Source organism: Phodopus roborovskii, unplaced genomic scaffold (genome assembly GCF_943737965.1).
Source record: "Phodopus roborovskii unplaced genomic scaffold, PHOROB, whole genome shotgun sequence".
Classification (NCBI taxonomy): Eukaryota; Metazoa; Chordata; class Mammalia; order Rodentia; family Cricetidae; genus Phodopus; species Phodopus roborovskii.
In genome coordinates, this window is record NW_026126563.1 from 9,972,808 (window position 1) to 10,116,986 (window position 144,179).

The 144,179-nt window shown below is 45.9% G+C and overlaps 2 protein-coding genes across 2 annotated transcripts; both read right to left on the reverse strand.

Annotated features, from left to right (window-relative positions):
- Positions 1–797: 797 nt before the first annotated feature.
- Ier3ip1 (immediate early response 3 interacting protein 1) lies at positions 798–9,482 on the reverse strand. The gene is made up of 3 exons (XM_051202221.1): positions 9,316–9,482; positions 2,672–2,773; positions 798–1,928 (listed from the first exon to the last, which is right to left on the reverse strand). The coding sequence occupies exons 1-3, from the start codon at positions 9,404–9,406 to the stop codon at positions 1,873–1,875; spliced, it is 249 nt and encodes an 82-aa protein (XP_051058178.1). The 5' UTR covers positions 9,407–9,482; the 3' UTR covers positions 798–1,872.
- A 20,214-nt stretch (positions 9,483–29,696) lies between these two features.
- Skor2 (SKI family transcriptional corepressor 2) lies at positions 29,697–70,593 on the reverse strand. The gene is made up of 8 exons (XM_051202036.1): positions 67,940–70,593; positions 66,896–66,956; positions 66,347–66,418; positions 53,680–53,745; positions 53,213–53,311; positions 42,593–42,660; positions 34,624–34,689; positions 29,697–29,734 (listed from the first exon to the last, which is right to left on the reverse strand). The coding sequence occupies exons 1-7, from the start codon at positions 70,544–70,546 to the stop codon at positions 34,627–34,629; spliced, it is 3,036 nt and encodes a 1,011-aa protein (XP_051057993.1). The 5' UTR covers positions 70,547–70,593; the 3' UTR covers positions 29,697–29,734; positions 34,624–34,626.
- Positions 70,594–144,179: the final 73,586 nt, after the last annotated feature.

Genomic DNA, 144,179 nt, shown 5'->3' on the forward strand with positions numbered 1-144,179 from the left:
CCTTGTGGAGCTTTACCTGTCAGGGCAGCGCGGCTCTGTTCCTTTAGTCTGTCTACAGTTCATGAGCAAAGCCTAAAAGCCACCATACTCAGTAAAACTGTGCTGTGAGCTTGTAATATCTAGAGTAATATCAAGGCCCTTCAAAACACAGCAAGGCAGACATACTGGCCAGAGCACGAGGACCACAACTGCTAAAGCATTTGGAGTCTATGAAGATCACACATTGTTCACCCTGAGAATGGACAAAGGGCGGGGGATGTGGAGGGGAACTGGGAATGCAAGACTACGGTCGACTAGAATAAAATACAGCAGTTTCTGATCTCTTTCTGAAAATCGTATATGACTCAGTGTGTAGAAATGGAATGTCCTGAGCTGATCACTATTTAGAGGTTCAAACTTGGACTCAATCATCTTCACTGTCTTAAAAATACAAAACCAGGTGTGAGTCCTGAGACTGGTTTATTAACTCTTAGGCCAGAGAACATCCGAGTACTAAGATTGCTGCTTCCTCTTAGGAGCCAAGCATCTGAATGTGTTTTCCTGGTCCAGCTGTCAGCCCTTTCGTCCAAATGAGAAGTCAGCCCTCACCAACTGCTCCAGTTTTAGAAGTAACTTAGCCTTAAAAGTTATTCGAGGGTCTTCTTGATTTGTCAGCAATGCAGTTATTCATTGAAGAAATGATTGAATTATGAGTATTAACTTTATTATAACTCTATTCAGCAATTTTACAGTGAAGAACAAAACAGAGATCAATAAATTAATAATGCTAGGTTTATACTAAGGCACAAACCAAATGCTTGAGTTGGAAAGTCAACTTTATTTATAAAAGTTTTCCTGTACAGAAAGATGCCATCCCACCCATTTAAAACATTGCAACAGAAACATTTCACATAATATTTGCACAGTTTAAATCTTCCTATATAAAATGTACCATAGTATTATGGGTTGAGCAAAGTACCTCACAAGGTTGGCCCAAGATTAACAAAAGACATCAAAACAAACAGAAATTAAAAGTTAGCTAGCATAAATGGTCTACTGACAGACAGAATGAGCAACTAAGAATCATACCTTTACTATGCTACTCCAAGAAAAGGAAATATGACCTGGGAAATGATTCATGATAAACTGCCTGTTCCAACAGCTTACTTTGTGATTACATGGGCCAAATTTGCTATCTAACAGTTGTACTGATTTTATCAAACAAATCATCACTGTAAAAAGAGAAGACTTTATAACAATGAAACTATATATGTAAATACTCTGGTCTCATTGTTAAAGTCAGCAACAGCTTAAAAAGAACTTAAAACCACAGTCACCAAACAACTGATTTACAGAATTGGAATTCTCCCTGAGATCAGGGCATTGCCGCATGGCGTTATCTATAAATTTCTTTATAGCAGAGATGATGTAGACTACTTAAGCAAAGACCTCAGAATAAATTACCCAAATCACCAATTTGTCAATCACATGTAACTGTTCATTTAAAAACCTCTTTAAGTTTACACAGGAAGTTAATTACCCTTAGGTCATTCCTAAATGACAAGGGATTCCAAACTTTGGAAAGAAGTCCATCCCTGAGTTGTGAGACAGAACAATATGTAAGGAGGCAGAGGCAGCAGCCCTTAAATAACCTAGTTTAACCATACAGGTGTGCAATCCTGGAGCACTCCTGCCTCTGATGATCTGATCTTTCGTACTGTAACAACAAGTTCAACACTGAAAAACATCAGATATATAGAAGCAGGTTTTATTGTCAACTTTACATTTTTTGTCAGCTGCAAGATGAGCCTGCTAAAACATGAATATTCCAGTCACGATGGCAATAGTAATTTCTGGGGCCTTTCTTCTGAGTCTCTGATTTCCCAACGATGTTCAGCCAAATAACAAAAGCAATACAATAGTAATTGAGTTGACTATTATCAATGGCACTGAAAAGAAAAAGAAAAGTTTGTTACTATAAAAAAAGAAAAAAATTAAACAGTAGCAGGTAGCTTGCAGGGAGGATGGAAGTATCTAAAAATATGTCATCATAATCATGTTGTAATAATAATAGAAAAATACACTATTATGAAACCTAAGACATTTCCCCTGTACTCCAGGCTGGCTTGGGGCTTGCAGTATCCTTTCCCTGCCTCCCAAGGGATGGGATCACAGGTGTGGACCACCACACTGCATGTCGATATGCATGGAGGCATCTTTGGATGGGGCTGGGGCAGCTCTGAGAGCAAGGAGGACCAGGCAAGATCCACATGGCTGCACACTTGAGCAGAAATCCAGTGCAAAGAAGGTTCTGCAGTTCCCTCAAGAAGAATAAACTTATTAACAATGAATCCAAAGTTATGATTAAGACATGAAAAGTCTCTAATTGCAATGCTTAAGTACAAGGTATCTACACCCTTTCCTGATTGAAGCATTGCTCCAAAGTATTTTCCAATACAAAGGCAGATATAGAACCGATATTTCTACAACGTGGAAGTCACTAGTAACATTCCATCTCCTGGAAATCAGATGCAATATAAAAAGAGACCAGCAAGCTTTGAGCAGTAAATCTAGGTTAAAGAAAAAGTTCCTACCACAAATGAGAACTTCATCGTTCTCACTCTCAAAAGCTTTGCTACTTAAATCCCATCACAAAATGGTAACTTAGAGTCCTGCCAGGTTTTCTTTGTACCTCTCATCACGGTCCTGACAGATCGAACGAGGTTCATTAGTTGAGATTTAATTCCTGGCTCCTCTCCGAATCCGCCAATTCCCTGGTCTGTTCCCCAGCCAACTGTGCAAGATAAAGACGATTAGCTGAGTTAAATGTATTATGCGCTTGTCTTGTTTCCTCATTAGTCATCTTTTAAAACATTAGTCTGAGCCCTGTAAAGACATAACGTGTAAAGTCATTCATCTTAAAGTTAAGATACGAGTTCAATAGGTATTCTTCCTCTTTTGATTGTGGCAACGATCATATTCTGTTCATTCCACTTTGAGTTTATAAAGTAATCTGCAGTTCAAATGTTCCCATGGTGTTCAACAAATTGAAGACAGTTACTGTCACAACCTGATTTCTTTTTCTTTCTTTAAAAATATCTAAAAAAAACCCTTTCTCAGCACAGAACTGAAAAAATATGCTAGGGCGAATAATTACTAGTGCAATTAAAAGGCTGTGTCATCTAACAATGTATCCATATGAAAATGCAGAAGCGGGGAACCATGTGGGCAGTTTTATCGTGCGGTTTGGACAGTCTTCAGCACAGTTTTCCATTTCCTCCATCACTCTGCATTCGAGCCAGTCTCTGTAAATGAGTCTCTTCACCCCATCATTTCCCAGTGACAAGCCACTTTTATCCTTTATCTAACCTGTCCTTTCTGTGTTACTTTCTTCTAAAGATGTCCTTGTTTCAACATTTGTCCTTCTCATGTCCTCATTTCAAGTCCACTTTACTCTCAAATGACTACAGAGTTAACTAATTCCTGGCATGCTAACCTCTAAACCCGAAGACAGAAAACAATCTATTTTATACACAAGAGAACCAAGTGTCGGGAAACTCTCACTTAATCAGCTTTCATTGGGTTGAGATAACGGTTAAACAATGCTGTCTGCATTTCTGTCCTGTTGTGGCATGAGACCAATTTCAAATTCAACTTGAGAAAGAGTTGACTTTAGTTCCACCTCCCACCCCACTGCAAAGCCTGTGAGGGTCTGCTTCCAGCCCGTCAGCTCTCAAGGGTGCCAGTGGGTTTCTGCTCCCACAGTGCACTCCATCACAGTAGTTAATACCAGACTTTCAGTCTCTTAAATCTCACTGTTTCAATCCCTTTAGATTTTCTTTAAGAATTCAGTGACAATGGCACTTGGCATTTGTGGGGCATGTTAAGGTGAGCTGGAACCAAGTCCTCACAGACACTAAGGGACAATGGTCCAGCCAATTACCCATCAACAGTTAAAGCCAGCTTCTGATCCGGTCTGACTGTCATACCCTGGCGCTGGCCCTTTCTCTTTGTGCCCCAAATCCCACTTATTGTAGGAACTTTACTTTCTTCCCTTTGGCTAGGTGCTTTCAAGAATTCCCCATTAGATTACAAATTCCTGGAGGACATGGGCTGCAATTCAAGCATTGGTCTTCATGTTTCCACATTCCCTGTACCACAGCCAAGTACTCAGCAAATGGTGTGCAACTGAACTGAATTACTGGACATTCTCATAGAAGATGTGCAGCTGTGTGAGGACTTTCCTATTTCTAGTTTGATGTATTTTTTTGTGAGTGTATGTGTATATACATGTACATGCATAGGCTACAGGTTAAAATTCTGGTGTCTTCATAAATCACTTCCCACCTTTTTTGTTTATTTTTTTGTTATTATTATTTTTTTTTTTTTGAGACATACTCTCTCACTGAACCTGTAGCATGCAGATTTCACTAGACTAGCAAGCACCAGGGATCATCCTGTCTCTGCCTCCCCAGAATTCCATTATGGGCACAAGCCACACCTGGTCTTAATAACTAAATCCTTAGCTTGCTTTTGCAGCAAACACCTGAGTCATTCCCAGCCCCCCTCCCCCCATGAGTGATAAGTACCATTAACAGAGTTCTGGGCTTTCTGGATGCTTTTCCTGTGCCTATTGTGTTGATGTGGTGATTTCTATTATTAATATGGTGCAATGCTGAACTGATCCTGCAATTCTGGGCAAATCCCACTTGGTCATGTTATATATTGTTTTTGGTGGATGTGGTGGTTTGAAAGAAAATGGTTCCCAAAGGGAGTGGCATTATTAGGAGCTGTGGCCTTGCTGGAGAAGCATATCACAGTGAAGGTGGGCTTTGAGGTCTCATATATGCTCAAGCCACTCCCAGTGGGACAGTTGCTCCTGCTGCCTGCATATCAAGATGTAAAACTCTCAGCTCTCTAGCATGGGCTGTCTGCAGCTGCCATGCTCCCAGCCATGATGATAATGGACTAAATGTCTGTCAGCCTCCACCTCAGTTAAATGTTTTCCTTTGTAAGAGTTAGCATGGCCATTATGTCTCTTCACAGCAATAGAAACCCTAACTAAGACAGAAGTTGTTACCAGGAGTGGGGTATTGCCGTGATAGGCTGGACCACACTTTTGTTTGAAGGAATATGGACTTTGGGATTGAGGATTAGAAAAGCAATGCAGCCAGGTGGTGGCGCACACCTTTAATCCCAGCACTCAGGAGGCAGAGGCAGGCGGATTGCTTTGAGTTTGAGACTAGCCTGGTCTATAAGAGCTAGTTCCAGGACAACCTCCAAAGCCACAGAGGGACCCTGTCTCAAAAAACCAAAAAAGAAAAAGAAAAACAAAACAAAACAAACAAACAAAACCAATGGAATGCTTTAAGTGACCGTTAGGCTATCAGCTCACAGATAATAACAGAGATTTATTAATTATGAAAGCTTGGCCTTAGCTTAGGCTTTCCCCCCAAACCAGCTCTTTAAATTAACCCGTTTCTATTAATCTACATCCTGCCACGTAGCTTGGTTACTTCTCCTCTGTACCATATGTCCAACTTCTTCAGTGTTTTGCTGGTATCTCTAGAATACCTAGATTCACCCCAAGTTCCTCTCTCTGCCAAGAAGTCCCGCCTATTCTCTCCTGCCTAGCTATTGGCCATTTAGCTCTTTATTAAACCAATCACAGTGACACATCTTCACAGTGTAAACAACTATTATGCAACATTTCCCCCTTTTGTCTAAATAAAAAGGAAAGTATTTGACTGTTACACAGTAAAACTACATATAATAAAAACAATTATCAGGTAAGAATTACATTCACAATGCCCAGTCCATTTTGTACTTGGCAATTTCAGAGAAAAAAATCTGTTATCTATCCTATCTTGGTGAATCCAAAGTTTTGTACCAAATTCACTTTCTATCATAATTTGTATTACCAACTTAGAAGTATCTTTTTAGTCCTAAAAACACTTTTGTAGATGAGCAACTTAAACTTTTATGTCTCTCCATCTCAGATATTTTATTTTACATCTCTTTCGTGAGTTTTTTGTTTTGAAGCCTGGTAACAAGGAAATCTGTAACTATATCTAGTCTACATCCCCATCAGAGACCTGAGAAAGATACAATCTTACTTGAGCAAACAGGAGGAGCAGAGCAAACAACTTCCAAGACTATAGAAACAGAGACATCTGACTGTTGGCACAGTCATGCAAGGTTCCTCTGCATTGTTGGGGCATCCATTTTCCACCAAAGGCCTAGACTACCTGACAGACTTTCTGTGAAGCAGGGATTTTGAAGGACTGCCCTACTGTGTCTTGTTACCTTTTGTGTCTTGTGTGTCCAGTCTGGACAGTACACTGTAGCAGTCAAGGCAAGGGCAGTTTCTTGCCCATTAGCTAGCTGTGCCACACTGAAAGGAAATTCCATAGGAGGTTTTTCATGCCCATCCTTTCTTTCTTCCTTTCCTTTTTTTTTTTTTTTTTTTTTTTTTTTTTTTTTTTTGATGTAGATTGGTGCTGCTAGGAGTGGACGGACCAACATAGCTCTGTCATGAAAACATTTGAAATGCCATATTCTGCAGGTCTCTGAAATGTTTGGAGATTGGTGCTTTATGAGCCAGACTAGTAGGAACATGGAAGACAATGTGCTGAGAACTATTTGAAGTGTGTGGGGCTGGCTCAAAATGTTTCAGAGAATTTTAGTTATGTAGCCTAGAGATCGTTCCTGTGATATTTTGAAGAATGTGGCTGCCTTTGCCCTTGTCCAAAAAAATCTGCCTGAGGCTAGAATGAAGAGTTTTGGATTAATTCCCTTGGCAGAGGAAATCTCAAAACAGCCTAGCATAGACTCTGTCATGTGGTTATTAGTGGCGACTCTGATGAAGACTGATAATGAAAAGGAGCAAGCTGAGCAGGGTAAATTACAAAATGTACAATTTGAGGAGAAAAGGAATGTGGAACAGAGCTAAGTCTGTGTTCAGAGGGATAAACAGATTAAGAAATAGAATAAAGGGGGTGGTGCTCTCAGGGCAAAATCCCACCTAGCTAAGTTTCAAACTTGTGAAAAGGAATTTAAGAAAAGTTTAGAGCTGGGTGTGGTGGTGCATGACTTTAATCCCAGCACCTCAGGCCAGCCTGGTCTAGGCAACAAAGGAAATCATCAAAACCAGAAAGCTGGTGACGATGTCATTTAACTAGGAGGCCATGTTCTAGTCCCAGCAAACAGAAGAACTTGGCAGCCTCAGCCATGTAGTTCTGGCTTTAGAGTTAAAGACAGAAGAAAGGGGCTATGGAATTTGCCTCCCTGACGACGGAAAGCTGCTGAGGCCAGGCATGTGTCCAGGGTGTCCCTGAATGGACCTAGAGAGATCATTACATGAAGCTGTGAAGTTGGAAGCCCCACCTTTCATTCAGATCTTCTGAGGGAAAATCCACCTTTAATCTGGGCCACACCTGCTGCTGGCAGCCTATATAAAAACCACGAAGAAGGAAGCTCACCCTTTCCACTTGCTTGCTCGCCCTCGCCCTCTCCCTGGGAAGTCTATTCCTTCACAGGCATTAGAACCTGCTTCTTTGGAATTCTGAAGACCAGATAACACATCAGCCTTGTAGACTGAACAACTACTAGACTCTTGGCCCTTCTGCTGGTAGACAGCCAATGTTGGGCTAGTTGGACCACAGCCTGTAAGCCATTCTAATAAATCCCAAATGTACATGGATACACACACACAAATTCATTCTCTAGGTTCTGTTCTTATAGACTCCCTAGTCTAGAGACCCTAATTATATAAGGTCCCTTAGAGTTACATTAAAAAAATGTGTGTACACGCATGCACATGTATTCTCATGCTCAATTGTGCATTTCATGTGTGGGCTCATTGGTGTGGAGGTCAGAGGTCAATATCCAGTGCTGGTCTTTGCCTATTCTCTTGTTGTTTACCTGGCCACTGAGCTTCCAAGGACTCTCCTGCCATCTTCACTCATATACACTAATAACAGCCACGGAATCAGAACACATCTGAACCCATCACATGATCACAGGGTTTTCTGTATAGTCCAGAGGTAAAGAAATGGACTCTGGAGTCAGCATGCTCAACTGTGCCACCTTCTACCCATGTGGCCCTAGAAGTTACCAACGCATTTCCTGCTTCAGATTCCTTAGCTGGAAGCCAGAACGAAAACAGCAACTATGTCATAGAGCCGCAGTAAGCTAGCTTGCGCATACGCTTGCTCTCTTACATGTACAAACACTCACATGTATGAAAACACATAACACAACTAAGTAATTACCGGTTATTATCAATATTAAGGCTGTACTCACCTACCTGCCCTGGGATGGCCCTTTCCAAATCCACTCCTCTCCCTGCCCATCCCTTCTCCTAACAGAACTCAGTAACATAACCCTGGCCATGTCACATGCTTGGTTACAACTATTTCCACCTACCTCGGTTTCCGGACCAGAGTGACACCACTCAAGGTTTCAGCCTCCGGATTTCCCCCACTCTTTTGCTTTTGACTAGTTAATATTTACGCACTCATTAGACTCCAGGTCTGACGCACTTCCTCCAGGCCTTTTCGGATTCCCCTGCTAATTAATATCACCCTCCATCTTCCTAATATTTGGCACATCTGCTAATCATTTTAAATTAGGTTAAACTCATTTTAGGGGCAAGTGATGGGTGTAACCTGCCTCTGTTACATAGGCCTGACACATATTCATGTTCATCTCTCCCGGGATAATACATGGAATGCATCATTCTTGCCTGTGAGTTTGAGTTTGAATGATTCCAAGGCCACAGTTGGCACAGTGAAACAAATGACTCGCTTCATGTAGTCCTGTGTGCTCTGACCTATTCAGGCAGCAGCTGGACCAGGCTGGCGTGAAGATCAGACTGTGAGGTCGAAGACCCCGCGACGCGTGCGTGTGTCTTCATCTTCGTGCTCCTCGATTCCAGCACGGTCCTTGGTACACCGTAGACACCCAAATGGAGCGTGCTTATTGGATGCCGAGCTCCTGGGACACGGGTGGCTGGAGTCCCTGCCACCTCCTCTTCTCACTACCCCGACTCCCACCCACACCCTCTCCCGCTGCCCATCCCTCATTCTAACCACTGGCACCCGGAAAGCGTCTCCACAACCGGCTCCTAAGCCAAAGCTCACATGCCCGCTTCCCCATCCATAAAGTCGGGAACACCACCACCACCACCACCAAAACTGCAAGGCTACGAGGAGCGAAACACCAGGCGGGCAGGATCGAGTCCAGCCCGGGTGGCCGGCCGGCGGCCCCAGGCCCCACACAGCCACGCGGGGCCGCCCCTCCCGGCCGCCCCGCATCCCCCGCCCCGGCACTCACTGTTCTTGAGGAAGCGCTCCTCGTGCAGCACGGCGATGGCGTTCACGCACAGCAGGGCCGCCTGCAGCAGGGAGTACAGCGTGAAGGCCATGACCACTCCACACACTGCCGAAAGACTCCTTCCCGGACGCCGCCCGGGACGTGGCGCCACCACCGCGCCCTGCTACGGGAGCCCGCGCGGCCCAAACCGCGCTCACCCAGGAGCCCCGCCCCCTCGGGCTGAGCCCCGCCCCGTATTGAGTCCTCTGCGGGGTACCTCATCCCTGGCTTGAGCTACAGGGAGTCTCCAACACTTGATACAGCAGTCATTCTTCACAGACAGGCTGACAAAACGGATGCAGAGTATTGCATAACCTAAAAGCTTTCTTTACCTATTGAAGTGATAGCAATATATTTGAAGTAAGTATTCTTCTAACAATTTTTCTGCCCACTTTTGCTTTTTTGTTTACTGTGGCTGTGAGAACGGAATCACAAGCGAGGCTTGTATTGTGTTTTTTGTATAACGCAGCTGCCCCTCCACGTTCCCAAGGACCTTGTGAAAAGTTTGTGTTCAAATTTTACCCCCGAAGAAATGGAGACTGTCAAAATGTTTAAAATTATAAGCATTATTCACAGTGAAGCATTCAAACTCGATGGAACTTGATCAAAGTCTAGCCAGGATATAAATGCTACAGGATGGGAAAGCAAGAGCTTTTCACCCATGACCACATGGAAAGACTTGAATATAGTAACATTTCTGATAGCTCATGGCTGCAGATTTAGGATGACCCGGCCCTCCTTGACACTCGTGTCCAGTGCTTTGCTGCAGGAACAGAAAATGAACAGTTCATTTTCGATAAAAGTATATGGAACGGAAGCTGGAACAGAGCTGCCCAGAGCAGTGCCTTCCAGCCGCCACGTGAACTGACCGATTCTCTGACTGCCACACATACCAGGTCAATTTCTCTGGGCTTCTGCCGATTTCATTTATAAAATTAGGTGATAATCATCTCTGAAGCCCTTTCCTCCCTAAAAATATAGCAAAAACAGCTTAAAATATCAGCGTATCCACGTTTGGTTCATTCTTCCTCAAAATTTACCCTTTAAGACAACTGCTGCACTGGGCTGCGGTGGCACACACTTTTAATCCCATAACTCGGGAGGTGGAGGCAGGGGATCTATGTGAGTTGGAGGCCAGCCTACTCTACCGAGCATTCAGGGCAGTCAGAGCTACACAGAGAAACCGGGTCTTGAAAAACAAACAACAATGAAACAGACAACTTTTACTTTACTTTCAAAGAAATTCAAAAGCGTAGAAATTGTATTATATATACATATATATTTACAAAGTAGATGTTACAGTTGTTTGCTTATTTGGTGACAGGGTCTCGCTGTCTAGCCCTAGCTCTTGGTGGACATTTCAGAAGGTTTTATGTACTCATGTTAATCACACTATCAGACGTCCCTGCTGGAGGTGAAACTTTTCCAAGTTCAGACATTGATGATTTTTCATCATTTACTTCGGGTGTTTTATCTGTTGGAGTTTTCTCTCTGGACTAAAAGACAACACAGTTGGTTATTGTACAATATCTTACTATAGACTGCCTTTATAATTGCGAATTTGGAGACAGTGTTTTTCTTTGCTCAACAAGAATCAAGGAATTAGGGCCTTCAATAACAAGTTGGCTCCTTCCTGCGAAGGAAAACAATAAGAGTGTGTATGGGGTGGGGCTGCAGAGATTGCTCAGTGGTTAAGAATATTCTTTTCCAGACAGGGTTTCTCTGTATTGCTTTGGAGCCTGTCCTGGAACTATCTCCGTAGACCAGGCTGGCCTCGAACTCACAGACATCCATCTGCCTCTGCCTCCCCAGTGCTGGGACTAAAGGTGTGCGGCACTAATGTCCGGCCCATTGAACTATTCTTGTGGAGGACTACTTTTGGTTCAGACCACACCTAAGACCACTAGCATCTACAACTCCAGTTCCAAAGGATCTAACACTCTCTTCTGGCTGATTCTGGAACTGCATGTATACATTGCACCAATATACATGCAGGCAAAAAACTAACCATACACACAAAATAAAAGTAAACGAATCTTTTAAAAATGAGTATATATGGCTAGGATAATTTTCATATTTGGTCCCAGGATAAATGAAGGCCTTTTGGAAAGAAAGCAAGTTATGGGGTCCAAACTTGGCATTTGAAGGTAAGTTTCAGGACTTACCTGATATATATCTCAGATATATTAGAGATTATCTTATTGAGCCCCCCCTTTCCTTTGTATTGATGTCCTTGATTTAGAATGGCCTATCTTTAACTTGAGGTGTCAGCCATATGACTTGCTTTGGCTAAGAATGAGGATGAAGAGATAATGTGTCTGCTCTGAGCAGAACCTCAAAAGATAGTTAGTCCATGTTTCTTATCTATGCCTCGGTATTGTCAAGAAGAAACAACAGGACCATTTGGAGGAGTGGCACAGAACAGGGCTGTAGACAAGACTTGCTGACATCAACCACTCCTTGTCCAATCACAGAGCCCTGAGAAGGAATGCTGGTTGCTTTTAGTCGCCAAATTTTAGGGTTGCTTATTCCACAACACTTTTAAAGCAGCAGGCTTCTTTTGAATCTACAGATGAGTACTTTATTCTAATGGCCCAGTACATTGATAGCCCCTGCAGCCCCACATTGAAGTCACCCTTCAGAGCTCACTCATCAACTCTTGGCTGATAACCCAGCTGACTAACCCTTGGGTATCCTATCTCTTCACCTTGTTCCAAACAGAAGCAGACTTTTCTCCTGAAACTGACTGCTGTGTCAATCCATTTTAGTGAACAGCAATTCCAGAGCTGAGAGGGAAATTCTGGGATCATTACTGGGTCTCTCTTTTACTTTTACATCCTGTATCCAATCCCAGCAGTCAGTCCTGTTAAACTTTCACTCCAATAAATACTGTGGTTTGAATGTTCTCTCTAAAACTTATGCTGAAATTCAATCAAGATTGTAACACAAGGGGTGTGTGTGTGTGTGTGTGTTATATGTATATGTGATGTGTACACATGAGTTTGCAGGTGCAGACTCCCATGTTTATAGTGCTAAGTCCAGAGGAAGAAGTTGGGTGTCTTTCTATCATTCTTTGCCTTATTCCCTTGATGCAGTCTCTTGCTGAACCTGAAGCTCAGCTAGGCTGGCTGGCCAGCAAGCTCCTGGATCCATCTATCAGCCTCCAGTGCTGAGTTGCAGGCACAGTCAGCCATGCCCAGCCTTTTGCATAGGTGCTGAGGGTTAGAATGTAGGTCCTCATGTTTTCACAGCAAGCTCTCTTGCCTGCTGAGCACATGCCCATCTGTTGTGGAATATCATTTTAATCGGGCAAAGATGCATTACATTTGTTTATGCTGTGGAGTATTTCTTTAACTGTGTAAAGGTGTGTTACATTTATTTCTACTGCCTTCGTTAACTATGTAAAAAACATGTTACATTTGTTTGTGCTGCAACTGTTTGATTATGAAAAGATGTGTCACTGTTTCATCTTGCCTGCCTAAGGCACCTGATTGTTTTAATAAAAAGCTGAATGGCCAATTCTAGATAGAAGAAGGATAGGCAGGGCTGGCAGGGAGAATAAATAGGAGGAGAAGTCCAGGCTCTAGAAGTATGGGAGGAAGAATAAGAGAAGAAAACAAGGGAGGAAGAGAGGGAGACTCCCAGGGCTAGCCGGGCAGCCGCCAGCTGGAGACACAGAGTAGGGCATACAGAAAGAAAGGTAAAAAGCCCTCAGGCAAAACATAGATGAAGAGAAACAGGTTAATTAAAGTTAAAGGGGAGAAAAGGCTAGCCAGAAACCAGAACAAGTTCGAGTATTCATAGCTAGTGTCCCTGTCATGGTTTGGGGAAATTATTGGTGGCCCAAAGGGAAAAATCTTGTCACACCCATTTGCGGTGGTTTGGATGAAAATGGGCATCACGGCCACATTTGAACACCTGGTCCTCAGCTGGTGGAACTGTTTGGGAGGATTAGGAGGCATGGCCTTATCAGAGAAGAAATGTCACTGGAGGTGGCCTTTGAGGTTTTAAAAGCAGACTCTGTTCCCAGTCACCTCTCTCAGGCTGGAGCTTAGAGATCAAATGTAAGCCCTCAGCTGCTGCTTCAGCCCCAGGCCAGAAGCCATCCCGCAGCGTTCCCTGCCATGATGATCGTGCGCTCATCCTCTGACTCATTCTCCATTGAGTGTTTTCTTCTCAAGTTGTCGCAGACATAGAGCTTTGCCGTTGCAATAGAAATGCAACCGAGGCACCGGCACCATAACCCAAGTTTCTAGGGTGAAATTTTAGCCCTGGCAGCTGCAACAAGCTTGGCCTGGCTGCTTGTCCCCTGTATGCCAATTAAAAACACAAGAATAAAGAGCCAGGAAACTTAAGTGGTGGGGAAGAAGTGAGGGGTATTTGGGGACACCGACATGAAGTATCAGTTTAAGTAAAGGACAACAACAACTCAGCAGTCCTACTCAAGATGAAGCCCACCCATCACTGACCTGATGAACTGCTTCCAGCCGGGTGAAATCTCTCTTTGTTTGGCCAGTCCCCTTCAGGCCCACCAGTGCCTCTGTTAGTCTCTTGTTTTAATCCTTTACTGTTTCAGTCACCTGATGTCAAAGGAGGGCGGTGTGTGTCTTCTTAGAGCATATCCTCTCCTTCCAGGGTGGTACAGAGCCATCAAGAAGCAATTATTTCATGAGGATTCGGCTTGTGAGTAGGTTAACACTGTGGATTTTAGAAGCTAGCTGATCATTAAGGGGTGGACCCGTGTCCTTTTGCCTTTCTACCATGGGATGACACAACGCAAATTCCCTCACCAGCTGCTAGCTCTTTAATCTTGGGCTCTCGGGTCCCCAGAGCTGCGAGCCAATATATTTCTGCACAGAGTCTAGAGTATTCTAACTGCTTCCCACCTTCTCATCAACTGAAACCCCGGTCTCGGCTCCCACCCACCGCCTCTTGTGCGTCTCTGTGAGGTGGCCCTCCAAACAAGCTTGGGTGTCCTGGGAACGTCTTCCCTCTCTCAATTCTTTCTTCCTAGAGCAGCACCCTACCTTCTTGTGAAACCAAACAATGAAAACAGGTACTTTGCTGGGAGAGTGAGAGTCGTCCGTCCCATAGAACTTTCCAGAACTTTCCACACTTTTATATCCCCACAGTCCTGTCTGAACCAAATTGTAGGAGAAAAACAAAAATACTGACTGATTAAGGAAAAAAGTCACTATATTCACACGATATTTACAAAACCTTTCCCTGACAAAAACAATGAGGTGTATGGTAGTGCCCCCCACCCCAAGTTAGATCTTAGAAGAATTTTTCCATGAAAATTTTGACTTGGCCATTTCTCTTCCTGATTTTACATCTCAGCATCTCTATTCTCCAAGTCATCAAAAAATAGCCCATGGAGAGACATATGTGTTTTTTATTAAAAATTTAGCCTCAGTATGAATTCTAAAGAAAATGGATTATTTTTTTAATATTTTGTCCTGATAATATACTTAGTAAATATATTTACTTTCTTCTTTATGTCTGAGATAGGAATCAATGATAACTGCAGTCTGTTGCTTTTAATCCTGTTGTTTACAACAGCACCCCTGAGTTTAAACGGCTTATGGCAGCAGAATTCTCCCAAATGGGTTCTATTTGGGTCAGCATTGGACCAAAATGGAAAAGTTCCACAAGTGAGCTCCATTCACGTTTGTGGACAAGTACAAGCTATTTTCTGCTATTTGCCACTTGCAAGCTGAAAATTTGTGCATTACAAAGTGTTTCTGAAAATAGGGCCTTAAAATGGAAAGCTTCTTTAAAAAATAAAAATGAGTCACTGTACATATTTAAAATAGGCTACATTTTAAAAGAGGCTACACTGAGCTGACTAATTTTATGTCAAAAGAGTAAATAAAATCAGAACTGAAAAATTTACAGAATATTAAATGTGTATCATTCATTCACCCACTCATTCATTTGCCCATCTGTTTCACTTATCACTAATTTATTGAACTTTAGTGGGTGGGCAGGTGGCTCAGAGGCTAAGAGCACTTGTTATTCTTGCAGAGGATCCAGGTTTGGTTCCCAGCACCCATGTGGTAGCTCGAAACTATCTGTAACTCCAGTTCCAGGGCCAGGGCATCTGATGCCCTCTTGTGACCTGTGAGGGTACCAGACACATGTGCCCAGACATACGTGGAGACAAAATACCCACGCATATAAAATAAACGAATCTAAAAATAATGTAAAGGAATGTATTGAACTTTGAAGGAGTACGTTACATCGTGGGGGGAGCTGGGGGAGGTGCAGTAGGGTGAGCACACATGCTCAGGTGTGCTAAGACAAACGAGGTACAGGACTACAAGCAGGTATAAAGCTGCAGGCATTCAGTGCTAAGGTGAGTGGGGCAGGACAAGGGGGGGGGGGGGGGGTTGGGGGGGGGTGGGGGTTCTTTGGGGTTTTAAAAGGCATGGAACACACAGGGGTGGGGGTGTATGGGCCCTTCCTGCTGCATGCTTAGGTGGCTTGCTCTTGGGCATGCAGGTGCAGCTGTTGTGAGTTCATGCGTGTAAGGGCTATCACACCCTGCAAATCTGCTTCGCTGCAGATGCTGGCTCTTAGAATCTTTCTTCATCATCTTCTGAAACGATCCCTAAGCAGTGTGTGTGTGTGTGTGTGTGTGTGTGTGTGTGTGTGTATGTGTGTGTGCGCGCATGCATGCATGTGTGTTTGTGTGTGTTTGTGTATGTTGTGTGTCTGCGTGTGTGTACATGTGTGTCTGCATGTGTGTATGTGTATCTGTGTGTGTGTTGTTGGTGTGTGTGTGTGGGGGTATAGCTTTCCCATTTAGAGTCTGTAAAACATCTCTTCAGACCCTTCTGGCTTTCAGAGCCTCCATTGAGAAGTCATGTGTTATTCTGATATTCTGCCTTTATATGTTACTTGGTCTTTCCCCCTGCAGCTTTTAATATTCTTTGTTCTGTGTGTTTAGCTTTGATATTATGTGGTGAGGGGACTTTCTTTTCTGGTGCAGTGTCTTTGGTGTTCTGTATGCTTCTTGTACCTTGATAGGCATCTCCTTCTTTAGGTTAGGGACATTTTCTTCTATGATTTTGTTGAAAATATTTTCTCTGCCTTTGACTTGGATTTCTTCTCCTTCCTCTAGTCCTACTAATTTTAGATTTGTTGTTGTTTGTTCGTTTTTGTTTCTTTTCCCCATTGTGTCCTAGATACCCTGGATGTTTCATGTTACGGGTTGTATAGATTTACAATTTTCTTTTGTGAAAGGGCAATACAGTGCAGAAGTTCCTAAAGTTTGATATCCTTGATGGAGAATCATGTGGAAAATTACCCGAGTGTATTTATTTTAGGAACCCAAGGTCAAGATGCCCCAGCTAACTTATCTTCTGTTAAACTGCCTGCTGTGCAGACCTCTCCCTGCAGCTGCTGAGGAAGATACATGATGTGGGTTTTGCCTTTTAAAGCCCCTTTCCCTAAACACTTGAGGCTACATCTGGGTCCCAAGTGTAGTCCCGGCAGCTGGAATAAAGACTTTCAACTGTCTGTAGACTGTCTGAGTGGTCACCTGGGTCCCAAGTGTAGTCCCGGGCAGCTGGAATAAAGACTTTCAACTGTCTAGACTGTCTGAGTGGTCACCTGGGTCACAAGTGTAGTCCCGGGCAGCTGGAATAAAGACTTTCAACTGTCTGTAGACTGTCTGAGTGGTCATCTCTGATGGGCTCCTTGTAACCCTTTGTCCAAGGGAGGCACCCTTCCTTCTACCTTGTCTTCGGTGCCTGAGAGTTTCTCTTCCATCCCTTGCATTCTGTTGATGAGGCTTGCCTCTGAGCTTCCTGAAGTTCTTGAGTTCCTAACATTTTTGTTTGTAGATTTCCTTTGGTTTGGGTTTTCTTTGTTGATTAGGTTTCCACTTTCAGGTCTTGAACTGCTCTGTTCATTTCCTTCTATTGCTTGTTTGTGTTTTCATAGATTTCTTCAAGGGGTTTACTCACCTCCTCCTTAAGGGCCTCTATCATATCAGCAAAGTCTGTTTTAAGTTGTTTTTCTAAAGTTTTGCTTTAGTGTTTTTATTTTATGCATGTGGGTGTTTTGCCTGTGTGTTATGTCTGTACACCTCATGCATGCCTGGTGCCCACAGAGGCCAGAAGAGGCTGTGGGGAAAGGAGTTATAGAGTGTTGTTAGGCACCATGCAGGTGGTGGGTATTGAACCTGGGTTCTCTGGAAGTTGCAAGCAGTGCTTTTAACCTCTGAACCTCTCTCAAGCCAAGGTGTTTTCCTTGTGCTTCAATATGTTGCAATTCTTGGGTCTGCTGCAGTAGGGCTGCTGGACTCTAGTGAAGACATACTGTACTGGCTGTTACTATGTTTTTATGCCAGTGTCTAGGCATCTGGGTTTCCAAGGTTGCAATTCCAGTGCTGCAAATCGGTCTTGTCTTTGTTGGGTGGGTATTGTGTTCCTTGGTTTCTGTTGTCTTCTCTGGTTCTTAGGAGTGTGATGACTGTGTGGTGCCTGGTAGGACATTCTTCTGGGACCCTGATGGGTGTGGCCACTGGGGGTTTATGGTAAAATGTGCTTTTGGGTATTGGGAGGTGGCATTATGAATGGGTGTGGGCTAGGAGAGGGAACTTAGGAGCCCACTTGAGGGAGGAATACAGGGTGTTCCACCACAATCTGCTCAGTTCCCTGGGAGAGGGAGCAGGGAGTGAGGAGAGGCCACACAGGTGGCCTGCTAAGGAGATGGGGATGAGACTGGGGTTTGATTTGGAGGAGCTTAGTGGGAGGTGAAGGTCTGCAGTTAGTTTACCTGCTCCCTTGGCTGGAGTGGTGGGATTCTGTACTTGGTTGTTTTTTACTCTTTATTCTTTTGGCTTTTTGGTGGGACTGCCACCCAGCTCCCAAGCAATCACACACAGACATTTTCTTACTTAGCTTGGCTTGTTTCCTGCCAGGTTTTCTTAAATTATCCTGTCTACCTTTTGCTTTTGGACTTTTACCTTTCTCTATTTCTGTTTACCTTTCCTTTCTTTTTTATTCAGTGTCTGGATGTGGGGCTGGCCCCTTGCAGCATCCTCTGTTGGCGGAGCTTCTTGTTCTGCCGGGTCCCGCAGCCAATTAGCCCCAAATAAACACACAAAGATGTACATTAATTTAAAAAGGGTTGACTGATGTCTAGGGCTTCTTACTGGATAGCTCTCTCTTAATTATTAACCCGTAACGACTAACCTGTGTGTTTCTACATGACCTTCTCTTACCAGAGAAGGCCTGGTGCCTCCTACCTTCCCAGTCTCTACACGGCGGCGTCTCTCCTGGGACCTCACCCCCTTCCTCTCATAGCCCCGCCTATATTTACTCCTTGGCCAATCAGTGTTTACTCATCAGCCAATAAGAGAAGCATATGCACAGAAGAACACCCCCACGGGCCCTCCTTCTTTTTCTCGCTCTTGATCTTGCTCCTCCCAGATTCCTCCTCCTGTTTATTCTCCCTGCATGCAGGACAGTCCCGCCTGCCCTCTCTTCTGCCTACCTACGGGCTGTTCAGCTAATAGACAATCAGGCAAAGGAAGTAACACAGCTTCAGAGTTAAACAAACGAAACAAAAGAATGCAGCACATCTTTGCATCATTAAACCAATGTTTCACAGCAAAATCAAATGTAACTCATCCTAAATTAATATTCCACAACAGGATTTCTTTTAATTTTTTAATTACTTTTTTTTTTCTTTTTTTGAGGCTAGGTCCTGGCTGTTCTTGAGCTCAATATGTAGATCAGGATGGCATTGAACTCACAGAGATCTGCCTGTTCCTGCCTCCTGAGTGTCAGTCAGGCCAGGAGGGTTTTCTTTTCATGTGTGTGTTTGAATTTGCGTGTATGTGTGCTCATGTATATGTGTACTTAGTTGTGGGACCCAGAGGTTGACATTTGGGTGTCTTCTTCAGTTGATTTTCACTTAATATTTTGAGGCAGGATCTCTCACTTACTGGAGCTCTCCAACTGAATGATCTTAGTCACTAGTGCTGGGATTATAAGTACACATCACACCCTGGTGTGTGTGTGTGTGTGTGTGTCTGTGCACGCGAGTGCACGTGTGTGCTTTTGGAGACCAAATGTCAACTGTTTCCTCTCTGTTCTCCATCTTCTTTTTTGATGGAGACAAGGTCTCTTTACTGCACCTGGAATTCTCCATTTCAGCCAGTGAGTCCTGGTGATTGTTATCTCCCAGTGCTGGGGTTACAGATGTGTGCACAGACACATCTGACTTTTTATGCGGGGGCTGGAGATCTGAGCCCAAGCCTTCATGCTTGTGGAGTAAACACTGCCTGCTGTGCTATCTTCCCAGTCACCCCCCTCTTTGTTTTGTATTTGTTTGTTTGTTGAGACAGAATGTCACTCTGTAGCCCAAGCTAGTATATAATTCAATATGTAGCCCAGGATGGCCTTCAATACACAGTGACCTGGTTAGCTTTAACTGTCACGTTGACACACCTTGGAAAGGAGTTTCAGATGACAAATTACCTGTTCAGATCGGCCTGTGGGCCTGTCTTTAGAGAACTGTCTTGGTTGTTAGCTGGTGGGCCACACTGATTTAATAGGCTGGCTCCTGAACTGTGTAAAGATGAAGAAGTCAGCTGAGCAGACCTAGCAAACAAGCAGCCAGTCCGGTATATTCATTTCTCCCTGCTCTTGACTGTGCATTGGCATTTCCCTGCCTTGACTTCTCTTCAGTGATGGGTTTTAACCTTTCCTCTCCCATGCTGTCTCCCTGCCCCCCCCCATCTGATGCTGACCTGGAACTCACAGAGATCTGCCTGTTTCTGCCACCCAAGTGCTGGGATTAAAGATGTGCCACCATGCCTGGCTCCTCTGCTGCTTTTTGTCAGAATATTTTATCACTGCAATGGAAATGAAACCCAGAGGGCTAAAGAGATGGCTCAGCAGTTAGGGGCACTGGATCCTGTTCCAGAGGACCTGCGTTCAATTCCCAGCACCTCATGGTGGCTCACAACCTTCGGTAACTCCAGTTCCAGGAGATCTGGTGCCCTCTTCTGGCCTTTGCTGGCATGCATGTGGTACACAGACATAGATGCATACAAACCACCCATTCACATAGAATGAAATAAAATAAAATAAGCCAGGTGTGGTAGTGGACGCCTTTAATCCCAGCACGTGAGAGGCAAAGGAATGCAGATCTTTTAGTTCAAGGACATCCTAGTTTACAAATCAAGTTCCAGCCCAGCCAGGACTACACAGAGAAAAGCTATATTGAGTTAGATAGATAGATATAGATGGATAGATAGATAATGAAAATAAAATAAAAATTTTAAATAAATAAAAGTAGAACAACACACAGCAATCCTCAGCCTCCTGAATATGTTTGTTTGGTTTTTCGTTTGTTTTCTTTTTGGAAAGAAAACGTTTCAACCATCAGGAGCCATTGTTTGAATGTGTCTCCAGTACTTCATTGTATTATAGTGGTGATTTTGCATCACTGTCACAACAATTTAAAAAGAGGGAAGGTTTGTTTTTGTTAAAGTCTCAAAGGTTTTAGTACTAACCCTGACTGCTCCTCAGACTGCACTGAGCTCCTGTCTCCTCCTGCCTCTTATTTCTGTTTCTGCCCAGTCATATCACTCCACCTTGATAGTGTTGGGATTAAAGGCATGTGTTCCCAAATGCTAGGATGAGCTCTGTTTCCCTTTTAGACTGGATCAATTTCATGTAGCCCAGGGTGGCCTTGAACTCACAGAGATCCCTCTGCTTCTGTCTTTCTATTGCTGCCTGGCCTCCATGGCTAACTAGAGTGGCTAACTCTGCACTGTGACCTTCAGGCAAGCTTTTTATTTGTTATAGCATACACAAAATATCACTGCACTTGATACCTTGAGCAGATATGAGACTTCAAAGCCTGCCTCTACAATGCCACACTTCCTCTAGCAAGACCACACCTACTCCAAGGCCACACCTCCTAATAGTGCCATGCCTTTGGGGGGTCATTTTTCTTCCAAACCCCCACACCCAAGCATGGGTGAGGACTCACAAAAACCGTGTCTCTGGGGCTGCCTGCCTGACATGCAGGGAGCTGGACTGATGGGAGAATCTTCTGTCCCCAGGATTGTTCCTGCTCTTGCAACCTTGGGGAGGGGCCTTGTGAGTCTAGTTTCTGGGGCACCATTGCCCTTAATTGTTTCCTTCCTGAGCCTTGTAAATTTCATTTGCTTCCTGAGTTTTACAGTGCCTACCCTCAGGAGGGAATGCTCCAATTAGGAGGAAATAGGCACATAAGAGTCATCCTCAGGAATTGTGGCACGCATGTGAAGATGGGGGTCAGCTTGGCTCACTTAGCAGTGAGCAGAGCAGTGGCATTGAATGGTAAATGACTTCAAAGTGTCACTGGCTCCAGGTTCAAATCCTTTGCATTGCTACTTAGTAATTTGACATCTTAACCCTGAGGTTCAATGCGATAGGCCCCACTTGGTAGGGCTATTGAGAGGATCATATGAACTAATAGACCAAGAGAATCAGCACGAGGTTCAGCTTATTGTAAAGACTCTGGCGCTCACTGCTGTTACTGAGATCAGCTGCCAAGTAATTGGATGGTGTCCTTGTTTAAGCAGAGAGACGAGAAAACAAGTCCATTTAAAATCGCAGTTTCCCCAATGGCAGTACGGAATTTAAGCAGTGTTTAACTGTGTTTTAAAGTACACAATTTGGGGGAAATGTTGAGTCTTTGAAAAAGTCAATCTCCAGAGGGCTGTAAAAGCTATTTAAAGCACTACAACTAATTACAAGGAAGTATAAATCAATAAACTTTGCTAAATGGTCTAAAATATAATAAAGAAAACCATCATTAACAGTCATCCAGGAAGCTGCTGTCCTTAAGCGATGATGTAAACGTTGGATGACAGCACAAGTTTTATCATTTGAAAAGCCCCAGGCCTTGCTGTCAGGGAGTTTTTGCTTTTGTGGGGACCCACGGGGGTTCAGAAGATTACTCATTGTGTAGAATGTGAAACTATTTCTAGATTGTGTTTGTTACAGAGTAGAGAAAGGTGGCCATCAGTGTAGAAAGGTGTTTTCCAAGCACCCTTCTCAAGTGAAAACCAGTCCATTTGACGTTCATCCTAAGACTGTATTCCAGAACCCAAATCAACTCTGACCAAGTTCTGGACAGAGAGGCTTAGCTCCTCTCTCCCAGCCATGCCTGGCAGCTCCTGGCTGAATCTAGGCATCTCAGGGCAGCAGCCTAATTTATCAATCTCCTCCTGCTACTCTACTGTTCAGGAGAACCAGCTGCTGCATGAGGCCTGTTCCTTGGCACCGCGTTTTTTCCTTGATGTCCTTTTTATCCAAAGGCTGGAATCTGCCCACAAAAGCCACATGTGCGAGCAGCCGGACTCCAGGACTCCATTACGGTGACTGCAGACTGACCACCGGCTGCTCTTGAACTTGCCTGTACGACGGAGCTCTGACCTTGTTGGAACTGGCTAGGCACCTGGTTGCATCTCTGCTTGTGTGTTGCCTTGAACTTGTGAAAATGTGGCAGAGCGTTTTCCGTCTCAGTTTCTGGTCCAGCAGACCACCTTCAGGTCCAGCTTTGTTCTCCATTGTGTTAATGTGTGTGTGTGTGTGTGTGTGTGTGTGTGTGTGTGTGTGTGTGTGTGTGTGCAACAAGCAAGTGCAGTGCCATCACAGGCCAGAAGAGGGTGGTGGATCCTCTGAAATGGAAGTTAATGTCATGAGCCACTGTGTCTGCGCTGGGAATCAAACCTGGGTGTTCTGGAAGCTCAGCCAGTGTTCTTGAGGGCTAAGCCACTTAAAGAACCCAACAGAAAGCTTCTCATGGAATAACTGGATTAAGGTTGGCTCTGTAACCAGATAATCTTTACACTTAATACCTAAATCAAAGGGCAATGAGTTCATGAATGATACAAACAGCATTAATATCCTCTGGCTGAGCCATGGCCCTAAAAAGAACAAAGGATTTGTAATGTTCTTTTTATCCAAACCCGATATATCTGTGGTTAGACAAATAGTACCTCCTTCCCTCCCTCCCTTCCTTTCTTGCGTTATAATGTAAGGTTTTTATTTAGGATAAACTATATCCAATACTACATGGACATGTAGGTTCTTGAACCCTTGTGCCAACCGAGTGTTGTTGTAAGGAAAGCTAGTTATAACCAACTGCTGGAAGTTCTGCTTAGTTCATTCTTCATCAGTCGACATTCCTAGAACACCACCTAGAGAACAGGATGACCGAGACACATCCCAGGCTCCTTCTGACTAATCCACCCTGTTTATGTGGGTAACCAGACATAAACAAAGGTTCCATAGTATCATCATTGCTTTTAATACTTTGGTTTATTTTCAAATGAAGATCAGTTTTCTTCTAAGTACTTAAGCCTTCCTTTACATAGCCACAAACCTTGGAGTTTGGAAATGTACTTTACTAGTTAACTTAGATATCTTTAAGTGCAACTAGTACTTTCAGGCAATTGATCTCCCAGCTTACTCATATGGCTGGTGCATAGTAAGTGCTGAAACATTATGTTCAGATTAATGTTTTCTACTTTTTTGGAGCCTCTTCCCTCCAAAATTAGAATATCCAGCACAGAAAACATGCAGGACATGGCTTGGCAATTTGAGATTTTCAAATGTCTCCAGGATTTCTATATCTGGTTGAATATTGTATCCTTCAAAATAGCCACCACCCAGATAACTCAGGGTGATCTCAAACCTGTGGAGACCCAGGAGCGAGTGCAACCCTGGTCAGATGGACTTCAATAACTATTCTGTGATTTAAAGGGCCCATGAGTGTGCGAGCGGAAGACAAGGGAGCCGATAAAATGCATGTAGAACTTAGCCTTTGATGACTGCATTTCCAGCCTCACAACACTTTCCTTTTAAAATCCACATTAACAGCAAAGCTTTGCAGTTTGCGATACATACATTTGATGAATGGAAGTGTTTTTTAATTCAGTTAGAGTAAATCTTGAGAAGAGGCATGATGTATCAGGATAAAGACTCAGAAATACAAGGCAAAAGTCAAAGTACTACAAGTAACCTCCTCATATTGGGGCTCTGGAGACAGTTCCAGAAAGGACCTGAGCATGGACAATCACTCTGAGCTAGGCAGACCCATCTCAAAGTGACTTATCAGAAGGGCTATGTTCATTTGAATGGATGAAAGGCTAGCGCACTCATTTTCTGGGTTTTAAAGCTATGTGGTAAGGTTACACGATAGTTTTTAAGTGTAATGTGGGGGCTGGGGGGAATACCTGATAGCATTATTCTAATGTGAAGCAAATAAGACTTCATTTTCCCTATTTTCTTTCTGGTGTAAAAGAAATCTGGGATAGGAAGCCCAGAGTTTGAACGGTGACTCAGTTGTTGCCAAGGGCTTCAGCTTCTGTTCCCTTCCTGTGTCCTACTAGTATACTGTTCCCATCTTCAAAATCACCACGTTGTCCCCACCCAAACAGTTGCCATGGCTTCCCTCGCATGACAGACTTCAAGAAAGAAGGAGGAGGTGTCCAATGAGATAGCTCAGTGAGCAAAGCGCTTGTACAAGCCTAATGGCCTGAGTTCAAACTCCAGGGCTCACATGAAGGTAGATGGAGGTAACTGACTCTGGAATTGTCTCTCTGGTTTCCACACATGCACCATGACGTGTGTGTGCGCCACTCACTGTCCCCCCATGAGCACACACACACACACAAACACTATTGGTTCATGTACACCATGACGTGTGTGCGCCCCTCACTGCCCCCCCCATGCACACGAACGTGCACACTATTGGCTCCTTTTCCGTTTCTGTGATGAAAAGCAGCTTAGAAGATAAAGTTTATTCTGGCTTACAGTTCCGGGGATAGAGTCCATTGTTGAATGGGAGGGAACTGAGGCTCCATAGTCAGAAAGCAGAGAAAGAACAGGAAGTGAAGCCAGGCTACAAAACCTCCAGCCTGGCTCTACCTTTCAAACATAACCTTCCCAAATAGTGCCACCAAGGGTTCAAACACAAGGGGGGGCTTTTCATATTCAGACCACAATAGCAGACACATCTATCTCCCCACAAAAGAGGGTATAAAGGAAAGAAGGTTTGGGTGGGTATGGGAAGCGTGATGAAGTGGTTGGACCTTGGGCATGCAGTAAAGAGGGACAAAGGAACTATGACTGGGCCTTGGAGTCAGCCGGATGACCCCTAAATGACACAGTCTCTCCCATATCCGTTCCACATGACGGAATTCCTTTTCTCTGGCTGACCAGTTTCTGCTGCTGTGATTGTTATGGCGATGAAAAATCCACCTAAGGAAGAAAGGATTTATTTAGCCTACAGTCCCGGGTTGGAGTCCATCCTTGTGGGAGACTCAAGGAAGGAACTTGAAGTGACAAGTCACACCACACACACAGCCGGGAGCAGAGAGGACGAATGCACGAATGCCTACACAGGAAAGGCTGCTGCCCAGGGCGGGCTGGGGCTTCCCATTCCAAAGAACAGAATCAAGACAATCGTCACTGACCTGCCTGCAGCCCAACTGATGGAGACAGTCTCTATGTAATTCCCCGGGTGATTCTAGACTGTGTAAATAACCATTACGCTAACATTCCACACTGTTGACTAGTGCTGTCTTTAATTCTTAAAGGACAGAGCTCTTCTCTGATTGATCACGCCCCTCTTAGCGAGGACAGAGTTCCCCCTCTATCGTCCAAGCTCTCTTCTCAATCTAAGGAAATCGGGACGTGACACCCCTTTTGTGACACGCAATTACTCGGGTGTCCTGAGAACTGGACACAGCAGGCTAATATGTCTGACAGGAAATGCGTTATGAGTCGGGTGGGCTGAAAGCTTTGTTTCAGCCTTTTTTTTTTTTTTAATCTTATCATTTAATTGGGCATTGAAATAGAGGACACTCTGAGGTCGCCTGTCTTAGTCACTAGCTAGCATTTGGGCTGACCTTGCATTTTGACATGATAAGACAGTGAAAGAGAGGAGTGTGACATTGTTCTGGTGTCATTTTGGGGAGGCATTTTGGGGATTTTTATTTGTCCTTCCAATGAGTGGCTTTATTTTTAGCCCCCTGCAGCAATGCAGATGGATGCCCTGTTGGTTCCTACAAGGCAGCTCAAATAGCCCAGGCACATACAGTTTTAGCAAGATTTTTTTTTTGTTGTTGTTGTTCCAGCTTAAAAGCACCACATGTTACCGCAGGGGGAGTCGGGGTGAGGTACTCTCTGTCTTAACGAGAAGCTGCATGGGGTAAATGCATGTTTCCACAGCACATGCTGGATCCCTTGATGCTTTCTCTATGGATGCTTTTGGGTTCTGGTGAGTTGCTTTACGCTTGCAGCTTGCATGGAGGACTGTTGGGTTCTAGTGCTTAAAGGGAAAAGAGACTTGGGTAAAAATACCATAAGAAATGGGGTTCTCGGAGCAGGAAGGTGCTCTGGGAGAGGCATGGAGTGGGGCATCTCTGGAGCCTGGGATTTAGAGGAAAGGGAAGACACCAATGTCTGCAGAGGCCCCAGGCCTCTGCACTGACTGTGCTTATCAAAGCAATCCAGAGCTGTGCTAGGGCTGTAACTTGGACCTAGTTTTCAAGTCACCTGATTCACATTTCCATTTTCCTTCATAGCCATTTGCTGGTACTTGTGAAACAACTGAGACATTTGAAGTGGCAATTGGAAATGAAATAATGATGCTCTAGTCTGGTTTCTCACGCGGCTGACTCCCCCTGTCCAGGCCCATCCTCAAAGGGAACAATCCTTGTTGTGGCATCGCCATTAGTTTCTTCGTGTGGCTGCAGGGACTTTATGGACATATTGTGTCCCATGTGGCCTGTCATTCTTCATGAGCCGAGAAAGAGGTGCAGACGAACAGGCTTCTTCTGGTTTCATAATGTGTGCTTTGGCTGCGGCCTGGGGCTGGGCGTTAGAAGGTAGAACATCATGGGAGGGAGGGAGGTTATTAGGGGTGTACCCTCAATGGGATACTGGGATCCTGGAACTTCCTGTTTTTGTCTTTGGCACCCTGGTGCCTCTATATACTTTCATCACAGTGTCAGGCCTTACTGTCCACCTGCCCTAAGGCTGTAAGGTCAACTGACCGTGGACTGAAACCAATAAGGCAAAGTAAATTTTTTATTTTTCTGTTTTCAGTCTTTCTATCTCCTCCTCTCTCTGTCTCTGTCTCTCTCCTCTCTCTCTCTCCCTCCCTCCCTCTCGGGCTTTCCCTTCCTCCCTCCCCCTCTCTTATTCCTCTCTCTCTCTGTGGTATATGTTCACACATGTGAAGGTGTGTTCATGCCACAGTGCATGTGCAGAGGTTAGAGGAAAACCTCCAGCATTGGTCCTTACCTTCTACCTTGTTTGAGATAGGGTCTCGTTCATGCTGCCTACACCAGGGTAGCTAGCCCGTGAGCATCCAGGATTCTCCCAGTCATCTTAGGGGCAATGGGATTATAGATGCATGCTCTCACATCGAGGTTTTATGTGGGCTCTCAGGTCCAAATTCAGCTCTTCATTACTTCTGAAACAAGTGCTTTACTCACTGAACCTTCTCCCAATCCTTTAAAAAGAATTTAATAATGTGTATATGTGTATGCCTGAATCTATGTGCACCATGTGCAGGCAGTGCCCAAAGAGGCCAGAAGAGGGCACTCCATCCCCTGGAACTGTAGTTGCGGTGCTGTGAGCCATCTGACATGGGCGCTGAGACCCAAGTCCAGGTTCTCTGCAAGAAGTCCTAGTGCTCTTAGCCTCTGGGCCATTTCTTCAGCCCCGACTTTTTAATTTTTTTTATAAGTTCATATATTTCCAATGTTTATTACATCAGAAAGCTAACACACACACACACACACACTGTTTTAGCAAAGATGGAACATTTATCTCAGGAGGAAGTTGGAGACACTTTCTTAAATAGTTCACAATAATAGAGCTGGTGTATAAAACTATTAAACAGCATGAATGCACTTTTTAAAAATTCACATTTTTATTATTTGTGTGTGTGTGTGTGAGAGAGAGAGAGAGAGAGAGAGAGAGAGAGAGAGAGAGAGAGAGAAAGAGAGAGAGAGAGACCACATGAATGTGAAGATGCCTGCATAAGCACCAGACTCCTGGATCTGGGATTACAGGTGGTTGTGAGCTGATGAATGTGGACTGGGAACTGAACTTGGGTCCTGTGCAAGGGTAGCAAGTGCTCTTAACTGTTGTCTCTCCAGGCCCATGATGATGCCTTTTAAATATCTTTTAAAGTCTGTCAGGGGATGCCAACAGTGGGGTGTATCTTCAGTTAGGAGGCCATTGGGAACTTCAAGAAGTAATCCATGGTGGTCACTCAAGAGGTCATCCACAGCTACCTTAGAAATCATTACTGCAAAGGGTCATGATTTCAGCTGTTTATTACATCTAAAACCTCTGTTTTTTCTTTATGCATAAAACTATTGTGTGGATTTGGATTTACCATCACAGTAAGGAGGAAGCCATGGCACTAACTCTGTCACCAAGTCTGATAGAAGATTTGACGGGAATTTAAAAAGATCCTAAGGTCGTGGAATGGTTCCCAAAAGCTGACAGGGTCAAAAACTAGTCTAACCTTTAATAATCATCTGTGAAGGAATTATGTTTTCAAAAATAATTTATTCAAACACGTTATGGCAAAATAATTCTAAAAAGCATTAGTTTCTATGAGTTGACCCCAAGCAAGTATGTATTTAACTACATGAACACATCTATTATGTCATAGCTTTTTTTATTATAGATTTTTTTTTTATCCACATGAATGTTAAAGAAACTACAACAGAGTTAAATACCATTTTTGATAACATGATTATATTCTTAATTACACTCAATATTAAACTGTAAAATATTTCCAGAGGAATACAATCTTCATACAGCAGGCAAAGTACCAGAGAGGGCGGGGCCACGCGTGTCTGTCCCAGCTCACTATGAACGGCAGGTTTATCTAAGCATAAGTCCCCATTCCTGGGATTGGTTTTCCGTTTCCTTTCCACTACAGATCACTTCCGCAAGAGCAAAGGACAATCGTGCGGTACTGCAGTGGCCACGTGGGAAGATCACAGGCTCCCCACCCAGCCTGTCGGCCAGCAGCACTCCCTCCCCACGCCGTGCGTTCAGTGATGCTTCAAAAACACAAACATTCAAACTTTGGTTCCACCGGAAGATGTGACAGGCATCGACTGCTCTGGTTGGCTCCCCCCTCCCCCCTGCTAATGAATGACGGCCACAGTCTACTTTACATGGCTGTCCATGCTGCTGTCAGGCCACTTGTTCTTGGCATCTCTTGAACCTGATTTTGATTTCCAAGCCCTTTCCAGTCATAGTTCTTCTGCAGGTCCCAAGTGCTCAGTATCTTACAAGAGAGCAAGAGTAAGTGGGTCTGTCACCTGGGATGAGACAAAAATAAGAAAAAAACAGCTAAAGGAAACACGTGACAACCTAAGCATAACACAGTCAGATAACGAGAACACTTAAAGTGACAGAGAAGAGATTTAGTATAGTTTCATTACATTACATTTCAAGTGTGTGTGTGTGTGTGTGTAGGTTGTTGTATATGTATGTATGCAGGTGCACAGGCATGCCCATCAATGTGTATGTCACAGCCAGAGATCAATGTTGATGTCTTCCTAGACCACTCTCCACCCTAGTTTTTGAGGCAGGGTCTCTCAGTGAACCTGGAGCCCCCTGATTTGGCTAGGTTGGATGGCCAGGGAGACAGATACATCTGTCTCTGCTCTATCTGTGCTGCATGGCTGATAGGGATCCAAATGCAGGCACCTATGCTTGTGAAGCAAGCACTTTGCCGGTGAATTCATCTTCCCAGACCCTGAATATGTTTTGTTTTTAAAAGTGTAGCTATACCAGTATCTTTGTCTGTGTATATTTGTCTGCTGTGTTAGACTATGCATCTCTGCTGACATTGAAACAAACTAGAACTATCAGTTGAACTGGAGCGCGGTGCTTCTCTGTGCCTTCTACACACAGTGAAGGTATTTGACTTGCTCTAGAAACTCCGGTTTCCAGTTGTTGGGCAGGTGCTAAACCACACTGCCGCTAAGGAACAGATGCAGTCCACGCTCCCTCACCTGCTGGCTTCGGCCGGGTGCTCTAAGTCACGCTCTTCTACTTATTTATTGTTATTTTGTCTCGTGTTGTCAGTGGCACTGCAGGGGCATGCCTAAGGGTTTTGTGATTTCTAAACCGGATCGGCACATTCATAACTGATGAAAAGAAGGAGAGCAGGCGGCAGCACCAGGTCACAGGTCAGAGAAGCAGGGACCAAGTCCAGAGTCTTGGGCCGAACCACAGATAATGGGCCCATGACGATGCATGACCGAAACAGCAGTGTGCATCTCAGTGGGCTGGCGCAAGGTAACAGGAGACATTGCCAAGAGGTGCTGAGGACAGTGGGTGACATTGCTGTTCCCGGGAGAGGTTCTTGTTCTCTAGGGTCTCACGAGAACCTCCGTAAGCGAGCCATCCTATGACACACTTCCCACTTAGGTAAAGCCAGACACAGGTGTTGCCACCAGTCACACAGACAGCACTGGCAACATTTTGAAGGTAATTAAAAATATTAACATAAAGTAATAATTAAATCAATGTTGACACTGTAAGATTTCCTATGCGGGGTAGAGATTGCATGTGAGTGACACTGAGACACTGAGGTGCCTTGCAGGAGCTGTTCAGAGCAATAACGACAGACAAGGAATAAGATCAGAAGTGACTCCAGAGTTAACAATGGGTCTGGGGCTGGAGAGGTGGCTTCAGTGGTGTAAGAGCACTTACTGATCTTGCGAGGACCGGGTTCAGCTCCCAGAACTCATGAGGAGGCTACAACCATCTGTACCTCCAGTTCCAGGATGGCCCTTTTGACCTCTGTGAACTCCTGCACGTACATGGCGCGTGCGCGCACGCGCGCGCGCACACACACACACACACACACACACACACACAGACACACACACGCTCGCGCGCATGCACGCGTTGAGCAGGGCCCAGGTGAGCATCCACACGTAACTCTTAGACATGATTCTCAACTCCTCCCCACTGCTCCCCTGAGCTCACAAGACAACAGACTAGCCAAGCAGAGCAACGTCTAACCTAATGAGGCTTGTTTTAGTAGACGGTTTAGAGATAAATAAACTAAACTACCCTTTACACAGCTGGTTGCTAAACAAATGGAATCCATTGCCCCAAAGGGGACGGTGCCTAGGTTGAAGAAAGACTTTAAATAAACCCACAGATAATGACTATATTAAGGGCAAGTTAAGAGTGCTCAGCGCATGTGCCTTAACTGGGAGGTTGATGTGAACAAGAGTAACTTGGCTTTTCCGGTGGAATTCGCAGTGGTATGCTGGCCCGGGTAGACGCTTTAATTTGACACTCCATGGAATTTCCTATGTCCTAACAGAAGGCCAAGAAAATTTGTGAAGCAGTGACATGTGGCAGTACTTGCTCGGCTTATTAAACGGATTGCCTGTGGTTTTGAAAAGCTTCCTCCCCTTAATATTCATATTGGAATCCACTGGGTGGTATGAACACTACCTTAAGGGTCACTCTTGCATAAGATGTTAATGCATCAGCCCCTAATTTGGAAACCTGTGGTCACTCAGCAAGACGGAGCCCGCCTCTCTCCCTTGCTGTAATGATTTTTATCTTGTAATCTCTCTTGGGGTAACTCCTCACAGGCTCCACACGTTGAAAGTCAAAGACTGCCTCTAACAACACGGCCGTGATTCTCTGCATGGCTGAGTGAGCTAAGCAGTTAAGTAACCGCTAATCTTCCGAAAGCACCAGGGTCTACTTAGAGAAATCCCTGTTGTCTGCGAGGATGGAAGCGAAATCAGCATGGAGGAAGCATTAGTTACTAAACGTAAATCAATCTCTTTCTCCACGTAGCCATATGCTCTGCCACCGTCAGAGATCTCAGGGCAATGAGTCTTACTATGTAGGTGTAAGATGGGATTTATGCCGAGCAGGGAAGATGAGGTGGGGAAGTGGAAAGGATTAACGAACTCACTGATGTCCCTCCATATAAATCAAGCCACCCTCTAATGGATGAACCTCACAAACACTGAGTCAAACACTCAATACAACGCCTTTGACGAGAGGCTCACAAATACGCAAAATGAGCTCATGTCGGGGGCGGGGGCAGGAAATGAGAGAAAGGCCTTGAGCGAGGCTGGAAACCTAAATGTGGGTTTACCCTGTGCACATTGGCTCAGTTTTGGTTGCAGACATCACCATGTGCATGACTTCACAATTTGTAGGCTTTGCTGAATGGCTGTGACACAAGGTCCTTTTTAAACTGCACACTAGTATTTTCTCTGTGATTTGAAAGACAATTGGTCTAACATTTTCAATATTCATTACAATTCATTTGAGTTATTCCTGCTTTGATGACCTTGATATTCTGACTTAAGATTCATGGGATATGAACATCATAAAAATATCCACTCACTTCACTAGAATCAACCTGCTCTACTATAATATGGGGAAAAAAAATCACTCAGTTGACATCAGTCTTAGTATAAATCTTTCAGCCGAGAGCCGGACTCACATTTGAGTCTAGCTTTGTGGAGATGGAAGCAGAATACTGTTACTTCCAAAACTTTTACTTTCTTATCCACTGAGGACAAGATGTCCAGGCTGGAGTAAACAAACACCGTGGCTAAGGCAGCCTGCCTGGGCACCTCTTGGTAGCTTTGCAACACAGACACAAGATGTCACACGTCCTTTCTGTGCACTTCATTTCCCCGTGTACAAAATGAAGAGATAGCACATGAGTGTTTCACGGGGTTTTGAGAGAACATGGTATGTGACATTATCATTATCTAAGCAAATACTGAAATATGCCCCTGATAGAGCCGGTGGCAAAGACAGCCATCCACACACGGCAGGTACATGATATGCAAAAGAGACCCATGGACCACAGAAAGGACAATGGGCCTGCTTTGGAAGGGACCCTCCTCCCCCAGGCAGACTCTAGTGAGTCGAAGATACGTTTCAGAGGGAGGACAATCTCAGTGTCCTCCTGGAGGGACTGGATACCACGCACCCCTTGTCCATGAGCGGGAGGGAAGGCTACCTTGAGTGCTGGGAGGTGGCTTGGTGGGTAAAGTGCTTCTGTTAGAGCACAAGGACTGCAGTTGTCCTCGGTACCCCACAGAAAAGCTGGGTCTGGTGGCACACATCTGTATCCCAAGCGCTGGGGGGGGCGTGGGGGGCAGAGACAGGTGGGTCGTGGTAGCTTGCTGCCAGCTAGTCTAGCTGAAGTGGTGAGTTTCTGTTTCAGTGAAGACGCTGTATCAAGAAGTATGATGGAGAGCAGTATAGGAAGGCAACCCAGCATTGATTTCTGGCCTCCATATGTATGTATAGAAAAGTGGGCTTGCATTCCTACATGCATACTCCATAAGCCACAGAGAGAGAGAGAGAGAGAGAGGGAGAGAGAGAGAGAGAGAGAGAGACAGATGCACACACACACACACACACACACACACACACACACACACACACACACGGGGAGGGGTGTTGTTACATCTAGCACTGGACTTGGCCTGATTAGCAATCTTGATTGCTAGGTCATCCTAACCTAATCATGCTTTAGTAGCCTTACCGTTCTAATTAATAAATGTGTCTTCCTATCTTCCTCGTTAGACTCACAAGACTGCTTTTGAAATTTTCAGGTATGCTCTGACTATAATCAGAGGATTTTCATTGCCTTTTTTTTTTTTTTTAAAGTCTAGATGTTTTTCTTTTAAATTGTTGCCAGGAGTGTGCCTGCAATTTGCTGGTTTCGTTTGAGAGAAATGTTTGGTTTAGGGAAAGGCCAGATTACTATTCCCTGAACAGAAAGTCTCCATGTTTTGTATTACTCCTCAGTTGTTCATGTCACCGTGTGTTGTGAATCACTGAACGTCAGACTGGCGGAGACTTTGGTGAAGCGCAGAGAGAATGAGACACTACACGGATGACTGCTATGTTTCGGAGGGACCTAAAGAGAAAGAAACGCCAGAACAGAACCACCATCACTGCTAAGACCAGACTGAGAAGATTTTAAATTCAGGAGTTTGCTGTGGCCTTTCTTAGAAGCACTTAGCTATTCCTCCAGGAAGTCTGAGGCTGGGATAACAGAAGCATTGGTGTATTAACTTAAATACAGGACACAACTTTCTCAACCCCTCGGACTATTGCAAACACTTCATTAAGGAACACCTCTGCATCAGCAGGCAGGAAGCATATGAAGACCAATCTCCTCTGGCGAGCTCACCTTTTAGCTTTTGCTGAGATGGGCACCAAGCTTCTCTTTCCTGATCAAACTTGCTGCATAGGGGATCTGTAAGACAGAAACATACAGACCATCAAGCTGGGGACAGATACTTAATGGAGAAGCTTCATCATCCCTAACGACTCAAACACCAGTGGATCTTCCCTGCAGAGAGCTCGCTCTGCTCAGCTGTGTGAGGCTGGGGTACAGCATGGCAGAGCCTGCCTGCAAAGTACAGCAAGGACAGCACAGGCGGCCACACACAGCGAACCAGGGAGGTCAAAAGGCTTTACGGTCTTTGTATTTAATAGTATGGCATCATCATTACTTGAAAACTGAATTACAATGTTGAAATAGGTCCACGGTCACAAAAGATGAATGTGATTACAAACTAGTCCAGGGTAATCATTCAGTTTAATTAGAGTGTTTTCTTCATACAACATGCTGCCATTGTGTATCACAAGAAAGACCAAACATAAATTATTACTTTGGGTAAATTCTCAATTACTGATGAGAAGAATTAGAAATAACTGCGCTGAATGGGAGATGCGACTGGAGAATTCTATCTGGATGGACTTGAAAAGTGGGTTGTGAATGAAAGCCTATCACATTTGATATGTGACCTTTCATTAGAAAATTCAAATGGCTGTGAGCAGACACATGCATTATTTACATTTGTTTTTATATTCACCCCAGTCAAGCAGCTCTGCCACTGTGTTATTCTAATCCTGGTCAAGCAGCTCTGTCATTGTATTACTTGCTTGCATCATTATGAGGTTAAATTTAGGACTCTAAATTTGCATCTGTGTTACATTTGAGGAAATAAATACCCAGCCCTTTTTTGATATTTTTTTAATGTTTATTTTGTTTTATGGTTGTTTCCCCTGAATGTTATTTATATCTCTGCACCAACTACTTGCAGTGTTGTGGAAGCCAGAAGTAAGTGTCAGATACTCTGGGGTTAGGATTGAAGTTAGGCTGGGAATTGAACCTGGGCCCTCTGGAAGACCAGCCAGCGATCTTAACAGCTGAGCCATCTCTCCAACAGCAATATTCAGTCTGTTAGAATGTGACCCAAAATATGACTGCTACATAAAAGCAGTGAGAGAAAAAAAAAACAATAATTTCCCTCCAATTAGATGATACTTCCTCCCTCCTTTTCTCCCCCCCCCCCATCTTTCTTCCTTTCCTATGTAGCTCAGGCTGAATTCAAACTTGTGATCGTCCTGCCTCAGCCTCCCGAGTACTAGAATCAGAGGTGTGCACCACCGTGCTTGGCTATGGGGGTATTTCACCCTTTGGCTGTATGCATCTCCCCACCCCAGCACTCACTGGATATCTGATTCATGCTCTTGGTTCCCTGGCCCACACATGAGCCTTTACTAATGGAAAGAAACCTTGGGCTTACAGCGGCACGGCGACTCCGATAAGGTGGGCAGGACCGTCAAGTCAAGCAGCGTTTTAATGGACAAAGAGGAGATACACAAGCACCTTGCCATTTGGACACACAATACATTGGATAAATCAAAAGTAGCAACACTGAAATGAATGATTCACACAACAGCACAAAATGTTCAGCACTCTACTTTCATATTTTAGGATGGGGGTTAAGATCATCCAGAGGGCTACGACAGGGCAGTTAGATGGAGACCTGTGCTAGTTACGCGCCCTCATTGTGCTGCACATGCTATTCACAGGGACACCCTTGGATGGAGGTTTTCCATTCTGGTGTAGGCTGTAAGTGCCAAACAACATGGGTGGCCTCTCTCATCAGCTACATGACTTGAGAGTCTTGAGTGGGGTTTTATTATTTAGGATGGCAAGATCTGATGTAAGCCTCTGAGTGTTAGAGTTAACAGTAAGATGCGCTTGTCCGGTCTTCCTGTTTACAAAGGGTATTTAGAATGATGGTTAGATGCTGTAGGACTTTGTGTCTGCTACGTGCCAGGGTCTATGGGAGAGGAATTCATACCGCCCTGGAGTACTCACCAAAGGGAGCAAACCACATCCTAACCCAGAGAAAACTGCAGGGATGGTGATGCTTTCTCAGCCGAGTCACGAGTCTCCCTTCTCCCTTTCCCGCCATTCTGTTCTCCCTCTTGCCCTCCCTTGCTCACATTTTATTTAGCTAGAAAAAAAAAAAAAGGGGGGGGCGGCATTCCCAAATAATTGCATCAGAGTCTCAAAGCGCCAGGTTAGAACTTAAGTTGCCACAGAGTGTTGTCTTCATACAAATGCTGGGTTCTATGTCTGCTTCCTTGGAACAGGATAAAATGAAAGCCAGACAAAACCGAAGACAAAGAACGAAAGCCATTGTGTGTTTAAATTACAAGCCCTGAATCATACATAAATGATAAAGATTAGCACAGGGCCCACTTGTTGCCTAAAACTACACTATCTTACTGGTTCCAAGATACAATCTCCCCTGCACGTTTTAACACCTCTGAAATCGGATGTATGACAGTCGATGGTATATTAGAATTGTGTTGGAAGCTTTTTTGTTTATGAGTCATTATGCAATGGTGCCTTGTATGACTGATGGTTTCTCAGATTCTATAAAACATAATATTAAATTTACAGATGTCAGCAAATATTCCTACTTGGGAGTTTCATATTCTAGAGAATCCATTCAAGCTATTTATTCCCATGGAAGTCTACCAGAGGATGTAAGGAAACAATTCTTTTCATTTTTGATCAGTGTGGAGACCGTCAAGGCTTGGATAAAAAACTTTGAAATGCTATATACTTTAAATCACCTCCAGTTGATCCTAATAGGTCAAAAGCACTGGTGTCTCACCACAAGAAGGTAAGTATCGAGTTTGTGCCAAGGCAGAGTTGGATTGGGCTCAGATGCGCAGGCAAGTCATTATCCTGAAGGGAGAAACAGGAGAGGACTGCCCCAGGGTGCAGGGACAATGGACCCATCGTCCAGACACGGGGCACTCGATCACAAGTGGAGAAAAGAGGCATAGCGCTGAAGTCCCTCTACCGCTACAGAGTCTTACTTCTTTCTACAGGACTTCGGATTTCCCCCAAGCCCAGAGCTTGCAGGGACCTTCTCACCCTTGCTTAGCCACAAAAGCAAAGCCTCTTAATAGCCCTGGGAATCCCTTTTTGTAAAAACACAAGAGCAACATTTCTGTTCACCTTTTAGAAAACAGACAGGCAATGCAATTTAAAGAACTTTCTGGTTTGAGACTGAAAATTTGGTCAAGTTCCTATCCCAAAGATTACAGGACAGTATCTGAGGGACGATGGTTGTCACTGTGAAGCTGTGTTCCCCTGTCTCCTACCTCCCTGGTGCTCCCCAGTGATGCCGAGGGCTTGCTGTTCCTCTGTAAAGAGCTGTATGTTCCCATCACAGGGGAGTGGCAAACTGATTTTACAAGTCCGCCACGAATGAAACATTAATACTAAATTCATTGCTTGAACATTATTTTAATGGAAGTCTTTCAATGAGGAACTTCCGTTTCCCTGGCTGCACATCACTGCAGCATTCTAGAACAACAGCAGAGGGCACACCAAGACTAGCATGTGTGTACCTCGCAGTAGCTGTCAGGCAAGTTCAGCTGCTGGGTCTGGGCCTAGCCAGTAGTTGAAGAGCTTGGGGTTTGAAGAGTGTACCTCAGGCAAACCTAGTAAGTGCGGACACAGATATGCTTTCTTAAAGAGTGATTGTCAAAGTAGTAATGACAGAAAAGGCCAAGTTCTTGCTATAAATTATTACATATTCCAGTTAGGTCAAATTCAATGGAAAGGTTATGTGCCGAGTAAAACATGTTCAGTTTCTTTCCAGCCCTAATAGACAACAGATTTTACTCTTTAAAACTGAACACATTTCTCCCAGAATCGTAATTCATTGTGACTTGAGAAGTCCTTTGCCTTTTATTATGCTAACACTTAACATTTTTACAGACTTGCTAAATTTTAAAACATTTGCATTTTGTACATAGCTAGAGGAATGTCTTTCTTTGTTTTGTAGAAATAAATCTGGCTTAGTAAATAAAACGCTCTAAGGATTTGGAAACGCAGATCAGGGATGGCAGGTTCTTTCTTTGGGCATGAAAGTAGTAGAAAATTCAAATTTTAAGTGTCATTTTAAGAGTTAGCTTGTGGCCATTTATAAATGTTAAGTAACCTAATTCTACATGTTCTTGAACATTAGCGTTGCAGAGTATGCACTTTCAATTATAAATGCAGAAGGAGGCTCGATCATTTGACTAAATGGCCATTTCACGTTTGTATTCAACAAAGTGGAAAGAGAAGGCACAGAAATTATTGTCAGCAGAGGACCTAAAAATGTAGGAGCTAAAGAAATTCACGAGTCTTTCTTTTTATGGAAACGATACCCAAGATGCTTTCCAAGCAAGTATTTCGAATGGGAACACTGTGTATCAACACAGAATAAATGCCCCATGCATCTACAGGAACCGTTACCAAATACGATGGTTTTGACATATTTTAATTCTCCAGGATTGAAAGGCAGGCTAGGTTTTTACTTCATCTAAAGAAAAGAGTGTATTCTGTGATTCTACACTGTGTAGACTTTGAATATGAAATGACCTGAGTGGCTTGTTTTGTAACCAGGGAGCAAAGTTCATAACCATATTGACTGATGAAGAGACAGTTCCACTAAAATAGTGAGAGCAAATAAAACTGTGACACTTTGCAACTCCTTGATAAACTTCAGGGATTCTCTGAAGATGTCTCCTCGGGTTGCACATAGATACATAAAGGTGACTGACGGACCAGACACATAATTGTTCAACAACACTGAGCCTGCTGTCTCCTTTCTAATAGTAAGTAGAAGGATTAAAAAACAGGTTCTTGCTGCTGCAACTCTGATGCCAGGATTACATTGTTCCACTATTTTGAGAAGGCCTTTGCTATTCCAAAGGCCACTCATACTGGTAGCATACTGCAAGATTTCCAGGCATATTCATGTTTACTCTTCATGTGGCTTTGGGTTATAATATTCCTGTCAGGTTCAGCCTTCCTGAAGCTCAGTTTTGGGAGAACTGACAGTCAGGGGGCGGGCCTTGAGTTCAATTTGGTAGACCTGATAGCATGTCTGTGGCAGACAGGTTAGTAATGACACATGAACTCTCTGTAATTCACTGCTCTGCCTTCTGTCCTGGTGTGTGAAGAACATGTGAGGACATCAGGCCCAACCCAGGAAAATTTGAGAAAGAATTAAAAATAACGACTGCATTGTATAGGGATTATGTTGGGGTAATTTGTGCAACAAAATATTTGTTTCAAGTGTTGTAGGCTGTATACCATGCTGGGAGCCGGAGGCAGCTCCATAGCCCAGGGTGTCCTATTGTGGGGCACCCAAAAGAGAGAGAATAAGGAAAAAGCAAGGCATGTTTCTTTCATTAATTTTCATGTTGCTTGCCTACAAATGTCTTTGTGAATTTCAGGAATTATATTATGTGTGTGTGCATGCGCGTGCGTGTGTGCATGTGTGTATGTGTGTGTGCGTGTGTGTATGCGTGTGTGTGTGCATGTGCGGGCATGTATGAGTGTATGTGTGCATGCACATGCGTGCGTGTGTGTGTGTGTGTGTATGCATGCGTGCGTGTGTGTATGCGTGTGTGCGTGTGTGTGCATGTGCGGGCATGTATGAGTGTGTGTGTGCATGCACATGCATGCGTGCGTGTGTGTGTGTGTGTGTGTGTGTGTGTGTGTGTGTGTGTGTGTAGTTCTTGCCATTTGCTCTATGTTGCTTCACTGGCTATAGGTCTTAAGTGTGTACATTCTTACACTTTCTTCTCCTAGAGCACACTTGATATTTGCTATCTTTGAATATAGTTTTGTATCAAGCCTAAATCTTTTTCTTTACACTAAAAGGGGAATTGTAGTGAGATATCCATCCCGCCCCCTGCCCCTTCCCCCCCCCACACCTGTAGCACTGACCACACCCTTTGGGCGTGATCACAGGTGTGGCTGTGAAGTGAAGGAGAGTGGTTTTAGGTATGGGGTCGGGGCACAGGTGGCTTTCCCTTGCTTCTGGTCGGGTCACTGAGAGCAGCCTGTGTGGATCCTTGGAGCAGGAACTTGAGGCAGTCATCTGTTTTCTTGTGTAAGTGATTTCTCCCCAGATAAAATTATAATAACCTATATTGAGCCTGGTCCCGTGAATCTTGATCCATGTATCAGTGTGTGTGTGTGCGTGTGTGTGTGTGTGTGTGTGCGTGTATAGGGTGTATGAGCGCATGTGTGCATGGCTCCTGTGTGTTGCGGAGGTCTTGGCTCTCCCAAACCGTTTGATTCACCCCAGGAGCGCTTGACTACCTAGTAGGGTGTGAATAACTAACACTAGCCATGCTTGGTAATATCAGCTTGTGTCTTTCATGAACGCAGTACAGAGGAAGATCTGAGACATTTTCTCTTCTAGCAACGGTACATGCCTGTTACATGCATATTCCTTCTTTCCTCTTTTACTAAAGAAACCAACTGTCAAAGGAAATTAAGACGTTAAAGATACACAGATGGCCTTCAAAGGGGCCTGGAATAAATGCCTAACTCCTGCCTTAACTCTCACTTTGTCCTAGTCACAGTCACCCTGAAATCTCAATTCTCGTTTGTTTCTTGGATGGCGTTTTCTGTTTTAAAAGCCAGGAAAAAAGATGCCTTCAGCAGATTAATTCAGGCCTTAACATGCTGTCCCACCTGCCACCATCTTATATTTACATTCTTTCCCTGGAGGGAGAAAATGACGAGCATTGTCATCATGAAGAATTTTAGCTCTCACATCCAAAATCCAAGGCCGAGAATAGTAGCTGTATTTGCTTTTATCCTTTGTATGGAATGTACTATCCATCAATTAAGACTATCCTCAGCTTCCTAGTGAATTAGGTGCAATCCAAACCAACCTCTTGCCCCACACAGAAACTCACACCTCCACCACCACCAACAAAACCCATAAGAAGACCCTACTTAAACAATATTTGACATGAAGCTGGAGTTAGTAAGGAACACCTGAGACCAGAGAAACCACAGTGGGAGTGTCACCGTTATTATAAACCCCCATTTGGCCCAGAGTCTCGGGAAGACAATGTAATGTAATCCCAGGTTGCTTTAACACACCCCAGGGATCTGTGCACGTGGGCTTGCTTCCTCCTCCCATACAAGGAAACATCACCAGCTTCCTCAAAAAAAAAAAAACCCTACATATTTGGCTCTTAAGACACTTTAGCCGTGCTCAATGGTTTAAGGGTAGAACAGATCAGCTAAACAAAATATCACAGAACCAAAATGATGACAACCGCACTTCCAGAGGTCAGCATGAGTCTTTTTCCAGGTGTTTGAAAATAATGTCAAAAACTATCAAGCACAAGTTAATTCCTCCACTGCTTGTTCTTTGGAAAATGAAGAAGCTTGGGAGACCGATTTAAAAATTCAGGGCTTGTACCAGCTGTGTCCACATGGGGTGGAACAGCGAGGCAGCCAGAAAACAAAACCTCAACACAAAAATCTCCCTGACTGTTGCGGTTTTCTGTGTAAAGAGCTCACTCTGAGACTCGGTGAGGGTAGAGGCGCATGATCTGCTTCTTTTCACCGCCCTGCAAGTGCACGTAATCAGTTAATTGTGTGTGTGTGGTCTGTTCCATGGACCACGGACGGCCTGGCTGGTGGAAAGTGCAGAGGGCAGGAGCCATGTCCCTTCTGTGAGTTCCCAGCCCATCCCCACATGGTGCCTGCTAGTTTGCATAGCGAAAGAATGCTACATACCTCGGGTTTGCCCACAGAGGCAATGCACACATCTGTCTATTAACACATGGGAGATAGTTACAGTTAGAAGAAACACACTGACACATCTGTTTACTCTGAGAGTCTACGTAAATCCCTTGGCAATTAGCATCTCAACCAGCTGAGAGGTAGGTGGACCAACGGTGTGGCAGGCACTGAGGGCTTTGGCAACAAATCAATGACCTTGCATGCATTGATAAGCAGAAATGCCTCTTACGATTTGCAACTGCTGCACCATTTCTTCTCGGTAAGCCAGTTCCCTTTTCATCTGATCCTGAAAGTTATCTGGAGAAGAGAGGAGCAGAAAGGAAATTAATGAAAGAGCAAAACCCAGGTTTAGTGTGTGATCGGTCCTAGGCTCCTGGTGCTGCTGAACCAACCTCAGAAAGACAACATGACACTGAATCTGTAATAAGGAAAACGGAGTAACATTCACCCACACAGCATCTACCTGTGTCAGTGATGCGGACATCCAGAGCAGAGCCTCTGAAACTCTCTCTACTTAGGAGCCAGTAGGACCCCTTTTCATCGGAGAGACTTTTGTTTCTCAGAAACTTCTGTGGCCCAGGTATGTATGCAAGCCAAATACTGGTTGATATTTAAATATGTAAACCATACAGAAGTTTATGAAACAACTCTGTTATTAATCTACTTCACAATTTATTAGTGACAAAATCAAACCTGCTACACAGGTAGATGTGCTTGCTTAACTTTATGTAAAGAGTCAAATGTTGGGAGAATATTTGATACCACAGGATGTCTTCAGCACTTTTCAGAGTTGACTGATATTCTGACCTTATAATTATCAATATTGAGAATGTGGCCTTTACATAAACATCTTCCAGAAAACGGCAGATATATGCTTAGGAAATTGTTGGAAATTTTATCCCAATCTCAAACCAAAATTCACTTATTTATTATTTTAGGAAACCCAAGTCAGCAACTCAGACATCAGTTTTTAAAAACCAAATATCCTAACACAATTTTTAGTAGACTGCACAGGAAATTGTGAGGTGAGACTATGCCATTCCTTTCCGGTATCTCACTGTGCATTGAGTCTGTGTCTTGCATGTCGGAATCACTGAGAAATGAGCAGTGTGTTGAGTTCTCTGCTTCTGCAGTGTTCCGTGGTGCAGCTGAGGGCATTCAGCTCACACAGCGCTAACAGGGAACTCAGTGTTGTGCATGTATGTGATGCCTGCTCAGTAAGACATGAGAAAAGCTTGCCTGGCTCCCTTGCAACTTAGTACCTTTGTTCTCCAGCCTGACCCTCAAACAGCAAGCCTTCTCACCCATGCCAGCCTTGTTATGGTCTCCCTTGGTCTCATGAATGCTAGGACTTGGCCACAGTCTGAGGAACAGGGAGCTTTAAGAGTCACCGCTATAAAGCCAGGCAGAGATGGCACACACCATCATCACATCATTAGTCCCAGCACTCAGGAGGCAGAGGCAGGCAGATCTATGAGTTTGAGGCCAGACTGGCCTACAGGGCGAGTTCCAGGACTGCCAGGGCTACACAGAGAAACCCTGTCTCAAAAAAAAAAAAAAAAAAAAAAAAGAAAAGAGAAACTGCTATATAAAATAATATTGATATTTATGTGTTAAGTATTGTAATTTCATGTACATGGTTTTCTATAGCATGGCATGGCATGTTCTCCCTGTGGTATTTTTAAAAGGGTAGTCTAGAATAACTTGGATCTTTCCCCTTAAAAATAAAGGAACATGAATTCACACTGCACTTATGGTCGACAGGCAACGCTTGCAGAAACCAGAAACTACCCACATCTTTTTCTTTGTTCTTCTTTGCCTTTCCATTCAACCAACTGTCAGTGAACCACTGTGCTGTCCTTCCAGCACCTTCTCTATCACCACCATCTCCATCATCACCTTTTATATCACCACCTTCTCCATCACCACCTCTCCATCACCACCTCCATCACCATCTCTCCATCACCACCTCCTCCATCACCACCTTCTCCATCACCACCTCTCCATCACCACCTTCTCCATCACCACCTCCATCAATCACCACCTCCTCCATCACCACCTTCTCCATCACACCTCTCCATCACCACCTCCTCCATCACCACCTCCTCCATCACCACCTCTCCATCACCACCTCCTCCATCACCACCCCCTCACCACCCTCCATCACCACCTCCATCACCACCTCTCCATCACCACCTCCTCCATCACCACCTCCATCACCACCTCCATCACCACCTCCATCACCACCTCTCCATCACCACCTCCTCCATCACCACCTCCATCACCACCTCTCCATCACCACCTCCATCACCACCTCTCCATCACCACCTCCATCACCACCTTCTTCACCACCCTCCATCCCACCTCCTCCCCATCTCCTCCTCATCACCACCTCCTCCATCACCACCCCTCCATCACCACCTCCTCCCCCTCCATCACCACCTCCTCCATCACCACCTCCTCCTCACCACCTCCTCCATCACCACCTCCTCCATCACCACCTCCTCCATCACCACCTCCTCCATCACCACCTCCTCCATCACCACCTCCTCCATCACCACCTCCTCCATCACCACCTTCTCCATCACCACCTCTCCATCACCACCTCTCCATCACCACCCCCTCCCCCCTCCATCACCCCCTCCATCACCACCTCCTCCATCACCACCTCTCCTCACCTCCTCCATCACCACCTCCTCCATCACCACCTCCTCCATCACCACCTCCTCCATTACCATCTCCTCCATCCATCACCACCTCCTCCATCACCACCTCCTCCATTACCACCTCCATCACCACCTCTCCATCACCACCTTCTCCATCACCACCTCCTCCATCACCACCTCCTCCATCACCACCTCCATCACCACCTCTCCATCACCACCTCCTCCATCACCACCTCTCCATCACCACCTCTCCATCACCACCTCCCCACCTCCATCACCACCTCTCCATCACCACCTCCTCCATCACCACCTTCTCCATCACCTCCTCCATCCACCACCTCTCCATCACCACCTCCTCCATCACCACCTCCATCACCACCTCTCCATCACCACCTCCTCCATCACCACCCTCCCCCCCCCCCCCCCCCCCCCCCCACCCCCCCCACCACCTCCCCTCCATCACCACCTCCTCCATCACCACCTCCTCCATCACCACCTCTCTTCTACCTCCTTTTCTGCATTCCATACACAGTTGCCTCTCCTGACAAGGAGAGGGTTCTGACTGACCTCGGGCCTCTAGTTCCTCCTTCACAAATCCTTTTCATTTTCCTAAAATTCTGCCTGAAAAATCTTCAATGACCTCCTAACATTTTCAAGGTAACAAATCCCAAGTCTCTAGATGCCTATAAATTTGGTCTTTTCATTTTCTTGTCATTTACCTTTCCATAAGATTAGAATTGAAGGCATATATTATCATTCCTGTTTGAGAAACAGCCAATGCCTACTTTCACTTGCAGATGTGATGAGGAGTACTTTATGTGTAGGGTAGAGGGACCAGTGGGAAGGAGGGCTAGAGCAGAGAGGTGAATAGTGCCCTAGGTAGGCTTGGAAGGAGGAGGGGGCTCTGCAGGTGACTTAGCTGGCTGCAGCAGAGAGCAAGGAGGAAATTTCCAGAACTCTGCCACCCATCAAACCATTCTCCAGTTTTCACACAGGCATCGTGTTCCTTGTCTCTGGACCCTTGCTCCTGCTCTGCTCTGTTTACAGCACCTGCATTTTTCTCCAATCCCAGTCCAAATATGTCCTCCCTGTGAAAGTCTTCCAGTTTCCTTGACTCTCCTGCCAGAATCAAAGGCCTTTCTTTTGGATTCTTCCAGCTAGCTGCCCATATTCCTACTAGCATATCCATAACATATCCATATGTGTTATGAGTTGGGACACATCTGTCTTCCATCTAGCTATGTAGTGAATTCACAGGACAGAAAGGTAAAACGTAAATACTTTAAAAATCTCCAGGCCCATGGCAGTCCTCAGCAGACAGTGAGGGAGTGAAGGAATGGAGAGTGAGAAAAACAAACTACATCAACAGGGTCAAGGGTCAGGCTTTGGCACCAATGGCAAACGCCCAGCTCTGGGGCCTTGGGCCTTCCTCAGAAAGATAGGGTGGGAATGGTGTCCCTAAGGAATATTCTTGCTCTAGCATCTTAAGATCTAATGACGAAGCAAACTGATTTGGTTAGGGTTCAGGCACCCTTCCTGCCAGGGGTGCATGATTCTGCTGTGCTCTGATGACAATTAGAAGGAAGGTGCCATGTGAGAAGTTAGGAGCCACCTCACAACACCAGGAGGCCACAGCCTGGGCAGCAGGTAACAAGGGAAGCAGCCCAGCACAAAGTGCCATGGTGTTCATGCCTTCTCCCACAATATGCTCCAGGGCCTTCACAGCAGCCACCACGCTCCCAGACATAACCAGGGTTTTTACTTTCCTCACAGTAGATTCCTCTTTTCATCCAGTGATCTGCCAGGGGTTGAGAGGGATACAGCTAAGAGACAGGCAGGAGCCTGTCACCTCCCCAGGGCTCTTCCCTGGTCCTGGAGGGCTCCAGGGGAGTGAGATGGAACACAGAGTGGAATCCTGGTGACTGGACAGTCCCCATTTCTCCATCAATGCCTGTCTGTGATGCAATGGATACAGTTCCTTGAAAGATGCAGGCATCAAGGGTAAGGGAAACGGTGAACAGTTTTCTTAGATCGGAGTGGGAAGGGTCACCAAGGGCAAAAGGCCAAGAGCAAAGTATTAATTGATCTTTTTGTTTTATTTTGTTTGGAACCAAGTCTAGCAGTTTAAGCTCACCTCAAGCTCATTATGTAGCTGGCTATAACCTTGATCTCCTGATTCTCCAGCTTCTGGTGCCCCAGTGCTGAGATTATAAGCATTATAAGACTGATGGATTTGATTAGCCAGAAATTGAAAACTTCAGTATGAAAACAAATCATACATTGAACTTCCCACAAAACGCCATAGTTGGCATTTAAAGATAAATTTAAGGAATATTGGTTACTGGTCAGACAACTAATAGTTTACTATTTAATGGGATTCTGCAGGGTAGAATGCTTGCCCAGCATATATAAGCTCTTGAATTCCTTCCTCAGTATGGAAAAAAGAAATTCCTACAACCCAGCAACAAAGTAACACATCAAAGGAAATGTGGGGAGACAGGATTCACAAGACATTTAAAGGATGATAAACAAGATGTGGCCAGTGTGCTGGCAGAGGAAGAAAAGGAAATAAGAAAGGAAACACGCTGCATGTGGTCCCAAGGACAGGGATACAGACCAGTGCATCCTTGCTGGAAAAGAACTTGAAGTTAGGTATTAAGAGATTTCCAGTTCATGCCGGTCAGCAGAGCAGTTCATTTAGGAACATCACAGAGAGATAATAATGTCCTGTGCTGTGTAGATACTTGGCTGCAAATGTCACCCCTCATCTGGAACTCAGACAAGGCTTGGTGTCCAATGTACATTTTATACTCTTTTTTAAAAAATTATTTATTTTTAAATTTCAAATATGTGTACTGTATTTATATAATTTATATAATCCTCCAACTCCTCCCACACAGCCTCATTCCCCTCAAATTCATTTTAATTAATATTTATTACATTCTTTAATATATGTTTTAATATATATGTTCTTTAACACACACAGTGAATTAATATATAAAAACAACCTGCTGAGTCTGTTTATGCTGTTCATATGTATTTGTTTTTAACGCTGACAATCACCATTACCAAACTAGGGGGTTCGTCTCTAAAAAGATATACCATGTTTTTGATAGAAAGACTGAAAATACTAAAATGTTAACTTTTTGGGGTAGGGTTAGCTTGGTAACGTGATTATGAGTGACTTTCTTCTCTTTCCTTTGTATTTCTGACTAAAATTTTTCTGTAAGAAACATGTGTGTGACTTTTAAGATTAAAAGATTGCCAGCTTGAAAACAAAACATATTTAAAATTTTGCTATATTCAATCGATGATGAAGGAATAACTGGAGATGAAAAAAAATCACCAAGTCTGCTCCTCTAATGAGAGGCAGCTGAGAGAGCCATTGCAGAGAAATGTGTCAGCCAACATGGCAGCAACTGAGAATACTCGAGAAGCAGTTTTCCACACAGCGACAGAAAGTGTACAGCGTGCATTCCTGGGACCGTGAGCAAGAAGAGCACCATCTGGCACATCTGGCACATCTGGCTTACTGGAAGGCCCTACTCACGGAGCAGTAGGCATACGGCTCGTCGTCTTTACCTTTTTATCACTATTTGCAAACAACTCTGGAGACTTTTGATGTCAGGATTTGGGAATTCTCTCCCACGTTCACTTCCAGAGGAGGCCACGCAAAGAGACAGGGATGAAGGAGGCAAACCACTGAGTGTAAAACGGATCCTAGCAAACAGATCACAGATACAGAATGCGGACAATAGGATTCGCATAGGAGACACTGAGTTTGTTTTCAGTAGGAAATGACTGGGGCTGTGGGGATGCTGAGCGGGCAAATGCTACCCTGTGACTGGAGTTCAACCCCAGAAACCACATAGAATGAATGGCATGGCTTCACAGAAATGTAATCCTGTGATGGGGAGGCAGAGGCAGGAGTATCTCTAGAGCTGGCTCGCCAGCCAGTCTAGTCTAATTGGTGAGTTTCAGGCCAACGAGAGACCCTGTCTCAAGGGAAAGAAAGGACTTTCCCAAGGAGTGACACCCAAGGTTGTCTTCTGGCTCCCACAGTGAGCATATATATGTATATCCTCCTGCACGAGCATTTGCCAACCCTACACACACACACACACACACACACACACACACACACACACACACAAATAAAAATAAGTAACCAGAAAGATAAATGTGAACGGAGATTCTTTATGAGACTCTAAAATGAGAGGGCTTTGGATGAACTCTAACACCCATGAAGCTCTGCTCATTAACACCCCCTATGGAACCTGTCCACTCTCCTCTATGAAGACTAGGAGTTTGTCTTTAAACCTGCAGAACCCAGAACCAGCGCCTTTGCCGATGCAATATCGTCCTTCACAGTCAATGTTAATCTCAAATACAACAGCAGCACATGACTCAACCACGTTCCAAGAGCAGTTGGCACCCACAACACACAAGTGTTGATGGCGGCAACAGACCAGTGCCAGGGTGGAGGTCAGCAGTACGGGTTGGGGAAAGTCATGAAGAACCCTGATGAGATACATCCAGGGGCCCTCTAGGAAAGGGTCCCAGTGGTGGAGAAACCTGAGCTGTGTCAGTCACAGCTGGGGAGGAGGACCTGAGAAAGCGAGGCCTTGAGAACTAGAGGGACAAGAAAGGAAGAGGAGAGGCCCTCTCTGTGGCCACTGGAGCAGAGGGGAGAAGTGGGAAGTGCTCAGGGGCGGATGGTGCCAGGTGGGGGCTTTCTCGGGCAGGCGCTACTGTAGACACTTAATGAGCAGCTGGGCTGAAGACAGCTTCTTGTGTTCAGAACTCAGTGTCAAGGGTGGTGTTCTAGTTGAGTGGGGCGGGTTGGGGCGGAGAAGGTTGGGGGTGGACACAAAGCATCTGTTGGATGCAGGCGCAGTTGGAAAAGAGGCCGGGGAATGCGCCTGCGCAAGCCAGAGGGCATGCTGCAGTCAAACCAGGAGCCCTCCCTCAGAAGACCTGTTCTCTCCGCTCTAGTGACCCCTGCCGGGCGTGGGGATCCTGCCTGCCCCCTCCACTGTTTCCCTGAGCAGGGTCAGGTCGGGGTTAGCCTGCCACTCCACCCCCAGACTTCTGTGCTCCTACAAGATGCACACTCCCCCCCCCTCCCCGTTCTTCACTTCCTTCTCCTTCCTCCCTTTCTTACTCCCCGCTCTCTTCCTTCTTCTCTTCTGGCTCCGCCTCCATTCCCTGTCCCTCTCACATCTCTAGCTATCCACTCTGTGTCCAGGACTCATTTCTGTGACTCTGCTCAGCCCTCAGAGCCACACAAAGACCCCCGCAGCCCACTGTCATTAAGTCCTCCCTGCCACGGAGTCTCCCCCTGGGACTACAAAGGACAGCCATTGAATACCTCACTTGAGCCAAGTGCACACACAGAGCTTTGCGTGGATTGTGTCCTTTAGTTCTTTCATCCTGTGGGACAGGAATTATCTGCCCCAGTTGTCAGCTTCCAAGGTCAAACAACCTGTGAGGAGTAGCTTGCTGGGTCTGGTGGATTTTAGAACCTGGATTCCTAATGACCACACCCTACAGCTTTTCACCTGTATGTACCCCAGTGCTGGAACTCTGTAGACCAGGCTGACCTGGAACCCAGAGATCTGCTTGCCTCTGCCTCCTGAGTGCTGGGATTAAAGGCGTGCGCCGCCACCGCCTGGCCTAAGTGTGGGATTTTGCCTGTGACTGTGAAGATCTGTGTAAAAGACTTTTCAGGCGTGCAGGAGAATCTCCTGTCCTTCCTCCAGGTGTGACTTTTCCAGAGCTCAGGGTCTCCTCCTCATCAGGGAAGGTTGACTCTCTACACTGGCCTCACCACAGTTATACTTAGCTCACAAGCACGTAAAGCATAATTACTATCTTCATCGTGCAAAACTACCTTTTTCGGTGTGTCTAAACCATGCACTATTCAACGTTGGGTACGCACCCACCCCTTTCTTGGGGAGTGGAGCAGGTTGCAGATTTCCAAAACTGGAAAATGTTGTTGATTGAAATTCTTCACATGTGTGGCAGGCTGACTCACATCAACTCAGATAAATATGATGACTACGTGATGTGGGATGTCCTTCCGTATGCTGCAAACATGTGTTGTTTTTATTGGTTGCTGAATAAAGCTGTTTTGGCATATGTCAGGGCAGAATGTGGCTAGGTAGGAAATCCAAACAGAGACACAGAGAAAAAGGAGTCGGGGAGATGCCATGTAGATGGCACTGAAGGAGTAAGCTGTCAGAGCACTACCAGTAAGCCACATGGTAATACACAGATTGGTAACAATGAGTCAATTTAATTGTGAGAGCTAGTCAGTAATAAGCCTGAGCCACTGGCCAATCACTTATAATTAATACTAAGCCTCCGAGTGTTTATTCGGTTGTTGTTGTTGTTGCAGGGTTTTTGTTTTTTGTATGGTGGTGGGGACTGAACTCAGGGCTGAGTTATGCCCCAGGACAGTCTAACATTATTTAAATGTAAGTGGTTCATGTTAGAGTAAGGACAAAGTATAGGTATATACATTACTGTGAGTTACTTAATCCCTTAAATGATTATTAATTAACTGTTCCTGATAGAAGAAATCATGATCACACTGGCCTCATGGGGGAACTGAAAGGGTACTCTGGGCCTTCACCGAACTTGACTCTGCACTTAGATCAGCCTGTGTGCTGTGGAGACCACGAGTTACATACAGTCTTTCTTAAGCAAGAGCTACAGAGTTTCATGTAGCTCAGGTTTTGTGATGTCCAGATTAATTACGGGAGACATTTTAAAGAAGTGTCTCAGGGGAAAAAAGTGAAATTTGTATAATTTTAAAAATCCTGGGGTTGGAGAGATGGCTCAATGGCTAAGAGCATTTACTGCTGGAGTTTGATGCTCAATACCCATGTTGGGCGCTCACAACTGCCTATTAACTCCATCTCCAGGGGTGTCTGACATCTCGGGCTTCCTTGGGCACTTACATTCATTTGTACATACATAGACACAGACACACACACAGAGACACAGAGACAAAGACAGACATACAGAGAGAGTGACAGACAGACACACATTCAGAAACACACACACACAAGAGACACACACAATTAAAAATAAAATAAAACTTAAACTTGTTTGCATGCTATTTCGTTTCTCACTTTCATTTCTCAGAAGAGGGAAATACAACAAAACAAAACCTGAAAAACACTCCCAAGACCATTTGTTCCTAGGCTATCCTGCTTAGGGCAGGTGAATTTTACAATTTTACATGTACACCTACTATGAAACCTTTCTGAAATCCTATGATTCTGGGGGCAAAGTGATAACCTAGGGGCTGCAAGGTTCTCTGCCTCACCCTGGAATGGAATTTCACAGTAAAATAGATTGAGAATGTAAAACTACTAAAATGGTATCGGTTTTAATTATGGTAAAGCCCCTTAGCACTGGGTATGCTTTCTTTGGTTTTATTTATACAAGGTCAAGCGAGGCCTGAAAATATTAAGTGGAAAATTCTAGAAATAAACAATTCATAAATTTTAAATAGCTTTTATTATAGTGTAGATGGCCATAATTGTTTTATTTTTGTCCTCGGTTATTTTTACTAATCTCTCCCAAATTAACTTGTCATAAGAATGTGAGTAGAGGGAAAAGGGTACAGAGAGGGTTTGAAACTATCTGCAGGTTTCATGCATCCAATGGGTGCTGCCAGGCACATCCCCTCAAAACAAGGGGGAGCTAATGTAGTCCAATAGATTCCTGGACATCAAATTGCTTAAATCTTCACGTTTATACATATCTCCCACATCAGCAGCTAACCAGAGCTACCTGAGAGTGGAGGGCAATTTTCCTTTCAGAAAATAATAAGTACCAAGGGATTATTGTGTATTAAAATATATAATCTGGACATATTTGAATATGTGAATACATTTCATGCTGAATTACGCGCTTACATGCATATTTTAAAATGCACAGACACAGCTATCCATACATCAGAGCATAAATAGCACACTGAGAGAAATTTTACCTTTGAGTCAATTCAAAGCAGAGATAAGGGATTAGCATATATGATTATCCCAGTATAGTGTGGGAAGGCTATGTGGGCGTTGCGCTAAGCCATTTCTGGCTTGCGCTCCCACTCTTAAACTAACTGTAGAGATTCCAGCAAACATCACACACGGAATGAAAGGAAAGGGATTCCTTACTGAACACCGGGAAGGATGTATTTCCTTTTAACACTTGGAATTCTTGCTCCAGTCGCCTCCGTAAATCTATTTGCTCAAATAAAACCTTCTGAAGTTCCTCTAACAGAGAAAAAAAGAACAGCAGTTTTACTAATCTTTACAAATAACTCTCCAGAGAACTGTTACATTGGGCAATTTGTTATTATAAGACAAAATATTTTACCAGTTTAAAAAATGTTGCATAGACATAGGATAGATTTTGTGCAGAAATCTATGAATATAAATCAATGTAATATATTATTTTAAAGTATTATATTACAGTGTCATGTATTGATTGATATGTATGCATTAATCTCAATTATATCCACCCAATGGTCCATATATTATTCATATGTTGCTTGTCAAGCTTAAAATACAGTGCAGAACAAAAATATCTTCTTATCTCTGTACTCTTTAAAAGCTAAGAGAAGTATATAACTTGTCTTTACCTTTCCCCATATTTTCTACATCCTTTTTGAGTGAATGAGGTGAATTGGTTTCTTGTGTGTGTTCACCTAAAAAAAAAAGAAAAAACCAGGGAAAAATATTAGTTTGCATGGACTACTTTCCCCGGTTTTATACTTTTAACATCTAGAAAAAGAGTTTATTTAATAAACCTGGCATTTCGAGCTCACAGGACTAAATGCTATCTTGTGAAGGGCACCACACCACTGAACCACAGATACCCTCTAGGGAATGAGAGCCGGGTCTGCCTGGCTCTTGAAGAGCAGGGTCACAGAGGTGAGGCTACCTGGTCCCCCCAGAAGGCCCATGAGAGCTCAACAGGCAGAAGTTCCCCAAACTTTCGGGTCCCACCCCAAATTCTGGGGAGTCCTTGATTTGCCCCAGGAGAGCAGTCCTGTGCCTGGAGGGTTTCCTCACCATTGACAGCTGGCTGAAAAGAGATGCATCCTGCAGCAGAGATGTGAGGTAACTTACCTGCTAGTTTGTAAATATTTACTCACTCAGCAAAGGTCTCTTGACTACTCATGGGGGACCAATAAAAATGATGGTGGAGCCCAGGAGCACAGCACAGACTTTGCAAGAACCAGGCCTATGCCTCAACCCCAGCTCCTGAGCCATATACTAGATAAGCCAGGCGTCTGTATTATGGGTGAAGGTTAGACTGTTCATGCTTCGCTGTGTGCTAAGCAGAACAACGGCAAAGTAAACAATGCACTCACTACAGTAAATTGTGTCTTCGTGAATCGGAGAGCCAAAACACATCAAAGGTTCAACCCATTCATTCAGCCAACGAAATAATTGTGCTTTCAAATTTCAAGCTAATTCTCGTGACACTCAAGGGTGATTAAGCTTTTGTGTTTGTCTAAAGAGGTGTGGTAGTGCAGGTAATGGTTCTCCAAGAAGGTTCTGTGGATTCCTCGTGCTGGTTCCCAGAGGTGTGGCATCTCCTATATGTCTGCAGACCCCAGGCATATGGGGCTTTGCCTGCCCCCTCCTCTTCTTCACCCACGAGCCCAGGTGCCACTAGAGGCAAGGACTTTGTCTTTTCTCTAAGGCCAGCTGGTGCCTAACAGGGGGCTGGACATACAATGAGCTCTCAATAAATTGTCTTTGTTGTTATGGAAGGAACCCCAGGAGGACATACATTCTAAGTCATGGCTCCAGCCAGAATGCACTGCTCAAGTCTCCCTTTGCTATTTATCCATTCCCCTCAGAAAGAAATGGAGTGTGATGGCCCCCAGGCACTTGTTGGAATACTGGGAGATCTCACTGCCAAGTTAGTTTATGTAAAAAAGACCAACAGGACTTCTTCACAAAGCAGCAGCCTATACCATGGACAGACATCTAGATTCCACATGCTGACTCTCTGGAGTGTGTGAAGGCACACGTGAATGTACATTCTTCCCTTTAAGGACTTATATGTAACTGATTCATACATTTAAATATTCCCAAACAGATGCATCCTTACGGTGGAGTCTAATGTCCTTCACCCTCCCATGGTCCTTAGTAGCAGGCATTCTCTAACAAGTGGAACATATCCACACAACTCCATGCCAATACATCTCTAACATGACCTCTCTCTATAGTCTCAAGTGCACTCCTGAACTTGGCAACTCCGTTTTCTTCTCTCTACAGCAAGGAAAATACCCATAAAGCATCACAGTTGTAGACTGCAATAGAATCCGTAAGAAATCTGATCCCCTACTAGAAAAGTAATAGGAAGGTTGATAACAAACCATTAATGTGTAAACCAAGCATGGTGGCGTTTTGAAGTGAAGATAAATGCGTGTTAGGCACAAGTCTGCCTGTGTAGTATCGGTTGACCAGGATAGACATTCCCTACTGAGACAATGCGGAATCTAAACAGAGAGGAGCAAGCAGGTGCCTGCCTGCCTCTGTGCTAGCTCACATGCCCCATGCCGGTGAGATGGCACGGCCCCATTCTACAACTTTCTCAGTTAACTTTCAGAACATGACTTAGGTGAGATGTGAAAGCATGTCTAGAAGCCATGTCCTTACCATGTTGTGGACCAGAGTTTTTGATTCAAGTAATGTACCCTGGGACCTATTTGTACTGTATTACATTTCAATTGGATGAATAAACTTAAAAATTAAAATAGTTATAACCACGGTTCCTTTCCCCTTCATAATTACTAGCATTATATTCATAGAGTACCCCTAAATCAATAGCTAATAAATGGAAAAATACTGACTACAGGAAAGTCTGCTGGTGCCATTAACAATGGGCTGTTCTTTTTATCAGCCTGGTGGAGGTTTTATTAACATTTTGTGATAGTGTCTATTTCAAATAGAGATTTTACTGCAATTTCTGAGGGAAAAATGGCTAATTTAGAGCTTAGAAGATATAAATGTCCCCTTTACAATGAGTTTTTTTTTTTTAAGTGTCTAGGTGTTAGGTAAATAAGAACACAGAGAAGTCTCAGCTGCGCTTTGTGTGTCTTTTACTGGACTGCGGCATTCTGCATTATTGCTAATCTGTGAAAACCAGATTGTTAATGGTGGTTAAAAATGACCTCTGGGAGACTGGATGTTTGTTCACTATTACCGCTAATGTTTTCCATCTGGTTGAAAAAAAAAAAAAAAAGCAGTCTAGTACTAGATTAAATAAATGTGATTTAGTTGACAACGAGCCTCCAACTTTTATAAATATTCCATCAGGTTAGATGCATTTCATTTTTCAAAATTAATGAATGGGTTTGGAGGCACCCCCAAAAATTCATATGCTTACCTTCCTCCTCCCCACTTTCTTCTTTGGGAAAAGTATGCAGAAGTAGAGAGGGTAGGAGAAGCTGAGAGACCTCAATGGCTTAGCGACAGAAGACAGAAAGAACATTATGCGCAGAAAGAACATCTTTCTTAGAGCCCTGGACTCAAACACGTCAGACAGTAGAAGAAAACCCAAGTGTGACATGGGAAAGGCATGAATCATTAGTGTGTAAACGCGTTGGTGGAGGGATGAGACCCAAAGCTGCTGATTAGGGATGTGTCACCTTCATGGGGAACCTTCATGATTCCATGAGTGGTGCTCACTACAGTTGCTAGAGGCAGCAGTATGCCAGGCAGGACCAACACCATGGCAACCAAGGGCAACCGAAAGCCAAGGCCTGGGTGCAGTTTCACTTTGCCTTTCTCACTGTGGTCCTCCAGCCCAGGCAGCCTCATGTTCTAGGAGATACTCCATCCCGCCCCAGGCTTCGGCCACACCCAGCCGTCAGAAAACGGACAAGAGGGATGGATGTGCTAATGTACCACGGCACAGCAGACATACATAGTAAACCACATGAGAAGGGACTAAAATTCACCCATATATACAAAGAGAATCAGCCAATGAATACACTAGCATAACCTTTATAGGCTCAAGAGTAATCACTTAAACATTGTGGCTTGAACATTACACGTTCAACAACATGTAATGGCTCTCCTTCATCATGGGAAAAGAAAATCCACTCTAAATTCCTCCAGCATTTCCAGGCCTGTCCCTAGCTCATCTGCCCATATTGCCAACACAAATCCTTCGCTGCATTCAGGCCTATATTTCTCATTGTGGATTGCTTTGCCTTGTACTGTCTGTCATGCCTGGGGTACCTGGCCCTCTTCCCACTTTCTACTCCAAAGCAAAATGCCACCCAAGTCTCCTTGGCCTGGAAGGTGGATTTCTAACTCTCCAACATTCATTTGTTGTAGCCTTGTCTTTGAGACAATGGTTTGAGGCGGTTCAGCCTAAGGGGTTGATTAGGTTCATAAGGGTGGGACTCATGAATGGGACCAATGCCATTGTCAGGGCTCTGCTCCCTCATGCCCTGTATAGCAAGGAAAAAATTGTTAGGAATGCCCTAAGGAGCCACACCCACTGCCTACCCCAGGGAGGATGTACACACTTCCCATAAACGCCTGACGTGCTAACTTATTCTAATGTGTGAAAGAGACACCAACCAATGCTGTTGTTAATCTTCAATTGTCATGAGGGCATTTAAACTAACTCTTACAGTTAAACCTAACTCTAATAAATGAAAAAATTCATTTCGATTCATTTTAAAATCAGACAAAATCAGGCTAACTGTATTCTCAGTTCTATTGGGAACTTTATGATGTCCCAATTAAAAAAAAAAAAAAAAAGATAAGTTTTTCTCCCATCTGACATTTCCAAAGTTTCTCGCTGAAAACACACAGTCTGAATTCTAGGTAAAGCATGGAAAATATTAATTAACATATGTGTATGCCATGGCTTCCAATAAAAATATCACATATATTAGAATTCACTAATATTCTTACAATAATGATTTCATTACAAAACTTTTCATTTTTCTATTTATGTTAATGATTTAATTCTATTTTATCTGCTAGACATGAAACCTAGGGCCACATTCACATTAGGCACACTCATTTCCCCAGGCTCAGTGACATGAGTCACACGAATAGATGAGATGCCATGTCCTGTTGACAGGCACGGGATGGGAAAAGAAGCTAACAAAGCAGATTCCACTGAAACTCTCCCTGGTAGCTAGCTTTCAGAGTATTGGGAAGTGCTAGGCAGGCTTCTGGAAGAGGAAAAACCATCCTTGTTCTCCTCCAGTACTGGATCCTCATGCCACAACCCTGGCCAAGCTGTGATGTGCTCAGTGGTGCCGGAGTGCCTACAGAGGCAGCAAACTGCTCTCTTTATCAGCTTTGGGGCCCTGCTCTACAGCAGAGGACTCAAGCCTGGTATTGTAAACACAGTCCAAGCCCATGGCTAGAGAACTCATCAGCTCTAGGTGGAGAACCCATGGGTGTCGGCGCTGGGTGGTCAAACCCCCTTTTAAGCATTCATGTTTATATCCACAGACCTGTGCTGCTTCTAGCCTTGCTCAGATCGGCTTCTCGCTGGAGTGGGCGGTGGCCAATGCAGACTCGCGCCTGCTCAGAGTGCTGGGAATAAGGGACTGTGGGTGCTCAGCCATAGACCGGACAGCTGCATTAAACACGCTCCCACCCAAGTCTCAGAGCATGGAGAGCATGGGAGAGCAGGAGGACTAGGAAGAGTGCGCTCACATGCTGTCTTCTGGCTAAGACATGACCGTTGCACACATGAACTCTCAGTAGCTGTGGTTACCTGATGCAAAACCAAGCCAGTTACAAATCCCAGCATGCATGAAGGAGGGAATCCCAAGTTCCCACCCTTAGACAAGCAGCTGTTGGCAGTTAATGGCTGGTGGGGAGGGGAGGGCCACATCCCTTTAGGAGTGTTGCTCTCCAAGCCCCTGCGGATGACCCCAGTGAACTCAGTGGGTTAAAAATAGCAGAGAATAAGTAAATAATTTTAAAAGGAGGGCGTGAATTTGGGAGGGAGAGAGATATGATGGAGGAGTCTGGGAGCAGTTTGGAAGGGAGCTATGAGGGGTGGGTGTAATCAAGAAACATTGTGCATATGTATGAAATTTTCAAAATTTGAATTCAATAACTAACAATTAAACATGGCAACCTGCATGTTCAGGTTATACACCCTAGAACACAGGGGGTCTTATCTGTGCAGGGCACAGTATCAACTCCAAGCATTAAAATAGGTAGTGAACGATTTGGCAACCTATCCCTTCTCCTGAGAGGCCTGCCCCTCCTCAGTTTCTCCCGAGCTGCACACACCTCTCATGGGCTCTGCCAGCCAGCCAGCAGCCCCAGCAGTCAGCACACTGCTCCTCCCAATGTTACTTCCATAGACACACATGCTTTGATTTGGGACAGCATCCGTATATGAGATATTACACATGTGTTCTCACGCTCAGATGACTGGGTCCGGCAAGCAAATGCTTCGGTGACCCCTTGGGACTGTGCTCTGGTGCAGGCGAGCAGGCATCTCACACGCTCTGAGATACAGATGGGCCCTACACAATGTTCCCATAGCCTCTCCAACTGGATGGCTACTCTGCCCTCTGGCCTCTCAGCACTCTCTTCACAAGGCCATGCATTTACCAAACAGGCCCACTGAGCTCCCAAAACAAACACCAATTTTTTTTTTTCAAACACTGAATTTTAGTAACTGATTTTAGCTTCATAATCTGGCTTAGGCCTTTCCTGCACCTTTTCTCTTTTTCTTAAAACATATCTTAGAGGTATAGTTAGACTGAGTTAAAATTAGTCTAAATTGGAATAATCAAAAATTTAGCACAACATATGGTCTATGAGGTTTTTAAAAGGCTACTTTGTATCCAGGCATAAGCAATCAATTATGGAGGTTAGGGAGATTGCTTAGCAGGTAAAATATGAAGACTGGAGTTTGGATCCCATGCATCCACTTAAATAAGTGGATGTCTTGGCCTGCCTGTGTCTGGGAGACAGAGATGAGATCCCCTGAACACACTGGCTAGCTAGACTAGCAGAATCTGTGAGTTTGGGGTGTGTGAGTTGGGGGGGGGTGCTGCCTTTTTGCACAACTTGGACTCTCAATACTGATCTCTAGCCTTCACATGCTCAGGCACACATGTGTACCCACATGCACAAGAACACAGATGCTCACACACAAGCTGTGTGAGAAGTATCACAAAATCGACTACATGGGAAGCAAAGTTAAGTGCAGAACCCTGCTTATTTACATCTACACTAAACCACTTCTCTGAGATGTTTGACACTTTTGAAAGGTCACAAAAACAAAGGCAAAAAAAAAAAAAAAAAAAAAAAAAAAAAAAGTCACCAAAGAGGGTGTGGGAAGGAACAGGCCAACTGGATGCTACCTCCTCAGGTAGAAAGAGTCTGTGATGCCAGGGGTCTCGGTGAAACCCACAACAGCACACTTCCTGATGAATTCTCAAAAGGTGTTATTGGAGCTGGGTGTGGCTAAACATTCTTGTGGTCCCAGCACTCAGGGCAGAGTCAGAGGGACCTTGAATTTGAGGACAGCCTGCCTGCATAGCGAGACCACGGCTCAAAGAACAAGCAAACAAACCCCACCATGAGATGCATATACATTGCTTCTTACATATCTTTGGTGAGTGACCCCTGAGTCCATTCTGGATCTCTCTTGAGTTTTAGAATGGATGCTGTGAGTTAACACTATGTAATATTTTTATTTGGTTTACATTTACTTTTATTTCTTTTGTGTGTGTGTGTGTGTGTGTGTTGGGGGTTTGGAAACACGTATGAATGTGACACACGTGTAGGGAGGGAGAGGCAACTTGAGGGTTTGAGCTTCTCTTCCCACCATCTAGACAGCTGTAATTTTTTTTTTTCTGGAAAAGTTTCTATTGTTTTCTGTCTCTTTTAGTTTCAGGTAAATTAATAAAAATTAGCATAAAGATTTTTTTCATAGGTGGAAAGTAAATGAAACACAGGGATCATTTAATTCTGAGTGCATATATTGAAAGGCTTCAAGATATGTTATCTAAACGTAATGTTCAAAATAAATTAGAGGTTTCATCAGATTCTGTTGGCAGATGAACTTAGATACAAAGTTTTGTAAAAATGTTTGTGTAATTTACCCCGATTTCCCTTACCAGTGAGAGGACAAAAACTCAGATCTACCACTCTGGCTTTTAAGAATTTCTCTTCTTTTGCTTTTTTTTTTTTAAATCATAAGCGTGTTCTAAAATCGAATGGAATAATAAATCAGAGTGCCTCGTCTGCTATATATTCATGAGAAGTGTAAGTGCTTCTTACAATTCTTGGAAATCCATCCATAGCATATTAAGTACACTAGAGAATCATACCCATGGAAATCAAATTGATTTAAAAACTTCTATATGTGTAACAAGATGCAGCCGTGCTCAGGGTCCGAAGGTGCTGGCGGTTCTACAATGAGGGGATTGAAAGGCAGGGTGACGCCTCCTTCCCTCATTTCCTTGACCTGCCATAGCTCTGAGCCCTCTCACCAGCTTACCCCACTGCATTCAATTTCAAATCACTTAACTTCACTGAAGTCACTCAAAGTGGAGATGCAAAACCCACTCTGGGATTGCAAGGAAATCCTCTCATCTCCAGTTTGGAGTAGGTAATATTTTGACCAAGCTACTCTCCGTTTAATTCTGTCTGACTTGGTGTGCTTCTAAAGTCCTCCTGCTTCCTGGAGGTTTTGGTGGCTGAAGACCATCTCGTTTGGACTTCTGAATCATGCACAATACGACATCACTGTGTGTGTGAAGCTTTTCCCAGAGAGGATTTTAAAAACTCAGTTACAAATGTCAACTTCAAATCGCTGAAAATAACATCATTTAAGGCCAAAGCTTGGAATAAAGATGATCCTGAACTGAATGACCAGCAACTCCACAAAAATAACTGTTGCAGACAAACTGAGTTTATATCAGGGACCGGTTAATATAATAACTGCCACTGGGGGCTAGACCAATCTGTTTCTTTACATAACCACGGAAACTTCCTGGTAATTAATTACATTTGTGATCACCCTGAGAATGAAAAATTCATAAAAAAGCAAGACCTGCCCTCTGATTTACCAGGCCGTTTGAAAAGCTGTTTTATTCTTCCATGTTCTGCTTATTCAAAGGAATTAAATATTGTACTGTTAATCTTCCAAAATGAGGGTTGAATTAAATGCTAGCTAAAGGAACACAGTTACATAAGTCCCACTTGATGGTATATGTTTGTCTATTTGGGTTTTGTTTTGGGGCAACGTCTCATTATACAGCATGGGCTGGCTTGACATCGTGGCCCTCCTGCCTCAGCCTCCTAAGTAGTAGGGTTACGGGTGTGGCTTGGGTGGCATTTGTTATATATTCCAACCATCTATATGCTCCAGTCTGTAGTTTGTCTCCTGTTCTTAGTTGCAAACCGTCTAGCATGCAGTGGGCATTCTCAACCTAAGTGTGGCACAAAAAGCCCATGGACTCACATAGTCAGGAAAGCCAGTGGTTGTCATATGGAAAAAAATGTCTCCGCAGACAAGGAGGCACTGGATACAGTATTTGTCTGCTACTACCCAAAGCAGCAAGTTACATACACTTAGTTTCTTTGACTTGTCTTAGTTTTTGACACTGTCAAGTGAATAGAATCTAGTTATGATTAAATGAATTAATACTAAAATACAGGTGTCCGTTCTGGGGTTTTCTCAAATCGTATTTCAATAGGAAGACCACAGGCTAATCTTTTTTTTACTGGTAAGGGACAGTTGAAGGCATAGCATTTGTATTAAGGACCAGTTAATACAATAACTGCTACTTAGACTAGACATATCTGTTTCTTTACAAAAATCACTGGCATTTCCTGGTAATTACATTCGTGATTACCATAAGAATGAAAACTTCATATAAAAGCAAAGCCTGCCCTCAATCTCGTCAACCCTCTGAAGTTTTCGACTCTACATACAAAGCCAGGAGCAGTGGTGTCCACTAGTAGTATCCCAGGAGGCTGAGGCAGCTGACTTGCTTGAGCTTATGGATTTGAAGTCAGCCTGGGTAATATAGGGAGACTCCTTTTCAAAACAGAATCATTAACAGATGAAGTAAAGTACACTTTCAAAGGAATCATAAGAATGAACTCCTTGTGGTCCAGTGTTCTAGGATGAACTCAACAATATTCACCTGAAAGTTGCATATTTCAGCAATGTGCTCGTCCTTCCCACATTCTCCCGATTTTTCCATCAAATACAAGATAATAATATCACATAACCTACTACCTATATACTTCCCCAAATAATGTGAGGGTGAGATTGTGATATGGAAAATCAATATAGAACAAGCTTCTCTGGGAATCTGTATGAAATTAATTACTGTGAGAAAGGGACTAGCAGCATATCAATATTATGAGTAGGTGTTATTACCCGCGTAACTATTGACTGTGCTGCCTGAAGCTCCAGGCACCACGGAATGGTCATGTGAACATGGACCCTGCCTGTGCTTTTGCCTACGTCCTTTTAGCATTTGTATTCCCAACTGCATACTATCAACAGTGGATCCAGTGGTTTGTAGCCACTCTGGCTATCATTCTCAGGGGATGAGGGCCTGCTAGAGTTTTCTGGCCTGAGTGGACGTGTCCATGAGCCCAGAAACTGCTTGCAAAATTCCATCCAAGTCAAAGGAAGGCAAAGGATAGAAATTCAGTTTTTAAGACTCCCAGAGGCTGTGAATATGAGTGACATGAACAGCCTGTAACTCTAAAGGACTCTCTTGGCCTTAACACATTTATACTTGGATCCATTAACAGGTATGGAACTACTAACTCAAAAATCTTTATTAAAATTATGGATATGGGTTGTTAAATGCAATGTAAGAAGTTAAGTTTTCTAAAGAGAAAAGATCTCAGATTGTAGAACTTGGATTCTCCCATTAAATATATGTAACCTATTTTTAGCATCAAATTATCCAATAGTTTTACGCAAATTTTGCTACCTCTTAGAAAGCTGTGCACACTTTACATTTTTATAGCACATATAATTCCTTTTTATTTCCTTCAAAAATTATACCTAAAATAGAAGGAGAATTTAGAAGAGCAGACTTAGGATAATTAGTGCTTAGTAGCTAAAGTGTGACATCTACCATGAATCATTCTCTAAATGATCATCTACATATTTGTATTAAATACAGGTATCTTCTAACTTGAGCCACAGAATCACCAATGGCTAACTCCAGAATCCAAACTTCAAATATAGGCAGTCAAGACAACCTGAACAATTAATGCACACACAATTATAATGTATTAACTTTCAGGAGCATCACTAACTTAAAACTAATTAAGAAAAGTAAACAGACAGTACAAGGCCGGTATCCTGCCTCCCCCCCCAAGGTTAAATTGTTACAAAGTACACAGTCTATGTCATTTTGCCAGACTGCAGGCTTTATAAGTTAGGTTGCATACAAAACAAGAAAAGCCAAACGAAAATATCCCCAAATTAATTAGTAATTCCAGCACTAGGCTGTGGCAGCAGCCTTTAAACTCTGGCTGTAGTCTGTTTGCTTAGAGACAGGCAGGGATTCAAGTGCTTCCTGTTTCTCCAGCACAGGCAGAGCAAGGCTCCTCTCCACTTCAGCTGTTGAAACAGCTCCACTTAATTTCCATTCACCAGAGTCCACATAGACTCCCCATGTGTAGTCTCCTGGTGCGGGAGAAATTAGGCTACTTTGAAATCTATTTTTAGCTGCATAGGGCTGCTAAATACCATTTGATCTAGGGCTGAGGAGTGTTGCTAAGATTGTTCTCCCATATTTGTGAATGCTGTTTCCAGTGGCTATCAGTTTCTACACATATCAAATACACAAAAGCAATTGACTATTTAGAAATGTCTGGGAAATGGTAAGATATTACAGAATCAATGGAATAGAATTATAAATGTGTCTTGTGTGTGTGCAAGTCAATTAGAAATGCCTTGGTAGCAATTCTTCTCATTTCAAGCTCCAATTTTGAGGAATATCACACTAGGGAGGAGGTGGTTCCCAGGCAAATATCCTTGCCTTTGTGACTTTAGATTGTAACAGAAAAAAAAAATCCACATTTAATAATTTTGTCACGTTATACACTTAGAAAAAAAATTGTAAAGATAATTTTATAAATCTTCAATAGCATGAGGTTTCAATGTTGGGAGCCAATAATAATAACTTAAAATGTGCTAGCAGGTAAAGCCAGAATATATGAAAGACAGTATTATGTATTTCATGCAGACTTATTATGGCCACTAACCAGTGATTTACTGCAGCACAAAATTATTCCCTGTAACTCTTTGGTATTGTCAATCAAATTAGATGTTGAACAATATTTATAGTACATATTAATAACAATAGTTTGTAAAAATCTGCAGATACAGATGTTTTTTCTACATACATAAAACAATTTTTTTCCATTAAAATAGGAATATGCCTTTTACCATTTAGAACATTAAGAAGTTTCCTCTATGTGAGAACAGGAACAAAGGTTCAAAGACCTTTTTCATTGTATTTTGCAGTTATATAAGATTCCTTCAAGATCCTATTTTCTTTATTTCTGCTCCCCACACCACTCTCTCTCCCTCTCCCTCACTTCCTAGCTTGCTCTCTCTGTCTCATTTGACAGGCAAATTTGCAGACATTGCCGCAGGATAACAACCTCGTTTGACAGTCAATTAACCGTGAATAGTCAAAGCCAAGGCAGTTTGCATTACATAAATGGAAAATTAGATTCCTTTTTCCCAAGAAACAAAACCCTCTCCTTAAGACACTGCAATAGACAACTTAGTATCAAAACTTCTAATCACGTCTTTCCCAAACCCCTTGGAGACATTTAGCAATCAGTAAAAGGTGGTTTCATTTAATTTGTATAATGTAATTTTTGTAAATGTATTATACATTTTGTGTAGAGATCATTATCATGGAGATAATATAAATGTTGGCATAGATGTCATAAAACACCTTTAATGTCTTTCTGACAGATATTAAAAGCAATAAGCTGTGATCCTTTTTAATGGAAGGTTTCTAAGAGAACATTTCAATTATTGTCATTTTATGCTTTTGCAGCCTGTTTCATTGTGTAACCTGATATATTTCTGAATTTTCTTCTGAAATATGCTCAGCAATTAATAATCTTATTGCTATTAATGTCACTGCTTTCCTATTTGTGTTTTTCTTAGTTATATCTACTGGGAATTGTTTTTCCCCCCTATCTTTACCCTTGTACTAAATATCCAGTCTTTTGATTATGAATATCCAGCCGTCTGTCATCTGACTGCGTTTGTTCCCAGCCTACCTGATCTTTCTCTCCAGAAGTCTCCAGAAGAATCAGCATCTGTGATGAAAAAGCTGTGTTCCTTGTTCTTATCTAGGACCAAAACAAAGCACAAAATCTTTCAGGTGACCAGGCTTTCTGTTAGAACAGAGGGCAGGGACACTGTTTACTATACCTAAGTTTGAGAGTGGCTCCCTCTAAGGAGTAACAGTCTGAAGGTTCTGTATAGTCCCCTAAAACGTGGCGACTGTTCAGAGAGGACAAAGACACCTAAGAATGTCAACATGTCTATATACTTGTGTGTGTTATTGAAATGCAGGGGACAACACTGAGCTTGGGGACAGTGATACTATTACTTAAAAACTTGACATCTCTTGGAAACTGCAGAATTTCTGCCCTTTCAGATAGAAACTGCGATGTCAAAAACAACAGCAAAGCAGAGTATCAGCCTTGGAAGCCTGTAGAATGTGGTTGTGGGAGAGCACAGGGGGTGGGGTTAGGGAGGCTTGGAATGAGCCACAGGAATGGATGGATGCAAGCAAGACAGACGGTGGCTCACTTTTGCTTTACCTGGGAAGGCGTCATCCTTTGTGGATATAATAACTTGGCTGTTTTCCTTAGGTTTCTGATTCTGTGTGGACAAGAATTAGACACACAAATCAATGCCTGGATTAAACCATATGCTAATGTCAACAGTCAGCGGGAAGAGGCATGGGTAGATGTGACCCCATGGAGCCTCAGGAGACATCTTTTTTTTTTTTTTTTTTTTTTTAATGATTATCGTCTCTGAATAGCTAGCTCTTATACCTAAATCCAAGCGTGTGCCTACATATACTGCCACCATGCCTTAAGAAGTAACATCGATTAATTAAATACATGCTAGGTTAGGCCCTGTAAATAAACGTGTCACGCTATTTGTCAAGTCTACACTATATTAGAAGAGATTCACCTCTGTCTGGGGCCTTGGAAAATGTTTGTTTCCTTTGTAAGCTTGAGTGAACACAGCATGGCAGAACCATTTAAGTGTAACTTTGGTTTCTGCAGAGTCCTGGGTAGCACTTTCCAGTTAGCAGGAAACGGGCCCTAGGAAAAAGTCTTGCTAAAGCTTCTTCATTGATTTAAGAGAGACACACATGTTTACACATGCCCCCATTCTGTCTTGATTCAAGCAGTAAAAATAGAAAGGAATTCGATGTTTGGAGTCAATGCATTTTCAATCTTAGGGAAAGAAACTAGGCCATGGAAGAGGAGACCCTGAACTACACTGAAGAACAGTGACTAGGATTGTCCTACGGGATTCAGTGTCTCTTTGGTGAACTGGCAGCTAAAGGGACTTGGATTATGGTGTCTGATCCAACTTCTACAAGCAGTCGACTTAAATCTAAGAGGGACAGGGGGTCCTAAGCCTGCAAAGACTTTATTAGGAAGAGACCAGAAACCACATGTTTATGGAGGGCCCTGGCCCCCCGAGAAGTGCTCTTGAACACACTGAATATTTCATTTCTGTGGGGAAATGTGGTGATCCATCTTTCCTGCACATATGCAACTGATTCAGCCTAAAGGTGCATTTAAATAATAATAATTAGCTTGAAGGAGCCTAAAGGGGATATTTACATCTTTGTATGTGGGCTCCTCCTCCAGTGATGGATGGTGGACAGGGCTGCCTGGCCTGCTGCCGCCACCTACGCTTGCTTTCTGGGGAGCCAGGGGTGGGGGCGGGGGCGCCGGCAGGTCCGAGCCTCCGGGGTCCCCCAGCTTCCCGTCCTCCTGTAGCAGCCTGGAGGAGTTCAGGGCGAGAGGGAAAGGGCCCGTGGCTGGCGTCGTGCGGTCCCGGCCGTTCCCCTTCTCCGACAGCCCTCGACCTTGGAGGAACCGGCCACCGCCAACCAGGGAGTCTCCAAGAAGGACCCCCGTCTCCTCATCTTCTTCCTCTTCGTCTTCGAGGTCTCGACCGTCCTCCTCTTCCTCGCCTTCGAGTGGCTTGTGGCCCTCCACATCCACCTCTTGCTCTTCCTCCTCGTCCTCCTCGTCTTCCGAGCTATCCTCGCTGGGGTAGCTGCAGCTGGTGCCCTCGGGGGACAGGAGGCCTCGGTGGTGCGGCTGCGGGGCCAGCGGGGGCGGCGGGGGCGGCGGCGGCGGGGCTGGGTGGTGGCGCTCCGACCCGGGCTCCTCTGGCTGTGGCGGCAGCAGCAGCAGTGGCGACGGCGGCTGCGGAGGGTGGTGGTGGTGGTGGTGCGCGTGGTGGTGGTGGTGGTGATGGTGCGCTGGGGCAGAGTGGGGCGCGCCCGCCGACGCCCCGTGCAGCTTGGCCAAACTCTCCGCGTCGTCCTTGCCGCCCACCGGCCGGAAGGCGCTGGAATGGTGGTAGCTGCCGCCGCCCGCCTTGCGCCCTTCCAAGAGGTGCGGGTGGTGGGGGGCGGGCACACGGGCGATCGCAGGGCCAGGGCCGGCTCCGGAGGACGCGGCCCCGGTCCCGGACGTCACTCCCGGCTCTGCGGGTGGCGTGGAGCCGGCGCTGCAGTCCCCGCCGCTGCCGCCCGGGGGCGACTCGAAGAGCGCATCGCGTGCTCCCGCGCCCCCAGTAGAGGGAGGACCGGAGCCAGGGCCGTTGGCCACCACCGGGGGAGGCTGGCCCGGCGGGGGCGCTGCCTCGGCGCTGCCACCAGCGCCGGCCGGCTCGGCCAGGTCCAGGAAGGCCTGGCGCAGCAGGGCGGGGCTGTCGCCCAGCGCGCAGCCAAGCGCAGACGGTGGCTGCGGCGGGGGCTGTAGGTAGGTGGGTACGGGCAGCCCGCCGGGGGTCCGCGGTGGCCAGAACATGCAGAAGGGCGGGTAGAAGGCGTCCTTACGGCCCGCGGGCCAGAAGAGACCCGACAGACCGGCCTTGGGCGCCGCACCAGTGCTTCCTGCGCCCGCTCCCCCCAGGGCCTCAGCCGCTGCGCCCGCGTCCTCCTTCTTGTGGCACAAGCCGAAGGCGGCGGCCGCAGCCGGGAAGGTGTAAGGGTGCGGGAAGAGGCCCCCGCAGCCCGGGAACTTCTGCAGCACGCCCCCGAAGGAGCCCTTGCTGGGCACTGGGATGACTGGGTAGCTGCGTGGGCCTTTGGCGCCGGCTGCCGCACCCGTCCCCGCGCCGGCGCCCACGCCCACGCCGGTCACGCATCCACCCCCGGCGCCCCCTGCGCCCGGCCCGGCCCCGCCGGTGGCCGCGGCCACCGAGAGGCTGGCGGCGGCGGCTGCCGAAAGGCTGGCTGCGGCCACCACAGCTGCTTCCTGCAGGGAATCGTCGTCGTCGTCGAAGCGCGGCCGCTTGTGATGGGCGTGCGGTGCGCCCGCCAGCTCAGCCAAGGGGGGCGGCGGCGGCGGCGGCGGGGGCGCGCCCAGGAGGTGCGGGCCCAGCAGGCCACCGCCCCCGGCCACTGCGGCGGCGGCCGCCACCGCAGCTGCCTTGACGGAACTGAGCGGGTGACAGGCCGGGTGCGCGCTGGGCTGAGGCAGCGCGCGCTTGCGGCTGCCGCCATTGAACATGGCCTTGACGTCCTCCCAGGCGAAGACTAGCTCGTCTTGAGGGCTCTTGTCTGTGAGCTTGAGATGGCGACGCCAGGAATTGAAGTTGGCTGCGTCTGGCTGCGTGTACTTGGCGTCCGGGGTGCGGTGGGAGTGGAAAATGAACTTGTTGGGTGAAAAGTACATGTTGCAGTAGCTGCATTTGATGCACTTGGCGCGAGAGCTGTTGTAGCGCGCTGGGATGAAGCTGCCACGGCAGCCCCAGGCGCACTCGTGCGACACGTCGAAGGCGAAGTTGTCCGGCAGCTTGGGCGGCCGGTTTTCGCCTAGGAATGACTTACAGAGGCGCTCGGCCTCACGCTTTGTGATCATGCCACAGCGCCGCGAAGAGATGGGCATGGCCCCAGCACGTCGCAGGATCTCCAGCTGGACGGGTGTACACTGCACGCACGTGATGCCCAGCGCCACGCGGCGGTTGTGGATCTCGTTGTAGCTGAAGTTCTTGAGAAGGGTGTTGGAGATCTGCGCCAGGCACAGGCGTTCCTGCCCGTCGATCACCAAGGATACGATGGGAATGCCATAGAGGATCACCTGGCCCACCTGGTTGGGTTTGAGGTTGGCGTGGCCCGGCCGCGGCTGGCTCAGAGCGTCGGGCTGGAAGGCGCTCGATGGCGATGCAAGCAGGATGTCGTTGGGTCCCGGCAGTGGGCTGGAAGCCATCTCCTCCACTGCGGAACCGCGGGCTTAGGGCTCCGGGTTTGCCTTGGAGACTGGAAAGAAAAAGAGAAAGTTGGCTTCAACCCCTCCCGATCTTCAGAGAGAGGGGAGGGTTGAGAACTAACTGAGAACTACAATAGCTCCTTGCCCTGGTTAAGATATGCTTATTACTGGGCAACTGAGCGAGTTTCAGATGCACAAAGGTCATCTTTTAAAACGGCCCTCATGGTCGCCCTTGAGAAAGTTAAGTGAGTTGGAGTTAGCAATTTGTCTTCTGTCCTCTGCGTCCCAAGTAAATTCTGTCCACCTAGCTGTCTATTTATCATTTCAGCAAATTCCTAAGAAACTCACATCCCAGATTTATGGAATGATTGCTGGAACAAGATATGTGCCCGATAGGAATTAGAAAAAAAAAACGACTGTTGTCGTTAATGGTTATAGAAGTCATGAAGAACTTGAGCTTGGCCATTAACACCGAGAGAGAGAGAGAGAGAGAGAGAGAGAGAGAGAGAGAGAGAGAGAGAGAGAGAGAGAGAGAGAGAGAGAGGAGAGAACATCCAGGTGTGCTTGAAAAAATTGATTTTGGTTAAAAAAAAAAATAACCCTAACATTTGAAAAGTGAGTTTTGTGGTGTCTGTGGTTTCTTTGAAGTAAGATTCACTATTGGTCGAAACGTTACTCATGAAAACAAAACGAAATATCTTTTTCCCCGTCCTTGCTACTAGGTATTATTTTATTTACTGCAATTAGAAAATGTGAGGGATTCATGATCACCCCCAAATAAAGTACATCGCTTTGGAATTTTCAAAGACCCATTTCATGAGCTATGGACGTCTAATTCTAGACAGGTGGGTCAAGGAGAAGTTGCAGACATAAACGTTAAAAGCCTCTTCTGCCTCAAGGTACGGGTCAGTACAGGCGGACATGTTAAACCCAAAAGCACCCAAAGAAGCAGTTCTTGGGGATCATGACTGGCAGAGGTTTAAAGAGTGTATTCACTTTCGCACAAATCAACTTCTGTGACATTTGCCCCCCTTGGATTTGTCGATACTGTTACATGTTGAGAGTGCACTCCGAGGTAACCATAATTTCCAGATTAGGTAACCAATCATGGGTGCACTGAAAGTGGATGCATGGATTCAGCCTGAAATAAAATTATGATTTCACCTGGCCAGCTGGATACCCCAATGGGAAAAATAAAGAACTATTAAGTTGAAAATAGAGAAATGGCAGAGGAAAGAAATCCGTGCGAAAAGAACGATAAGTCAAAGCAAGTTAAATGGTGCATTCCACAGGAAAACAAGTGATGGTTTTCCCGTACCTACTTGCATCAGGCATAGGCCAAAGCTGTCCTTTGCCCTGGAAAGTCACCAGTGACCATGGCCTGGCAGCAAAGTGGATTTTATTACAGCGATCACAGAGAGCCAATCCCCTCAATCAAATGATTACAAGGATGTTGCTTCTTTGGGTCCCCATGACATCTGAATGACCTCCTCTGACCTGCTGCCCTGAGGAATCTTCAGCGTTACGCTCTGCAACCTCCAAGAAGGCCCGAACAAACAAGCCTTCTTGTTCGAAGGAGAGGATAGCTAGGCAAATCAGTCTCTTCACAGATCAGAGGACATATTTTCGGGGGATTAGGACATTAAATGGCACTCAAGGCGTGGTGATATCTGAGCCTGACAACCAACCCCAGATTTGACTGATGACCCTCCCAGCTTCATTTTCTCGAAAAGAAGACCGTATTATATCAACAAGACCCTGGGAGAACTCGAACTCTTGATTCTTAGAAACATGCGCCATGGATGCTGAGTTGGTTCCGTGTTAGGAACCACAGCCTTCGCGCGGAAGACCCAGCAGAAAAGCCTGCTTTTGGGTGTCCCCCCACATTTACCCCGAATCCCTTCCAGAAACTCCATCAACAGAGACAGAAATAAGATTTTGGGGTATATTTTGAGGGGTGAAACCAGAGACAATTAAAAGTTAGCTGAACTGAAAAAGGAACCTGACAAACTTCCCCGTCTGCCTCATGAGGCAACGACCCCCAGATTAATTCTGGTTCTGCTACTCATCATTTCCGAGGCCCGCACCACCCACCTATGTCAGAAACTCCTCAGCTGGGTTTCTTCAACCGCCAGCTGGGTGCCGAGTCAGGGAGAGCCGGTTCAGGTCGTACCTGGTAACCTCTTGATGTCTTTAGGCGCGTGGCTGCCGGCCCATCTTCCGAGGGCGCTCGGAGGCGAAGCATCCAAGCGGGTCCTCGAATCCAGCGGGCGGGACTCAGACGAGCTGAGTGAAGATCCCCGCGCTGGCGAAAGCTAATGGCGCTCGAACCCCGGCGGGGGACAGAATGAGGACCTGGATTGCGGCGGGGTGTCCCCTCCACCGCAGAAAGTGCGGGCACGCGGAAACCCGCGGCAAGCGAGCCCCAAGTGGAGCGCGGTCTGACAGCGCCTTTCTCTGTCTCTGAACTCGTGTCCGATGGAGGGGACGCCACCCAGCGGGCAGGGTGACGTCACCGTCTCCCTGACACTCCACATTAAAGGGCTGGCATGTTACCGGGAGGGAGGGGGAGAGTGAAAGCGAGAAGAAGGAGCTACATTAGAAATTCTTTCCCAGCAGGCACGAAAGCCACCACTTAGCCCGTGGCAACTGACAGCTCCCCAACAACAAAACCCCACAGCAATGGGGCTGGGTGCCCTGATTTGGTTTAGGAGGAGTCCGAAGCTGAGCTGCTTCCGTGCATCCTAGGGAGCTTCTAGAACATCTGCAAACTAAGTGTCTGCCTGCCTGTTTTAGCCCCTTCTCGAAGTCACCCTCCTTCCTCATCCGTTCCTCCTAGCAGCCTGTGTCTCCGAAGATACAAATGCAGTCAGGCGAGGAACAGATAACCTTCAGCACCTGGTTTGAAACGCTGCAGAATAAGAGAAAGGAGAGAAGTTTCTCTCTACATACCAAGGAGGAAACTGGGAAAGAGTAGGAAGAGATGAGTGTAAGACCTCAGGTTTGCCCTTTCGTTTCAGGGCAAAGCGGACCCTGAGCCTTGTCTGCTCCACAGTGGGAACAGTAGTGGGTGCCAGTGTACGCTCGTCTGCCAGCCAGCGGTGGCTACAAGACTCCTGCAGCTCGTTGTCAGCACAAAGAAAAAGTAGGGTGATATATTACAGATGTCCCCAACCTGGCGGGCCTTTGGACAAATTGTCAAGTCCCCTGGAGAAATACATTTCTGAAAGAAAGGGCATGCAGACCACCCCCCAAAAGCAGCCAATTAGGATGAGAAAGAATCTTGCTCCATAGCTCTCCAAAGTGAGGCACACCCTGAGATATTAATGAAGTGTGCAATGTTATCTCCTAATTGGCTGGCTCTTAAGTGCCAAAAACACCACTGGCCAGTTTATCAGAAACTAAAGAAGACATTTGTTTGGAGGGCATTCTAATGAAGGTATTTGCTGCAAGCTAGGTTCTTCCAGTACTATCCTAGATGAAGTTCAGTTACTTCCAGGCAAAACAGGCTTAGGGGTGGGTAATTTTGCCATAGAAAGGATGGAGCTACCTCCACCAAGCCCAAAGCCCAACCAGATCCCATGACAGCACAAACACACAGCCCTAGGACACGCATAAAAACGTGAAATCTTAACTTACTCCAAAGGTTAGCAAAGCCAAGGGGAGCCAACAAGGAGCAAGTCAGGGCCTTTGGTCGGGAGGTTGGTTGGTTTGTTTTTAAACCAATATCCTGAGAACGTTCAGGGCCACGAAATGGTGATGTTTCTTGGAGGCAGAAGTTTCAAATGGCAGTAAAATAATTTTCTTAATATACCAATCCCCTTATTTCTAAGTGCACCAAAACCACAAGTTAGATAGATCCTGTCTTATGGGGATGGAATCAGCTCCGTGCTTTCTCTCTCATGCTCCTAGAGACCCTGTAAAGGATGGAGAACTTGGATTTGGGGGCTTTCCAGGTCATTTGCCTAAAAAAAGCACCATCATTATTTTCCAATCTCATCACCAGGAAGACAAGCCATCCCTAAGCCTGTTTCTCTCTTCCCAAGATTTTAGTGCCAAGCCTGCATCTTCCTTCTCCATTGCCTCCCTTTTGGAGTCCAGGGTACCTACAAAAATAGGTTTAGACTTGCTTACTGCCCCCAGAGCCCAGGATGCTAGAAGAAAAACTCTAGCCACACAGAAAGGTGCAAATGGGTGGGTCTTGACACTGGAATTGGGGTGACAGAAGCTGATCATCTCTCACTGAGAGACTCCTGGGAAATGCCTGGGCAGCTCTGGGGGAGAAAGTGCCCCAGGGTCCGTGCTTTTTACCAGGCAGCTCCCTTTAGGCACTAAGAAGGCAGATTGCCACTATCAAAAAGGTGTCTTCAAAAAAATCTTTCAGGAGGGGATGGCAGTATTCAGGAGGCAGAGGCAGGCGGATAATTGCCAGTTCGAGGTCAGTGTGGTGTGAGTTGCAGAACAGTCAGAGCTGTTACACAGAGAAACCCATCTCAAAAAACAACAGAAATCATTCTTTAAAAAGAAACCCATCTGTCCTTCTGTCCCTGCAGTGAAGACACAGCCTGGAGGTACCGGTAGCCTATTACAGTGCTGTGGAGGCTTACTGGGTACAAGCCTGACACTTCAGTTTTTAAAGTTTCACTACAAAGAGAAATGTGTAGTGTAAGGCTGAATAATTTTTATTGAAATAATTATAAAAAAAGAGTCAGTATTTTATTTTCCCAAAGAGTCTGGGTGTCTTGCTCAATAAATAAATAAATAAATAAATAAATAAATAAATAAATAAATAATACCAGGGCAGTTACATTTTTGGAATTTAAAAGCACCAAATATTTTCAAAGTAGATTCTACTCTCAGAGAATTGTCCCTTTCAGAGTGAGAAGGTGCACGGGAGCCCAGTTGTGTTCTGCAAGTAAGTAACTCTGCTACCTCCCACCACGACCCTTTGTTTTGAACAGCTCCCCTGTTGTGGCTCCCCAGGGCTGTGCCAGGTCTTGCCCTGTCATCTGGGACCCTGAGAGACCCAGGGAGGAGTCCACCCAGGCAGGAGAAGGCTGTTTGGGATGAGTTAATCAATGCTTTGCTATTCGAGTGGACATGCATTTTACACGTCGGGACTCTCCCCAGCCTGCTAATTGATTCAAATAGTTTTATTGGTTAAACTGGTGTCACCCGTTTGCATGATCTATCACCGTGCAAAGGAGAGCATTTCCACTCCTATCTCCATTCCGGGCGGCTGCGGTTCACCCAGGCCAAGGACAGGTAAAGGAGCCCAGACGCCCGGACCCAAAGGAAAACCGCAAACCGAGTGGGCCCCACTCGGAACTGGAGAGGCGAGAAACAAGGCCTCTCTCTGCAAGAGCATACGGATAGCACTCTGGCGCTGATGGAGTCTAATAGCTAAGGCTATTAACAGCTGGTTGAAGGGAATTCAAACGAAGCCATTGCCGGGTTCAGCTTCCACTTGGGGAGCGGGTTGCTTCGCAGCACTCAGTGGATCTGGTTGAGTTGGACGCCCTGGCCTAAACCAGGGGTGGAGCTGTCCGCGGTGCTTACGCAACGCGTGGCTCCGAAGCGTAACGGATCCTGGAGGAAACCTAGCTGGTCGCCACGGGAGCCTTAGATTCAGGTTTGGGCTGGAGGCAGGACCTATTACATTTAAGAGGCAGGCAAAAGATAATGTGCTAATCATACTTCTAACTTCTCGCATCTGACCCGCTTCGACGATAAAGACCTTCATACAATAAATCCATTACAATCAGAAGGCTCTCTTCCAACTCTTGGTGTCTATGAACTGAGCACCAAGTTACATAGCAAAAGACCCAACTCCTATACCCTCTCCTCCTCCAGCTCCCCTTTTCTTTGTTTATACTCTCAGGCAGGAAGGAGTTCCTGTCCTTGACATAGATGCTCCTGGCATGGTATTCCTGTAGCAGTTGGGAGACAAATGATTTCCCTGTCATTCCCAGGGGTGCAAAAGGAGATCCATAAGGAAATTAGAAGCCTGGTGGGCAGATGAAGTCGCCAAATAAAGGAGATCTGTAGTCACGTGAAGCTGACACAGATTTTCCTGTGACCTCTCCTCAGCTGTGGGAACTTGCTCAGATATCTACATTTCACAAACTTCACCTGCAAAACGAGGAGACTGACAGGTAGCTCCCTGGGTCAAAGTGGGAATTAAGTAAGATGCATATGGTGTGCTTGGCACATTAATGGGGGGTACTTTAACCTGCCCTTCCCAGGAGAATAAGAACAACCAAGGGATCCATCTGTTAAAAGATGTGCTAGATAGCATCAATGGCTCCACAATAAATAACACCAATGACGTTTTAAATTAAGGCAGAGGTGCGACCATGTTATGCTCGGCAATGCCAGTTCCTCTTTCCAAAACTGTATTTTGTCCTAACTGAGACTGTTTAAAATGTTTATTTTTATTTTTAATTATGTGTTTTTGTGTGTGAGGAGGGTTGGGTTAGGTTCTCCTGGAGTTGGAGTTAACAGGCATAGTGAGCCAATCGGTGTGGGTACTGGGAATTGAACTTCAGTCATCTGTGAGAGTATTGTGTGTTGTTCGAGTTACACCAAGTCATCTTTCCAGCCCAAGTATAGCATTATTTATTTACTTAATTATAAATGGAGTCTTGAGCCTATCCACTACTGTGATTACAATCATGTGCCAACACGCTGAGTTTTAACATCTGTTTTAAGTACAAGTAGCCCAAATCCCAACAAGTGTTTGTTCACCCCACTTTAAAGAAATTGATAATAAAAATTACCGAGGATAATGACCATAATGATAATGATTGCTCTCTCAATTCTCAATCGCCATCCTTTCCACAACCTGGCAAGCCTAGCTCAAATTTCTGCATTTTACCCCATTGACTCACTCAGAGTCACGTGAAGTAAAACAAGGATCAGAAGCCAACCAAAGGTCATTCGTGATGGAAATGATTAAGAAATGATAAAGGCCTTTGGAGGCAGATATGATTTTGGAGGTTTCTCTAAATATTGTCTATTAAAAATGATCCTTCTCCCAGCTGCACGTGAAAAGCAGTGAGAACACAAACTTTCTCGGGAAAGGAAAGACAAAATGCACCCCCAAACTATGTACCCTTAATTGTATATGAGCACAATGACTCCTTCATAAGTTTCAAGCACACACTTCTATAAAAGATAGAAAACCTCAGAGAAAAATCAAGTCTTAATTTTTCTCTGTCAAAGGAAGCCATTATTACAAGAAAACTTAGAACTTGGGTAAATGGCACAGAGGCTCTTTATCAGTTCAGAGACCAGGAATAATTAGGATATTTGCCGCTACGAAAAAAAAAAAACAAAACAGAGAATGAACATTTATTTCCTCAGAGTCCTCACACACCTATGACTACAGCAAGGCATGTGTGCACATCATTTATAGGAAGTAATAAATCCAGATTGGAGCATGAAGTTAGCATATGTGGTGGTCACTTAACAAATATTAGCCTATCCCGATAAAATTCAAAGGCAAAAAAAAAAAAAAAAAAAAACAAAACAAAACAACAAAAAAAAAAAAAAAAAAAAAACCACCAGAAGATTTGTGGATGCACGATTTCCCTAACCACACCTGCAAATGTGCATCAAAGATGAACAGTGGCACAAGGAATAAGCCTGTGCACTAGGCACTCTTCCCTCTCCTCCCCTCTTTCTCCCTCTCCCAGAGCATGCATACACATATGACCCACCCCCTCCACTCCCCTTCTCTGCACACTGAAAAGGAGGGGGTCCTTTGAAATGGAGGTGGTCCCAGCTGGAAAACCCGGGAGCTCATTTAGATCACATCACTTGAGGCTTTTGTCTCTGCTCCTGAATAACCTAGGCTGCTACAACAAAAGGATAGGTATCTGCATGGAGTTTTCATTGGCAAAGATGCATCTCAAAGATGCTGCTGTAATAATGAATAACAAGACAAGATGCTTGCCATTTTCTCTCTCTCTTTCTTTTTTTTTTTTTTTTTTTGATTGCCATTCCAAGAGAAGGAAAGGGAGAAAGGGGGAGATGGGAGAGGGAGAAAGTATGAAGGAAGCAGAGGCTGTGAAAGAGGAGACCGAGGCAAAGATATGGGTGGATTCCCACAAGAATCTCTAATTGTACGAAGATTTCAGGTACTACAAGATATATCAAGTGGGGTTTGGGCTTATTTATTCTCTAAATGGCCCTTTATTTCAGGGAACTAGTTTAAGGAGTGACTGACACAGAGGATGTAGAACAGGACCTTTGGCAGTTTGGAAAAGAGAGGGAGGGAGGTGGCTGGGGGGAGGGGTATAGATTGTCTGTTGACGTGTCACTGGAGAGAAAATGACATAGATACACATTTAACATCTCCCCAGATGACACTGCTAGATGAAACGTTAGATTTTTATTTTCTGTGGAAATGAACACATTTTTGTTTTTCTTTGCCTGTTCTTTTCCCCAGTACCACCCACCTGAAAAATCTGCTTTGCCTCCAAGGTTGATGCTGCTCACTACTACACTAATAAACTACCATGTGCTCTCTGGGTTTCCAGTAAGCAGAATGCCTTTAGCGTTTCTTCTGCATGCAAACTTTAACTTTGTGTTAGCAAAAGGTGACATGACACATTAGTCAAATAAAGCTTATGGTTAGCTACCCCAGTTTTGAAGCCTTTAAGCACCAAGGTTGAAAGATTTTTTTTTTTGGTTAAAAAAGAAATATCTTGAAACACACAAAAATGAAAAGTCCTTTCAATACTCTGAGTATTTGCTGGGTGTCATATTTTCAGGAATATCCCAAGACCAAAGGCAATAAGCATCCCAAACTTTTGCAAAACATATTATGATATCACCGACAAACTCTTAATGTAGGCAAATAATTAAATTTTCCATCTTTTAGAACTGTGTAACCTTGGGTGTCTTAGAAACAAATTGCACAAACAAACCATGGAGATGAGAACTGAGGGTTTCAGAGGAGACATAATGAACCAACTTTAATTACTAACTTGAAATTAAAAATGTAATATACAGATTTAAATTTATTTTCACCTAAATTGTGTATAAAATTATATGGCTTTTGCAGGCTAAGAAATGCTTTGTAACCAGCCATGCTGCTAAAAAGTCTGAAGTAGTTTCCAGAAGCGAGTTCCCAGACTCACACAGTAATAATGACACATTTATCATTACTGATGACCACCTACTGGGTAATTATTGCTTTGTTACTACTATTACAATCAAGAGATTTCTTTATTTACTGTTAACATTCACTTAAAACTGAATGTTAATGACTGTTCTGAATTCACCAAAGAGAGTTTTCTGTTATATTTCAGAAGTACTTACGTTCTGGTTCAGAAATGGAAAACCATATCATAACAGAATAGGGGGCTAGGCAAGGACTTCATTCTCACCTTCTCTTGGGAACACAAATGCCATTCTGGAGATTTCTGGAGCAAAATCTTCCAGCTCAGAATTGCCAAAAGGTCGACATAATGCAATCACTTGACTTGTGCTAATTATGTAAGTATTTTATTACAGGAGGTCCATTCATTATTGATACTTGTTTGGAGTAACTTCCTACTTGGGAGAGTTGTGTTTTATATGAGAAGTAAACAATCCATTGCTGCACCAGGGCTAGCCTCTCCCATCTGATTTCTTCCTTCCCCTTTATCTACTTTCACATTCCTCCTAGATTTTGTTCTTATTAATGCACACACAATCCCAGAAGACTCTCCTCTCCATTTCCCTTCCCCCTTCAGAACTCCTAGTTCTTAAAAGTAAGCCCTGGTTTGCAGAGTTGGAGGGCAGTTGATATGGGAGGGAACCATAACTGACTGCAGGTTTTCATATAAAGACAAAGCCTAAACTCTTTGAGGCTTGAGCAACAATTTCCCTTTTCAAAAGCTGCTGGTAATTCCCAGTTGGGAAATATTGTAAGTCAAGCTGGGTCTTTGGTATACTTGGAGATCAGGGGATGAGCATTGTAAAGAGGGCATGATGGAAACTCCTTAGCAGTGGACAAACTCAGAGGGAGGCTCCTAGAGTTCCTGGCAGCTCTGAGTCTCACAGTCAGTGGTGGTAGTGGAGTCTGCAAATTCTTCCAAATTCTGGTGTCAAATTCTACTAGTAAGACTAGTGGGGTGGCCTCAAGGTGTCCCAGTGAAATAGTACAGTTGCTGCTTGGTCTAGAGACCCTGAGAGTTCTATTCTATGAGCTTGTATGGCTGGCCATCTAGTGCTTCTCAGAGAAGCCAAAGGCCCTGGTAAAGGCCTCCAGCCTAAACATAGGGATTTCTTCTTGGGTTTTTATATATGTTCTGAGACCCCTGCCAGTTTGGGTGTAAGATGGAGATGTAAGGGAATTTGAAGTAGGTGCTTGTGAGGTAGGAGGGTATGTAACATGAAGGAAGCAGGAAATGGCCTGTTCCCTGCAAACATGCAGGTGGGAAAGAACCATCTGGAAGCTGTCATCCCAAGGGAGGCTTTGATTGCTTGAGAAGGACGCAATGGTCCCATCCAGAATGAGATGGAGGGAACCTTGGGGCAAAGCACTACAGGTTAGCCCAGGTGGAGCAGTTCTGATCTCATCCCTGAGCAGAACCAAGAGATCTCAAGTCAAGTTCACCCCGGAGTGTTCACTATGTAGCTCAGAACTTCATACAATACAGAGATGAGGGGCAAGACTTGGGTCTCAAGGGCTCTGTGATGAACCCTGGCGAGGGAAAGGGAGTGATGGGGACAGTACTGGCATTAGGTCCCCAAAGGTTTGGTCAGCTCACCCTCCACTCGGCTAAGCTGCTTGCCTCCTTCTTTTACCCCACACCAGGGTAAAGCCGCTGTGCGTGATCTATGGAGGAATGCGTTCCCAGCAAGGCTCCTTTAATGGTCCCTTAACAAACTCTTCGATCTCTCTTTGGCCACTCTGGCTCTCACTCGCCTCCTCCCTCTTCCCTTCTCCACTGTCTTCATCAATTATTTATGACCTGCATTAATTATTCAGGAAAAGAGAAAACTCCAGCTTTGGGAACTTCACTAAGGGGAGCTGGGGGTTCCTTTCCTGGACACGCAGTAGTTTTGAGGGTTGGTTTTGGGGACTGCATTTGGGATCCTACCCTCAATCACAGGAGACAGGGAACCAGGTAGTTGGACAGGAAATATGGTGGGGGTGGGGATACACTCCTGGTCTTGGTGTGGCTTGGCCGCTGACTGCTTTGTGTAACCTCCGGGGACTAGAAGTTAGAAGCTCATCCACAGGAGTCGGTGTCCGGACCTCGTGGTTGGGGGTTGGGGGTGTGCACCAGAGGGTGAGTGATGGTGGTGTGGGGAGAAGGTCTGGATTCGTCCCCAGACAGGGGGACTGCTCTCCAAAAAGTCTTGTTTGTCTTCTTTCCCTTCAACCGCCCCCCCCCAAACCCGGTGACACCAGGAACGCTGTAACCAAAGATTAATTGCCTTAATCAAATCGATCCACCCTCTGCAATTAATCTCTTACCAACAAATTAGAAATAATTTACCTCAACCTCCTGGGCCAGGAGGAAGAAGAGGTAGGGTGGCGTGGGTGGAATGGACAGGATGGGGGACTTTGACAAAACCCACTAAAGGTGCGAGGCGGGCGCTTGCGAACCGCTGCGCGTCTATTGCTAGAGGGGAGGGAGGAGATCGGTGTCAGCGGCGGGGCTCCAGCGGGGCCGGCAATTCCTGGAGTGCCTTTCAGCTCGGGATTCTCCAAAAGAGCCGAGGCCGTGGGCAGAGGAAGAGGCCGCTTACCTGTCGGCGCCGCCCGCGCGGTCTCCGGCCCTCAGCGCGCGCTGCTCCCGCTTGCCTGGCGCTCGTCGGCTGCTGCGCGGCTCTGTCTCCCGGCACCCGCTGCCTCCCCCGCGCGGGATCCGCCGCCGCCCGCAGCCCGCGTTCCTCGGCGTTCCTGCTTGCGGGCGGGCGGGTCCTCTCCGCGTCCCAGTCCGGTCCCGCCCCTCCCCTGCTCTCCGTTCCCCGCAGCTCTTCCCACTCCCCTTCTCCGCAAGTTTGTAAGTTTGGGGTGAGGGTCGATCTCCTCGCACCCAGCTTCTCGGTTTAGCTTGCTCAGATCCGCACCCCCCCCCCACTTCCCAGCTCAGACCTGGGCCTCTGACGCCGCCTGTTGGTCAGGCAGGGCGACAGCGCAGAGACTGTCCTTCACCCCTCACCCTCGCAGTGCCCTCACTGTCCAAACAGCCCCCAAAGAAGGCGAGGTTGAAGGCCCGGCAACTGCAGGGAGGCCTAGGGCAAAAGGTTAGCCGTGCTCACCCAGTGGGCATAGCTTGGGCTGCCAGCTTGAGATCCTCACCAGATCCCATGTCCCACGGCCTGCAGGTTTCCTGTGTCACCCACAGACAGTTCAATACGAGCTACACCCCCGCTCCCTGCCGGGAGCGTTGGTGGTGGACACCAATTGAGTACCTATGGGAAGTTAAGGTCCCCAGAGTGAGTCCTTCTCATCAAGGGGGTGAAGAAGCTTTGGGGTACACAGGAGGTGGAGGGTGATGCGGGTCATTCTCATTAGGGAGTGTCAAACCTGGGGTGGGGGAGGTTGGTGAGTGTGGACCAGGGGTTTCAGGTAAAGCTCAGGGCTGGGGGAGGGGCTCTAGGGATGAGGGCCGAAAGCAGGAGGACCGGATGGGCCTACACGCAGAGGCTTTCTTTCTGCACTGGCCCAGTCCCTAGTGCTGGTCTCACCCACCCACGGGTCAGCCTACCCTTTGCACTTCTTGGCAACTCTTGATCTGGCCGTGCATCCAGTCTTTTTCATTCAAAGAATTGATGTAGTGTTTCTCACTAACCCCCTCCTTCTCTAATAAACGATTCCCATAGATTATTCGATGCAGAGAAGGAAGGCGCCTGCTTAAAAAACAAAAAGCCATAGCCCTAATGAGTTCAATTACAATGTGGTAAACACATTGCCTCTACGCTTTAATTAAGCCTGCTGCCCAATTTTAACTCATTAGTAATTCATTAAGAGAACAGCCCTGTGCTGGCGGGTGGAAGGCACCACAGGCCCATTGTGCTGGGCGGAGTCGGCACACTGCTGGCCGCCAGTGGCCTACCCTTGCGTTGGGCCTCAGAGAATCAGGTTTGTGACCAATGGCTTCAGTATCTTTTAAGACCCGAATATCCTCTCCAGACGCTCCAGAGGAGCGACCAAGATGACCTGTCCTGTGCCCAGTCTCAGGGGTTTGTAAAAGTTTGCCAACCTGTTGGGTAGGTAAAGGTGGTGTGGGGCGGAGCCTCAGCGTGCACGGGGTGGGGGGCGGGCGGGGTGGAGGAGGAGTCCTCAGGTTGAGCCAAGTGGCCAGGTTAGGTACTTTTTACTCCTTTAATGCAAAAAAAAAAAAAAAAAAAAAAAAAAAAAAAAAAAAAAAGGATTGGCTTTAGCTCTCAGTGTAATAGTGCTATTACAGTCTGCAGGTTGGCAGAGAGCTCAGACCATGTTGGCTGCAGAAGGGGAGATATGGAGGTAGGAGCTCAGATTCTCCTTTATCTTTCTCGCTCTCTTCTGAGTGGTTAAGACCGGGGCTCTGTACCTGTAATTTTGCGGGATGAGACCAGCATTTGAGGCCATCCCATTGTGGACAGGAAGGGTAAGTGTGACATGGTGAATCAAGCCCTGGCAACGTGTCAGCGTACTGTTACGTCATGCCTATTCTAAAGGAGGGAGTTTAAGACGCCCCCTCCCCGTTCCCTGGCCTGGACAGCTTCTAGAAGTGTCAGCGTGTTCTGGGAGTCACAGTTTGGACTTTTGGGGCTTTCTTTGGTTGGGAGAATTCCCGGCCACCCCGGCTGCTCACCGCGCCCCCTAGGTGCAGCTGGAACTTGGCCTGGGCGACGTGGGCCGGCTCCGCCTCCCGAGGGCGGGTGGAGACTCCCCGCGGTCAGTGCGAGCCCCGGGCCAGGGCTGTTTGCGCTCCCTCCACCCCTGAGCTCTTCTCACTCGCGGATCGCGTCTGCTCCGGTCCGGCTGCTCCCGTCCCTGGTCTGAGCTGCAGCCGCACCTAGAAGCAAGTGCACGGACGGGATTTCCTCTCGGCCGAGGGTAAAGGTCCCGCGGCCAGGTGCGCCAGGAGGAGCGCAGCACTCGGCTGACTTCGGTGCTTGGCTAAGACGCGCCAGAGGGAAGTCTTGAATTTTGGCCTACCCTCGCCCGGAGATAGGAAATGCTGCGGGTTCAGGCTGGGTACTCCGTGGACGAGGGTCCTGCCTGGCTTTTCACTCTTCGGATTCTCTGGAGAGGGTTCCAGGGAAATCTGGTACCCCGCCGGAACTGAGTCTCCGCCCAGGAGTGGTGGATCCCTCCCAGGGGGCGGCAGGAGAGGGTCTCCTGTCAGGTGGGGCGCAGAGTGCACAGACCCGGGTCCCTGAAGTGTCTGTCGCGCTGGCCTGGTTGGTCTTCCTTCCAAGGTCTGGCCTGGCAGCAGTTGCGGTTTGGCCTTCCCAGGCCCTGAGGATCGGCCTCTCTGATCTCGCAGGGAGAAAGGTCTCTCTCTAGCGCTGGGTGCGGCAAAGTACAAAAACGTGACCTGCACCGCAGGCAATCCGGGCGCCTAAAGTGCGGAGAGGCGGCAATAAGATGAGCAATGCGAACAAGTGGACAGCTACGCAGGAAACCCGCCTCTTTTTAAGAGTTTCCGGGGTTGGAATCCAGTTTGACGTCTGGGGGAACTCAGAGGCACGTGGGCATTTACCCTCTCTCGGGAGAAGTCACCGGGAACAAATTTCAGAGAAGTCCCTCGCGTACGATGTTAATTACAACTGAAATAGAACTGTCTTCCTTATTTTTTTTCCTCCAATTCAAGGATTGGGAGGTAGGATACAATCTGTTGACAGTAGAATAATAAGTACTTTTTTTTGTGAATTTTGAGGGATCGGATCACTTCTCTGCAGTTAGGCGAAACCGCGAGAACTGCCCCCTGAAAAAGGAGGTGGTCTCCTTTTGCTAAATGCTTCATTCTAAACCGGCTCCAATCCCAGCCTGCCTTTTTTTTTTTTTTTTTTTTTTTTTTCTTATTTGGGATGCTGACTATTGGACCGGAAGCCAATGTAGAGAGCTTGGAGATGCCAAGGTTTTTCCAAGGTAGGCCTAAGCCTATCTTGGAAAGGCTTTCCTTTTTTTTTTTTTCTGTTGTGACCCCCCCCACACACCAGCAGCTGTGCAGATAGATCAAGTGTTAACATACTAAAACTGTGGTTTGCTCTTTTGAAGGGTGTCTCTGGGGACGAGGGTGTCATCCCATAGTTTAATGTGGAGTGGGAGGGTCTTTGGTAAGGCACAGAAAGCAAAGATCCCACTTTACTAATCCCAAATAAGCAGGCTAGTAACCGTTTACAAGCCTGTCTTACCAGAGCTGGCAGAGGTGGGCAAGAGTTTATGGCAGGCAGGCAGGCTGGCTGGGAGATAAGTGGGAGGTTCTTGACTCACTGGAGTAATAAAACAGTAAGAACATGTTGACTCATTCTTGTAGTTTTTGGAAAGAAGGAAAAACATGCTCACAATTAAAATACTTATATGTTATCTACACGATGAACTATTCATTTAATTATCATGTCACTGCCATGAGTTAGGAGTCACTGTCCACATTTTACAGACTTTGAAAACTGAAGCTCAGAGAGGGTACCTTCTTTTCTCAAGACCACACAGCTTGGTAAGTAGCAAAACCTGGTTTCAAGTTAACATCTGTTTAGGTTTCAAAATATGCTCCCAATGAATAAGTTGTACTGTGGACCACTTTGCATTCATCATGCCATTTTACCCTTGTAACATTCATTATCAGGTGGATGTGGCCCACCCTAGCCGCGTTTGCCCTATGAGTCTCAGTTCACAAGGCAGATTAATGACAGCTCATTTTGAAACTGATAGGCGGTGGGGGGGGTATATCTGGAGATATATTACTGTTCTAGTTTGCTTGTGGATTGTCACCCAGAAGTTCATGCCCTGAATGTTTGGTTCTCAATGTGTCAGTATTGAGAAGTAGTGGAGTTTTTAAGAGGTGGGACCTAATGGGATGTGGTTAGGTCAATGGGTGTCTGACCTAAGAAGCAAGTACTGGGATTTTCTGGGGACTAATTAGTTTTCTTGAGAACATGTGCCTATGAAAGAACATGCTTCAAGGATGGAGCTGAAGTTCAATGGTAAAGCCTTGAGTTTGATTCTTGGCAACACAGGCGCGCGCGCGCGCGCACACACACACACACACACACCAAAAAGAAAGGAAGAAAGCCAAGATGCTAGGCTGATTCCTAGATCTTTCTCTGACTTTCTTTCGTACTGTGATACCCTCTATATCAGGTTCTCACTAAAAGCCATGCAGATGTAGAAACTGAGTCTTCAGGACTCTACTTAAAGAAACTTCTTTTTAAAAGATCCATCCATCCATCCATTTATCTATCATGTATCTATCTGCATATTTGACATCTGTTTATCTATCTTCCTATCTATCACTGGTCTATCTATCCACCTATCATCTATCTATCTGCCTATCATCTGTCTATCTGTCTGTCTGCCTGTCTGTCTATCTATTTAAGACAAGGTCTCACTAGATATATTTGGCTGGCCTCAAAGTCAGAGATCCACCTGCCTCTGCCTCCTGACTTCTGGGATTATGTATGAGTTACGACATCCACCTACTTTTTGTTTTTGAACAGGAGCTTATATAGCTTCAAAAAGTCACTATGTAGGTGAGATTAGCCTTGAAATCCCCATCTGGTGAAGAAACCTTTTTAATTTATGTATTGCCTAATTTGAGGGAAGTTTAATCATGTCACAGGAGACCGGACTAAAACAACTTCAGCAGAAGATGATAATGTTCTCCAGGCCTTTGAATTAGGCACCGGACTCCTGTCTTTTCCACGGTCAAATTCTTGGTGGAAGTTGATGACTTCTTTAGCCAGAAGAAGCTTGGGGAGGGCTGGGGTACTTGGACTTCTGTAGTGGACTGTGCATCTCTCAGAGCCATTAACGTGGTAGCATTTAGTATCCTGAAGTTTCTTAAAGTCACGTATATCTGACCCTACTAGAAGGCAAACTCAGGCACCCCAATGAACAAAGGCCAAACAAAGAGTTTCTGGGACTCAGCTGCACGCTGCAAAGGAGACACTGAATGGACAGCAGTGGCCCACAGACGTGGACTTGAGTTCTCTACAAGGGCATGGGTTGAAAAGGGTGGGTTGCTTGGTCAAAGCAGATAAACATCCACAGCCAATGGGCTAGCCTGGTCTACATAGCAAATTCCAGACCAGCCAGGGCTACATAGTGGGACCTTGTCTGAGAGAGAGGGGAACAGAGGAAAGGAGGGAGGAAGGGAAAGAGGGAGGGAGGAGGGGAAGAGGGAGAAGGGGCAGGGAGAGAGAGGGAGGGAGGAGGGGGGAGGAAAACACAAGATAACACCTGGAGGAAAGATAGGAAACACTTGCAAATTCTGAGAACATGTGATACCTTCTCATGAGGCTCCCAAAGACTGATTGCAGGACACAGAAAAGAAAGAAAAATCCAACAAAGTAACACTTTTACTCTTTTTAATGTGCTCGGAATTATTCTATTTCCACTTAGTTTTTAGCAGGAAGGTTTTCTGCTTCTGAAATTCTAAGTTGGGTATTGTTTCAGTGTATCTGAAAAAGTAGTTCCTTGTTCTGGCTTCATTGCTGTGCTAAGTCAATGATCATTTGGCCGTTACTTCCTGTGACTGCTCTTTTGCTGGCTTTCTTCTTCATGGCTATTTTCTGTCATGGCTATCTTGACATCTTTTATTTATACCATGATGGTGTGCTTATTATGGACTTTCTGATTTTGAGGGTTGATATTTTTCAACAGTTCTAGGAAAATGCCAGTGATTATCCCTCTATACATTACTTCTTCCATATTCTCTATGTCTCTGGAGCTCTGAGTGAAGTCTGCCTCCTTCTACCAAACATGCTTTGAAACTCCTTTCCTGCCATGACTTCTGGATAACTTGCTTAGATTTGTCTTCCAATTTAATAAATCTTCCTTCGACTATATTTAAATTACTACTTTAGAAATCTACTAAACTTTCACACACACACACACACACACACACACACACACACACACACGTCTTGTATTTGTCCCTCTTTATCACATTCAGCACCATCTATAATCCTTTCTCTTCTCCCTTTTAGGATGAGGATTCTTGTTGCTAGTCATCTACACACTATTAATCAAGGCCATTTAAAGCAGAACAGCTTTACTGAAGTAACATGCACATATCATAAATCCCACTCATTTAAAGTGTATAATTCACTTCTCGGCATTGCACAACCACCACCAACCACCATCGTGATCAAATTTCAAACTTTTCTGTAACTTTCAAAGGTCCTCTTGCCCATTTGTAGTTACCAAATATTTTCCAGGAACTCAGGAGTCTACTGACTTCTTATATAGACTTAATGTTTTGAATATTTCATACAAATAAAATCATACATGTAGTTTAAAATTTAAACTTTTAGAAAATATTTTGTTTTTTGGTCTATTCTGCTTATCCTAAGAAGTCTGAGATTTACCCACATTTCCAGGATCATCTTAAGTTCAAACTTGAAATATATTGGGCTCTATAAGCCCAATTAAGCTTATAGCACAGATTAAGACCAAAATCCTGTGTAAGGCCTTGAGTTATATACATTTCCCCCTCTCCAAGGATAATTATGAAATAAACAAATAAAATTATTTGCCCCTTAAGAGATGACATAGCTCTCTGTGATCCTACCTCTGTATAAAGGTCCCCTGTAGACTCTTGCCTTACGAACACTGCAGTCATCACAGAATGGAAATCAGAATCTTCAGGTTATGGATGAAGTCCTCAGGGCAGGCCAATACTAGCCATCAACCCCTTGCATTCATTCTTTAGTTGTTATTGTTCTCGACCATCTGCTTTCTTTCAAAAGATTAATCCCATTTTGCAATGAATAACGGATAACAGCATCTACTGTCAGCCCACATTTTGTTATTAATCATTAAAGCTTTAGACTCATGTTCATTGGAAAAATAGCAACATGAGTCACGGAGTGGGAAAGAGTTTGTAACTTCAGTTCCAGGGCCTCCCTGGGAAGTGCTGCTGTGGGCATCCTGCTCAAACCACACCCACACTAACTGCTCCGGATACACCTCTATCTCCAGATTACACATTTCAGGCACTAAGTGGCTTCTTGCAGGTGGGAGGTGCTGGTGCTGAGGACTTCAGGTGCTGGGGAGCAGGGCCAGGTTGATAGAGGTAGGTGTAGACGTTCGTTCGGCTCTCCATTTCTTGGATGGCCTGCTCTGGTGTTCTGCCTCTCTCCCAGCATGGTCAGTTCAGCTGTCTGCAGAGCCTACCCACTGACCACTTGCTATATTAGCTTCCCGTCACTTCCTTCCGTGTTTCCTGGTATTATCTCCCAAGATCTTGCCATGGCATCTGTTTCAGGGAGAATCCAAACAAAACACGTAGGGTTGTATCCTCTTAATTGAGTGTTCTTTAAAACAACATTTATTTTTAATTTTATGTGTTTGCTTATATGTCTCTGCCCTTGGAAGCCAGAAGAGGGCAATGGATCCCTTGAGACTGGAGCCACAGGCATTTGTGAGCTGCCGTGTGTGTGAATCCTGGGACTTGAACCAGAGTCCTTCGGAACAGCCAGTGCTCTTAACCACTGAGCCATCTATCTCCCTGGACCCTTAGTTAAACATTATTTGTGACATCTGATTCCTATCGATTTGGCCATGAGTCACAGCATATTTAAGCTGAGTACAGAAACCACCATGCACTGGTATGTTTCCCAGAAGGCCATGGGGTGGCATCCCTCAGGCCACACTGCCAAGTGTGTAGAGACAGGCTTCAGTCAAGCTGGTATTCCTCAGCTGCCATGGTTCACTCTCCTGGGCACCCTTCAGCTTCAGTGTTGAGCAAGGCATCCTAGTTTCAGAGCTGTAGCCTGAAAAGTCACTGATTTCATCTTTCCTTAGCCAGAGAAGATTTAAATCAACATACCCCCTTTTCAGAGTTGGAGACTCAAACCCAGGATCTCCCACAGGCTAGGCCAACTCTCTCTTACTGCACTACACACCCCAGGCTCCCTCCTCCCAAAATGTTTAGTTACATTTCCTCGATTGAAAGAGTGGTGTGTGTGTGTGTGTGTGTGTGTGTGTACATATTCACATGACAACTAGATAGTCAGTAGTACTGAGTTGCCAGTTGGGTTCCAGAGAGCGTGGTCTAGAAGCCACCTCATGATAGCATGTCCCTGTCCTAAGAGGAGAGGAGAGGGCGTGGCCTCTCTGGCAGGAGCCGAAAGAGGTCCAGTCTGATATAACTTAGAGTCAGCGTGATCAGATAGATGGGGGCTTAGAGGAAGGCACAGTCCAGAGCATCAGGGACTTTGAACATAACCAGGTGCCATGTGGAGAATGATTGCTTCTTTGTGTCTATCTCTCTTTACTTCCCCGGTGAGGAGAGGCACCTTCCTCCTGCCTTGCCACTGGTCTGAGAACAATGGAGTCAGCTGACCATGGATTGAGAGCTCCATGACTGTGAGCCAGCATAGACTTTTCCTCCTTTAAGTTGATTTTTTTCGTGTACTTTGTCATAGCAACAGAAAGCCTGGAACACAGCAGTTTCTGTCATTGGCCTGTGGAAGTGTGGCTTAGTGGTCTACTGACTCCAATGTGGCCTCGTTTGCCCACTTTACAAACATTTACTCCCAGTCAATGGTAAGCGAACAATAAATCATGCCTCCATGGCGTGTACTCTAGCTGGGGGAGAAAGATGCGCACACTCATAATCAGTGAACCATGTATATTCTTGTTTCCATGGTGATGCATGCCATGGATGCAGAGAAGTAAGGGGAGCAGGAGGTGGTGATGAAGGAGGGTTGCTTCTGCATTTGGGGTAGGATTGACAGGGAAGGCCTTCCCCAACAAATGGACTCTGAGCCACGGGGACACTTGGTGTAAGAAGTTTGAGGCCAAGGAAAGCTCAGCTTTTGAGGCTTCTGTGGAAGCAGGCTCCGTGTCTTCAGGAAGACAGTGCTGCTAATACCTTGACTTTGACACTTGGGTGAAAAGGAAGCCCCTGAAGGGTGTGAGTCGGGGAGCACGTGCTCTCCCACCCAAGGAATGACAGACAAAATTGACAAAATTCTCCAGGGCAACGAGAAGAGCCAAGTTCAGTACACCCCCGTTTTCAGACTTAAAAAATTATTTCCTTTATGTTTAACTTCAAACATGTACAACAATGATAGTATGAGACAGCTTCAGGACTTGACGTTTTACTCCATCCACACCAGTCGCCTATTGTAGAACTTGAACTACAGCTACAGCAACAAGACAACAAAAGGAGATCAAGGGGATACAAATTGGAAAGGAAGAAGTCAAACTGTCACTATTCGCAGATGATATGATAGTTTACATAAGTGACTCAACTATAACTCTCTTAGGGAGGGTCTCAAAAATGTATGGAAAACAAGTCCGTTAACAAGTTTACTATGCCCCAAATACTAAATGATAATTTTTAATAAGGTCAAATGTCCATCCAGCTCATTAGTGTTTACATTTCCATATATGTGAATAAACTAAAACAAAAATCCACATGTTACATTTGTCTCTAAATTTTTAAATAAAAAGTTTTCCTTTTTTTTTTTTTTATTCAGATGGGCATTTTGGCACATACCTTTAATCCCAGCACTTGGAAAGCAAAGGTAGGTAGGTAGTTCTCTGTGAGTTCAAGGCCTGTCTGGTTTACATAGTGAATTCTAGGTCAGCCAGAATTACACGGTGAGACCCTGTCTCAAAAAAAGAACATTTTTTAAAAATTCATAGCAAAATTGAGAGGAAAGCCCAGCGATTTCCCCTACACAAACACAGCCTCCTTCATCACAGCCATCTCCTTGCAAAGTGTTCATTCCTTGTGTCCAGTGGACATCATTATTGCCCAAGGACTGTAATTCACACTGGATTCGTTCTTGTATTGAACGTAACGAGGGTGCAGACAACTGGAACGTGTATCTCTGTTACATCATTTTATGGGATTGTTCTGCCGTCCCCAAAGTCATCTTCCTCTGCATATTTACCCCTCTCTAACGGCTGAATATATTAACTGTCTCCATGGTTTTGCCCTTCATAGAACACTATATAGTCAGAACCACACAATATGTGCCCTTTTATATCATCTTTTTTTTTTTTTTTCACGGAGAAATACCCACTTAAGTTTTCTCTTTTCACGGCTTGCCTGTTTGCTTTTTCTGCGGAGTAATATTCTTTTGTTTGGAGGTACCACAGTTTATTCAGTCATCTACTGAAGGATACTTCCAAGTTTTCTAGCTATGAATAAAACTATTTTAATGTCCACATGGAGGACATAGGGTTTTCAGCACATTTGGGAAATACCAGAATGTGTGGTCGAATGTCTTTTCACACACACGCACGCGCGCGCGCGCGCGCACACACACACACACACACACACACACACACACACACACACACACATGACTCAGGCACCCGAGGCTCATATTCTCCTACTGAGGTACATTTCCAGTCCTTTTTAATCTTTACATTTTATTTGTTGAAAAGAAACTAGATTGTTTTCCCTAAACAAAAAAATTTTTAGCCTCCATTTTCTACCTGCATCCATGGATGTTAGGTTCTTCTTTCCTCTTTGTTTTGTAGAAACTGGCCATTAGATCCAGAAGTGAGGACAAATTTGTTTATTTGTTTATTTTGTAGGACTGTTTTGAAGGGGTTGTTGTATTCTCTCATGAACTTTTCCCATCAAGGAGGCCTTCAGATCAGTATTAAGACTTGTCGGGTGGCAGATCTCTATGAATTTGATTGAGGACAGCCTGGTCTACATAGCAAGTTCCAGGCCAGCCTAAGATCACTTCTGTATAAAACCAGTTAAGGATTGTGGTGTTTTTGGCTCCCATAGATTTGAACACTTGGTTACCCAGGAGTGGTACTATTTGAAAGGATAGAAGGTGCAGCCTAGGTCTGTCGCTGGGGGTGGGATTTGAGATTTCAGAAAGCCCAGAGTCTCTCCCTTCCTGTTGCTTTGAACCCAGACGGAGGGCTCTCAGCTCCTGCTCCAGCACCATGACTGCCTGTGTGACGATACACTCCCTACCACGACGACAATGGGCATACTACACCTCTGAAACTGTAAACTAACCCTCGGTTAAACGCTTTCTTTTATAAGAGTTACAGTGGTCATGGTGTCTCTGCACAGCAATAGAACACCACCTAAGACAGGGGCCATCAGGGTAGGTCATCGAGGAAGGGGACTTTCCACCAAGCTTGATGATCCAGTTTCAGACTCCAGAGCCCTCATGGCAGAAGGAGAGGAGTAACTCTTCCAAGTTATTCTTTGGCCTCCATATGTGAGCCAAAACATGTGAGCCTCATCCCATACATAATCAAGTGTAAAAAAAAAATATTTAAAACCAGTTAGAAACACGTGTATGCATTTCATGGGCACGTGGGTGTCTGTGTGTCTCCAGGCTGAGAAAACAACATGTGGCCCAGATATGCCAGGTTTTTCCTGGCTCCTCAAGGAAGCGGAGCTCGTTAACGAGGAATAAAACACTCCAATTCCGGCAGTTCAGGCTGTGTGATAGTGATAACTCTATCATGAGGCGCTGTGGTCGCAAAGACCAGGAGACTCAGTTTCCGCTTCTGGCTGACTGGGTTGTGGCTAGCACTTTTGCTTCCCAGCCTCTCCTCTTTAGTTTTTCCGTTGGTGTGCAGCAATCACATTAGTTGTATTTAATACAGGGCATATTCGTTCTTAGACTTTTATGACTCCTGCTAATTAACTGTACAGTCTTTTATTAGTGTTTGAAATTCTAATTACTGCATTCCCAGGAAGTTTAATATTGTCTAGACTGCACTGCCTCTCTATTGACTCTCAGGTTTACCTCCAGAAACTGACGTTATGAGTCTCAGGGAGTCTGGGTTCATTAAGGAAGGGCACCCTAGCTTAACCAATGCTCGCTCTTTGTGACTGGACACAATGGGTTTTTGGAACCTGGCTTCACATTAAGCAGGTGCCGCCCATTTCCTGCCAATGGCGGACATCCAAGCATGGTGGCACGTCCATGACTGGCCAGGTCGTGCTCAGTGGTGTGTCCCTGAGTCTTTGTGGTTCATTCCAGAGCCCTGCTCCTGAAGGCCTGGTTTTTCTCTTATTCTTTCCATAGAGCAGGCTCATTGCCTTGTTTTATCTCTGTACTTTCTCAAGTGCAGAGCTTCCTTTGATGTAGACACAGGGCTACGGTGGATGAGGGCGTGGACACTTTAAAAAAGGGTGGCTATACTATGGCCAGTGCTATTCTAGAGTGAGCCACAGTTGGAAGACCAGCAGAAAGGGTGGAAAGTCCCTGCGTAAGTGTCCTCGTCCTCTGGTTTCCTATTGACTTTGGCGTGTAACTTTTCCCAAGAACAGGGTTCTGCGGCATTATCAGACAGTGGTTTCTGCTGTTTTTACCCTTTAGGGACAGTGCTTCAGGTACTGCTAGAGTCCAGGCCCTGGAGTTAGGATTGAGTACCAGTCACAATGCTTCCATGACCAGGGTAGCCTTGGGAAAGCTGCCCAACTTGCTGTCTGTCCTGTATCAGCAATTTAACACAATCTGGACTTACTTATCTGGGGGAGAGAAGCTCAGTCTCCTCAGGATATGGGGGTGTCCGTACGCCGCCATCTTTCTTACTAATTACCAGCCCACTGTCAGCGGCACTGTCTCTAGGCAGGTGATCCTAGGCTAAGAAAGCTGCGCACAAGCTAGACATTACGAGGTCTTCCTCTATGGTTTCTGCTTCAGACCCCTGCCCTGGCTTCCCTCCCTCTGCCCTGGGAGTGTAACCGGGAATAAACTCTTTTTCTCCCTCATGCTTTTGGGCAGAGAGGTTTAATCCCAGCAAGAGAATGAAACCGGGAACACCTGCCCACACCCAGTGCAAAGGGCCACACTCACTGTGAAATCATAAAGAAAAGTCGAGAATTCATTAAAGCAGTTGGTGGTGTGGGGACCCGGTATATGGCGAAGGCTCGGTTACTAATGGCTGTTATTTCCAGAGAACATTCCTTCTTTATCCTGTTTATTCCCTCCCTTCAGAACGTCCTTTGGCTATGGTGCTGTACACACCTTACGGCATCAGAGAGATCTCCATTAGAGTCTTTATTTTAGGCAGCAGAGACCCCGTCAAGCAGGGAGAAGACAGGGAGAAAGAGGAGCCGTGGCTTTCCCCTCTGCCTCTGGGTCTGCTTTGCAAGCAGGCTCCCTATCGCTGCTGGGCTCTGCCTTTACCAAGTGCACAGGCAAGGGGTGAGGATTTCTGTAGGTCCCATTGGGACGCAGGGGGTGAATGAGTTAACATTTACAAAGTGCTTTGAGCTCCTTGGAGAAAATGCCCAATCTAAGTATTCTCATTAGTGCATGAATAATAGACGAGCCCCAAGCACTTTGCGAATAGGAAGTTCTTTAGCAGCGCTAAATAATACTCCCACGGACTTACCTGCGAGCCAGGGGAGCGGCCAGTTCTTGAAGATCTGATAGTTCTAGTCTTTACTGTCACCGAGGCGGAGTGGGATCTTGAATAAAATAATTCCCCTCTTCTGCCTCTGAGAATGGAGAGGATGGAAGGTGTGATGTCAGAGGCAACCCACTTAACTAGGCCCCTCCTCCTAGTGCCTTTTGCTTAGAATGATGTGGACAGCAGGAGTCAGAGCACTTGCTCATCCGTTGGGGGGGGGGGCTAACTTCTCCACCTCGGGACTCCAGTCTGAGTAGGGGCTGCCTGCGCCTGGCCTCCTCTTTGGCACTGCTGAGAATGAGTTTGGTTTTTCTTTGGGGGTAGAGTGCAGAACGGTGTGGTTCTCAAACCCTGGATTGTGGAGAAAAGACCTCTTGCATCTGCAACCTAGAAAACAGTTAATGGCCCTATTGATTTACAAGGACTGTGGGAAATAACACCTAATCTGGATTTTTCTCAATGCTTGGAAGTCTAGTTCTTTAGTGTTAACTGCATGCACTTTGTGCAGCGGATCCTTAGAAGTCTTCTTCTTGCAGCTAAAACCTCACTCTCATTAAGCCATACTCCCCCCTTCCCTCCCCAGCTCTTCTGCTTCCTGTCTCCCCAAGTCTAGCTCCTTCACATCACTCTTTGCAACTGGAACCATGCATTATTTGTCTTTTCTGTGACTGGTTTATTTCATTTAGTGCAATGTCTTTGAGGCTTATTCATTTTGCAGGCTGTTCAAGAGCCATGTGTGTTTGTGTGTGCATGTGTGCGTGTGTATGTGTGTGCGTGTGTGTGTGTGCGCGCACACAGCACACAAGGCGCGTGCACTCCAATGCCCTCAGAATCCACAAGGGGTATCTGATCACCTGCATCTGGAGATACATGTGGCTGTGAGCCATCTAACATGGATGCTAAAACCTTCTGTAAGAGCAGCATGTGATCCTCATTTGGGAGCCATCCCTCCAGCTCTCCCCTGTACTTCTTTGAGACAGAGTCTCTCACTGATCCCGCTAGACTGGTTGGGCAGCAAGACCCGTCTCTGCCTTCCTAGTGATGGGATTGCAGGAGCCCACTGTGGGTGCTGAAAATTGGACTCAGGTCCTCATACCTGTGTGTGGCAAACACTTTACCCACAAATCATCACTCCAGCTCCTCCCTCCCTTTCTCTCCCCTCACACAATCCCGGCTGCCATAGAACTTGGTGTGTGGATCAAACTGGCCTCAGATTTACAGAGACTGGCCAGACTTGGCCTCCCGAGGGATGGTATTAAAGGTGTGCACCATCATGGCTGGACTTCTTTCTTTCTTTTGAAAGGCCAAACAGTATCCCATTGTAGGTGTATGTTCCTTTTTGTCTCTTCCCTCATTCACTGGTGGACACTTAGGTTGCTCCCATCCCTTTCCAACTCTTGAGAGCAAAGCTGTCACAAACATGGATGTACAAATACGTCTGAATGTATACCTCCACTCTCCAGAGGGGCCGCACTCAGCTACCAAACCGGAATGGTTCACGCTTAACTGCAAAGAGGGCCTCGAGGATGCCAAGTAACTTGTTCAGGGTTATTCAGCAGTGGCAGTGGATCAGGGCAGGAGCCCAGCTCCAGGCACAGCTCTGCTGACTTTCCTTTGAGGAGCCTCACTCTGTAAGATGCTGAGTCAAAATACCAAGCAGGAGGAGAGCTCGCTGGAGGTTCTTGCTTTTTGGGGCAATGCTTTGGATTTCAGAAATGGCTTCTGGTGCACCCTGCAAATTTCAGGCAGAAGAAAGCGAAAGCTAATGGGAAGCTCTTGGGCTGTGGTGTGACTCAGCCTGATGCGGCCTTCTCTGGGTCATCTCACCACAGCTACCATGCTGTTCAGGGAAATATTCCAATACTTCATGCCAGGGACTGGAATGTCATGGCTCCATATTTGTCTATCCTGAAGGTAAAAGAGGAGTCATAGTATCAGACAGCATGTAACCCAGGTCAGGCTTCAGAGACTGCGCATTCCAGGGAGAAGCCTGAGGCCACTCAGGTAGGAGCAGGAGAGGGCAGGCACCTCACAGTCGTCTGCTCCCCAACACATGGCAGCTCTTCTCTGTCTCTGGAGGAATCCATACTTTTGACCCTCAAAGACCCGAGGTGTGCACCAGAGGATGTGTGACAAGTGCTTCTGTAGGGGTGTGTGTGTGTGTGTGTGTGTGTGTGTGTGTGTGTGTGTAGGGGTGCCCAGTGAGCCCTCTATAGTGTTTCCCGTTTCCATGAGCAGACCTCCCTCCTCAGCCGGTTTCAGACTGCAGGGGCACTGATTCTGCCCCTGAGTTGGGAGAGCCAGGTGCCAGCATTGTGAACACCACACTGAGCATTTCCTCCTTGGTATAAAAGACAAAGAGGGTCCAGAGCACAGCCAGCCATTAGGAAATGCCAAGTTTCGACTATTTAGTGTAACTTAGGCGGTGGTCAAGTTTTACCATCTTAGTTTCTTTCCCGTTGTAGAGAAAAAACAAAACAACAAACAGAAAACAAACAACAAACAAACAAAAACAAACAAACAAACAAACAAAAAAACAAAAACCAACCAACCAATCAAACAAACAAAACTGGACAAAAGCAAGTTAAAGGAGAAAGGCCTTATTTTAGCTCCAGTTCAATGGCAGGAAGGTCATGGTAGCAGGAGCTCAGGGAGCTGGGCATATCACTTCTATAACCAGGAGCAGAGAACAAGTATCATATGCAATATGATTGCTCAGTCCGCCCTCTCCATTGCATACAGTCCAGGGTCCCACTACCCAGAGAACGGCTCATTCACAATTAAGAGGGGCCTTCCCACGCCCAGGAATGTAGTCAAGACAGTCCCTTATAGACATTCTCAGAGGCTAACCTTGATCCCAGACTGCCCCTCCCACACCCTCTTGGAGGCTTCGCTCCCAGGCGTCCAGGCTGATGATGCTAACCATCACATTTACCGAGTGCAGAGTCCAGCAGTGGCTGTATTTATCAACAGCTCAAGAAATTCCTCAACGGCCAACCTCGAGGGAGGGTGAAGCAGCGCCCTCCTGGCTGCCCTGGTTTGTCTGCTGGCTCCCTAGCCTTCCGGTTTATGTCTTTGTTTCCGTTTGTTTGAATACACTTTGGTGGAACTGTGAAATAGGAACACAGTGTGGGAAAAACGCAGTAGATGAATGGGCTATCATGGAGATAAATTTTATGTGTAGCAGCAGCAGCATTAGCTCTAACTCTTCTGGACAAACTTTAAAAAGAATTGTATTGTGCTCCCTCCTGCTTCATTACACACGAGGCGTTATAACTTATTACTCTTCTTCTTCTTATCTTTTTTGACAGCTCAGAGACTTGTGGAAAGCTGTGGACTTCTGGAATGAGTGGCCCCAGATTGTTGTGGTGTGGGGGACCTTCGGCCTTGCTTTACTCTCATTTCTGTGGAGTGTGGAGTGTCAGAAGCCCTCAAGACTAAGCAGGAGGCTGGCACACTGCTTTCCTCCGCTGCCTTCATTAGCTGTTTGAGAATCATTGGGTGGACCATGGCCTGGAGCCCTGGGTCCAGGATTGGGGCAACTGCAAGGACATTGTGTCCCTTCTGGCTTGGATGGTGCTAGTGTCATTTGTCCTATGAAAGTCACTGGAGCTGGGGCCACCCCTCAAACGGGAGCAGGGGATACAGGACTGAGGGCTTGCTCCCCCCCACCACTGCCCTAATTAACAAGTTGGGTCCCTTCCAGGTCCTCTGGTGGCTCTCCTGGGGCTGGGTTCCACTGGGGGCTGGCAGACAGTCTTACTTTAAGCAGGGTATCGATCCTCACGTGGTTCTGGGGCCACTCTTGGGGGAGCACTCTCTGTTTTAAGTGCACGCAGTAACTCTCTTGACTGGCTTGTAAACAGGTTTTAATGGGGCTATTAGTGTAAAAGGACAGGAAACTTTCAAAAACAACCTCTTAAATATTCATGAGGATGTTAAATCTGGCGCTTAATCACCAGTGTTTGCACAGAGCTACCAGGGAAGGAGGACAGCTAACAGGCTGCCTTCACTGGGGGCAATTGACAGGACATTAATAAACGCTCTTACGGGCATGATGAATGGCCAAGCAGCTAGAAGGACTGTTTTTTTTTTTTTAAACAAAACCAAAAGAGCCTTTTTCCTTTGGGGATCTCAGTTCTGGGGATGGGGTGTCAATGTGGAAGAGAAGGTGAGTTCAGGGAAGATGGAGTGTGTGTGTGTGTGTGTGTGTGTGTGTGTGTGTGTGTGTGTGTGTGTGCTCGTGCATGTGCACTAACTATGGATGAATGAATTCTTTGCCTTCAGAAATAGTTAATTGGGCTAACTGCTTCAAGGCTCGTGGTTCCTCTGGGGAAACTTCAAAAACTAGAGAAGGGAATCTCTGAAGAACCCCCCCCCACACACACACACACTGGAGGATTCTTAACTTAGCCATTGGGCAGCCCAAGAGGGATGCACAGGAGCCTTCAGGGTGGAGCTGCCTGGCGGGCCATGACCAGATGCCTCAGCAGATGCTAGACCCTTAGACTGGACTTAAATGCAAGCAAAGATGGCCAGCTTTGGCCAGTAGCACTGTCTCTCCTGAGCCAACCTTTTTAACTGTGCATTTTTAATTTATGGAGATACGTCTTTCTAGAACTTCTCTCTGTCATGTTGGGTATAGAAAATGAATAGAAAGCTTGTTTTTTTAACTTATAAATGATCTTCACTGTTTCATTTCTAGAATGGACTTTAGGGACTGTCTAGGCTCAGCCTTACTGGTTTCATATTAGGAAAAAGAGGAGGGGAAAGTAATTTGGCTAAGGCTGAGGGAGCGGTACCAAGGGCTCTGACACCCATTTTTACAAGGCCACCCATGTCAGCCAGATGAGAGGATTCCAGGAAGATCCAGAAAGCGCAGCACTCATTTCTTCGAGAAGAGCCAGACTCAAATGCCTGCCCAGTCCAGGTGTTGCTGGACCCTTGCTGGAAGCTTCCAAGCCTGGGAACACCCCCACAGTTGCAGCGAACACCCCAACCTTGTTATTTGAACCAAACTCAAGACCTCAAGCCTCTTTTTCCCCTCCACAAATATTCGTTAGGATTAAAAAAAATTATTTTATGTATATGGGTGTTGTGTCTGCAAGTATGTCTGTGTCCTATGTGCATGCAGTGTCCAAGGAGGCCCGAAGAGGGCGTCAGATCCTCTGGAACTGGAGTAATAGTGTTGTCAGGGGTCGTGTGAGTGCTAGGAATTGAATCCTGATCCTCTGGGAGGGCAACTGGTGTGCTTAACCAGTAAGCCACCTCTCTACCCTGGTATTAGGATCTTTGACTAATATGCTCTACTTAGAAGTGAAGGCCACTGCTAGCATTTAGTCACACGTTCATAAAAACTGTTTCTGTGGAGCAGGAAAACTCATCCTATGCTTTAGAATATCTCATCCAGCATTCGCCATGAAACCTTTACAGGTTTCAGCCTCTCCTGTTTTTTTCCCACATATTCCATCTAATTCTTCAGGGGGCCGAGCTACTGATGCAGGTCTCGGGAGAGGAAGCTGTCTTGGACATAGACAATGAGGTCCCTTTCCCAGTGCACTCTTCCTCCAGCTAGTGATTTGACTCTGGGGCAATGGTGGAGTGAGGGTTTCTTTTTTTTTCTTTATCTTACCTCCATCATTCCTCACCTCAATTGCTCAAGAACCTGTGGTGACCTTACGTCCGTCATCTGTGTCCAACCCAAACTGTTCCTTCAGTGCATAGTCAGCTTTAGCCCTGCCCCCACTCCAAAAGCCAAATACAATCTTTCTTTGGCAGCAAAGGATCAGAGAACATCACAGACAGGACAGTACTGCTCTCTGTCATGGCCTGTTTCTAGTAGGTTCAGTGGAATGAGGTTTTATTTATTTTATTTTTAATCTTTTTATGGAATGTTTACCGGGAATTAAAATGTAGCCTCTTGCTAAATAGTTTGCATTAATGACTTCCATAGGAGCTAATCTATTGATTTTTTTTTTTTAAAAAACAAACTCCGTTTCTTTTATCTGGATGTATAACTCATATAGGTGTGGTTGATAAAACAATCAATTGAGAAATAGTTTCCTTTTCACAATTAGAGTAGACATATTACAGTCGTGGCTGATAATAGTTGCAGAATTCCAAAGTACAGAGGAGATGTCAAGAGCAACGGAACTGGTGATTTCTCAGTGGGAGCTGGCACGGCACGACTCTGCATCGTCTTAGGTCATCAAACTACACCTAGCCCTGGGTTTCACAGAACATGGCTTTTGATTGATTTGGCTCTTCTTACTATAAAGTAGTAAGTATAGAGTTCTTGTTCAGTGCATTTAAACAGTGGAAAGCATGGACTTGGGTGTTAAGACTTACAGTCTACATAGAGGTGCTCCAAAAAAGGACTGTGGATATCAGACAGTTCTCATTTTGCTTGCCTGGAAATTGCGCTTTTCCTGGAGATGCTTTCCAGGCATCATTAAAATGAAACCTTCTCAAGCTGAAGCTGAATTTCCTCCCTAAGCCTGTTCTTCTCTGGTACTTTCAGATCAGCTGCTGACATCACAAACTGTGCAGGTGTTGGCTCCGGGAGTTGGAGCCCCCCCCAACCCCACCCCTCCCACACACACACATAGATGTTCAATTCTGTTCTGCCTTCCTAGTCTCAGATCTACTCACTCCACAGCAGCCCAGCCCAGGGCGTTCCCACAGCTTGGGTGAGGACAGAACCTCCCTGCTTTTCCTGCCACACTTAACCATTTGCTCCTCCAGTTTGTGCCTTACAGCAAGCAGACTCATCCTGCTAACAGGTAAGGCACCTGAACCCTCTCCTACATACAGCCCTTCAGTGGCTGTCGGATGCCATGAACACAGCCCGCTGAGTCACATACCATAGTCGTGTCCCCTCTGCCTCAGTCCCGTTTCCAACTCACTCTCTCCTGGCTGTAACACCTTCTGCTCTTTTGTTTCATCACTCTTTCTTTCTTTTCTTTTTGTTTTTTGTTTTTTTTTTTTTTTTTTTTTTTTTTTTTGAGGAGGCATCTCACAGTGTGGTTCAGGATGCCCTCAAACTCAAGATGTTCTTGCCTCAGGCTCCCGGGAACCGGAGTTGCAGGTGTGTGCTAACACTTCTCTTCAGACCTCAGGGTCTTTCTGTTGACAATTCCCTGTACAAAACAATTGCTCGCTCACTGTGGCCTGGACAACATCCACCCGTCCACTAGAACTCAGGGTGAACACTAAATGCTAGGAGGCGGCTTTCTTACTGTCACATTGCCCCATAGAATGGGTTCCTCTTGTACTATATTTTGGTATAGATTTGTTTACTTGCACGATTATTTAGAATGTAAACGCTAAGAAGTTCAAGTCTGTGCCATGACCCCAGTGCCTTGACAAAGTACCCATCACAATGCAGGTAGACAGACAGCTGGCAGGGTGTGTGTAGTAGACATGATGCATGTTTCCATTGCTGTGACGAAACATCAGGACCAAAACCAACTTGCTTACTGGCTTGCTCCTCATGGCTTGCTCAGCCCACATCCTTCCTTCCTTCCTTCCTTCCTTCCTTCCTTCCTTTCTTTCTTTCTTCCTTTCTTCCTTCCTTTTTTTCTTCCTTCCTTCCTTCCTTCCTTCCTTTCTTTCTTTCTTCCTTTCTTCCTTCCTTTTTTTCTTCCTTCCTTCCTTCCTTCCTTCCTTCCTTTTTTTTTTTAGTTCACACAGTTGTGAAGCATCTACTACGCCTACAAGTCTACTCAGCCTTTGCAGTCAAGCCAGAGACAAGGTTGCAGCTGTGCTAAGCCCCACACTTGTCACACATCCACTGCTGTGCTTCCGTTTGGAAGAGGAGATGGTAGCAGGCACAGGTCCCCAGAGCCAGAATCCTCCTGTGCGTCTTATGTGCATCATGGTGGCCATATCTCTTGAATCCCTGTTCTCCTCTGTTGTCAGAGTTCCTGGAAGGTTCATGAATAGAATTTTAATGTTGAAATGCAACCCCAAAGATCCCGCCCTTTGCGCAGGAGGGCGTGCCCGTGAAGGCAGCTTGAAGAGGAGCATGCACACCTACCCTTATGCTTTTGCATTAAGCATTAGGTCTCATCTTTACTGTCAGATTAACGGAGATTAGCAATTCCACTAAAGAGTTTAAACATTGTGCTGACCCAAATTGTTGGAGCCATACTAATGTGGTTCTATATGTCCAAGGACTGGGCCAGCTGGTCTAGTGGGGGAGGAGGAAGAGGTCTACATGTTCCCAGAGTGGTTTCATGAATTGTTCTGCAGAAGAAAGCTGGAGTGCGTCGCTATAGTGCCTCTCTATGTCTATAGAGCATCGTCCCTGCTTCCCACACCCTTATCCATCTACCAGGCCAGCCTGGGGCCGCTCCTTTGCTAGGAGCGCACTTAATAATCAATGGTCACTCATACTTGCCTCCTCTTGGCTTCTGTGGGCAGAGCCCCGTCCCTGAAGTCTCAAATGGTTCCATTAATGTCTTTTACCCATGTGAAGTGTGAAAACACCCCCTCCAAGCTCTTAGAAACCTACCATGCTGGAGGCAGGAGGAAAAAGGAGGATGGCTGTTAATTAACAACCTTAACCACCCCTCAGTGTCAGGCCCCAAAGAAACCCAAGGCGAGGCTCCACCCAGCACTTCTCACCCCGCCCCCACCCTAACCCTCTCCAGCCCAGGGTCTGGGCTTCCCTTCCCCCAGTTTCTGACTCCTATATAAACTGCCATTTCATCCACTCCACTCTCTTGAACCCACTTTCCCTCTCTCTTTTCTCTCTGTCTCCCCACCCCATGGGCTGGTTCTGTCTGGACCTCTCCAGATGCCTCTGGCTGTATTCTCTCTCATGGCTACAATAAAACCTCCTCAAGCATGCCTTGGAGAGGTATGTTCTCCTCTGTCTCATTCACACTGGAGCACACAGCTGTGATCCAGAAACTGCAAGACCAAGCAGCAGGGCATCATTTCGGAGTCTCTTTCTTCGTTGGCTAGACTTAATAATTTCAGAGAGTTTCTTTCTTCATTGGCTAAACTTAATGATTTTGTGCCCACTACGTGGTTAAAGAAGAAAGTACATTTGAAGAATCTCCTTTTCTTTTTCTGGGCATGCACGTGAGGGTGGCAAATACACACATGTATGTGCAGGTACACACACCTGTGCATGAATAGAGACCAGAGGATGACATCAGGTGTCCTTCTTGGTCACTATCCAGTTTAGTCCCTTGAGACAAGACTGTTCACTTAACCTGGAGCTAGGCTGGTGGCCAGAAAGCCCCAGCAAGAACCTGGGTTTCTTAGCAAGCACACAAAGACTTGGGTCTGTTAGTACTCAGGCATCTGTACTGGCCTGTCCTTGGGGTTCTGACGGGACACACCCTCAGCCGCAGCCACTGAGAGCATCACCTGTGCCCATCCACTATGTTCCCTTTAAAATGGCCCTGCCCACCTCCCTCTCTCTGTTCTGCTCTCTCTCTCTCAATCTCTCCCCCTTCCTCTCTCCTGCTGCTCCTGTCTCCTGAGACTGGTCTCCCCCTTTCCTTCCCCCTTTTTATGATCCTTTTCCTTAATTAATAACCCCCTGTGCTTGAGCCCTGTCTCATGGCATCTTTCTCTTGCATTCCGCTTTTCTTAAATCACAACAGGGTAGAATCTACTTGTCATGGTTTAGACTTGAAATTCCTTGAACAATCATGTATTGAAGGCTGACTTGTCATCTGATGGGCTCTTGGGAAGTGACTGAGTCCCAAGGGCTCTAACTTCATCAGTGACGGCTTCATAGTCTTCTGCATTAACAGGAGGTGGGGCCCAGTTAGAAGAACCAGGTTCCTAGGCTGTTTCCTGGAAGGCTATAATATCGTACCTTGCCCCTGCCCCTTCCTTATCTCTGTTCTCTGGCCACCATTTAACTGTTAAAGCCACTGAGCCACGTGCCTTAGGTTGGAACCTCTGGAATGGAGCCAAACCAAACCTTTCTTCTTTTCAGTTGATTTGCTCAGGCATTTTGTCACCGTGACAGAAGTCAGTCACACAACTGTAGTCCTTCACATATCTTCAAAGAGGAAGAAAGTGGTAGAAATGGTAGAATGCTATTTGGAACCAAACCCGGACAGCAGAGGTGTGACCACACTGGGCTGGGGCATGTGTTTGCCTGAAGACAACACAGTGTGACTCCCTTTGCTGTGTGTTTGGTAGATCAAGGGTTTGCTAAGAAAGAATTCTAAAACCGCTTGGCCCAATGGCAGCCTTGACAGATGTGGTTGAGTATGTGATGGGGGCATTGGTGGGAAACTGATGGAGGGAGGGGCATATCTAATTTAACAAAGCTCTGACCACCACTCACCCCACATCCAGTGATGAAACACACACTAAGCTGCCCAAAGGATCCGTGAAAGATGAAATTCACTGAATGTGCAGATTATATTCCTCCATTTTCTCTTTTTCTTATAATTGTGTATGGAGCATATGTAACATGAAAGGGTCTTTGTTTTGTTTTGTTTTGTTTTAATAGAACGTGCCATCTAGCAGGGTAGTGGTAGCTCACGCCTTTAATTCCAGCACGCAGGAGGCAGAGGCAGCCAGATCTCCAAGTTTAAGGTTAGCCTGGTCTACAGAGCAAGTTCCAAGAGAGTTAAGGCTACACAGAGAAACCATGTCTCAACACCCCACCCACCCACCCACCCACACCCGTCAAAAGTGGCATCTGCTTCATGCCTTCTATAAATACCTCCACAGTCTTATCTTTCTAAAAGTTTTCAAAGCCAGGTGTGATGACACATGCCTATACTCCTTGGCAGAAGCAAGAAGATCTCTGAGTTCCAAGCCAGCCAAGGTTACATGGTGAGACTTTCAATCAAATCAAACCAAACTCCTAAAACAATCACAAACAAAAACAGCAAAGCTGTCTCCAATGTCTTCATATAAGCTCTTACTTGACCTACATCAGGATCAATAATTTTCCTATAAACACTGATGGTAGTAGCATAGCTTTCTAGAGAGGGATAGATACTTTTCCCTGTTATAGAATATAACATCCAAGATTTAGGGAGAAGAAACTGCTTGACAAAGGCCACACAACCAATAAAAGACAGAGTCAAGATTAACTTAGCTCTGTGCAGCTTAACATTCAGGCCAATGACATTAAGATCCTTGCCTCCTGTGCCAGTGTCCGCTCTCAAGCATATAGGTCCTTGTCTTGGTGTATTCTTCTAGGGGGAAGGAGTTCAGAAGCCATCTCTTGGAGAGTTGAAACCCACATTAGCAGAGTCACACATGTTGAGTCCGAAAACATCATTGCATCATTGGTGCCCAAAGGCCTGCGTTTCTTATTCTCAGTAAGTGTCTAAGTGACTGAGGAAGTAAGGTGATGGTACTTCTATGCGTCTTTGGGCTGTGGCCATTTGTGCATCTTTTCTGTAAAGTAGTAAAGCAGCAGCTCTGTTCCCTGCCCTGCATGCCTCCTTCTCTCCATTTCCACTCATGCGCTTCCTATCTGGATGCCTGACCAGGACCCCCGCCTTAATGCTGAGTCTGCTCTCCCAAAGTTCCTGGGACCTAATCAACCTTGGGGACCATTCCAGAGTCTCCTTACTCTTCCGCTCTCTTTAGGCAAGCTAGATTTTCCCTGGGGGACTTCAGAGTTTCTGTCATTGAAGAGCCTCTACAACTTTGCTACTAGAGATGTGGTCAGTGGGCCAACTATCGTCCTCATCTTCCTCCTCCTCCTCATTGCCATTACTAATACTTTTCCCACTATCCCCTGGGAGCAATGAGAAGGGCAAAACCCTGGGCTCTACCCACACCTTCTAAATCAGAGTCTACCTTTTCAGCAAGAGTTTTAGGAAACTTTCCAAGTCTGAAACATCTTGCAACAAGGGACACTGTCTGGGGACCCATGGCTGGTTTGTGGAGGGTGGGAGGCTGGAGTATGAGAAACTTTGGTCTGGCAAACACCAAGCTTTCTTTTCCTTTTCCATTTTCCTTTCTTTGTAGAGTCAAAACCACCCAGATGAACTCTTTGTTTGCCCCGCCGGAAGAAAGGAAAACCAGAGCCCTGACTTATTGGCCTGGCCAAAGTCACCTTATAACAGCTCTGACTGGCAATCACAGGTCTGTGCTCAACGGTCCTGGGTTTTCGGGGTGTTCTCTGCATTCTGAGTGTTTGTCACCAGGTGTTCTTTCCTAGGGGCACTTGTTAACTGACTCCTGTGTGTCAGGGCTGTGCTGGGTACAGGAGCACAGAGACAAAAACCTTTGAATACGTGAATGAATTTAAAAAATCCCAGGCAAATTAAATCCATTAGTGAGCTAGTTTTGGAATTAGTATTGACTATAAATCCTTGCCTTACAATTGTGGATCTCTCAGAGTCAACAATTATTTAATCTTTTTAAAGATTATTTTATCGTAGCAGGAACTCCACCCTGGTCAGCTTGAGAAAAGAAAGATTAACTGAAGAAACTGAAGGAAGGGTTGAGCAGCCATACTACAGTGTAATGACTGGGAAAGTCACTCTGCCCCTTTCCTTCTTCCCCGACTGTGAACTTTGGTCCATCTCAACCTATGCACTTTTGCCAGAGTGCAAAGTATGGCCTAATGTTGCAAACTTTTTGGTTGGAGGTAGCCTAAATTCCTTTTTTGCCTCAAATCCAAAACATGGGGGAAGGTTTCCGTGTTTCTTTATGTGTTTCTGACTCTCGACTAGACCATCTCTTTGCCATGAAAGACATCAGGAAGCCAGGTAGATTGTGATAGGGTTCTGTCTTAGTTAAGGTTCTATTGCTGTAACAAAAACTCATGACCAAAAAGCAAGTTGGGGAGGAAAAGGTTTATTTGGCTCACACTTCCAGATTATAGTCCGTCACTGAAGGAAGCCTGTACAGGAACTCAAGCAGGGCTAGAACTTGGAGACAGGAGCTGATGCAGAGGCCATGGTGGGAAGCTGCTTATTGGTTTGCTTCCCCTGGCTTTCTCAGCCTGCTTTCTATAGAACCCAGGACCACAAGCCCAGGGATGGCACCACTCACACGGATTACTCCCCCGCCCCATTGATCACTAATTGAGAAAATGCCCTACAGCTGGATCTCATGGACAAATTTCCTCAGCTGAGGCTCCTTCCCCTCTGATGACTCTAGCTTGTGTCAAGTTGACACAAAACCAGCCAGCACAGGTGTCCTGCTGGGTCAGCATTCTCAAAGATAAGCTTTAAAAAGTTGTGGGCACTGAACAACACTGCTTGTGAGTGTTTCATGGACTCTACCTCAAGTGAAGGCCGAAGTCCTAATCCCTGGGTCCTGAGCATTGGAACTCTTTCAGAAACAAAGGCTTTGTAGATGTGAGGTTAAGGTGGAAGCACCCTGGATCCAGTTGGGTCCCCTTTTAATGACTGATGTACCTAAAAGAAGAGGGACATTTGGGCGCAGACACTGATGCACATGGCAAGAAGACTGTCATCACTGGGTGAGGCTGGAGTGACCCATCTACAAGCCAAGAGCGCCAATGGTTGCTAGGAACCCTGGGAAGCCAATGAAGGGAACGGAACGGAATGGCTGCTTCAGTGTTTCTGGAGGAAATCAAACACACCGACACAGCAAGTTTGAATTCAAGGTCTTCGAAACCGTGAGTATAAACTTACTATAATAGTTTCACTAACTTTAAAAGATTTTCAAGTTGTTTTCTTTGATTTGTGTGTGTGTGTGTGTGTGTGTGTGTGTGTGTGTTGTGCCTGTAGAGGTCATCAGATCCCCTGGAGTTACAGGCAGGTGTGAACAGTCTGATGTGGGCTCTCTGCGGGAACAGTACATACTCTTAACCACCGAGGCATCACCTCTCCAGCCCCAGCAGCCTGACCTTTTAAGCTCTGCAGTTTGTGCTATGCTGTTTCTCTTCCGTGCTGCGTATGGAACCCAGGGGTTTGATATCATCAGTCCCACCCCGTTTTTAAGAGAGTCTTACCAACTGGCTACACCACCTTCCATGCTCCACAAAAGGCATAAGTAAGCCAATTTCTTTGCCACATCGCTACACACCAATGTATAATTCTCCATCTTCTCAGGAGCATTCCCAGTTTTCCCAGTTTCTGTGTAAGACCTCATCAGAAAGGCCTTTGGCGTCCGGGTTTCTACCAACATTCTCAACACAAATGTTAACGCTCTCTACTTCCAACATGGCTCTCTGAGGGGCTAGAGAGGTGGCTCAGTGCTTAAGAATACTGACTGCTCTTCCAGAAGACCTGGGCTTGCTTCCTTAGCACCCACACTAGGTGACTCACTGGGTGTCTGTAATTCCAGTTCCAGGGCACCCTATGTCCTCTTCTGGTCTCTCGAACTCCAGGCATATGCATAGTACTGGGACAGATATGCAGGCAAAACACCCATACACATTAAAAAAAAAAAAAAAAAGATGGCTCCTGTTGCTGCCCCCTCACAGGGCAGAATGGAAAATGCTCAGTCCTCAGATGGTGGCAGATAGAAGGATGAAAGATCCTAAGGTGTACCCTCCAATGCCATCTATAAGAGCATTAATTCACTCATGAGGTAGGAGAGCCTTCGTGATATAATTACTTCCTCAAAGGCCCTATCTCTTAGTCCTCCATCTTGGGATTGAGGTTCTTAACTCCAAGTGTTGGAGGTGTATGCACATTCAAGCCACACAAATAACATTTATTTACCAGCTCATCTTGCCTAGGAGCCATTGGCACATACAAAGGGTGAGGTCATGGCCAACTCATGCCTTCCAGTATTAGGCTATGAGTCTAATGAGGAAAATGATAATTTCCCAACACTCATCTGGCACTAGATAGTAATTATTCTCTGTAGGGTTGGCCTAAGCAGAAATCCATCCAAGAATCCTAGTTAAAACAGCAGGCATCTTGGAAAACCATGTGTGTGGGATGGGTATCTAAATGGGATGTGTGCCCTATCAAATAAATGCCAGATTTAATTCCAGTCCTCTTCCATTTTCTTCTGGGTTTGCTATTAAAGCATGGTTACATGCTCAAATGCTGGAGATGATTGTCCGGGACACTCCCGCATTCCTCTGGAGTCTCTTTGGAGAAAGTGAAAATGTGTGACGAGCCTTGCTTGTTTGACTGTGCTTGACTCTGTGATGGCAGGAACTGCCTGTGGAGTCCCTGGTTAGTGTCTGTGACCCTGTTGTCCACGCTATGGGCGGACTGGATGAATAGGTCCAGCACTAACAAGGCAGAGAGAGAGAGAGAGAGAGAGAGAGAACAGCTTCAGATCACTGGAGTCTGTGTCAGCAGACAATTCCAACTTAAGCAGCACCACGGAGACTCTCTGTTTAGACACCCTTGGGACTAGATAATGGTTTTGATTTTTTCTTGTTTTTCTTTTAAAATTATTTGTTTACTTTCATATATATGTGTGTGTGTGTGTAAGATTTTGTATGTTTGTAAGTGAGTGTGTGTGTGTGCGCACATGCGTGTACACACACGCATGCACATACAAAGATGTTAGAGGATAGTCTTAGATGTTGGTCCTTGCCTTCCAGGAATCACATAGGTTGTCAGACCTGTGTGGAAAACGTTTCCTCACCGGGCCAGTTCATTTTCTCTTTGAGACAGGATCTCATGTATTCCAGGCTAGCCTTCAACTGCTGATCTTTCTACCTCCTAAGTGCTAGGATCCCAGGCACGAGCCACCATGCTCAGCTTTCTACACGGTTTAAAGCAAAATAAACCTGGCATATTTGAACAGAAGAGAAGTTTCTTAGAAATTCATGAAGGTGTTAGGAAGAAAATAGAAATTAAGAGTCTAGGAAATAGAAACTAAGAGTATCCAGTTGGTCCTTTCACAGAACGAGCTTGACCGAGAGCAGATCAGCTTTATCTCGAACAACCTGGAGCCTTTACTGTCCTGGACTCGGAGGGCATCTGCCTCCATTCAACAGACGCCCAGCTGCCTCATCCCTCAGCAGAGGAATGCCACTTACCTCTCCCCAATGCTAACTATGTGTAACATCAGTGTGCTCTCCACAGAACTGTCTTCTCGAGACCTTTGCCCATTTTGAAATGAGGTGTATTTTGGCTTTTTTTTGGGGGGGACTGTTGAGTTATAAGAGCTCTCATTTTTGTTTGTTTTATCATTTCCCATCCTTTTATTGTAGATGTAATTTCTTTCTCTACCTCTGTCTAGTCAGCCAGTAATTCTACCTCCCACACATCTCTTGAAAATGTCCCAAACGCTATGCTTGTTACCAGGGAGCGTTCATCTCTCCTTTACTTTACTCGTCTCCTAGCTCTTAATGCCTGATATCTCCTCCTTGAATTCATTCTTCATATCCAAGTTAGACTGTCAAAAGCCCACCTTGCAACTTTGCTGTCACTGTCCTACTCAAAACCATTTAGTTGATCCTGTCCCTACATGCATTTTAAATTCCTTTCCAGTGTGTCAAAAGCCCTCTATAATTCACTTCCTTTCTAACCCCTCTCTCCAGTTTCATTCCTTACTATTCTCTCTCTCTGAAAATATAGAACAAACATGTGCCTATTGTTCATTCCTCTCCATGGCTTCCTTGAGAAAACCACTGTGTAGATTTGCAAGAAATTGCTGATGTGTCTCTGTTATCCCTCCAGGGCTTTGCATGGCAGAGGTCCCTCAACTCGGGACATTTTTATCTTCTACTCAGCTCACTCATCATCATCACCATCTAGATGGCATCCTGTGCTGCTGGTAGGACCCTAAGGTGCTCTGAGTACAGCACTCACCAAAGATTGTCATTGCCTCCCTACAGTCCCAGTCCCCTTCCCCACCAAGCATGAGTGTTATTTGATTTCATAGATTCTTTTTCCTTTTGTGAAAACTTCTTTCTTACTATTTAATATAACGCTGAGGTCACGGGACCTGTTGCATGTATTATGATTAAGGTTGCTATGGGTATTTGAGAGACTGTTGTGTGTGTTTATGAATGAAGCTGCCGTGGATATTTTTGATGAATGTGTCTCCATTTTGAATTTTTAATGAATGTGTCTCCATTTTGCCTTGGAGGCTTTCTAGGAGCAGAGTTTCTGGGGTCTGTGTTTCATTTTTAAAAATTTATTCTTTACTTACGATATATTCTGATCATAGTTCCCTCCTGCTACTTCTCCCGGTTTCTCTCCACCTCCTCTCCTAGCTTGATCCATTCCCTCTCTGCCTCTCACTAGACGGCAGCCAACACGATAAAATAAAATATAATCTGATGAAGCAAAAACTATTACATTGGAGTTGGACACAGCAACCCAGCAGGGGAAAGAGTCTCAGGGCAGGCACAGGAGTCAGAGACCCACTTGTTACCACAGCCAGGAATCCCATAAAAATACTAAGCTAAAAGCTATGAGTATATAATCAGAGGGCCAGGTGCATATCCACATGGGCCCTGTGTTTGCTACTTCAATCTCTGTGAGCTCATTGCACTTTGCTCAGTTGATTCAGAGGGCCCTGTTCTCCTGGAGTCCTCCATCCCCTCTGCCTCCTCTCTCACAGGATCCCTGAGCTCTGAGGGGAGGGATTTGACGGAGACCTCCCATTTAGACTCTCTCTCTGCACAATGTCTGGCTGTGGCTTTCCACATCCATTCCCATCTGTTGCTGGAGGAAGCCTCTCTGATGATGACTGGAAAAGGCATTCTGATCTATGAGTATAGCCGAATATTATTAGGAGTCGTTTTATTCATACTTATTTTTTAGATGAGTAGTGTTTGATTTTACCCTAGGTCTCTGGGTTATATGGTTTCATTCTTGATTATCTAAGTAGTGTTGGATGTGGGTTCTTTCTTGTGGAGTGGGCCTTAAGTGAAGCCAGACATTGGCTGGCTACTCCTGCAAGTTTTGTGACACTGTTGTCCTAGCATATTTTACAGGCAGGACAGACTGTAGGTCAATGATTTTGTGGCTGTTTTGGTGTCCACGTTTGTTTTTGGTAGTGTAAAGAGTACCTTTCTGTATCGAAGAGACTAGAACATATGGATGAGGGCTCCGTGTAGGCAGAAGCTCCACCTCTCTGTATTCAATGTGCTGTGTGGGTGTTGTCCTCAGCAATGGGACTTTGCTGTCAGTTTGTGGAGAGAAACCCCTTGTCTTAGCAACAGCCTGGGTTGTCTGGGGGATTTCCAGGGGACCCGCGTGGCCAACAACTCAAGTGAATGCCATGCAGTCCTGTCACTGGAAGCCACACCTAGCAATAAGAGATGTCCTGTGGAGACTCCATATACCCATCAATAGGAGTCCTTACCAGGGTACCTTCATATTCCAGGAAGTTTCCATTGCACTAGGATTCCACACCAGCCCCCAAATGCCTCCCAATTCCAGGTGTCTCTCCCTGCACCCCATCTCCACCCCACCTCTCCCCAACCTGATCCACCCCAGCCCACTCATGAAATCTATTTCTCCCTCCCTGGGAGTTCTATACATCCCCCTATACCCCTCTTCTTTACCCAATTTCTCTAGGTCTATGGATTATAGCTCAGTCATCACTTATTTAACAGTTAACATCCAATTATAAGTAAGTACATGCCGTATTTATCTTTCTGGGTCTGGGTTACCTCACGCAGGGAGATTTTTTCTAGTTGCATCCATCTGCTTGCAAATTTCATGATGTTATTTTTTTTTAAACAGCCGAGTAATACTCCATTGTATGAATGTATCACATTTTCTCTATCCTTTCTTCTGTTGAGAGACATCTAGTTTTTTTTTTTCTCCAATTTCTGGCTTTAATAAGATTTGACTTGTCAAGTATTTTTAAGAAATAATTACTGCTTTTTGTGACCCATGTAAGAAGCTGCGATCTGATCACAAATTATAGAGATATTCTTATGGACTTTCTTTGGATTACTTAATTTCTTTTAGATTTTAATATTAATTTTATAATCCATCTAAAATTATTTATGTGTATTATGAAATCAAGTTGCTTGTTTTTTTTATTATTATTTCTCAGTCAAAATCAGTTCTGCTGTGTGACAGGTACTTTATTACCATCCTTTATTCTTACCCCATTAACGGGCCCCCCTTGCTTCTTCAGTAAGATTATGGTTTTTGTTTTGTTTGTTTGTTTAGTGAACAAAGGCCTCCCATTCTGTATAAAGAATCAGAATGAAACAAGACAGAATCCAGGATCCATCCTACCTTACCAGCTATGTGAGCCTGGGTAAATCTTGAAGTCTCTTAATCTGGGAGACTGTGTACTATGTAGCTGACATGGGTGTAGATACTAAGACTGTTAGGATGAATGTGACTCAGCCAGAACTCCAGAGATTCCATCCATGTACACATGGGGATGGCTCAGCAACTGAATATTGTTCTAAATGTTGTGACAGACACATGAACAGTTGGTGCGGGGATCAGACATGGGGAAGACGCCGGCTCCTGGGTAGAAAGGAGCAAAGGAGACATGCCTTGCATTTCAGTGGATGAGCAAGGTTAGCCGGGAAAGGTAGGGGAGCTGGGATGCCTCCTTGGAAGGGACCCTGGGGACGAATGCGTCCTAAAACTTCTTGCTTGTCTGAGAAGAAACCAAACAGTATTTGCTGGCTCTCGCTGTCTGATTGCTGTGGCACACAGCACACTACTCGGGTCTACAGCAAAGTCATCAGCTTTAAGCAGTTTGTTGTTGGAGTGAGGGAGGAGGAAGAGAACTGTGTTGTTAGCATAGTCGCAGGCAGGTCTTGGCCTCTGGTTTCCCTGGGATGTACCCTTTAGGAAAGACAGCGTCTCCTGCTTTGTCTTCCTTCACAGTGGGAAATGTTTCTAGATGATGCCCTTGGATGCATGGAGGCAGGGGTGCCTCTCATAGAGTGAGCACAATTCTAATGAGAACAGTATGGGCCAGGGCACACCATTCAAATGGCCCTTCTTCCTCCTTCATTGCCTTCTGAGGAGTTCTGGAAATCCAGGGGGCTTCCTGTAGGAAAGTATCTGAGTACCTTCATGCCCTAAGGCCCTTGGGGCTTGGCTCCCCTCCACCGCCCCTACTCAGGCCCCTGAGAGAGTCAGTATCATCTCCCTCCTTCCCAGGCCACCCCCAAATCCCCTTCCCAGGGCCAGACTCCTGACCTGCATGCTGTTGGAGGGGACTCTGACACTTCCAGCCCTAGGTGATATGGCTGTGTCTAGATGTGCTTAACAAATTGCCTGTTCACTCAATTACGTTTTATTTAATCATCTGTAATCATATAAATTATGCCTGATGGTAGTAAATGTTGGTGTCAGTTCCTAATTGCAGGTTGATTAATTGGCTTGGGTGAACTGTATTACTACTTATATAAGAGTACAGGAGGGTGATGATAGATTAGGAGGGATAACCTGAGCCCAGAAACATGGCCCGAGTCCAATTGCATCCCACTTTCGCGGGATGGAGAAGCCGTTGACCTTTCCCTGTCCTCTTGTCAGATGCCTCTAGGATGGTTTGTGTGGTTCTGACTGACTGAATCTGGCAACACCTGAGTCAAGAAATATTTATTATTGTTTAGTTAGTGTGTGTGCGTGTGTGAAATTTTTGCCATGTAGTGCCTTTCCTTTTGGAAAGGCAGAGATGAATGATGACAAACTCATTAAGCTCAGTCAGGCTCATTACAGCCTGCTGGGTCCAGAAAGTTTCAGGGCAGGACGTGGCCTGCGGAGCAGGAACCCCAAGAATGGACAAGTAGGAGGACTTTGACAGGGGTGTATAAAATCTTTTCCTTCCTTCCTTCCTTCCTTCCTTCCTTCCTCCCTTCCTCCCTCCCTCCCTCCCTCCCTCCCTCCCTCCCTCCCTCCCTTCCTCCCTTCCTTCCTTCCTTTCTTTTTCATTTTCTTTTTTTTTTCTTTCAAGATAGGGCTTCTCTGTGGCTTTGGAGGCTGTCCTGGAACTCACTCTGTAGACCAGGCTAGCCTTGAACTCACAGAGAGCCACCTGCCTCTGACCCCTCCAAGTGCTGGGATTAAAGGTGTGCGCCACCACCGCCCAGCTAAAACAATTTATTAGACCCCTTTTTGATTGTTTCCTTTAAAAATATTTTTATTAATTTTTGGATAATTTTATACAGTGTATGTTGATTACATTTAACCTTCCCAACTCCTCCCAAGTCTATCTGCGCCCTTTTTCTAACCACACAACTTTGTGTCTTTTTTAAAATTGAGTTTAATTTGTAGTGCTCCTATACTCCTGTGTATGGGGCCAGTCACTGGGGCGTGGGCCATTTACCATGGGTCACACCTAAAGAAAACTGGCTGTCCTTCTCCTGACAGCTGGCAGTTACCAGTGTCTCTTCAGCCAGTGGCGAGCCACTGTGATTCCCTGCCTGCTCCACGCTTGGCTTTTTGTGGGGCTTCAGCCTGCCCAGGTCTTATCTACATTGTCAGAACTGCTGTGAGTTCATGGGCTGGTTAATTTTTGTGAACCTCGTGCAAACATAGACACATCTGGGGAGACAGAATCTTAACTGAGGACCTATGCTCATCAGATTGGACTACGGGCGTGTCTGTGGGGAATTGGTTATGAATTGATGTAGGATGGCCCAGCCCACCATAGGTGGTGCCACCTCTGAAAAGGTGGGCCAAGACTACAAAAGGTAGCTGAGAAATCCAGTAAGCAGCGTTTCTCCATGATCTCTGCTACGGTTTTTACCTTCAGGGTTGTTCTTTTTTTTTCCCCTTGAATTCCTGCCCTGACTTTCTTCAGTGACAGATTATGACATGAAAATGTAAGCCAAATAAACGTGATGTGGACTTGTTTTGCATTTTATCACAGTGATGGAAAACAAACTAGAACAGTTTGTATGTGCAACTGCCGTGTTGTACGCAGAAAACCCTGCTCCATCACGGTCATCCCCTGGTGCCTGCTCTAACATGCATCCCTCCTTTTCTGCAGCTGTGTCTGGGCCTTGAGAGGAGGGGTGTACATACATACATGCAAAACACTCAAACACATAAAATAAATAGTTTTAAATGGTGCACGGAACTAAATGAAGAATTCTCAAAAGAGGAAATACAAATGGCTGAGAAGTATTTTTAAGTGTTCAACATCCTTGGCCATCAGAAAAATGCAAATCAAAAGCACTTTGAGAGTTCATCTTGTACAAGTCAGAATGGCTAAGATTCTAAAAATAGAAAAAATAAAGTAAAATAAAAAACCAACATTGAGTGTTGGTGGCACATGCCTTTATTCCTAGCACTTGGGAGGCAGAGGCAGGTTCATCTCTGTGAGTTCGAGGTCAGCCTGGTCTACAGAGCTAGTTCTAGGACAGGCTCCAAAGAAATACAGAGAAACTCTGTCTCAAAAAACAACAACAAAACGTAGGGGGAAAAAAAAAAGGATGACAAAATGTCGGCATGAATGTGGGGGAAAGAGGAACATTTGTTCACCGCTGGTGGAGAGTGAAATTGGCACGGCCATGATGGAAATCAATATGGAGGTTCCTTGAAATAGATCTACCACCTGATCAAGCTATATCACTTTTGGGAATATAACCAAAGGACTCTATATATCCTACTACAGGGACCTGTGAAACGGAGTCCCAGGCAGTTTGTGAGCTATCATGTGGGTACTGGGAACCGAACTTGGTCATCTGTAATAGCAACAAGTGCTTTTGACCACAGAACCACCTCTCCAGGCCTTCAATGCCCTGGTTTTGAAATTGGGTTGTTTGTTTCCTTGGCTTTTAGTTCTTTAGCTCTTTGTCTAGATACTGCCCTCTGCCAATTGTATAGTGGTAAATATTTTTTTTTTCTCATTCTGCAGGCTGCCTTTTCACTCAAATGATGATAGCCTTTAATTTTACAAGGTTCCCTTTATCTACCGTTCATTTTAATGCCTGGGCCGCCAGGGCCCTGGCCAGAGAGTCCTCTCAAGGGTATTCCTGCCTTTATCCTGTAGCAGAGTCAGGGTCCAGGTCTGATGCTGAGGCCCTTGCTCCATTTGGAGTTTTGCGCAGGCTAAGAGCGAAGACTCTGGTTTTATTTTTCTACATGTAGTTGTCCAGTTTGACCAGCACCATTTGTTGAAGATGCTGTCTTTTCTCCAGCGTGTATTGTTGGCTCCCTTATTAAAGATTAGGTAATTGTAGGAGTGCAGGCTCCAATGTGGGTCCTCAATCCTACTCCATTGATCCAAGTGTCATTTTATGCTAGTACCATGTTGTTTTTGTTACTGTGATACTGTAGTAAAACTTGAAATATGACTGAAAGAATATATATATATTTAAATGATTTATTAGGGACTCACTAGAGTGGTGTACAGGCTGTGACCGTAGTACCCCAACAATGACTGTCTCCCAATGGAAAGGTCAAGAATCTGGCAGGTGTTCAGTCTGATCACACTGATGTCTCAGTCTGGTGTTGGAATCCTAGAGTTGCTGGTCTCCAGTCCATGTTGGACTCCCTCAGAAGTGGGCTCTATTCAGCAAAGGAGTGCCTCAGTGTAGAAGGAGTGTTTCTGTCCTGCCTGGTCCTGCAGCCATTTGAGCTCCAAATAAACACACAGTGGCTTCTATTAATCATAAACTCTTTGATCCACAGCTCAGGATTCTTATCCGCTAACTCTCTTAATTATTAGCCTATTTCTATTAAACTATGTATTTCCTCGGGGCTGTGGCTTGCCTGAAATGCTCCGGCATGTTACTCCTTTGGCGGCTACATGGCGTCCCCCTCCCTTGTCACCCCCTCTCTGTGTCCTCTTCCCAGCATTTCTGGTAGCCCTGCCTACACTTCCTGCCTGGCCACCAGTCAGTCAGCACTTATTCACTAACCAATAAGAGAAACATATATTCACAGCATGCAGAAGGACATCTCCGATCATCTCCTCTTTTCTGTCCAAATATAAAGGAAGGTTTTAATTTTAATGTAGTAAAATTTTATATATCAAAATAGTTATCAAGGAAGAACTATAGTTAACAATATTTAGTCCATTAACATTTAAAGAAAATATTCTACCATCTATCCTATCTTTGTGAGTCTAAAGTTTTATATATAACTTATCTTTTATCATAACTAAGGAAAACCATAACTATCTGTCTTCAACTCTATCAAAGACCTCAGAAGGATAATATATAAACTCTGGAATTGATAGAAAAGTCTTGTTGCCTGGACAGTCACCCAAAGTTTCTCTGTAATGTTGGAGCATCCATTTTCAGCCCAGGATCCCAAGTACCCTACTTCCCTGGAGCACAGGATCCCAGGGGTTCATTCTTGGAGAGGACTGTCAGCTGGCCTTTCTAGTTAACATGCAAGTCACAAAGGAAGCAATGGCATACTGTCATTGTACTTATGGGTGAGCCTCCCTTCTTGGGGGCTTTTTTATAGGGGTGCTGCATTATAGAGCTCCATGACACCCACCGGAACTCAGTCTGCATGCCTGAGTTCATCCACCTTCTCCCAAGACAAACTGCTTGGCTTTATAGGGCTTCACTTTTCCCCTTTGAAAGTGGGAAAGTGATATGCCCACATTACAGGGCATTGCTAGGGTTTCATGAGTTAATGAATATAGAAATGCTGAACAAGTGTGGGTGGGTGGGTACAAGGTCTCCTCTAGGAATCCCAGCCACTTTCATAGTCCGTTCATTTGATCTCAAAACAGCCTGAAGACATACTCAGATGAATGACTTAACTTGTCTATTGACTGAGGCAACGGAGGGAGTCCCCAGATAGTGACCATGTGGCTTCAGGGCAACATTTTACTTAGCAGAAGGACACAGAAACCTGTACCCTCGGAGTCTCAGCGGCAGGCAAGCAAGATCCCTGCACATGGCAGCGTCCACTCTCCCCCTTCCCGGATGGTTTCGCCCTTGGAGCTTCCTGTCCAGTGTCTTCCTCAGTCATTTCCTACCTCAGTTTTTGAGACAAGGTTTCCTACTGAACCCAGAGCTCACTGATTTGCCTGCCTAGTGTTGGGGTCTCCCGCTGTCCAGTGCTAGGGTCACAGACACATACCATCATGCCAGGCTTTTCAGGCAGATCCTGGAAATCTGAACTCAGGTGTCCATGCTCGTTTGGTGAGCCCTTTTTACCAGCAGATCCATCTTTCCAGCCCCCAGAGGTCACTGTCTTTTCTAATTTATTTTTTTAAATGATAATATTTTTTGTTTAAATTTGAAACAAGCTTGTTAATCCCAGTTCCCTCACCCTCTCCTCCTCCCCCATCCCTCCCCAACCCCCATCCCATCCCCTTTCTGCTCACCAGGGAGAGTGAGTGAGGCCTTCCATGGGGAGTCTTCAAAGTCTGTCATCTCATTTGGAGCAGGGCCTACATAGGCCCTCCTCCATGTGTCTAGGCTGAGGGAGTGTCCCTCTATGTGGAATGGGCTCCCAAAGTCCATTCATATACTAGGGATAAATACTGATCCACTACCAGAGGCTCCATAGACTGCCCAGTCCTCCTGACTAACACCCACTGAATGTGGGGTCTGGGTCAGTCCTATTAGACTGGGGTCTATGAGCTTCCCCATGTTCAGGTCAGCAGTTTCTATGGGTTTCTCCAGCCTGGTCTTGAACCCTTTGCTAGTCACTCCTCCCTCTCTGCAACTGGATTCCAGGAGTTTGGCTCAGTGTTTAGCTGTGGGTGTCTGCTTCTGCTTCCATCAGCTACTAGATGAAGGCTCTAGGATGGCATATGAGGTAGTCATCAATCTCATTATCAGGGAAGGGCATTTAAGGTAGCCTCTCCACTATTGCTCAGATTGTTAGTTGGAGTCAACTAGGGACATTTCCCTAGTGTCAGATTTCTCTTTAAACCTATACTGGCTCCCTCTATTATGGTATCTCTTGTCTTGTTCTCCTCTAATTCTTCCCCTGACTTCCTGCTCCCTTGTGTCCTCCTCTCCCTTCCTCTTCTCCCCTTCTCTTTCTCCTAACTCCCTCTCCTCTCTCCCCCATGCTCCCAATTTGCTTGGGAGATCTTGTCCCTTTCCCCTTCTCCAGGGCATCACATATGTCTCTCTTAGGGTCCTCCTTGTTTCCTAGCTTTTCTGGCAGTGTGGATTATAGGCTGGTGATCCTTTGCTCTCTGTCTAAAATCCATATGTGAGTGAGTACATGCCATATTTGTCTTTTTTGTGACTGGGTTACCTCACTCAGGATGGTTTCTTCTAGTTCCATCCATTTGCCTGTGAATTTCACAATTCCATTGTTTTTGTTTGTTTTTTTTTTTTTTTTTTTTTTTCTTCTGCTGAGTAGTACTCCATTGTGTAAATGTACCATATTTTCTCCATCCATTCTTCAGTTGAGGGACATTTAGGTTGCTTCCAGGTCTGGCTATTACAAACAATGCTGCTATGAACATAGTTGGACAAATGTCCTTGTTGTATGAATGTGCATCCTTTGGGTATACGCCTAAGAGTGGAATTGCTGAATCTTGTGGTAGACTGATTCCCATTTTCTTGAGGAACCGCCATACTGATTTCCAAAGTGGCTGTACAAGTTTGCACTCCCACCAGCAGTGGAGGAGTGTTCCCCTTTCTCCACATCCTCTCCAGTATAAACTGTCTTTGGTGTTTTTGATTTTAGCCATTCTGACAGGAGTAAGATAGTGTCTCAGAGTTGTTTTGATTTGCATTTCCCTGATGGCTAAGGATGTTGAGCACTTTCTTAAATGTCTTTCAGCCATTTTAGGTTCCTCTATTGAGAATCCTCTATTTAGTTCTGTGCCCCACTTTCTAATTGGATTATTTGGTGTTTCTTCTTGAGCTCTGTGTATATTTTGGAGATCAGCCCTCTGTCAGATGTGGGGTTGGTGAAGATCTTTTCCCATTTTGTCTTGACTGTGTCCTACGCTCTTTTCTAATTTCTAATCTATGCTTTCTCATGTTAGTAGGATGATCCATCCACTTCCTGTGATAACGCCCCATGAGCACAATTCAGTTGCCAAATTGACTCCACTGATTTCCTTTATAAGTTACCTCTTTGAGTGTTCCAGGTGCCTTTCGGGGTCCTCACCGAGGCTGCTCATTTGTGGTGTGACTGAGGGTCTGTCACTGTTAGGACCAGGACACCTGATATCCGAGGCAGAGTTTTTATCAGCTCATGGCTGCAAGTAGATTCAAGGTAGTATGTTAAAAGTAACACTCAAAGGGTTTGTTAGCTGCTGGGATAGGTTGTTACCAGTTGTTTTCCCGCTGGCCTGGTCCCAAAACCACACCATCCCCAAATAACACACAGAGACTCTGTATTAGATATAATGTTTTTGGCCTGTTACTATCATTTCTTATTGGCTAGCTCTGTCTTAAATATTAACCCATTTCTATTAATCGAAGTATTTCCATGTGGTCTCATCTTACTGGAGAGAGGGCCCGGATCTCTGTTCTGTTGGTCTTACATGTTGACTCTTTTCCTACCTCTCCCTGAAACTTCCTTGTCTCCTAGTCCCACCTATCTTGCTTTCCTATTGGCCAACAGTGCTTTATTCATTAACCAATAAGAGAAACAAATTTACAGAATGACGTCTCCCATCAACAGGTTTCCTGAGTTGGGGCAGTTCTGGGGAACATAATTCCGCAGCTCCATGGCATTCCTGTCTGTAGTTTGTTGAACCATTCCATCCCACTGGTCCCCAGGGCCACACTCTACATTGTTCTTCCGAACATTGCACACAGACTGAGTAACTGCCGGTGAGTGGGTATTTCTCTCCACTTATTTTGAAGTTGGCCTATGTTTCCCACTTGGTGTTCTTTCAAGTTTCACTGGGGAAGATCGAGTCACACGTGCACCCCACTCATTGTCCAAAGGACTGAGAAAGCTTTGACTGCCCTAGACCTAGAGCATCGGGCATGAAGAATGACGTATCTCCAGCAGACCCGAGGGCCACACAAGGGAAACGGTTTCTCTTTCCCGCCTGTTGGGTGGAAATACAGCAGCACATAGCCCTGTCACCACGGCAGTCATCACCTCAGCACAAGGGAGCACGTGTTAAATTGAATCTGACAGGAGGAAGACAGAGCTGGGCAAAGGAAAGACACCAGGGCCTCAGTGACATCACTGACCCAGACTCAAAACTGCCAGCTCTGACCCCCCCTGAGTCAGATGCCAACTTCAGTGACTCCCGCCCACCCTCGGAGCGAGCCCTGCTGAAACAGGCATCCAGCTTTATGTCCTTTACAAAGGAAGCAAGTGTGAGTGAGCTGTCTTGGCTCCTCCATCCCGCTGAGTGATGGATGAAAAGACTCCAGTGTTCTGAGCCTGGCCCCTCTCCCCACCCCCCACCCCTCCGCCTTGTCCATCGCTTTCCTGCCCACCATCAGGGACTTTCCCCTGTGATCCAAAGGTACTCAGAGTTGATCTGGGGAGTCTGGGGGTGGGGAGGGAAGGTGAAAGGATTCCTAGTTAGTAGGGTCTGGAGGGGAAACCTAATTCCTTGACTTGGGGCTGCCTGCCATCTGGACACAGATATTATTACCCTATCTTTTCTTTGTTTGGCTCTGTAATGGGAACAATGGATTCCAGTGAATTGTGCAGTGACTGACGCTTTCCACTTCCTGGGGGGAACTTAAGAAACAAGGGCCCACTGAGAGGGAGGAGGCAGGATGGACACCAGGGAGCCAAGGCCACAGACACCTCTGAGGTTGAAGGAAAGCTTGGCAGATCATAGCCATTGTGGTGACCCAACCACACCACTCCATCTCTGCAGTGTTTTACCTGACAGTCCAGGAGGGTTTTGCTAGAAGAAGCCCTGTTGCAGGAGAGTCCATCAGTGGCGATGGCCACAGCTTAGCTGAGCCCATTGGGATCACTGTGGCTGAAATAGTAGATTGGAAATGCCCAGCACTGCCTGGCCTTTGGCCTTTGTACTGTTGCCTTTACCTTTAGTGATGGTGGCCCCTGGACGGCCTGGTGGCTTTCTGAGGCTGACACAGATCTACCCCTGAGTGATGACTTCTAACTGCTTTCCTGGTAGCCAGAGCACAAATCCTTGAGTAGGGGGTCTTGGTGGTGGTGGTGGGGCTGCCACACCTGTCTTCACTGGCCACCCCTGATAGTTTCTCATCTTTAGAGTCATGCTTACAGGATCCTTTTCTACAGGGCTGACAGTCTGCACTGCAAACATTTCCCCAGGAGTTCCAAGGATGTCATGCTCCTCTTTTATCCACGATGATGCCCTGTTTGAATAGGGGGTTATCGCTCCACCTCAACTGATGGCTTTCAGTCTGCAGTGACCTCAGGCAGTGTAGGAGGCTCAACACCTGTCAGCCAACTTAGAGCTTTAGGGCCACATCCCAGCTGCAGAGGGAGTATATGAGGCTGGCCTTCGCAGACGGATGCTTGAAGTGTTGTTAACTCAGAGCAGACATGGGACCTGATGAAGCCTGTGATGCCGGTCAGATGCAAAGAAAGATTTATTTTGGCTCACAATTGGGAGACTCTTAGTCCCTCATAGGAGGGAAGGTATGGCTGGGCAGTCCAGCTCACAAGACAAGAGATCATGGTGGAAGCTGGTCCCATCAGGGTACCAGAAGTAGGCAGAAGCTGTTCCAGGGTCTGAGCTGTCTTCACAGTCCTATCTGGCATCTCATTTCCACCAGCTGAACCTCATCTCCTGGGGCCTCCAAAGCTTGGGAACAAACACTCAAACTGTAAACCTGTGGAGGGGTGTTTCAGACTCAAACTATAACAATCAGTGTCTGTAACACACACGCACACACACACACACACAGGCACACACAGGCACACACAGGCGCACACATGCACACGCGCACACACATGCAGGCACACACATGTACACAAGCACGCACATACGTGGAAACAGCAGCACACATCTCCCTCTCGGCTTCCCGTGTAAGACTATTGCAAAGCAAACACAGTAACAGCTATGTAGACAAGAAGCAAAAGGCAAAACTGGGAAGAGCTTGAAGAGTGTCGCCATCAACTCTGTTGGTGGAAGCCACGCTTGATATTCCGTGGCTATACCCCACCTAGACAACTACCGGTGGCGAGCCGCGACTTGGGTAATGTGACTGCACCAATTTCCCCGCAGATGCACCAGGCGTCTGTCCTAAACGCCACCTTCAGACCTTCCTGTGCTTGCTCTGGTCGGGTACTTCTCTGACCTGTTTGTCTTGCCCCCCCCTCCCATCCAGAGTGTTCTGGGAGTCCTGGTAGTGTGTAACCCTGGGTGTGATCAGACTGGGAGGGCAGCTCTGTGCTCTTCGGTCCCAACCCTCATTTAGGTGGCCTGGGCGGGGCACAGCTGTCCTCAGACGGCTCACACCTGGACGGAGCTGGCAGGAATGCTAGTGATTAGAGAGACCCTTGCCACACTACTCTCTTCACTGGGATCAAAACAAGATTCGGCAAGTGTTTTTACAGTATTCTATTCTAGAATCATGGAGATACAATGAAAAATAAGGACTAAGATGTCTGTACTCATGGGAGTCACACACTGGTTGAAAGTGTAAAGCAAATGATAAATCAACCAGGATGCGCACACACATGTGCGCGTGCACACACACACACACACACACACACACACACACACATACACACACACATACACACACACATACACACACACATACACACACATACACACACACACATACACACACACATACACACACACACACACACACACACACACATACACACACACACACATACACACACACATACACATACACACACACACACACACACACACACACACACACACACACACACACACACACACACACACACACACACACACACACATACACACACACATACACACACACACACACACACACACATACACACACACACATACACACACACATACACACACACACACACATACACACACACACACACACACATACACACACACACATACACACACACATACACACACACACATACACACACATACACACACATACACACACACACATACACACACACACACATACACACACACACACACACACACACACACACACACACACACACACACACACACACCTACCTCAACAGCTATGCAAAGAAAAACCAAGCAGAGGAGGGGACCAGAGATGGGGAGAAGAATGTGGTACTTTAAATAGGAAAGGGTCTTGTGGGATGGGAGACTCGTAAGGGGAGAGTCCTGTAGCATCCTGGCATGGGGGCGGGGGGGGTTCATTCCCAGGGGAGAGCCCAGCAAATGCTCTGAGGTAGACCCTGGACTGACAGGGGTGAGGTAAGGCATGGAGGCCTGGGAAGTAGGCTTGCGGGAGTGGTGGGCAGGGGATCAGAGGGGCAATGGGTGTCCTGAGTGGAACACTAAACAGGGCCTGGCAGGGCTCCTTGGCTTTGAAGGACCCATCAGGCTGGGCTCTAGGAAGCCAATGAGGGAGAGAGGAGAGAAAGCGTCTCTGTGGATTCCACGGCTTGGGCCAGGCTACTGCAGTAGAAAGGGCAGATTCATTGGCTTGAAGCACCTTGAAGGGACATTGACATGATTTACAGCAAACGAGGAGCCTGGACCAGAGACTGGTTTGGACTGAAAATAACAATCCGTTTGACTGCACACAGCTGGTGGCAGACAGGACTGGGAAGACTGGAAGAGTCTGGCTTCTGGGCCTAGCCTTTGCCTTCTGTGGGAAGTGCTTGTGTGTTAGTCAGACTTTGTCTGCTGCGACAGAATGTCCGAGAGAACCATTGTCAAAGGAGGAAGGGTTTGTTTGGCTTAAGGCCTCAGAGGTTTTGTTCCCGTGTGGTGGAGTACAGCAGCCTGTGCACTGGTAAAGCCGGCAAGCCAGGAGAAGACAAATGCATCACTAGCCTGCTTTCCCTGTTTTTCTCTTTTATTCCATTGGGTTTGCTGTGCCTCCTCCAGGGCAAGTCTTCCCAATTAGTGACCCTTTGGAAACACTCCGGCTGACACTCGTAGACACACACCTTCCTAACTGCTTTTGCTAATGTGTACCTCTTAATTCAACCAAGCCAACAGTTAAGATGAACGCCGGCTCAGCGGCTCAAGGCTGTGTGCTTGTGTCTTCCGGAGTGTGCCTGTGTGAGTGTGCTCTTCTATCTAGGGGTACACTGGGGCAGGATGAGTAGACACGAGCCATTGGAGGGTATCTTCTGCTCACAGGCTCAGGCAGAGCCTCTCTTCTAGCCCGCCCGTGCCTCCCCACCCTTCCTCACCCCTCTCCCCCTCCCTCACTGGTGGTGGGGGGGCTCCAGCTAATCTGGTTTTCATGAAGCAGCCCTTCCCCCATCTGCTCTCACTACAGAAAGGAAAGATTGAGCCCTCGGGGCCTCATTCTGCCTCCTCTCCTTTTTTATGGGTAATTCTTTCAGCCGGAATCCCAGCTGACCAGCTCTGTGACTGGGCATCCCTTTGTAGCTTGGAGATGGGACAAGAGCAGGCTGAGATGGCAGCTGGCTGGGGTGGGCAGGAGAGGAGACAGAGGTAAAAAGAGTGGCTTGGTGACATGTTTTTGGGTGCTTTTAGGATAAGATAGATGCCCAGGCCTCTGGACAGAAGGAATGTCCCTAAAAATACTGAGACCACTCTGGCCACCCTGAGTCCTCCCACAATCTCTCCTATCCCGGCCCCGACCAGCTCTGCTGCCGGGTTTATGGGCACTTCCTTAGGTAAAAGATTTTGTGGAGTGACATATTTACCCCCCTACCCCACCCCACACCTGTAGCACTGACCACACCCATTTGGTAGGATTAGGTCTGGGGTTGGACTGAGCTCCCTATCTCCTGTTTCCCATCTGGTTGCAGAGAGCAGTCTGTATGGATCCTTGGAGCTGAAACTTGCTGTGGTCTGTTTCTTGTGTAAGTGGCTTCTCCCGGAATAAAATTGAATTAACGTATATTGAGCCTTGTCCAGCGAATCTTGATCCGCACATCCATAATCTTGGATGCGCTGCCCAGAAATGTATGCAGGTCTTTGGAAAACCCCTCCGTGTGTTATCATGAATGTTATTTTGGGGTCCTCACTACACAGGGAGAATCCCACTACACACTACACATGATATGAAGCCCCCTACTCATGTAACCAGTTGAGTAAACACCCCAACTCATTAGATCATCAGAGCGCTTTAAAAATTAATTTTAGGAAAGCGGACAGATGCCTCAGTTAGTAAAGTTCTTGCCACACGAACTTGAGGATCTTGAGTTCAGCTCTTCAGCACCCATATTAACAACAACTACAAGAACAAGAACAACAACAACAAACCTTCATGCAGTGGCGTGTGCCTATAACTCCAGCACTTGAAGGCAGAGACAGGCAGATCCAGACTGCCTGGCCAATTGGTGGCTTCTAAAGTCAGTGAGACTCTATGAGGTGGAGGGAGACAGAAGTCATCAACACTGGCCTCCCCCATCCCTGAGAGCGATACACACGGATGGACACACGTGCACTCACACCCACAAAGTTAAAAACTTAATATGAAAAATGTAAACAGCTAAATAGTCAAAAATGTTTCTTAGCCCCACTCGGATGTTAGTGCTTGGCCATTGCTACTTTCACTGGTGGTAACGAAGGGATCCCAGGGAACCTGAGACCATGCTGACAGATCTGAATTAGACTTCTGTGATGGCCGAAGCAAGTCTGTGTTGGTGGCTTAAAAACAACAAACAAGAGTTTATTTCTCACAGTTCTGGGAGTCCTTGGGATGAAGTATGAGGGTTCATGGGGCTTTTCCCCCTGGAGGATGGAGGAAAGAAACCATTCTTTATCTCTCACTTTTTTTCGTTGGCACATGCCACACCATTCCAGTTTCTGTCCCTGATTTCACACGCCTTCCTACTGTCCATCTTCTGTCCATGACAGAGACCCTGGGCCAACTGTGTGGGATACACAGGTTGTACCCCAGGTCTTTCTCTTCATCTCAAGATATTTTAATCCCATCTGCAAAGACCCTCTTTTGCCCAAAGTAAGGTTGACAAGCTTTAGGACATTGGCCTCGATGTCATCACCACCCTTTGGGAGTGGAAATGGCTCAGGAAGAAGGCTTCCTGGGGGAGGAGGCAGAAAATGCAAAGCCCTCCTGGGAAGTCTGTGAAGCATCTCTTGCCATGAGCTCCTAGGACTGGTACACCCCCACCCCCATCAGGGTGGTAGTCCCTGGCCCCTGGGAACATGGTGGCATGAGAGAGGGGGCCTCCCATCTATCTGTACCTCCTTTCCTGAAACAAATATCAAGCCGTGCTTAATTCTCGTGTATACTCCCCAGTAAAGGAAGGAGCAGACCCAGGGTGTTGGAGATATGCCCACGAAATGAGCAGAGAGCAGAAACACTGTCTTGCTATATATTTAATAGAAGTAGTTCACATTTCCCCACAGCTATAGAACAAATGTCCTTCCTGTCTGATTATGGTTAGGGAGGCTGTGTCCCAATTCTAACCCTCTGGGTTTCCTGATTACTCCATTAATTGCCCACAATGGAAACTCACATGGAAAAGGAGCCTGCCATTGCAATGACATGGAGCTCAGGTTCCTTTCTGGTACCAGGTATTTTCAAGCAATAAGCCAGAAAGTTGAGGGGAAGTCCAAGGTCTGGCAAATTGATCATGGAGCTTTGAGAGCTATGTTGGGGGGCAGGGGGGGTGCAATGTAGCCTCCTCCATCAGAGGGCTGCTCCTGCAGAAGGACAGATGTGGCAGGAGCAAGGCTTCTGACCCCTGCGACTCTGACCACTGCACAGCCCACCTACAATCTACCTCAGTGAAGTCCCAGGAAAGCCAGAGAGGAGAAGAAGCCATCGGGAGCCAAAGGGATCAGCTCAATCAAAGAGCACTGAAATTCCTTGAAGAAACTCCAGGAATTTCTAATTCCAGTATTGCTTAGGGAAGGAAGTCCCCAGTACCTTCTCCATCTCTCCAAATGTGTGCTGAATTCAATGCTCCTTTTAAACCAGCAAGGCCAGAAGAAGAAAGGAGAAGCATGGGTATGGCCTCTCTAATGCACAGACCACACAGTGGGAGCTTCACCTCTTTCAATACAGAAGTTAAATTCGTATTAATACCACATAAGGATTTTAATTAGCTTTTTGGGGACAATTATATTGCTTTATTAATTCATACTGAGTTTTCGATGAACTGAAAAACCTGTCCACCCCTGAATCTTTTTAATTTAAGCAGCTGTTCTCCTCTTTGGGTGTTATTTATTTATTTATTTTTCAAGGCTAAATTGTAAGAGTTTCTATTTCTTTCTGTTGACTTTTGTCATGGAGATTTTGGCCGAGGGCTTTAGTCAGCAAGCTCTACACTCCCCTGCCATAACTTTACTCCAACAACAATGTTCTCTCCTTCTCACCAAACTCCACCTCAGCCTTACCTGACATAGACCCTATCCTATCTCAACCAAAGGGACCGACCTTCCTAAGCCTCCGTGGCCAGGGCCAGACACCCTGGAAAGATCAGGAGCCCATTACAGGCTCTGGTTTCCCGACTGCTCCCCCAGCCCTGGTATCCCAGCGAAGGAAGGCTGTAACCCTAAAGGTTGCACCCAAAGGCGGGCCTCTGGCTACACAGTGCCCTGGAGAATAAGAATCTCCCAAGCAGGCCAAAGGAACTTTGAGGAAAAGCAGTCACTACCAGTGAAGACAAGGAACACTCCAGCTGCCGAGAGACACCAATTGGGGTTTTGCTTGAAAAGGAGTGGGAAGACATGACTGGTTAATTTGGTTCCTTGTCCCCATTGCCCCTATTGCATTTCTCCCCCCTTTTCTCCCCTCCCTCTCTCTGCCCCGCCCTTCTTGTCATCTTCCTGTTTCCCTCCCCCACTGCCCTCTCTTCCCTTCCCTATGTGCTGAGGATATTAGATGTGCATTTCGCTGTAGCCTGGGGACAGAAATGGGAAAGATTGCTCAAGGAACTGAGTGACACCATTTGCCATGAGAAACCAAAGGAGAAGCAGAAGGTGCCTGTTTGCACTTTCTGTCTTCTTCCTGGAAAATGGAGACTCTACAGTGAGATCCCGATGCTCTCGTATGAGCCTTTTAGGATGCAAGGCATGAGGAAGGGATGAAGAGAGATGGACTGCGCAACAGTCTTTAAGAATGTGATGATTATAGACAGAAATGAATTCTAAGGAAAAAGAAGTCTCCCAGATGCAGGCCAGGCATGCTGGTCTTGGAGTTGAAGGCAGATGAGAAAATGGGATAAGAAGTAGTTCTTTCTAGAATTGTTAGAGAAACCAATTGGTTCTCAGTCTTGGGGGATTAGGAGCAACTCTGCCTGAGGCAGAGGGTTGGACTAGATGACCTCTTAAGATCCTTTCTCTCCAGATGTTGTCAGAAAGGCATTTCTTATCATCTTGACAATTCTAAAATATCTTTTCTTAATAGGGAATTTATTTGCTGGATTCAATTTAACTGTTGCATTTGTATTTTGTACATGCACCTGCCCTGGGGCAATGGTTACATTTTAAATAAATCAAATAAATCAATAAATATGATATGCCTCACTTTAATCATTACATAATGCAAAAAATTATGATAATGCCACATTAAGTTGCAAATTAAGATGAGCAAAAGTAAGGAAATGTGGGGATGGATGCTCTCCCAGCAACATTAGTTCCCTCGCCTTGTGATGTGGTGTAATAAAGCCTGTATTTATAACTGCTTACCTAGCACTCTCCCATTCAACACGGGCCAATGTGGAGGATTATTGCCATTATGAACCTTAACTTCTGTGTCTGATAGCTTGCTGTACATGTGCCATCTTAAATGAAGTATTAGACTAGTTCCCTTTCAGAAGACAAGAAGATACAAATGGCGGCATCACAGGCTTCGGGTGAGACGCCACATTGGGGCTCAGCATCCAGTTCAGCCTCTGGGTGGCCATGTGCTTGCTCTGCCCAGCTCACTCAGCTCCCTTAATATCTGCTTCTTAATTGTAATGTGGGGACTGAAGAACTTGAATGCAGCATGGGGGCCTTTGCCCTCTCCACTTTTCACTTTAGCATCAACCAGTAAGTCTCAGTTGTAGTTATTTTATTGTGGTTCATTTATCTCATGTTGAAGAAAGGGCTCTGCTGATTAATGTGTGTGTGTGTGTGTGTGTATACATACATATATATGCATATATATACATATACATATACATATACATACATACACATATATATATATGTGTGTAGAGAGAGAGAGAGAGAGTATGTAGGCCAGGATGGTCTTGAACTTGAGGCAATACCCCTTTCTCAATTTTCCAATTGTTGAGATTACAGGTGTGAGTCACAATGACTTCTTTTTTAAAGGATGTGTGGTAATTTGAATGTAATTGGTTCCCATAATGTCATAGGGAGTGGCATTATTAGGAGGTGTGGCTTTGGTGGAGTGGGTGTGGCCTTGTTAGAAGAAGTGTGTCACTGTGGGGGTGGGCTTTGAGGTTTCCTATGCTCAGGATACCATCCAGTGTCTCAGCTGACTTCTGGTTGCCTGCAGGATGTAGGACTCTCAGCTGCCTCTCCAGCACCACATCTGCCTGTTCCCGCTACCTTCCCATCATACTCCCCACCGTGATGATAACGGGCTGACTCTCTGAACTATAAGGCAGCCACCCCAGTGTTTCCTTTGTAAGAGTTGCTGTGGTCATGGTGTCTCTTCACAGCCATAGGAGCCCTAACTAAGACAGAAAGACATTTAATTTTCTGTGAATGTATAAGTGCTTTTCCTACATGTCTGGTACCTGCAAAGGCCAGGAGAAGACATTTGATCCCCTGGAACTGGAGTTACAGATGGTTGTGAGCTGTCATGTGGGTGCTGGGAACCGAACTTGAGTTTTATGCAAGAGCAGCAACTATTCTTACCAGCTGAGTCATCTCTCTAACCCTACCTGCCTTAAAAAATAATTCTCTCTTTAAAAACCCTTTTACATTTATTTTTACTTATTTATTTTATTCATTTAAGATTCTCTTTGTATCTGTGTGTGGGTCACAGACACATCATGTGGAAGATGGAGGACCTTGATTTCTGTAGGTTCCCAAGATAGAAGAACTAAGGTGGTCAAGCTTGGCAGCGAGCACCCTTGCCTACTGAGCCGCCTCATTGGCCCTCACAGTACTTCTCTAGTCACAGCTGCAGGGTGGGTTTTCTGGCCGAGGAAGACCCACAGGTAAAGCAACTTGTCAAGGTCATGCAGCTTGGTGTTGTTGAGAGACCTCCACAGCAGGCCATGAGTCCCCTCCCCTCCCCTTCCTCAGCCTGTTCCCTGATTGGCTCATGTTGCTGACAGTCAAAGCAGCCGAGGACCAATGGGAGGGCCATAGGTGTTGGAGTAAAGTGAATTCAGATTCCAGCTCCCCAACATGCTGTGCTGTGACCTTGGTTCCTTTTGAAGCTGTTTTGTTCTGTCGGTCCAAGCCATTCACCCCACAGGGCTCGAGTTAAAGAACCTACCTTCCACTCCTAGACTATGTTTCTTCCGGCTCCTGCGTACACATGCCCTATGCCCCTCCTTTGGCTTTTGCCAGACTTTCCTGTCCTGCGGAGTTTGTCTCTATGCCACCAAGCCTATTTGGTGACGAAGGACAGAAACCAGCTCTTACTTATGTTTATCACCCTTGCAGGAAAGATGAACATAGGGATTCTCGTGCTAGATAAACACAGAAAGGAATGAAAATTAAGTATTATTAGCTCACTCCTCATTCCTATATTATGAGGAGAGGCTGAGGACTATGCTGGGTGCCTGAGACACAGATGGCTAGACAACTCAGGTGGGCTTATAAAGGCCAAAATGAATCCTGACGCCCAGGCTTTGGGGTTTCAATTCTGCCAAGGGTGGGTGGGATCTGCAAAACAGAATAAGAACCTCACCAAAATCCGCTGGGCCCGGGAGGGAAGGATGCTGTGGGTTGTTTACAGAGTCATTACTTCTCCACAATCTTCTGGAAGCTTGTCAGAGTAATTATCCCAGCTTCTCACCAGGGCCTAGAGTCTTCAAATCTCGGTGCTGGCATTATTTGGGCTCAAACTGGGGGAAAAGCAATTTGTTTTTCCTGTTGTCTTACTCAAAAACTACTGAATAGGGTTCATAATCACACTTGGGCTGCACCCCAAGGAGCCTTATGCTTTATAGTTTCCACTACCGCAGGAGAAGGGGGAGGTGAAGGATTGGGAAGGTAACTTCCTGCTTCCTGTAGCGATTGTGGAAGGGTATAAAGTTCACAGCAATGCCTAGACTTGAGATATGTGTGGGCAAGGTTCTGGGCTAGAAGTGACCACAGACCTGTCAGGTCTCGGTCAAGCAGATCCACAGCAGAGCTAAAGCCCCTCTCTCCCTCCCTCCGTCCCTCCCTCCCTCCCTCCCTCCTTCCTTCCCTTCTTCCCTCGCTCTCTCCCTTCTTCCCTTCCTCCCTCCCTCCCTCTCCCTCTCCCTCCCTCCCTCTCCCTCCCTCCCTCTCTCCCTCCCTCTCTCCCTCCTTCTCTCCCTCCTTCCTTCTCTCTCTCCCTCCCTCCCTCCCTTCCTCCTTCCCTTCCTCTGTCCATTTTCCTTCCTTTTCCCCTCTCTCTGTCTCTCTCTTCCATGATGGAGACCAAACACAGCGCCTGTGTGGCTTAGGCAAGTACATCCCTTAGTCCCACTGCAGAGATTTATTGAGTACTGGTTGCATGCCTATAACTGTGCTGGAAGAAATTGATTTTAACAAAATCACACAGCTGGTATTCTGTCTCTAGCATTGCCAGCCTTTTCTTGTGGGTTTTCATCCTTCTTATGGCAGGAAACTCTCAGGTAACCCTGGCCACAGACCAGCCGTTTGCCTTACATTGTTTCATGCTTCAAGCAGATGGCCCTTGGGAGTGACCACAGATATTGATGACTATTCAGATCACTTACATGACATGCTGGTGTTGGGCCATGTGGTTTCTTCTTCTAAGAAGGCAACCCTTAGGTGACAATGGTAATGATACTGGCATGTGAACTTCAAAGTTGCCAGTAGTAATGTTTGTACATTGCAAGAAAATGTCTGTATCACAAAAATAGTTTATGCATGTGAGATGATGGATTAATTAACTCAGTCTAACCATCCCATAATATAGACACACAAATATCACGCTGTCACTTGGTAATCTGAAATTATCAGTCAGTTTGAAAACAGCATACAGATTCCTGGGTACAGTTTACTGTATTGGAATCTGGGGGAATACAGCCTAGAAATGCACTATTCATTGACTCCATCTCCGTTCAGATTCAGAATTGAGGAGGCTCCGTGTTGTTTGGGCTGGGATCGATGGCTTAGGGGCAAAGGAGCATTGAGGAGGCAGTGGGTGGAAGGAGGAGGCCAGATCTAGCCCTGGCTGTTGTGTGCAGGGCTGCAGGCAGATCACTCAGCTCTGGCATGCTTGGGGACAACATTGAAGCAGAAGTTGCCTGTCTTTCAAGGCTCCAAGCTCCCTGTCTGGTTAGTCTCCAGTTCTTTCCTGTCCCCCATTGCCTTGCTTCTTTCTTCCACCTTTTTCTGTCTTGTTCGCAATATCCATCTGTCTGTCCGTCCATCCGCCCGTCCGTCCATTCATCCAAAGCTATCTTGCTTAGACTGTATTTTCTCATCCTTTTCTATTTATCTATATCTTCCTGGTTCCCTTCTAAAATTTTTGGTTGATTGTGGTACCTCCCCAGACCAAGTCTTTCATGCTTTTAACAGTAGCACTGTCTTTATTTCACATCCATGAACTCTTAATTGAGCATCTCCATTGCTCAGGGGGTGTTCTCTATCCTGTAACCCCAAACAGACACTTGACATACCCAACCTCAGCAGCTTATATTCCAATCTTGATTTGGCAAGTTTTCAATAAAAGCGTTAAAACTATGAAAAGTAACGGAGAAACCAGATTCTGCTTTATAAAATGCATAGAAGCTGTCATTCTATCATACAGACATGTAAAAGCCCAAGCTAACCAGGAGTTGATACATTGTAAACATTCCTCAGTAGATATTCTGTACAGTGAAGCGTGGGGTCCAGCCCTGGCAGGCTCCCTGAACAGCTGGTAATAGCTCTTGGGAGCTTCTTACAGACAGACCATTTCTAGACCTCTGCTGTTTTCTCTGATAGTTTCAAGAGAGTCCTCTTCTCCCACTTGGGTCACAAGAGCCCCTGATTTCAGGGCTCACCTTCCTTTTACCTGGCCCTGTCATCTTCCACAGGACTGGTCACACAGGAGGCGATCTGCCCTAAAACACTGTACAAAATTCAGGGACAGAAGAATTATTTGGTTATTTTGTACAGAGGGTCTCCTGTTTCCTGTGTGAAGCCTTTTGCTCTTCCTGGGAGTAAAGATCCTGGAGGGAAAGGCTGCCTACCTTGCCCGAGTTCTCCCTTCTGACCCTGATACTCTTTGGGCTGATCTCCTTCATAGCACAGCTTTCGGGCATCGCCTGCCTGCTGAAGTAGGAACATCAAGGCCTCCCTGTCCCAGTTGTTCAAACGATTCCACTGTATTATGGAAGGAGTGTCAGAAACACGATTCAGCTGTGAAATATTCGGGGGTCAGTTGGCGGGTGTCCAGTGGCAGCCTAGGAGGGAAGACTGACCTGTCAGAGGGAGAGAGATGAGGAGGGGCAAGGGGATCACAGTGAGTGATGTGTAATATCCAGGGGTCAGGGCATTACAAAATGATTCTCCTCAATTATTTAGATCTGCCATCTATTGCATGGCAGGTGTGGACAGCCAGGAGGGGGTGGCTGCCTTAGCTTGCACCATGCGGGGAGGGGAGGTTGGTATCATCTGGCATTAGTCTTTAGATGATGAGTCTAGGGTTGGCTCTGATATGGGGGTCTCTGTAGGAAGTGGGAGCAACTGAACAGAAAGCCCGAGAGCTGTGCCATTTGGTGTCAGGTGGCACAGACCCTTGGGCTCTGTGTAGGGAGACAGCGAGGAGAAAAACCACCTCTAGTCACGGTGTGAAGCGAGACAATATGCAGGAGGCCATCGCTGTCTGCCCGGCTGTCTTCTCCAGGGGAAGAGAGGGAAGCATCTCAGGCTCTGAGTTACCTCCCTCTCACAAACCACGTCTGACTGCTCTTTGGTGTCCTGCCTGTTCCATGTGGCTTCTGCCCTCTCCTTGCTCCCGATGCCACCTCACCTGCCCCTGTGACACAGAGCCCCTGTGACACAGGGGCAGGCAGACTAGAAGTCAGAATAACCTTCCCCACCTTTCCTTGGCTCCAACTAAATTGCTGCTATGAAGACTAGAGAAGATGCTATTGAGGAGAAAAAAGGAACTTAGAAGAACACAAATGTTTGACCAAGGAGCTGGGAAAGTTGTGCTCAGTGAGGTCAAGTGCTCTGGCTGAAGTGGGGCCCAAACTTACAAACCAATGAAGCAAGAGATGCTTGCCAGAAGTTGGTAAGGAGGCAGCATGTAGACGGAGGACTGTTCATGTATATCCCGCTTGGGTGACCTCTTGTCCACAGGAAATCCCCAATGGGAAGCAGTGGCAAGTGTCTGGGGACACTCCACTCTCGCCTCCCAGTAAAGGAAGTTTAGATGCAGAGGGTTGGCAAAAGTGGTGATGGGAGAAACTTCCCAAACTCTAAAGCAAGTACTTGGGTAGCGCTTGGCGCTCTGGCTGAGCCCATTGCCTCCCTCGTTTAGGCCAGTCTGCTTCCAGTCTCACCTGGGCTGCTCATTTGGAAGAGCAAGCGTGCAAAGCATCAACCCAGTGCAGGTGCTTGCTGAGCAAACAGACTTTTAGATATGGACGTCTGGAGACCTACGTGGCTGTCCTTGGAGCAGCCACCTGGGTGACCCCCAGCTCTCTGTGTGTCTCATCTTGATCTTTCAAACAAGGGGTGGAAAGGTTGATGGGTCCTGTGTCACACGACCTTTGACATCCACATAATCAGTCATCTATGTGAAAATGCGGTTGAGCTGAGAAGAAACCGCCACCAAGTTCCCTGGACCCCGATCAGCTGCTGGTGAGTATCTGCTGACAGCAGGGTCCTCACATACCCTGCGTGGCTCCATTTGACATGGTTCCTCCCTCCTGGGTCACATATAAACCGATGGGAAGAGAAAAGAAGATACTCCATTCCTTGTCTGCCCTGCTGTGGATCACTCTCTCATGTAGAGTGAATATTTAGGATTCCTGGTTATGCTCATGGCCAATCTTAATCCAAATGCCAACAAAGTCCCCAGGTAATCCATTCAAGTCATACTGGGCTTGCGTGGGGACAGATGCCCTTGTGGTCATCACATGAGGTTGAGCTTATTGGGGTTCACCAATATGTTGCCAAGTTTCAGAGTCTAAGGGATACTGGCACAAGTGCATCATCTCCTTCCAAGCTGAGTCCACAGATGTGCAGGAGTGGAAAACTGAGCTAATGGTCAAGTCAGAAAGCTACTTATAGCATGTGTTGTCTAATCTCTGTGTAATGGGAAAGCGTAGAGCTTATCTGAAGTCTTGGCTAGAGTGGTCCGCAAAGCTGGACCAGCTCAGCTAGCAGCCTTGAGCTTGTTCTGAATGCAGAACTCTGAGGAAGCTAAAACAGAGGTATTCTGAGAGGCTGGATCATCTGGTCCCCTTGTTCTGAAAACACACAAACTTTCAAAGGTAACACACACATCAGCATTAACACAGTGTGGACTGTGTGTTACACACAAGCCAGCCAAAGATGGTGTTTGAGCAGGAAAAAGACATCTGCCAACTTCATGCATTTGTTTGAAGTGTATAACCAAACCTCTACCAATGCCATATGAAAGGGTGGCATGGAATAATAAGTCATGGGGATTTTGTAACCAACAGGATTTATCATGTCTCTGCCCCCATGTCAAGGGATCACCATATGTGCCACCCATGTTGTAGTTTTTCTAGGTTTATTTCTTTGTGTTTGTAACCCAGCTACTGGAGGTCTCCCCCAATCAAATCTGGTCTCTCTTAATAAATGTTGAAGGAAACCGCAGCCGTGCATTCCCTGTGGAAACAAAAGCATAGCCTCTTCCCCCGACTCAGTACATTTTCTGACTTCCGTCTTAAAGTTAAGGCATCCCTAAAGTATCTAGGCTGGTTTCATTCAGCAGCCCCTTTTACAATCCCATGTCTCTTGCCAGCCAGCATTCAAAACATTCAAGGTCAACACAACACAACAGTATCCGGCCTCCCTGGGTATTTCCCATCTTTATGTGGCTTATTTTTATATTAATTTACTTTTTCTTCAAAAACTTTGCTTAATTATTTTTAAACTACATTTCCCTTTGTCTATTCCCATTTTCTTTTCTTTATTAAGCACTTACACACACTCTAACCTGTTTAAAGGCTTTTTTTTTTTTTTTTTTTTTTTTTTTTTTGTCCTTCAAAACTCTGGACCTGTTTTATGTACACCTGTAGCATTCTTTGACGGCAGAGCCAAACCTTAAACTTCTAAGTGGCAGCTAGACCCTCCACTGTGTGGCTCTGATGGTGGTCTCTGTCCCCTCCTTGGGTTCATGAGAGCAGAGCTCTAAGCCCACAGGCCTGGCCAAGAGCTACATTGAACTGCTCCAGCTCTGGGAAGCTGGTGCCTGCATTGTGGCAGGTTTTTGTTTTTCCTTAACTTGCTGTTTCTAGTTGGCATGCCAGATGCTCAAGTGCTCTGCTGTATAGCAGTGCCTCTTAAAGGAGCCATATCCCTTTGTGTGTTTGCTTTACAGTTTTCTAAGACCCTATGCAGAAATTCGGGCTCCATATTGGGCGCCATTTGTAGTTGAAGCCACTAACCAGCTTCCAAATAAAGACATGGAGACTTATTATTAATTGTGAATGCTCAGCTTTATCTTCATTTAATCTGTTCCTATTCACCTATGCTTTGCCTTGGGGCTTTTACCTTCCTTTCATTCTGTACGTCCTGCTTCCCTGCTTCTTCTGTGTCTGCCTGTCTGGACCCTGGTGTCTCCTTAGTGTCTTTGTTTTGTTTCCTTCCCCCAAGCCTAAATTCCTCCTTTTACTTACTCTCCCTGCCTGTAAGTCCTGCCAACACCTCCCTCCTTGTTATTGGCCATTTGGCTTCTTATTACACTAATCAGGCGCTTTAGGCAGGCATGGTAAAATAGCAACACATCTTTACATAGTTAAACAAATATTCTGCAACAGTGGGTGAGGCCTTCAATGATAGCAATAGATGCTAATTGTTACTCCCTCCTCCTCATTCCTTCCCCATCCTTCTTCCATGCTCCTCTAGCAGGTTCCCAGGGCCTCTTTCATGGACATCTCCAAACTTCTTGGAGGTTTGGTGTGTCTTGTTTAAAAATTTCCATATCTTGTGGCTATGCCCCAGCCCGATGCACATGGTCTTGTCAAGCTGGACATCGCCACCCTCCCTCTAGTCCTGTGCTAGGCCCCACAGGATGCCCAAAGTGTGGCCCCGGCACTTAATAGCTTCCTGACTAACTTGGACCAGAGAATGAGTGAGTGGCATGTGAGCATAAAAACAAGTGCCTGTTGACCCATCAATACGGCTCGTCAAGTGAGAGAAAGACTTGAAAGAGGAGGGATGAAGGTCCTTAGCAGTGAGAGCCAGTCCTCCTGGATCCAGTCCCAGAAACTCCTCACTCCCTCTCCAGAATTGAGCTACTGATCAATAGCATAGATTAATGTGAATCTTAAGGCCATCTTTTCCAGGGATGAAGAGGCCTTAAGATTCGTCCCCAAATGAGGAAGGCTTCGATGAGCAACAGAGAGCTGGAAGATACTTTCCTGAAGGTCCCACGCAGAGCCCTTGGGTCTACCGCATCCTCATCTCCCCTTCATGATGTCACCATCTCCACTCCATGCCAGGCCCCCACGTTGGCCTCAGCCGGCCTCATGCTTCCTCTCTGCCTCTTTCATCCCTGGGAGTTCCGGGATTTGTCCTTCCGCTTCTCTCAATGCCCCGCTCAGTCCCTTCTGCCTTGAGGCATCTCACTCGGACCCTCCCTCCATCACTGAGGTCCCTTTCCCAGGCGCCTGGCTCCAGCTTTCCCCTTCCAGTATGTTTGGGGACAGGTGCTGTCAGGATGAGCACATGGAGAGAATGTTATGACCCCCCCTGGGCATGGGGAGGGTAATGATCTCGAGTGCTTCCCTCCTAGGGCACGATGAGGATCCATGAGTCTCTGCCATAAAGCATTCTAATTACTCCATGGAGTCATCTGATAAAGCGACGAGGAACTGGGCATCTGGCTCTCATTTACTTAGAGCTGGAGAATCCAGGCAGCAGCAGCATTCTTGATTTATTCATTTTTCTTTCTGTATCGAACGCACACTCGACACAGCACTAAATATCCAAACGGAGGCTGACATCACCTAGAGAGGTATGAACACACAGACTGCTTGTCTCTGACACCTCCAACTGGAAGGGTCACCACGGAGGACCCCCTTTCACCCAACCCCCACCCACCTTCTTGAGCAGACCAGATTCTGACCCTTTAAATGACGCATCCCAGCCACCCAGGTAGCGGTGGGTGGAGAAGATCGGCAGGAGCACACACCACACTCACACCGCAGGAGCACACACCGTATTCACACCACATTCACACTGCAGGAGCATACACCACACTCACACCACACTCACACCACACTCACACCACACTCACACCGCAGGAGCAGTCACCACACTCACACCACACTCACACCGCAGGAGCACACACCACACTCACACCGCAGGAGTACACACCACACTCACACCGCAGGAGCACACACCACACTCACACCACACTCACACCGCAGGAGCACACACCACACTCACCCCACACTCTCACTGCAGGAGCACACAACACACTCACACCGCAGGAGTACACACCACACTCACACCACGGGGGCAGCACACACCACACTCACACCACACTCACACTGCAGGAGCACACAACACACTCACACTGCAGGATCACACACCACACTCACACCGCAGGAGCACACACCACACTCACACCACACTCACACCGCAGGAGCACACACCACACTCACACCACAGGAGCACACACCACACTCACACCGCAGGAACACACACCACACTTACACCACACTCACACCGCAGGAGCACACACACCACACTCACACCGCATTCACACCGCATTCACACTGCAGGAGCACACACCACACTCACACCGCGGGTGCACTCACAGTTGTTAGACTTGATGGGAAGATACCCTTTATCTTACTGGCTTAGTCCTCGAAGGCTGGCAGTAAACCCCTTTCATCTGCCTTTGTCCCTGGCCTGGCTGACTCTTATTTCCAACTCTGCTGTTTCCAGATAATTTAGGGGAGCCCTGGACTGTTACACCCATCATAGCAGAATCCAGTCAGCCTTGATCTGGTTCGGAGTCTGCGTCGCTTGGAATCTAACTCCTTCAGAAATGAACTGGACCTCGCTCGGTACTAATAGGTTCTTCTCATTCCCATCACTCTGTCCTCTGATCTCTTCTGAGCTGCTTACTTTACTTCTTTGAAAATCTGTAAAGCTTACTTCTTTCTTGAAAGCTCTCAATGAACGGTTGTTGGTTAACTGACTAGCTGGCGTCACTGGCCACAAATCTAATTTCTGGACTTTGGTGTGGAGCCTACTATCTTTCATCAGGCGACTGAGGTCCAGACTCGGGGATAGTGGGTTCTGGCGCTAGGAGAGGAAGTGTTAGCTGGCAGCCAGTCTCGAGTCATTCCCTTGTAGAAATACTTTAATTCCACTCCTGCTGTACTCTGTTTGCAGGATGGTCATTTGTTAAGGGAAGTGAGCCTGGTGCTCCCTGGGACCGTCACTGAAATATCCAGCACACTTGTAAGCTTAAGCATCTTCTCTCACTGGCAGGCAGTAATGACTGTGAGAGGCAATAACTGCTTCAATGTGTAAATGTTTCTCATTGATCATAGATATAAAAATATAACCTCCCTGAATGGGCTCTGGAAGCATCCTCCTCCCTCCGCCAAATTTACTCAGATCTGCTCTCATCTCCATCCTCTTCTCTCATGCCGGTGTCTGCATCTTCTGTCTGGCTGTGGAAAACTCATTCATTGGATTCTCAGTGGCCTCCAGTGAATGAGCCAACTTAGCCAGAGATGGCACCTTTACACACGGATGGACCAGCAGGGCAAGTTAGGTGGGTTCCCACAGATGAGACTGGGCTCCAGGTAAGCTTAATGGAAAGGACCCTTCTGTAAGATTCTCTGATCTCCCCATGGCCAGGCTTACCGCTGGGCACACTCCCAGCAGGAATGGAAGTCCACTTGCCATCAAAGACTATAGGTGCATCTGACTGCTATTTCTCCAGAGTTCCCTGGGAAGTGTTTCCTCCAGCAGAGAAAGCTTGTGCCCACT

Excerpts from the sequence above, each read along its gene's own strand:
- Ier3ip1 (XM_051202221.1), bottom strand. The coding sequence starts at position 9,406 with ATGGCCTTCACGCTGTACTCCCTGCTGCAGGCGGCCCTGCTGTGCGTG. Across the intron at positions 2,774-9,315 it reads GGAGCGCTTCCTCAAGAACA|TTGGCTGGGGAACAGACCAG; the intron begins GTGAGTGCCGGG and ends TATCTTGCACAG. Across the intron at positions 1,929-2,671 it reads TGTCAGGACCGTGATGAGAG|TGCCATTGATAATAGTCAAC; the intron begins GTACAAAGAAAA and ends TTTTCTTTTCAG.
- Skor2 (XM_051202036.1), bottom strand. The coding sequence starts at position 70,546 with ATGGCTTCCAGCCCACTGCCGGGACCCAACGACATCCTGCTTGCATCG. Across the intron at positions 53,746-66,346 it reads CTTCTGGAGAGAAAGATCAG|GTGAACACACACAAGAAACC; the intron begins GTAGGCTGGGAA and ends TTTTTTTTTTAG. Across the intron at positions 34,690-42,592 it reads TGGTGCAGCAGTTGCAAATC|ATCCCCTATGCAGCAAGTTT; the intron begins GTAAGAGGCATT and ends TCTGTCTTACAG.